Raw genomic sequence first — 121896 nt, 5'->3', positions numbered from 1 at the left:
AATCTCAAGTAAACAATCTAACCTTACACCGAAAGAAACTAGAGAAAGAAGAACAAACAAAACCCAAAGTTAGCAGAAGGAAAGAAATCATAAAGATCAGAGCAGAAATAAATGAAATAGAAACAAAGAAAACAATAGCAAAGATCAATAAAACTAAAAGTTGGTTCTTTGAGAAGATAAACAAAATTGATAAGCCATTAGCCAGACTCATCAAGAAAAAGAGGGAGAGGACTCAAATCAATAAAATCAGAAATGAAAAAGGAGAAGTTACAACAGACACCACAGAAATACAAAGCATCCTAAGAGACTACTACAAGCAACTTTATGCCAATAAAATGGACAACCTGGAAGAAAATGGACAAATTCTTAGAAAGGTATAACCTTCCAAGACTGAACCAGGAAGAAATAGAAAATATGAACAGACCAATCACAAGTAACGAAATTGAAACTGTGATTAAAAATCTTCCAACAAACAAAAGTCCAGGACCAGATGGCTTCACAGGTGAATTCTATCAAACATTTAGAGAAGAGCTAACACCTATCCTTCTCAAACTCTTCCAAAAAATTGCAGAGGAAGGAACACTCCCAAACTCATTCTATGAGGCCACCATCACCCTGATACCAAAACCAGACAAAGACACTACAAAAAAAGAAAATTACAGACCAATATCACTGATGAATATAGATGCAAAAATCCTCCACAAAATACTAGCAAACAGAATCCAACAACACATTAAAAGGATCATACACCACGATCAAGTGGGATTTATCCCAGGGATGCAAGGATTCTTCAATATACGCAAATCAATCAATGTGATACACCATATTAACAAATTGAAGAATAAAAACCATATGATCATCTCAATAGATGCAGAAAAAGCTTTTGACAAAATTCAACACCCATTTATGATAAAAACTCTCCAGAAAGTGGGCATAGAGGGAACCTACCTCAACATAATAAAGGCCATATATGACAAACCCACAGCAAACATCATTCTCAATGGTGAAAAACTGAAAGCGTTTCCTCTAAGATCAGGAACGAGACAAGGATGTCCACTCTCACCACTATTATTCAACATAGTTCTGGAAGTCCTAGCCACGGCAATCAGAGAAGAAAAAGAAATAAAAGGAATACAAATTGGAAAAGAAGAAGTAAAACTGTCACTGTTTGCGGATGACATGATACTATACATAGAGAATCCTACAACTGCCACCAGAAAACTGCTAGAGCTAATTAATGAATATGGTAAAGTTGCAGGATACAAAATTAATGCACAGAAATCTCTTGTATTCCTATACACTAATGATGAAAAATCTGAAAGAGAAATTATGGAAACACTCCCATTTACCATTGCAACAAAAAGAATAAAATACTTAGGAATAAACCTACCTAGGGAGACAAAAGACCTGTATGCAGAAAACTATAAGACACTGATGAAAGAAATTAAAGATGATACCAACAGATGGAGAGATATACCATGTTCTTGGATTGGAAGAATCAACATTGTGAAAATGAGTATACTACCTAAAGCAATCTACAGATTCAATGCAATCCCTATCAAATTACCAATGGCATTTTTTACGGAGCTAGAACAAATCATCTTAAAATTTGTATGGAGACACAAAAGACCCCGAATAGCCAAAGCAGTCTTGAGGCAAAAAAATGGAGCTGGAGGAATCAGACTCCCTGACTTCAGACTATACTACAAAGCTACAGTAATCAAGACAATATGGTACTGGCACAAAAACAGAAACATAGATCAATGGAACAAGATAGAAAGCCCAGAGATTAACCCACGCACCTATGGTCAACTAATCTATGACAAAGGAGGCAAAGATATACAATGGAGAAAAGACAGTCTCTTCAATAAGTGGTGCTGGGAAAACTGGACAGCTACATGTAAAAGAATGAAATTAGAATACTCCCTAACACCATACACAAAAATAAACTCAAAATGGATTAGAGACCTAAATATAAGACTGGACACTATAAAACTCTTAGAGGAAAACATAGGAAGAACACTCTTTGACATAAATCACAGCAAGATCTTTTTTGATCCACCTCCTAGAGTAATGGAAATAAAAACAAAAATAAACAAGTGGGACCTAATGAAACTTCAAAGCTTTTGCATAGCAAAGGAAACCATAAACAAGACGAAAAGACAACCCTCAGAATGGGAGAAAATATTTGCAAATGAATCAACGGACAAAGGATTAATCTCCAAAATATATAAACAGCTCATTCAGCTCAATATCAAAGAAACAAACACCCCAATCCAAAAATGGGCAGAAGACCTAAATAGACATTTCTCCAAAGAAGACATACAGACGGCCACGAAGCACATGAAAAGATGCTCAACATCACTAATTATTAGAGAAATGCAAATCAAAACTACAATGAGGTATCACCTCACTCCTGTTAGAATGGGCATCATCAGAAAATCTACAAACAACAAATGCTGGAGAGGGTGTGGAGAAAAGGGAACCCTCTTGCACTGTTGGTGGGAATGTAAATTGATACAGCCACTATGGAGAACAATATGGAGGTTCCTTAAAAAACTAAAAATAGAATTACCATATGACCCAGCAATCCCACTACTGGGCATATACCCAGAGAAAACCGTAATTCAAAAAGACACATGCACCCGAATGTTCATTGCAGCACTATTTACAATAGCCAGGTCATGGAAGCAACCTAAATGCCCATCAGCAGACGAATGGATAAAGAAGTTGTGGTACATATATACAATGGAATATTACTCAGCCATAAAAAGGAACGAAATTGAGTCATTTGTTGAGACGTGGATGGATCTAGAGACTGTCATACAGAGTGAAGTAAGTCAGAAAGAGAAAAACAAATATCGTATATTAATGCATGTATGTGGAACCTAGAAAAATGGTACAGATGAGCCAGTTTGCAGTGCAGAAGTTGAGACACAGATGTAGAGAATGGACATATGGACACCAAGGGGGAAAACTGCGGTGAGGTGGGGATGGTGGTGTGCTGAATTGGGCGATTGGGATTGACATGTATACACTGATGTGTAAAAAATTGATGCCTAATAAGAACCTGCAGTATAAAAAAAACAAACAAAACAACTAATACTAAACTTTCATTGGGTTATTTGTATGGAAATATGTTAATATAAATGTTTCAGACATTACATGAAATTTCTAAAAAAAAAAAAAAGAATCATCTAAAAGGCCTGATAAAATACAGATTGCTGGGCTTCACCCCCAAAGTTTCTGATCCAGTAGATCTGGGGTGGAGCTGGGGAATATGGATTTCTCATGAGTTCTGAGGTGATTCTGATGCGACTGGTGTGGGAACCACACGCTGATAACCACTGATGTAGGACTTTAAGGTTGCGAGGTATTGGTAATTAATTCAGAAACCAGGACATAACATGTTTTAAACTACCTAGTAATACAAGGTAACATAAGAGTCCAAAATAAGCTACAGTGTGTGTGATATTGAGAGAGAGGGAACTCTGGGCTGGCAGGATTTGAGCTGACTCCCAAGTCCAGATGGAATTAAGATCATCAGAGAGGAAGGTGGACGGCATTCTAGGATGGGCAGAAGAATCAAGTTAGGTAGAGGTAAGACTGGAGGGGTAGGTAGGGACCAGTTTGTGGAGAAAGGCTTTCAATGCCATTCTATAAAGAGTTCAGATTTTATGTAGCAGGTAATATTTCTTCCATTCACACATTATTCCTCCCATGGCACGCAGTCACAAAGCTCTAGTTCCAGGTTACTGCAAACATTTTAACCTTCCCAAAGTATTGTTCAGCTGAGGTGAGGGGGGAGAGGGAAGGTTTAGGAATATCTCTGATGTTTGATGAAGATACGAATTGAGATTGGGAGGTGGATTATTTGCAGTGTAGAGTCAATTTATTTTTCCTAGGTTGCAGGGATGGGAAAGCCAGCAACTTTTGGATGGCATCTGAAACACTAAGTAAAGCTTGTTTCAGTATGGATTTTGGTTGCCGACAGGAATAGGAAAAAATCATGGATGTCTTGGGCAACTGTGGCTCTTGAAGTGGGCAAGACCATTCACTAGAGGCCAGTGCTTTTCAATCTTTAAGGTGCACGTGTAGGAATCATTTGTAGATCTTGTTAAAATACAGATACTGATTCAGCAGGCCTGAAATGGTGCATTTCTAACAAGTTCCCAGAGGATGCTGATGCTGGGGACTGCAATTTGAAGCAAGGTACCAGAGGACATCCAGAGCGCGTTAGGGGTAGAGAGGCCCGTGGGGCATCCCTCCCGAACTACGGGAGGAGGATAAATGCGATCCTCAAAGAAAGGCCCTTCTCCAGTCACTCAGGAGAGCGGGGACAATGGTGTGGAAGGAGGAGGAGAGCGTGGGCAGAGCTGGGAAGGTGGTAGCCGGGGAGGGCGGCGGCGCCGAGGTGCGTCAGGTACGGACGGGTGTTCGGGTGATGGCTGTCCGGCAGGGCACGCTGCCGCGGCGCGTCTCCGCGCGCTCGAGGCGCGATTTCTGGTCTTTCGGCCCTCGGCGGCTCCCATCGCGGATCCCGGGCGCCCAGCTGGGACCGCGGCGGCGGCGGCGGCGGAGACAGCTGGTCGCTCCACCGCGCGGGCGGCGCACACCTAACCTGCCGGCCCCGGCGCTCTGGCTCCCGGAAGCGGAAGGGAAGCGCAGCCCGGCTTGGGCGGTGGCGGCGGCGGGACTAGAGGAGGAGGAGGAGGCGGAGGGGGAAGAAGCGGAGGTGGAGGGGGAAGAGCCGCCGGCGGCCGCGAGAACAGCGGCGGGGAGAGGCGAGCCCCCCGCGCCGGTGAGTGTGTGCAGGCGCGAGAACGCCACGGCCGCCCCCCGGCCCCCGGCCCCTGCAGCCCGGCGCCCGGCCGCCCGCCCCTGGCTGCGCCCCTGTTCCGCGCCCTGTTCCCTGCCCGCACCTGCCCTCGCTCCCGCTCAGAACCCCGGGTCTTCTGCGTGCCCTGCCCGCCTGGGGCCTGGCCTTTCTCCCAGCATCTTCAGCCAGAGCTGCAGCCGTCCGCCAACTGCCCCTCCTATAACTGGTGGTGGGTGGGTTCGTGCTCCAGTCAAGATGATTTGGGGTAGTTTTTCGTGTGTGTGTGTGTGTGTGTGTGTGTGTTTAATTTTAAAAACCCTGTGCCCTGAGTTTCTCGCGTGTGAACTGTAGTTTCCCTCTCTGTACCCGCGCCCGGAGACCTGCGTAGGGATCTGGGATTTATCCTTGCCATCACAGCCTTTCATTCATTTCCAGATCTCTGGGTGAGGCTTCAGAAGACTTGCAGGAGGAGAAATAGTTTGCTCCTTTACTGACCTTCTGCCTCCCTCCCCCAGATTCAAGAGTGGTTTTAAGAAAATGGCTTATGGATGGCAGCAGTTTGCACTTGTTACCATTCTCTGTAATAGACCGCTAGATTTTAACTGGAGAGTCCATTTAAAGTTGTGGTCTTTCTCAAGCTGTATTTGGGGCGTATTTTAAGATCCCTTGTGAGTCAGTGGAGGATGTCTGTATCTCTAGGGCTAAGAGAACCTGACCAGTTTATTACTTGAAAATATTGCAATATAGCAGTCTATAAAAGTACAAGAGGAAAAAAAAAATCAAGGTCGTTGTGAGCGGGTCATAAATCATAGTGTAAAGTTACAGTATAAAATCATGACGACTAACGATAGTTAAGCACGCAGGTTAAATATTTGTCAAATGGATCCAAGGCCTAATATGTGTACTTTAAAAAATTCACTGCCTTCCTTGTAGTAAAAAGTAATAGTAATTATCGTCTGATGATTGCTTAGTATATGCCATTCCTGGACTAAAAGGCTTTTGGTGTAATATCTTGTTAAATCCTTCCAACTCTTTAGATTTTATTTATTTTAAAGATAAAATCCAGAGAGATGCTTTATTTTGCCGTAGGTGTGCTAAGTTGTCATGGCAAAAAAGATTTTTGAAGAGATGAGAAATCAGTTGGAAAGAAGGAACCAAATGATTTGGTGTCGTGGAAAGAAAACTAGATTTTAGTTCCATTGCTGTCACTATTTAGCTGTGGGGTCATGGGTAGGTCAGTGACCCATGCCATTTTTCATCTATACAACCGGGAAGTCAGGATAAATTCTTTAAGGCTTATTTTAGCTTTCCCATCCTTACTTGGCATATGCTAAGTTTGTAAATAATTTAAGACCCTTTAACATGTTAAAGTTACTTTTAAAACATTTACCTGAAGAAGTATTAGTAAAATTATATCAAAATATAACCAAAAATGTATAATTCCATACTTTTAGAATAATATTTGGTGTAGTACTGTTCCAGAATTCCTCATTTTGGAGGTAAAACAATAGGATTATATTAAATCCCTTCAAACTGTTGTGACTTCTGTTAAATTTAACGTACTTTCGAAGCCTTAGTTGGAGTAAATGAACTAGAGCATATTTTAAATAAAATGGTGTCACATTGCCTATCTCTGGTGTGTTTTACTTAATAAAAAGAAATTTAAGCATTTAAAAATGTAACCATCAGCTTAACAGGTATGTTCTAAAGAAGTAACCAGTGAATCATAAAATTTTTTACTTCTTATTTACTCACTGCCTGATTTCTCTAATTCATAGAGACTGATTCAGAACCTGTGGAAAAGCACATGGATAAAATAATGTCGTGTATTAGTGAAGAAATGAATTTAGAAGTCTAGTAATGTCTCCATGGAGCTTTTTTTCAGGAATTGTAATTGAATGTGAGTCAATAAAATATTTTTCAGTGTAGAAGGCTACATAGTGGTGTTATCAGTACTACCAGGCATAACAGGGAAGGCGGAGGAAAAGCTATTTTTATTACCAGGAAGTTGTTCCCTAAGCTCAGTTTTACTTTTATATTAAGGAATGAAGACATTTTATATTACTTTAGTAAAACATTAGGGCTCAGTTTCAACTTTTCAAATGCACTAAATATAAACGGCATCGTAGCATGTAGTAGAATAATCAATGAATTAATACCTCTTATTAAAGTTGAAAATGTTTTGATTTGAATCAGTAAAAAATATAGGTGAATGACATGAAGAAAAATGGAAAAACACCAGTCTTGCTTATCAGAGTAGTGATTTCTTTTTCTTTATTGGAGTATAATTGCTTTACAATGGTGTGTTAGTTTCTTCTTTATAACAAAGTGAAATCAGCTATACATACACATATATCCCCATATCTCCTCCCTCTTGGGTCTCCCTCCCACCCTCCCTATCCCACCCCTCTAGGTGGTCACAAAGCACCGAGCTGACCTCCCTGTGCTATGCGGCTGCTTCCCACTAGCTATCTATTTTACATTTGGTAGTGTATATATGTCCATGCCACTCTCAGAGTAGTGATTTTTTTGGTTAAGAATCTTTGGTAAATTGTTAGCCTAGTTTAAAAAGCATATCTTAATAGACATGAAATAGCACTGCTCTCCATGGTAGCTGCCTTCCCCAAAATATCTTAAAGTGATGGTAGATTATTTACTCATTTCCCTCTTTTGATGTACCATGGGAAAAAATGTGGTATTTTCAAAGTTTGTCTTCTGCCTTTTCACCCTCCTCTTTCCCTGTGCTTTTCCTCTCAGGTAGATTGACTTGAGCCATTTAAGAGACTGAATAGGTTTCTGCTCTCTTCATCTATCTGTTGCTGCCACTTCCACAAAAGGGCAAGTTAGGTAAAAATTAGTATTTTACTACTCACTGATTCATTCAATTTTAACTTAATGTGCTCCACTGTGATCTCAACCAGGCTTCTGATTTTAAGCCTTTTATCTGTAATTATGGAATGAATAACTTTTTTACCTGCTGCAGGATTTTCAACTTCAGCAAGCAAGGAGAGATTTTTTTTCTTTTAGTGTTACTGGTTTTAAATCATGTCTGCTCTGGTAAAGCCTGGTGTGAAGGAAATCTAATTTAGCCTTTTGGTTTGTTTGCTTTTTTTTTCAATCTGTTCTTGGTGCAGTGGGTACTAGATAGAGGTAAGTAGCTGGCTTGCCTTTCCTCATGGAAGAACATGTCTGATTCACACCCAGGAAATGCCAGAGCCTAATTTCTGGCTTTCACTGTAGCTGAAGTTTTTCCCTTGTGCTCTTTTTGGAGCAAAGGTTACCTGTGCCTTCTGTTCCTACCCTGCATTTAACTCCAGTTCTTCCCTTGCCTGTCCTGTCCTTTTTCCCACACCCATACCTTCCTAAATGAAGAGTCCTGCCTAGACATTTTGTACTGATTGAAACAGTATTTGGTAGTCTTTAATTCATATCATCACACACCTTCCCAGTTATTTTTGCTTTTTGTTGGGAGATTCTGAAGAAGTGTGTCATTGTAGTGTAATACTTTTAATAAAGGTATTAATTTACATTTTTTTCACTCACGAGGCGGGTACACAGAAGAGCAACAGCTTATGTTCAGTTCTGCCCAGAACATAGTGATTTAAAGACTTGTTCTAGGAAGTGGATTCTTGAAACCATTGATGGTACAGGTTTGATATGCTTTGACACTTTGTCTACCCACATTTTAACAGAGTCTTCCTGGAGAACTCAGCAGTTGGGTCAGAATTCCCTACTTTAATTCTGCATTCTTCCTTAGCTTTTGAAATCACGTCCTGATTTTCTGCCATGCTTCATTGCTTAATTTCCCAGTCCTTCCACTTTTACCTGAAAGAGATTTAGTTTACAGGCTTTAGTTCAGTCACTCTATTTTAGATAAGATCTCTATTTTTGGTTTTCTGCTTGAAGAGACCTCACGCCAGCCTTATGGAAATACAACCTCCCTACATGCTTATAGTGTGATGCGAGGGAAAAGGCTGTGTACTGTACTATCTGAGGTTTCTCATCTCTGACAAGTAGTTCTCAGACTTCAGTGTTAGAGAAGGTAGGCAGCTGGGTATAGTTAAATTGTATTTAATGATGGTGACCCAGAAACACTGTTTCATCCTGGAGTTTGTAAGACTAGATGTACAACTCATCCTTAGTGCCCCCTGTCCTCCACCGCCACAAACGCCCCTTTAAAGTTGCCATTGTTGGAGGTGTTTATCATTTGCCAGGCAATTTCACTTTTAAGTATGAAAACCACCTTGTGTGTTGATATTTTTATTACCATTTTAGAGATGGTTAAACTGAAGCTTGAAAAGAAACTGAAGTTTGGAGAGCTAATAAGAGGCTGTTTCATAATTTGAATGTGGCTCTCTTAAATGTCTGTATAAGATTAATTTCCTACTCTATTGAAATAAACTGAATACCTCTGATGTTTTAAAAATTGGATTACCTCTTTGGCTAATTATTAAAGACAGCTATATCTGGTTATTTTAGGTAGAATTACTTGACCAGTTTTTCAGAGTTGATAAAATCAGAAATTAAATAGCTGTATAAATATGTAAGATTCATTTTAAGCTGCAGTTATAAGGTTTAAATTTTATATATTTGTATATTAACCATTTTGTTTTGACCCTGGGGGGGGATTTTGTTTGTTTGTTTGTTTGCCCTGTAGATTGTCAATTGCAGTCTCAGACGTAGCAATGTTAAAAATACTTGACAACATTTTGTAGTTATAGAACTTTGAGATATTCTTTGTTATCACAAAATTTCTTGGGTTTTTAAGACTAGAATTGCTTTTATATCACGTGGGTGAGATTTGATTCCACAGTGATGGCGATGCTGAACTAGATAAAATGTTCATCTCATTTTGGGTGCTATGGCTGTGATGTAGTTCTGATAACTGTAAATGTAAAGTAGGATTTTTTCCTTGATTTTAAGCCAGTGAGTGACTAGGGTTTGACTCAGGGATGGTTGGCTTGTGCTGTTACCTAATGTTACTGATGGAAACTGCTGTTTTGCTGCAACAGTAAGAAGCCGCCCTAGAGTCATAGCCTCAGCAGAATTACTGACTTTGGCCATGTTTCAGAGCACTTCATTGTACCGCACTTAATTCTGCTTGAGATCTCTTCTAGAGGAAGACGAATTCATTCATTGCCACTAGAGTAGCAGCTCCTTTACTAAATCATTCTGTATTTTGTCTCTAAGAATCAAATGTGCAGCCAAAGAGACCACTGTAAATTAGCTTAGAAAGTTAGAGTATAAACAAGTTATATTTCACAATCTAACAATCATGGACCATAGAAAAAGTGACCCTAGGAGAAAGTACAGTTTAAAAAAAAAGTCTATAAGGGGAATGGAAATGTAATGATAATGATTTTGATTTTTTTTCCACATCCTCAGTATGTAATAGATTCCTATTGCTATGGTAAGCAGTATGCATAGCAAACTCACAACTTGTCCTTTATTTCCTTTCTTGGAGAATGGTACCACCATTCACCTAGACCCTAAGCCAGAAACTTGGGAGTCATCCTAGCATCTGCCCTTTGCATGATTGATTACCACGTCCTATCAGTTTTACTCATTAGGTTCTTATTCTGCCCTTTTCCAGCATACCTCCTGTCTTAAGTGTTCCTTCCTCACCCCCCTCCCCTCCCCACTTCCTTTAGAAGTTACTGCTTTTGGGGTACTTACCATGTGTCCTCATTTCTCACCTGAGTAACCAGTAAGCCTAGCTTATTTCATATAGTCAGTCTTGGAACTTTATCCATCCACCCAAGTTCATTCTTCAAAGTGTTGCTCTTCTTTCCAAAATGCACATTTCATCATGGCATTCTTCTGCCTTTAATCCTTCAGTACTTTCCAAACTACTGTCTTCAGGGTGAAGTCCAAAGTCATTGGCATGGTTTAACAGTGTTTTTTTATTCTTAGATCACTCTCTTCTTGTAGGTCATGAAATCAGTCTAGTAGGCTGTGACCAGCATTATATATTTTTATTAAAGTGAAATATAATAAAATAGTACAGTATCAGAGTACGTCACATATAGTCAGGGTGAATATCACTTCATTAAACTTTTTCAGTTATATATTTTATATATGTGAAATACATACTCACATATCTCATATATTTCTGTGTATATATTACCAGATGTCCTGAACTATATTTCTTAAAGATGCTTGTGGTCGAAAGGTTAAACGCGTTTTATCCCATTCTTCCATATGTGATGACTCTAGTCATTTCAGTCTACTTAGATTTTCTTTGCCTGCCCTTATACCTTTGCGTACTCTGCTCTCTTGTTCATTAAGAGCCTCCATTCTTCATCCACAGGTTTTGTTCTCTCCAGAAATCTTTTCCTGATGGTAACTTACCGAACGAAATAAATTTTTTATTGCAACCTCGTACACACAAATATTTACATAACTGAAAAGTTCCATGAACCAACACCCTTCCTGTATGAGAAGCATTATTGCCCCCTTGCCCTCTGTCTTACTTTGTCTTACTTGGTATTGATCATGTCTGTTTACTAGTTTGTTTCTATTGAGAATAAGGATGGTCTCTTTTTTATCTATACCAGTGCTAAGGCGTAGTAATATAGATAGTGATTGAATTAGTGAAATACTGAATCAGTATATGTTTTTTAGAACTCTTTACAGTATTATTGTTTAAGCCTGAACTGTAGAAACTAACTTTAATGGTTGATTCTCTTAATGGTTTCATTATAGGAGGATAACTTTTTCCCTTAAAACAGTTAAACTAATATGTGCTTCTATTTTAAACTCTTTATTTTATGTTTATCAATTGTGATTAGATAGTCCAGGCCTAATATCTTGATAGATATTACATTGGATTTTGTCACATCAGTGACCTCAGAATTTATTGTCATTTTGTGATTTGCGGTCAGTAAGTTTGATGAAGCCCAAATGCTGGACATGTAATACTAATTTGATTTTATGGGAACCGGGTGGTTTCAAAAGAGAGAACGTTCATGTATAATGGTAATCATATAAAGATTTTGGGGGGCTGGCTGGATTAGATATGAAAGCATAGAATTAAGTGGAGTTAAATCACTTTATTTCTAAATTTAAACTTTTTTTTCGTAATTGACATTTTTACGGTTAGAATATTTAGTTGCTTACAATTTTTATCTTTGTTGTGAGATATTATTTGTTAAACCATTAATAGATTCACACGGAGAGCTGCTCTTGAGGAGGGATCCATTTGTTGGGATGTAATAAAAAAAAAAGAATGAATCAAGATAAAACCTCTAAATGCAAGTACCAGAACAATTACAACACATCTCAGTGAATTTGCAGGTGGTAAGTGCATTTAATTTTAATGGGAATATGTTTCTGAATTGTGCAGCGTAGTATCCATAAAGTGTTATGTTTAGATGAATTTAACAATCTTTCATTTGCAAAAAAAAGATAGTTACTTTATGTTTATATAAAATATTTCATATTAAATTTTAACTCCACATTTTCTTAAATAAGGCTTTCTCCATAGAGAAAAAAAATCTGTAAATAATACAAGTTTCAGAAACATCCTCCTGAATTATAAGTCTTATATGTCTTTACAGCTGATGCTTCTGTGCTGCATTTTTAAAGATATTAATTTTAAAAGCATTTCATATATGGATAATACATAGTGATAAAGAGAGGCTAAAAGTAAAAATTTTGTTTGTGAGGTTGTAATGTCAAATCACACCTCATTGGCTATCTTTATTTTTCAGTTGGTCGAGAAGAATTTAGAAGTACATATGTCTATTAATAAACTTACATGAACACATAAATATGTATATAAAATGTGACAGCATTCCTTCTCACTACTCTTTCCTTCCTCAGCCCAGTGGTAACCACTGTTAACAGTTTGGTAGATGTGTTTTCTTCCACCCATACAGAAATTACTTATACATATATTTTTTCTAACAAAAAAAGAATCATGTTATACAACGTACATCTGAATACCCATCACCTAGATTCTACAACTAGTATTTTACTGAACTATATCACATACTCATCCATCTCTGTGTCCGCACATCAGTCCATTTTTGGGGGAGATCCATTTGAAAGTAAATTGCAGACATCAGTATACTTCCTTCCCCCTCTCCCCGATAATACAGCATCCATATCATTAACTAGATAGAGTTCATTATTGGTTTAAAGGGTTTTTTAAAGGTCAATTTACATACCATGAAATGCACCAATCTTGTGTATTGCCTAGTTTCAACAAATGTATGACCTGTGTATCTCAAACTCCTGTTAAGATAGAGATCTTTATCAGCACCCCAGAAAGTTCCCTTATGCGTTTTCCTAGTTCGTCTTTATCCTCCCCTCCCTCCAGGAAGCTACTGTTAGGACATTTCCCCCCACCATAGATTTTGCCTATATAATTTGCCTCTTTTCACTCAACACTATGTGTGGGTAGCCGTATGCAAATCTAGATCTACTTCCTTTTTTTCTTCTTTAAAAATTGCAGTAGCTTGGAAATAGTCTACACTATGGATGTATTATAATTTATAGTATATGACCATTGCCTTCCCTCTACAAGGGCATTTAGGTTGTGCCATATTTTTGTGATCACAAATAGTGCTATATAGAACATCCTTGTACGTATATATACCTGTTCACTCTAATGAATACTTTTGTAGATATTACTAGATGTAAAACTGCTGGGTCAAAAAGTTTGACATTTTAATAGACACTGCCAAATTGCCCTCCAAAGATGATTTTATCAGTTTACATGCATATCAGCAATGGGTGAGATTGTCCTTTTCTCTGTGCCCTTTCAACATTGGGTGTCACCTGTCTTTCTAGAATTTTGTCAGTACGAAGGGTAAAAAATATACCTAGTGATTTCACATTTTCCTAATCAGTAATGATTAACCACTGGATTTTTTTTTCTTTTGTGAATTGCCTCTCTGTGTATTTACTTTGTATGACTCTTAATAGTCATATGGTATATTCTTTTTTTCCAGGGATGCTTTGTCTTTTAATTTTGTTTCTGGTGTGTTTTGAGCTTCAGAAATTTTAATCTTTATGTGGTCAAAGGTGGCTTATGGGTCTTGTTGAAGATCTTCCTCGTTCTAAGATTATAAAACCACTTGCTATATTCTTCTACTAGTTTTGCTTTTTATTTGGAATTTTGAAGAGAAGGAGAAATCACTGTGAACTAAGGTGCCAGGAAGAATTTCATATGGCGAGTGAGATTCAAATTGACCTTGAAGTATGAGTTGAAGTTAAATAGAGTAGACAAAATGGTAGAGACATTTTGGACAGAAGGAATGAGAGAGGGAATATGTTGTTCATATTCATGGAACAATAATAAGAGCACTGGCTGAGGTGGCGAGTCATACAAAACTGCAAGTTTAGAGATATTCATTTGGCTCCATTTCTTGTAAATTATTTTGGCTCACTTTTATCATTTTTTAAAATCTGCATTCTGGCGTTATAGTTTTCTGTCATATAATAGTTTTCTGTCACTTTCTTTTCATAGTGACTTCAGTATTCTTCCTGAGGAAAATATGTGGTGAAATTTTGTTGCCTGAAAAGGCAAAAAAAGGAAAGGTGGTTTCCTACCAGAGTAGTTTGAACATTGTGAATATTTACTAGTCTAGTTTATTAGAGTTGAGTTATAATTTCTTTAAAAAGAAAAGTCGTGCTGTAGTAATTTACATCATTAATGAAGTTAGAGCGCTCAAGTATAGTTACCAGATATCAATCTTCAAAAATGTTGAAATACCAGTGTGTTCACTAGTTACATCAAAGAGTTATGAGCTCACCATTTAATATACAGATTAATATGTTGGATTCTCTAGCTGATGAAAGTATTTACAGATGCCACCCTTAAGACTGAGTAGCAGCATTGTGTTCAGTTTGGTTGTTGCTCAGGATGTGTAATAGTTTCTGTTCAGCCGTGAGCCACGCCTGGTAGATAATAGCTGAGTGGAGTGATCCTGCAACTTTACCAGTTACACGTTTCTGGTTGTAATCTGATTTGGAGCTCTTGGAAGGCTACTGTTTTCTTCTCTACAATCTAGTTGTAAGGATTATGTGGCACTAATTATGTGGATTAATTTTCACTACTCAGGTATTTAAAAAGGTATTCAACATCTTATTTGTTCATTGTTTTATTTTTCTCTCCTTAGCGTACTTTTCCTTGGGGATGCTTGTTCTTTTAGAGCTTGTTGTCTGTGTATGTTTATATCCAGGAAAAACAGACACATTTTAAACTATACTTTTCATTTATAGTTTCTGTTGTGAGGAACTCTTGCAGTGATAAGAAAAATTTGTTATTCTCTGGTAGAGGAGAATAAAAATAGAGTTTAAAAAAACAAATGAGTGTTTGATAATTTTGCTACTTGTTTTGCTGGCTTGTATGCTTTTCTGTTTCTAATACTAATACATTTAGAAATAAGTAATGAAATTACTCTGTTCTGTGTAGTTACTAGAATTCATTGTCTGTTTTTTTAGTCGTGAATGGAACTGAAACATTAAAAGAAAGAAAGTACATGAAGTTAATGATATTGAACATGTTGAGAGACAGAGCCTTCTGTCATTCTTTTAGCACTTGATGGTTGGCAAGACTATAAAAATAAACATTCTTTTTAATGTTTCTCTTTTTAGGTATGTTGATAGCTTGTCATTTGTATTTGAGTTCATTTAGCTTTTAAAATAATCATACCTAGAAAATTAAATCCTCTGTGACTTTCCTCACTTTAGTGATACTGATAGGTCTTTTAATTTTTAAATTAAAAGGTAATGAAGTTCAACTTTTACTTTTTTAAAGGCCTAGGCATTATTCCTATTTTAAAATTCATACATAAGTGCTAACTGAGACCATATCTGATTTAAAGAGTTGGGTGGTGAGTTTGAGTTCTTGTCTTTTTTTCTGCTGTCCCAGTGTTTCCAGGTTCTAGGGATAATAGGATAGGGGTATTCTTTTAAAATTAATCCTTAATCTTTTTTTCTTTGTCCTGGTAGCTTTGTAACTTTAAAGAACATTGGCAAGGCCTCTAAAGGGTGTAGTACCCTGAGGCTCTTCAACTGATGATAAATTATCCTTAGAATGAAGTAGTCTGGGATGTAAGCTGGAAATCTGGGAGTCATCCTCCAGAAGCTTACTGGTTTGATTCTGTTTCTTCAGTCGATCTCTCCAAAACTAATTTTGGCTTTTGCCTTCTCTTAGCCTAAATGATCTTTGTCTTTAATTTCATCCTCCACACCAGAGCTTTAATCCTTTATTTAAAATACAAACCTCATTATGTTACCCGCCTGCTTTAGTAGCTTTCCAGTGCCTAAGAATGGCATCTTTATATCCATCATGATATAGCCCTTTATTTCTTACCACTTGCTCTCCACTGAAAGGTTTGTGATTTCTCACGGCAGTTTGTAATACCTCCTACAATTTTTACTCTTGTCTACCTCCTGCTCTTCCTTCTGTTTGCAGTATTGTTGTCACTTTTCTTTGCTTGGATAACTTTTACTCTTCTTTTAAGATTGAACTCAGCTCACTCCCCTGCAGGGGGTCTTGCCCTGATTTAATCAGTCCCCATCTTTCTGTGCCTATAGTAAGATCTTGTCCACATCCCTGGAATGTATTATATTAAACCCATTTTATGACTCTTTTTCCCAGTTAGACTGTTAGTTCCTTTAAGCAAAGACCATGTCTTATTCATCATTGTATCTACAGTGTCTAGCAAGTGACTAGTATATAGTGGAGGCTCAATGAATATTTGTTGAACTGAGTTCAGCTCATTGCTGTACATTGAAGTCTTAGTGAAGCTCCTGGATCCGTGGTTCCTGGATACCAGTCAGCTGTATCGAGACACCTGGGGAGCATTTTAGAACATTTTATAGGTTTTTGAGCATTACTCTGTAAAGAATTATGATTCAGTACATCTGGAATGAGGCCTGGGAATAAGTATTTTTAAAAAGCTCCTCAACTGATTCCAGTTTGCTTATAGGTTTGAGAAACATTGTCCTAGTGTATTATTGTATTATTTCATTGTATTTTATGTAAAAAAGTTGCCCCCTAGACCTCATATAGTAATTTATTATTTAAAGTTTATAAGTTATAGCTACTAAAGTAAGGATATATTTTAGGTCACTTTTTTAATACCATATGTAGAAGTATCTTAACTTTAAGCCTCTCATTGTGAGGCCTATTAGCATTTTGTTAACGCTGAACTGAAAAAAGCCCCATTTAAGCAGGAGTCTTCTCGAATTGATAGTAATATTAGCTGGGCTTCATTCCATGAATTTAAGCATTTTTGGCAATTTGTAACTACTTTTCACTTTTTATTATAATTTTTCAAAATGATTTTTAAGCATTTTGTTGTGGTTTAAAATTAAATTAAGTTGAACAAATCTTAAGTGTATATAACTCAGTGAGTTTTTACGTATGTGTATATCTGTAAGGCAACAGGTCAACATATAGAACATTTCTGGCTCCTCAGAATTTCCCCCATTTCCCTTCCCAATTAATAAACACCTCTCCCACCACAAGATGAGCACTCTTTTGATTTGTATTACCATCAGTTAGTCTTACGTACAAAACTTTTTAGTAGTTTTGATCATATCTTTTGGTGAATATGTGCACTCATTTCTCTTGAATTTACACATGGAATTGCTGAGTTAAGGGCAGACTTGTGTTTAACTTCAGAAGGTAATGCCAGTTTATACTCTATGATTGCAATTCATATGAAAATTGAAATTAAATTATTTGAAGCTTATGGTGAAATTTTAATAGCCTGAAACTTCCCTTTGTTTTCCAAAGTGTCCTATTTTGTCAAAAATATACATAGAAAGAAAATTTAAGTGTCATTTCATAGTTGCCAAAAAGGTAGTTTTGTTTTATTCGAATAATTTTTCCTATATAAGTAATTTTTTCTTTTTCCCTTTCCTTAGGTTCATCTTTCCTTGTGGGTTGGCAGGCAGTCATAGGACTGCAAAATGGGTCTCCGGATTCACTTTGTTGTTGACCCACATGGTTGGTGCTGCATGGGTTTGATTGTCTTTGTCTGGTTATACAACTTTGTTTTAATTCCCAAAATTGTCCTCTTTCCTCACTATGAAGAAGGACATATTCCAGGCATATTAATAATAAGTAAGTTTCTAGATCTTTATTTATTTCTTTGGATAATTCAAGATTTTTCTCATTGTGAATGTTTTTGGAGTATAATACCACTATAATAACCTTACTTTTAATATTATTCAGTGCTATTAATATGACGTTATTTACTAAATTATGGACATTTTTAAAAAGAATGGCCTTTATATATTTTGCAGGGTTAGATAAATGTGATATCTTCATATCTAACCCTACAAAATATATAGAGACCATTTTGTTTAATAAAAGACTGGCACAATAGTGCTATTTATATAGGTCTGTGTGTATTTTTATTGTTTCTGTTATATACTTATTGCAAATGTGGAAGGAGTTTTAAGAATGATTATGATACAAATTATTGAGAAAAAGTTTCATGATATAAAAATTATTGATTATGATTTTGATTATGATAATACTTTGAACTTCTGGATAATTATTTTCTCCTATAGTTTAATGGTGATGGTTTGCTTATGATTAAAAGAATAAGATTGAAGTGATATGTTTTACATGTACATGGCATTTATAGTTTTCATGTACATTATGTCTTTTTGATCTCATAAGAGCTGTGGGAAGTATAATCTGTTTTACAAATGATAAAACTGACCAATACCATGCAGTCAGTCCTGGAGTTAGCACTTGAACTAAGTTTCCTATTACAGGTGCAGTGCCTTTATCCCCCCAACAAAATGCCTATTTCTTTTTCATCTAAAAGGTAGAATTATAAATGAATGAATATATTTTCCTTTACTGTTATTTTTTCTAGTTATTCATTTTGAAACACAAAAATTTCTACATTCTTTATTTTCAAATTAACTATCTTAGGATCTATTGAAAAGAGCAATTGAACACTAACCCAATGTAATTTTGAAGCTAGCCACTTAGAGTTAATGAAAAAGTTTAATTGTAGAATAGGTTTAAAAATGCTGCTTTGATTCTGTCAAATAAAGTACATGTAATAATTAAAAGGGATTCATTTATACCAATATTAGTAGGGAATTTCTGTTAATAAAGAATCTGGTTTATAACAAGTTTATCAGTTATTATTATACAAAATAACTATTTAAAATTAGTACATTTTAGATAATCCTCTTGGCAGTATTATTTGATGAATGAAATGAATTAATCATCTTTCCATCTTATTTTTGAAAATTATTTATCCTGATGGTATTAATTAAAATATACATTTATCCTTTAGATATGCTTGTTGAAAAAATGTTTTGAAGGGTAAATACTAATTTTATTTATTTACTTATTTGTTTGTTTATTTCCAAGTATTCTATGGCATTGCCATATTTTGTCTGGTTGCCTTAGTGAGGGCCTCAATAACTGATCCAGGAAGACTCCCTGAGAACCCAAAGATCCCACATGGAGGTATGGTACCCTTCAGATTTATCAGTTTTACAATGCCGGAATTATCATCTTTATTAATGTATTTGACTGCCGTTAGTATATTAATTATATATGTCATGTAACGCCACTTTCAAGTCTTTCCTCAATTGTTTCCTTTCCAGACTTCCCAATTTAAAACCACAAATCTCAGCTGACTCCTCATATCCCCCACTCTCTGGCTCTCCTTTTCAGTTTACTTGTTTATTTATTTGTCTCTCCCTCCTCCCGCTCTAGATCTATATAACCTCTGTGAGGGTGTAGATTCTTTGTTTTGTTTTCTTCATTTGTTCAGTACTGTATCCTTAGTGCCTAAATAGTCTCTGTCACTTAGTAATAGTTGCTAGGTAAATATTTGTTGAATGATATATAATTACTGAGAAATTATATTTTTATTTAGTAAAGGAATTTTTTGATGGTGCCACTTACCTCATGATATTATTGATATAATGTTGCTTAAATATTTGTAGTATTATAATACTATTGCCTGTATTTCTTCAAGTTCGAACAATTCAGTGAAAATTTTGAAAGCCTTTTATTCTAGTGTCAATGAAGGTAATTTTTGGTCACTTTATTGCATAGCAACCATTCAGGCAACACAAAAAAATTACAAATGTATTGCTTGTTTTATTACATGCCAGATATAGTAAACCTCCTTTACCCTCTTTCCCAAGTTTCACTTTTCCATCATTTGCTATGTAAGCTTTGAGAACTCTCTGTACTTTCTTCTAGAAAGAAATTTATATGTCTTTGTTATACATTATAGAACCAGAAAATTTTTTATAGTAGTTTCCGAACTTGCTGTACGTTAGAACCACGTGGGGAGCTTTAAAAAATCTCAATGTCCAGATCACATCCCATATTAATTAAATCAGAATATCTGGGGGTGAGAGCCAGGTATCCGTATTTTTGAAAGATCCAAGGTGATTCTAGTGTGTCACAAAGCTTGGGAACCAATGTACTAATTCTTTCCAAAATTAGATTAACTGGCAAGTCACTTAGATAGCCTCCCTTGAGTTTCTGATTGTTTTTTGAGATCCATCATTTGGGGCTTACTTGGTCTTGCAAGTTTAACGATTAAGTGGGAATGATATGACACTGATGTTTATGTAGAAGTTTCTGAAAATTATCTTGAATATTTAGTTTTTATTAATTTATAGAAGCAGTATCACTGTCATTTAGTGGTTATTGTGTGTGTGTGCGTGCGCGTGTACCTGTGTTTGGTCAGGGAGGATGGCACTCTGTAATTTGTATAGAATCCCTCCTCTCTACTAGCCTAAACCAAAGGCTCTCTAAAATATTGATACATGTATTTTCTACTTCAACTCTAAAACCCAATGTTATCAGAAAATCAAAGAAGCAGGCTTTTCCTAACTCAGGGCTCATTTCTGATGAAATCTTTAGTTTGCTGTGGTCAAACATTCAAATGCCTACATCTGTCAGATACAGCAAATCAGTGAAAGGGGCCAGGGAGGAACTATTTTACGTTGAAAATCTCATATCTTATCTAAAGGGAGTGGCACTGTTCGGTTACAGTGAAATAGTCATACAGGCCTGGTATTATTAGATATTGCAATTTTTGAAGAGAAAATATGGAATCTCAATTTTTATGAGACATTTCATGATTTTAAAAAATATTGGCAACTAATTCAAAATTTTTAAAGCATTGTTTTAAAATAAATACCAAACAGATTATACCTGTGGGTCAGATTGAATCCACCTGAAACTGCTGTGTTACCTTTAGCTTATAGACTCCAGTGATGGAGGACACCATGGCGTCTTGCCACCTATTTGGATATCTGCATTATATCTGGTCTCATTGACATTTGGCCTGTTTCTCTTCAGTGAAGAGTTCCCATTTGCCCAACCAAAAAAACATGCATTCATTTATCACATTTTAATGTTTCCAAAGTCTCTTGGTATTGTTACAGAGCTACAGTGGCAACCGATTCTGTCAGAAAACCTCTGTTAAAACCCAACCCTTGTATTGATTTTTGTAGTTTCAAGTTATATTTTTCTCCCCAAAACATTACTTTGTGATTTGAGATATAGTAATTGAGAAAAGGCCCCCTAATATGTGAGTCTTTTAAAAGACTCAAATAGAAGGTGATTCCTTCCTTTTTGAGGGATAAACCAAACCAAATCTTGCTTTATAGTCATTCATGCATTTACAGCATTAATAAGTTTCCCTGTTAAACAATGAGATGCTGTTTACCTTACATTAAAGAGCATCTGTCATTTATAGAGTTTACCTTTCTTCTTTTGTTTTATGTTTTGATTTTTCTTTCCTTTAAAAAATGTATCTGTTAATTTTTTATCTTCTATAGCTACCATAAATTAGCAGTTGGATTCTGTCTCCCATAGGCTTTTATTTTATTTTGTTAGATGGGTAGTACAAAAGTCTTGTAGGTGATCATCAGACACCAGAATGTATCAGTCACCAAGATCCTATTTGGACATGAATAAACCCTGAAGAAGAAAAAAGGGAGAAGACTAAGAAATGGTTTATAGATACATAGCGTGGTAGGTTAAGATGGATGGCTTTTTTTCTTGCTCTGCAAAGCAAAAACATAGATGATACTTTAATTTCTGGATTTTAAAAATAGTGATTTTTTTTCTTTTCTAAAAACATAAATGTGTGTGTGTACTTGTGTGTGAAAATGTGCATTTTCATTGGTATTTTTCATTTTAGATTCTTACATCTTAAATTGAGCCTTAAATGGCTCAAACCCTTTCTTTGAACAAATTTATGTTCCAGACCATAGGTTATCACGTTCTTCAGTACTGTTAAGGGCCAGATAGCAAATATTTTTAGCTTTATGGACCATATGGTCTCTGTCACAAGTCCTCAGCTCTGTCATTGTAGCCCAAAAGCAGCCATAGAAATATGTAAATGAACGGGCATAGCTGTGTTCAAATAAAGCTTTATTTATAGACACTGAAATTTAAATTCCAAGATTTTTATATGCCACAAATTATTATTGTTATGATCATTATCATTTTCAGTCATTTAAATTTGTAAAAAACATTCTTACCTCATGGGTCACACAAAAACAGGTGGTGGCCTGGATTTCCCTGTGGACTGTAGTTTGCCAACCATAGTCTACACTACAGAATGAATTACAGTCTTTCTCTGACTCTAGCCAAACGCTCTTTTCTGAGGATACAACATTTTAAGTATGAAATAAATAATTTATTCTTTGCAGTATTATGTGCTGAAATTGCCAATAGTGAATACCCCATATTTATTTTTTAAGGGGCTGGTTTAAGAACATAAAGTTTTCATGTTGTCTTTTAATGAAAATCGGCTCATCGAAGAGAGTCTGCTTCCTGACCATATTCCTTGTAGTATGTGAATTCAAAGTTTTAACATTGGGATATTTGGGTACATCTAACATCCACTAACATCTAGGGGGGGAAAAAAAGTGACATGCTTGTGACCTTGTATTATGCTATGTATGAAATATTTCTGTTTCACTAACAGTTAAATTATCATAGTTTAATTGTACCTAAATTAAACTTTAATATTGTTGCTCTCTCATGTAATATGTTTTCATTAAAATAAGAATTGTAAGAAATGGAAGAGAATTTTATTTTAAAGTGAAATATTTTAAATGTAAAAGATAATTCCTCAACTTTCATATTATTGGAATGAACAGTTCATTTGATATAGCTTTTATTCATACTTTATTGATTTCTTCAGAGGCATTTGTAGCAGAATGTTTTTCCAACACTTTACTATAAAATTCCAGTATATTGATTTTACTTCTGGCCATTAAACTAGAAATAATGGAATTAAAATAGGGTATCTTTTTAGAAAATTGAAAACTACCCACAATTCTATTACTTATATTTAGAATCTTTCATTTAAAAAATTTTTAAACTTTTCATGCTTTAGCAAGGATTTAGTTACTACCTACTGTGTGCTAGGTCACACTTTGCATATACTAATACTCACTCTGAGTATTGGAGTTAGGTTAATTTTACTATGCCCATACTTTTAGTGAGGTTAGGATATAGTTTTCCATAAGTGATATAAAGTTTAAGAATTTTTATAAAAGTAAAATTCCATTTCAAGAAATATTAAAATGATATCTTCTATATAACAATTGTCTTATCTTGGTAGATGACTGTCCCATAGAGTTTTTATGGATCTAATTAGAGCAGTTCTTAATGAAAACAAATGACTTTTCCCTTTATTCCTGTAAACTTCATGTTTTTAGCACAAAGCTTAATTGTGTGCTCTTTCACAACAGACTAGAGGAAATTGCTACTTGGTGGTAGGATAGAATTTTGTAAAGAACTCCGTTATTTCCGTTAAATAGTAATCTTCTTGTAATCTTCTTCACTTCTGAAACTATTCTAGTACCTCTTAAACCCATCTGAAATCTTTTTCCAACCCTCTCTCATAAACATTCCCAAATGAATCCATTAATATTTTAAAAAATGGTTTCGTGTGGGGAGTTTGGGGGGATGCCATCTCTGTTTTTCTTACGATATCATACGATTGATTTTGACTTATTAATCTATGAAACCAATACTCAGCATTATTTCTTCTTTAGAGCCTTTAGATAATAAATTTCTAGAAATTAATTTGTTTAAATAGAATTCTGTTTTAATGTAATAATTTGGTTGTACTTCGGGGTTTTGTCATTAAATTTTACTTACAGCAATATGCTTAAACTCAAATATGTTGTTTTCTACCTCTTAGTTTGACTATTAATAGTGCCTTATTTTTATAGTGTTTAAAATTAGAAACGTACAAAATAAAACATGCGTAGAATAGAGCAGCAACATTTTTGGCAAACATTTACACTGGAGACTTAGACGTATATATCGAAGAATTCCTATAAACTCTGCTAAACACTTGTTGCTAAATTTCAACATTATTCATGTGCCTTTATTAAATGGATTTTAATTTCCTTCTCTAGAAAGGGAGTTCTGGGAATTGTGTAACAAGTGTAATTTGATGAGACCAAAGCGTTCCCATCACTGCAGCCGCTGCGGCCACTGTGTTAGGAGAATGGATCATCACTGTCCATGGTAAGAAATAAGTAATTCACTTTTTGGAAAAAAAGGTAATAAAAAATAAATCTTAGTACTTAGCAGATTTAAACAAAGGTTATATTAGAGTTATACAGTTTAAAAAAACCTTTTAATGAAGATCCCTTTATTTGACCATATGGTTTTATCAACTCCCAAAGTCATTTTTTCCAGAGATCCTATATTTTCTCACAAGGAGATATTGGAGCAGAAAACTAAGAATTAACATGCACCCAAATATACAAAAGAACTAAGGTGGTTTTATTAAATGAGGCAATGTATGTAAAGCATTCAGTGTAGTATCTGACATAGAAAATACTTAAATATAAGTATAGTAGCTGTCACTGTTTCTAACTGTAATAAACCATATACATCTCATTGTTTGTATTTCCCTTCCAATTTGTTTAATTAAAGAGTAACACATTTCAGATACCCTTATACCTCATTTCACCCACTTGCAGCCTTTTTCAGTGTTTTGAATTGGTAATAGGTATTAACATTACATGCTGGCTGGATGTGTAAGAAGTGGTAGTTGGCTGATTCTGCTGAACTGCCAACATTTTTGGTCAATAGGGGGCTCTCTTGTAATATTTAAAGAAAATGTTCAGTTGAGAAATAGAATGTTCAGTTGAGAAATAGAATTTTTGAAAACAAATGCTGTGAGAGTTCTTCATTGTATCTCATTTCAAAGCTGTCACAAAAATCTGTGAAAAAGATATTGTATTTAATTCTGCTTTCCTAGCATGGGATCTCTGTATAAATATTTAAACTGGTATGGTGTAGCACTTTATAAATATATCTATATACATATATATTTATGTTTGTACACACATACATGCATATATGCAAAGTTAGCTACATAATCTTCTTAAATTTATAATTGTATTTATCTAAGTTTGACTCAGGGTAGAGTTTAGCTTTGCCTAGTAATGCTAATCAATTTAGAGTTTCCCTTACTTTTGATAACACAAGTTATTATTAGCAAGCTTTTAGTAAGAATTTGGTTTTCACTATAAACTGATTGTTTAAATACAAGGTAATTTCCTGAGATTAAGAAAAAGTAAAAGCACTTTGTTACTATGTAAAAAAGTTGAAAATTCCATCAACAGGATAGTTTAGTATATAACATACAGTTGGTGTTGAAAAAATGTGCCTTGACTTTAAACAGATTAATTCTCAAGTGATTTTACAAACCTCAGTCTTCTGTTTACAGTTGCAATAGTAGTAGATTTTTTAAAGCTATATAAAACATGTATTCAGGTAAGGGATAATCACACTTAAAAACTCAATTTTATACACTTTTTAGAGTAGTATTTCTGATTAAAAATATAATAAATGTTCAGGATAGTTGGTTGGATATTGATACCTCCTTTTAAGTGAATGCAATAGCTTAAGCTTAAAAAATAATCAACTAGGAACTGTTTTGGTACTATATAGATTAGTGATTTTATTTATTTATTTATTTTCAAGGAATAAAGATTGACTTTGTGACAAAATAAAGTGCTGTTTAGCCAAAATTCTAAGATTGGGGTGAGCTCTCTGTTCCTAGGCCTTGCACCTCCATAGTTTTAGTCACCTTCTCAGAACACTGGTGGGAAGAAGAGTGAAAGTACAAAGAGCTGGAGGATAGGAAGGGAGGGTAGACCAGGGGGCCTGAGTAGATTTAGGGATTTATGTGATTGAATTCCCTAATAGAGCAATGCTGAGATATTCAGAGAGTGAGGGAAATGTACAGTATAAACTAGAAGCAAGGAGAATTTTTGATTTTTTTCAGAAACTGCATTATCTTAACTGCTTAACAGCTTTAGATGTGGAAGTCAGTTCTCTGATGACCTCAAGGTTTACTCTATTTTTGGTTCTAATCACTCCTTCCAAGGACTTGCTACCAAAAGAACTCTTACATGTAGATTATCTTAGTGTTTCTTAAAGTTCTGTGCTTAAGAAGAATGCCATGATCATAGCAGTTATTTCTCAAATTTTGGGGGGACAGAAAGGATGGGACAAGTATAAGTCATCTTTCAAGCAACAGCTACTGAAGAGTATTTTTGAGTGCATACAGAAGCGCCCTTCTCTGGTAGCCCTGCTTGCAGATGACAAAACACAGGAAGTTTTCTTGTTTACGAAGCATGCACTCTTTAGCCTAAGAAATGCCTCTTCCAGGTTTTCTGTTCAGTTATAGATCTGATTTTAACAAATAGTTAGACAGCACACCTTTAAAACAACAATTTAAGTTAGGAATTTGACCCTATTTATTTATTTTTTCAAACAGTGGCAGTGTAATGCTATATTGAAATGAAAACATTTGTGAAAGGTAATTTGTAGTTTTGAACTAGGGTTTTCTGCTGGAATTGTAAAATATTTTGAAAATTTAGGTACAATAAATAACCTTGGAACAATAAAATAGTCAGCTTGCATTAATCTTGAATATTTTGGGATTATAACATTAATCCTTTTTCCTTGTTGTGGTTCACTGTTGTATTGGTGGAAATGTAGCTCTAAGAATTTATAAATACTTTTGAATATGTGTTTATTTTCAGGAACCAAGGTTAGATTTTAAAAGTAAGAAAAATCGTGAATGCTTAGCAGTATATCAGAGTGGCAGGTTTAAGTTATTTTACTTCACATCATTCAAATTGGTCTGCACAGCTAGAATGCTGCAGTGGAAGAGCAGTATACAGAAGAAGGTTCTTGTTCTCTTGACCACTGTCTCTCCTAACTGTACATTCTCTGGCAATTGTCCTAACTCCTTTGTTCCTTTTTTGTATCAATGAAGCAAGGAGGCTGCCATCTGTTCTTCCCTGCCTCACTGGGTTGTTGTTGAGTTGAAGGGGAATCAGACACAGGACTTCTTTAAAAAGTAGAATGTGCTTTACAAATGTGAAGTGGCATATTTGTGTCATATCTTATGTACTCTTTGCTTTTAGGTTTGAGTGACTTTAGCTTATCTCCGTGAAGTAAAGCACATATGAAGTTTGTGCTTTATGTGAAGTTTGTGTGTGTTTGCGTTTACCTCTAGTTTTACCATCCTAAAATTAACATTTAAAGTTTGAAATATTTTTTCTTTTTCCTTTTTTTCTTCAGGATTAACAATTGTGTTGGTGAAGATAATCATTGGCTTTTTCTGCAGTTGTGTTTCTACACTGAACTTCTTACTTGCTACGCACTGATGTTTTCTTTCTTCCACTATTATTACTTTCTTCCACTAAAAAAGCGTAACTTGGTAAGAAATGTTTATATCAACTAATGTTAGAGCAACTATATTATACAGTTATTAACATGTGGTGCTTTTAAGTGCAGAAAATTGAAAACAAAAACAACAAACATAAACCCTCAGATTGGTGCATTTTTAAATATATTGGAATTGAGAAGGTGGACCCTGTTCTGACATTGCCTTTTAACCACATCTATTTATGATTATTTATTAGTGTTCTTTAAAAAGTGACATATTAGATCTCTTAATAATCTATTGGTTTAAAAATATCTACAGTAATGAAAAACAAAGTGAAAAATGTTAGCTTCTTGTTTCTTCTCAGGAATAAAAATAGACTTGTTTAATTCTTAAAGGTTCTCAAAGGAACATTAAGTTCTTGAGAGAAAGGACAGGACGAACTTGCAGGATGCCTTAAAAAGTTATTACATGCACCGTTTGAGGCATTGCTTTTCCCATTTTGTAGAGGAACTACAATAGATGTTCACAAGATTTGCCCAGAATGATGGTGTTAGTGGTGGCGGTGGTAATAGCATCACCTAGGAGTGTTAAGGCTTGACTGTATATCAACACTATGCTATGGGCATGTGATTTTAATTCTCACGTTAGTGCTCACTACAGCCACATGAGGTGGGTATGATTTTTCCCCCATTTTATAGATGGAAACAGACTAATAGAGGTTAAATAAATAGTTACTGAAGATGCAAAGCTGGGAAGTGATTATTAAACTGGTTTTAGTTGTAGAGCTGGGATTTGAACCTGATTTTGTGTTTTCTGAATCATATCTTATGTGCTTTGTGTGTAGAACTGGTATTTGAGCCTGATCCTATGTGTCATTTGGACTTAGATTGTGTTTTTAAAATGCCCTCTGTGTGTGTGTGTGTGTGTGTGTGTGTGTGTGTGTGTGTGTTGTGTGTGGGAGAGAGAGAGAGAGAGACAGAGAGAGTATGAGCGAGGGTGTGTGTGAGGAAACCGGTAGGGAAGAGAGAGGGAAGAAGGAATAGATTCCCTGATGGAGAAGGGTGTTTTCTTTCCTATTTATATCATTTTATACTGTTTAAATCTTTTTTATTAAAAATAACAAGTTCGGTGGTGGTACATACAATTACATTTTGTAATAAGAGAGCAACTGAGAGAAGGTCTTTAAGTTCTGCGTATTTAGATCTTTTTTATACACATGATCATTTTGTTTAATTAAAAGAAAATATTTACTGTTGTTGCTTAGTTGCATATATTAGTGGGGCCTTGTTATAATTCTCCTTATTAAATACAGAGTGAGCAATTAAAATTAAATACTAATAACTGAAAAAAGTTCAAAGGGAGAACTGTAAATACAGGTGTTTGACATCATCACACTGAGACTTTAGTGCATGCTAGTACTATGGTTTTAGAAACATTTTATTTATAGATTAATTTCTTTTTTTATGCTTTCTCATATTTTAATTTTACTTTCTAATAAGACCAGGTACAAAAGAATGGTCACCCAAAACATCCAGATCAAAAGCTCTAATGCAATAGCAGCTAATATTTAAAGAGTCATTTAGGGTCAACAAGGTACTTTTTCTGCACGTGTTATTTCTTTTAATTCCCACAACAACTGTGTGAGGTGACCTAGTCATGAGTGTGACTTTAAAGCCAAACTTCTTGGGTTTGAATCTCAATTATAGATTAATTTCTGATATAATTGGTTAAAATATGTAAAAGGTTATACATATTCTCCCAAGAGTAACCTCTTTCAAGTAGATTGAGCCTAATAAGAAAAGCATTAAAATAAAAATTTACCAGTAAGATTAAGGTCAGAATGTTTTAAAAACTGAGAGAGAGGTAAAATTTAGTGGTATTAATGAAAAGCTACTAGAGCTTCTCTAGGAGGGAATGCATTGTAGTATAGTGAAGGGATTGGCAAACTATGGGCGTTGGGATAAGTTTGAACCTCTACCTGTTTTTGTTAATAAAGTTTTACTTGAAACACAGCTGTTCACATCTATTTACATATGTTTATGATTGCTTTTGTGCTACAACAGCAGAGTTGAATAGTTGTGAGAGAGGCATATGGCCTGAAAGCCTAAAATATTAAGTATCTGGCTCCTTTATTTTTTTAATTAATTAATTTATTTATTTTTGGCTGCGTTGGGTCTTCGTTGGTGCGCGCGGGCTTTCTCTAGTTGCGGCGAGCAGGGGCTACTCTTTGTTATGGTGCGCGGGCTTCTCATTGTGGTGGCTTCTCTTGTTGCGGAGCACAGGCTCTAGGCACGCAGGCTTCAGTAGTTGTGGCACACAGGCTCAGTTGCTCTGTGGCATGTGGGATCTTCCCGAACCAGGGCTCAAACCCTTGTCCCCTGTATTGGCAGTTGGATTCTTAACATTGTGCCACCAGGGAAGTCCAGATTAATTCTTGTATCATTATAAATTATACCTTTTTATCTGTAGTAATTATTCTTGCCTTACAGTGTTTTTCTTTGTTATTAATTTAGCTATATCAGCTTTGTTTTGGTTAGTATTTTCATGGTATATCTTTTTCTATCTTTTTACTTTCAACCTTTATCAGTTATGTCTTGTCAGTGTGCCTTGTAGACACCAAATATTTCTTCTTTTTTAAGTTTAGTTTGATAATCTTTGTCTTCTCATTGGAAAAGTCCATTTTTATTTACTGTGACTGATATTAATCCTATCATCTTACTATGTATTTTCTACTTGACCCATCTGTTCTTTGTTGCCATTTTTCTCCTTTTCTTACCTGCTTGGAAATTTTCAATTAAAAAAGATTTCCAGTTTATCCCTTCTGATGGTGTTTCTCCTTTTACTCTTTTTAAAGTGGTTTTCCCAGAGATCAAAACATTCTTCCTTGGGTTTCTGAAGTTTAATATAAGTTGGTACTTTAAACATTGCTGTGATAATAAATGTAGTGGCCTTAGAACCCCTCCTATCATCATTTTTGGTGTTCTGGGCGCGTAAAATAGATGTTGAACTAAAACTCATGACAGCAAGAAGTAATTATTGTCATTTATATATTATGTGTTATAATACATATGTTATATGAAGTCACTGTTTGTTTAGAGTTACCCACATATTGATGCTTTTTCTAGTCCTTCATGTCTTCATAAGTTTCTAAGTTTCTTTCTGGGAGTATTTTTTTTCTGCCTTTTGGTGGAAGTGTATTGGAACAGATTCTCCCAGTTTTAGTTCACCTGAAAATGTATTTATTTCTCTTTAATTTTTGAAGGATTTATTTGCTTGGCATAGAATTATACGTTTGGAGTTATTTTCAGGTTTTAAAAGATATTATTTCCTTGTCTCCTGGTTTCCATCATTTCTGTTGTAAAGTCAGTTGTTAGTTTTATTGTTCCTCCATTGAAGTAATGTATCTTTTCTCTGACTGCTTTTATGATTTAGTTATTTATGTTATTTCAGCTTTGTTGAGGCATAATTATATAATTAACATATAAATTTATAAGATACTTAAATTGTGCATTATGATAATTTGATATATGTATACACTCTGAAAGGATTTCCCCATCTAGTTAAGTAACACATCCAACGCTTCACATATTAATCTTTTTTTTTTTATGAGAACATTTAAGTTCTTCTCTCTTAGCGAATTTCAGTTGTACAGTATGGTGAAGAAACAGTGGTCACCATATTTTACATTAGATCTTTACCTTATTCATCTTATAGCTAAAATTTGCACCCTTTTACCAACCTCTCCCTATTTCCCACAACCCCAGCCCCTGGCAACTACTTGTCTACTCTCAGTTTCTATGAGTTGAACTTTCTTTTTCTTAATTCCACAGATAAGTGATACCATTTGGCTTTTTTCACTTAGTATAAGGCCATCAAGGTTCATCCATGTTATCACAGATAGCAGGATTTCCTCCTTTCTCATGGCTGAATAATATTCCACTGTGTATATATACAACATCTTTTTTATCCATTCATCTATTGATGCACACTTAAGTTGCTTCCATATCTTGGCTATTGTGAATAATGCTGCAGTGAACATGGGAGTGCTGATATCTCTTTGATATCCTGTTTTCATTTCCTTCGGATATATACCTAGAAGTAAAATTGCTGGATCATATGGTAGTTCTTTTTTTAATTTTTTGAGGGGTCTCCATACTGCTTTCCATAGTGGCTGCACCAATTTATATTCCCACCAACAGTGCAAAAGGATTTCTTTTTCTCCACATCCTTGCCAACACTTCCCTTTTATCTTTCTGATGATAGCCATTCTAATCTAACAGGTGTGAGGTGATATCTCATTGTGGTCTTGATTTGCATTTCCCTGATGATTAGTGATGTTGAGTACCTTTTCACATACCCATTGGCCATCAATATATCTTCTTTGGAAAAATGTCTGTTGAGGTCCTCTGCCCATTTTTTAATCAATTTTTTTTTTTTTTTTTTTTTTGCTGTTGAGTTGTATGGGTTCTTTATATATTTTGGATATTAACCCTGTATCAGGGATATGATTTGCAAATACTTTTTCCCATTACATAGGTTGCCTTTTCATTTTGTTGGTGGTTTCCTATGCTTTGCGAAAGTTTTTAGTTTGATATAGTCCCACTTGTTTATTTTGCTTTGGTGATTTTGCTTTTGGTGTCAAATCCAAAAAATCATTGCCAAGACCAACGTCAAGGAGCTTACCCAATATGCTTTCTTCCACAAGTTTTATGGGTTTAGGTTTTATGTTCAAACCTTTGATTCATTTTGAGTTGATTTTTGTGTATGGTGTAAGATAGGGGTCCAGTTTCATTCTTTTGCATGCGACTGTCCAGTTTTCCCAGGACCATTTATTGAAGGGACTGTCTTTTCCCCATTGACTCTTCTTGGCTCCTTTGTCATAAACTAATTGACCATATAAGAGTGGGTTTTTTTTCTGGGCTGTCTATTCTGTTCCATTGATCTAAGTGCCTTTTTATGTCAGTATCATACTATTTTGATTACTATAGCTTTGCAATATATTTTGAAATCAAGACATGAGATGCCTCCAGCTTGGTTCTTCTTTCGTAAGATTGTTTTGGTTATTTGAGATCTTCTGTGGGTCCATACAAATTTTAGGATTGTTTGTTCTATTTTTGTGAAAAAAATGCAGTCAAATTGTGATAGGGATTGCATTGAATCTGTAGATTGCTTGGGTAGTATGTCTATTTTAAGAATATTTAATTTTTCCAATCTATGAGTGTGGCAGAGCTTTCCGTTTATTGGTGTTGTCTTCAGTTTCTTTCATCAGTGTCTTCACTGTACAGATCTTTCACCTTGTTGGTTAAATTTATTCCTAGGTATTTTATTCTTTTTGATACAATTGTAAATGGGATTGTTTTCTTAATAACTTTCTGATAGTGTATGGAAATGCAACTGATATTTGTATATTAATTTTGTATCCTGCAACTTTATGAATTTGTTTATTAGTTCTAACAGTTTTTTGGTCGAGTCTTTAGGTTTTCTATATGTAACACCATGTTATCTGCAAATAATGTCAGTTTTACTTCTTCCTTTCTAATTGGATGTCTTTTATTTCTTTTGCTTGCCTAATTGTTCTGATATCCAGTGTTGAATATTGGTTATAAGAGTGGGCATCTTTGTCTCATTCCTGATCTTAGAGGAAAAGCTGTCAGCTTTTCACTGAGTCTGATGTTTCTGTGGGTTTGTCATATATGGCCTTTATTATGTTGAAGTACGTTTCCTCCTACACCCAGTTTGTTGAGAGTTTTTATCGTGAATGGATGTTGAATTTTGTCAAGGGCTTTTCTATGTCTTTTGAGATGATCATATGATATTTATCGTTCAGTTTGTTAATGTGGTGTATCACACTGATTGATTTGCAGATTTTGAAGTATCTTTGCATCCCTGGAATTAAATCCCACTTGATCATGGTGTATGATCCTTTTAATGTATTGTTGAATTTGGTTTGCTAATGTTTTGTTGAGGATTTTCACATCTTTGTTCATCAGAGATATGGTTTTCTTTTCTTTTAGTGTTGTTGTCTGGTTTTTGTATCAGGTTAATTCTGGCCTTGTACAGTATTTTGGAAGTGTTCCTTCCTCTTCAATTTTTTTTGAAAAGTTTGAGAAGGATTAGTGTTAATTCTTTAAATGTTTGGTTGAATTCATCCATGAAGCCATTTGGTCCTGGACTTTTCACTGTTGGGGGTTTTGATTACTGATTCAGTCTTCTTACTAGTAATTGGTCTGTTCAGATATTCTGTTTCTTCATGATTCATTGTCGGTAGGTTGTTTGTTTCTAGGAATTTATCAATTTCTTCTAGGTTGTCCAATTTGTTGGTATATAATTTTTCATAGTAGTCTCTTATGATCCTTTGTATTTGTGTGGTATCAGTTGCAATGTCTCCTCTTTCATTTCTGATTTTATTTATTTGAGTTCTCTTTTTTTTTTTTTTTTAGTGAGCATAGCTAAAGGTTCGTGTATTTCGTTTATCATTTCAAAAAACCAGGTTTTAGTTTCCTTGATCTTTTCTATTGTCTTTTTAGTCTCTATTTCACTTACTTCTACTCTAATCTTTGTTTTTTCCTTCTTTCTACTTTTGGCTTATTTTGTTCCTCCTTTTCTAGACCCTTGAGATATAAAGTTAGTTTGAGATCTTTCTTTTTTCTTAATGTAGGCATTTATAGCTATGAACTTCCCTCAGAACTGTCTCTGCTGCATCTCGTAAATTTTGGTGTGTTGTATTTCCATTTTAATTTGCCTCGATATTTTTTAGTATCTGTTTTGATTTCTTCTTTGGCCCATTGGTTGTTCAGTAGTATGCTGTTTAATCTCAACATATTTTTGAATTTTTTAGTTTTCTTCTTATAATTGATTTCCAGTTTCATACCATTGGGGTTGGAAAAGATGTTTGATATGATTTCAGTCTTCTTAAAATTAAGGTTTGTTTTGCCACCTAATATATGATTTACCCTGGAGACTGTTTCCTGTGCACTTGAGAAGAATGTGTATTCTACTGTTGTTGGATGGAATGTTCTTTAAATGTCTGTTAAGTCCATCTGGTCTAACATGTAGTTTAAGTCTGATGTTTCCATATTGATTTTCTGTCTAGATGATCTATCCATTGTTGAAACTGAGGTACTAAAGTCCCCTACTATTATTATAATGCTGTCTAGTTCTCCCTCAGGTCTGTTAATATTTGCCTTATGTATTTAGGTGCTCCTCTGTTGCATGCATCATATTTACAAATGTTATATCCTCTTGTTGGAGTGACTATCAATATTGTTTTATATTGACCTTCTTTGTCTCTTCTTATAGTCTTTGGCTTAAAGCCTATTTCGTCTGATATAAATATAAATAAATATAGCTACCTCTGCTTTCTTCTGGTTTTCATTTGCGTGGAATATCTTTTTCCATCACTTCACTTTCAGTCTGTGTGTCCCTAAAGCTGAAGTGAATCTCTTATAGGCCCTAGATAATTGGATCTTGTTTTTTTTTACCCATTCAGCCATTCTTTGTCTTTTGATTGTAGAATTTAGTCCTTTTATATTTAAAGTAATTATTGATAGGTATGGACTTACTTTTGCCATTTTAAAAATTGTTTTCTGGCTGTTCTGTAATTCCTTTGTTCCTTTCTTTTTCTCTTGCTTTCTTCCTTTGTTTTTTGGTGATTTTCTTTAGTGCTGTGCCTGATCTATCAATATAAGATTCACTCAGCTAGTTTCTGGATTTCATTCAAAGGTAATTGCTTCACGCTTAGTAGTAGATTCATTGTGTCTGTTGGAAGAGTTGAGTTCAGGAGCCTTCTCTGTTGCCATCTTGGGCCAGAACTCCTGTGATTTCATTTTGTTTTTGTATTTAGCAGTTATTCTATGATGTGCTTCATTGTTGTTTTCTTTGCATTCTTCCTGTTTGAGAGTTTATATAACTTCTTAAATCTGTGGCTTGATGACATTTTTAAGTTATGGACATTTCTTGGCCTGTGTCACTTCAGCTGCTACTTCTGCCCAACTTTATCTCCTGCATTTCTGGGATTCTGATTATATGCACATGAGATCTCACTGCACTGCATAACTTTTGCAGTCTTTCCTGCATTTTTCCTTTTTTCCCTCTGTGCTTCAGACTGGGTATTTCCTACTGACCCCTCTTCTGGTTTACTGCTCAGCTCTGTTTAATCTACTGTCAAACCCTTCTGTTGAGTTTATTAATTCAATTATTATATTTTTCACAGTTATAATTTCCATTTGATATTTTTTTCATAGATCACGTCTCTGGTGAAATTCTTCATTTGTCATCTAAAGTTTTGAACATTTTAATGAAAGTTATTTTAATGTTTGTGTCTGATAACTTCAGTGTTGAGATCTACTTGTGGGTCTGTTTCCGTTGACTTTTTTTTCTTCTCTCTTGTAGTTTCCAGATAGTTTGTCCTTTCTTCTGATATATCTAATAAATTTTGTTAGATACTGGGCATTTTATATGACAAATTGTAAAGAGCTGGTTGATACTTTCTTTTTCAAGATATGATTTTCTTCTTTTGTGGACTGTCAATAAGAGAAGACTCATCTTGATCCAGTCAAGGATTTGTATAATAAATATTTCTAAGGCTAGTAACAGAATATTGGTCTTAATACAGCAGTTCTTTTGAAGATGACATTTACTGTGTTTATTGAGACTTTGTAAGGATTTATGATTTGGGGCTTTGTCTTCATAAAGAACTAGTTTCAGTTTGCCCTTTCTCTTATGTCATAGCCCTTCAGGAGTTTCTCAGCTGTAAACTTCAGTGTTAACAGTGGATTGTGCCTTCTCCTTGTTGTTTCCCCAGTTCTGTGGGATTGCAGAAAACTCTGAGCCTCCACTTCTACTTGACCTTTCATATGTAATGTTGATGAGTTGGCAAGTACCTTTAAGTAAAAAGCACTGAGGAATGTAGGACTCACCTTAGTGCATTTCTACTCTTTCTGGGATCTTTGTCCTTTAAGTCCTGGCTAGTTTGGCTACTTTGCAGTGTCTTCAGTCAGCTGTTTATTTACCAATTAATTGGATTTTATCTGGCTTTTAGTAATGTTCTTATTGGTAGGGTTAGTCTCATATAATTTCTTCCTGCATAGGTATCATTGGCAGTAACATTTTGTTTAAAAATTTCTTCCCAAGTGATTTTAATCATTGCTTCCTAACTACACAACTCCAGGAGACCACACTCATGTCATAATCTATGTAAACAATATCCTGTGGAGTTGTGCAGAACCATACGACTATAGCCATAAGGTTTGAGAACTATTGTGCTGTAGAAAATGAGACTGGTGATGGACTTGATAGTATTAAGCAGATGGGGAGATGAAGGAAGTCATTGCTGGACAAAAGAATAACAAAAAGCTTGAGGCAGTTAATTGGAAATTGGTTTTAAGGTCACATTTTTTCTAAGATACTAAAAAACTCTATAGCAAATATTTTTAAAGCTAAATAATAGAAAATTGCCCTTACTTATAACAGGTTTTGTTTGTTTGTTTGTTTTTTTGGGGTTTTTTTGGTGATGACATTTATTACATTTTTTTATAAAGGTAGAAAATTGCCAGTAATTTCAGTACAAAAGTCACTATTGGCATTTAAAAAAAAATAATGTTTTGTAGTGGAATATTCTTCAAACGTTCCTGCCCCATCAGTTTTTTTCTAAGTCCTTGCCTGTCTCTCTTTCAGTTTTCTCTAAAACAAACAAAGTATATCCAGGTCTTCATTTTGTGTGTAAAGTTCTTCATAAACTTTGTTATTCTTTCCATTATATGGGATATGGTATAAAGATCCCCAGACATCCCTAATTATCTTTGGAGATTGTGTTATTGATTACTGTGCTTCTTTCTTATGGATAAAAAGTACAATGAAAGTATGCCATGGACTTTGACCCTATATTCTGTCAGCCAGAGGAAGTGAAAGCTTTAGTCTGCATTTTTCTTTATATCCTTTCAGGTAGATAGATGGCAGCATAGTATCTTTCGTTAAGTTCTAAAACTGAGTGCTTATCTCTGGGTGGGAAAAGAAAGTGTTAAAAACTCTTACTTAGGTTTTTGTTTCTTTTCTTTTCTTTTCTTTTTTAACATGAAAGTGTTTATTCATTGGACTGACTTTTAAACTTTGTGGTGATGTCACTTAACCTGTATTTAGTAGAAAACTGGTACATTAATGATTAAGCACATGGGAAAGAAAGAGTTGAGAGAAAGCAGGCTGTTCACAAACTCTGGAAAATAAAGGGTTTGGGACCTGATTTTCTTCCATTTCTCTGTTCTCTTGGCTTTCTCTTTTCAGGGGAGTGCTTTCTCTGCTGGATTGTTTTAATTGCTTTGCAATAACCCTTTTGTTTTTTAGAGTAACTTAGTGCTTTTTAGATTTCTTCTTAATCATTACTTTTAAAATATCCACTTATCATGGACTTTCAAGGATTTATGTGTTTTTACTATGTGAAGTTTTGAGGAAATACTTTAATATATCCTTTAGTTAGAGAAGGAGTTAATAAGAGGTAAGGAAGATAAGGAATTTATTCATCATGAATCAGTGCCCCAAAAAAAGGGTTTATTTTTATGCTGTGAGTATTGATTTATATCCTGTCTTATAAAGAAGGCCTACAAACCTAAGAAGAATTAGTATTACCATCTTCTTTGTAAATAGCAGCTAAAAAAAATCTCTAAATTCTCAGTTAATATGAAGACAAAAATTCATATTTAGAAAATTGCAGAAATGTAAGTAATAGGTGTCTTTCCAAATAAATGGGGATAAATAAAGCATTTTTAGTTAAAATCACAGAATCCAAAATTAATAAAGATCATAAGCTTGGAGATATTTGGAGAAGTTTTTCAAATGTTAGATGTCAAATTAGTTTGACCGTCATTTGTATTTATCATGCTGCTATAATGTTAACTTTTACTTAAAATCCTCTTGAAACTAATGTCTTCCTTTAAGTAGTTATTGGCATGAAAATCATTTTAAAGATTTCAAAACCTGTAGAGTGGGGAGTGATGTGGCATTTTAAATGAGTAAAATGGATAGATATTAAATAAAATAAATTTTCTTTGGCCAAAGTCTATATTTGACTATTTTTCACATAGTTATTTTAAATGTTTATAAGCAAATGCCTGGCCATTTGGCATATTATTAAATTACAAAAATGTACTTCGTCTTATTGTATGCTAGTTGTTTACCAAAACCATTATTAGAAAATTATAGCATTTTATTGGGTTGGCCAAAAGTTCGCTCCGGTTTTTCTGTAACATCTTACGGAAAAAACCCGAAAGAACTTTTTGGCCAGCCCAATGATTAACTATGAAGGAAGGTATCATTATAATTAGGGAGTATACTTTCTAAAGATTATTATTTATTGATCCATGAATATTTCATTAGTCATATGTTTCAGGATTTTTATATTATTCTCCATTTGTAAGAATTGGATTAGTGGAAAATGTCAACTTATTTAAAATATCCTTGAGAGGATAAGTAGTATGGTTCCCATTGTACAGAGAAGGTACTGAGATTCAGAGAGGTCCAGTAACTTGTTTAAGCAGAGAATTATCCCACTTGGCAGAGGTGTGATTTGGGCCCATTTCTGTCTGTTCCTAAGTCAATGTTCTTTCTATAGTATGAAGCTGCTATTTCACTTTTTTACACTTTTCCCTGCGGATATTTTTTAGCAGTTTAAAAAATACTCAAGCATCACAAAATTTCTTCTTCAGGGAAAGCTTATTGAATCTCCTGATGGGTAAATTCATACTTTCCTGTTTTCATTTTTCATTGAGGCATTACATTTTTAGTAGTTAATCTAATCTAATCTAAAGACTGTCAAAATACATCTTATAAAGGCATTATAGTAGGTTAAAAATATTTTTTAAATTATGTACCCGCTGATAATCACATATTGTAGGCAATACTATCTCTACTTTCTTTCTATGTGAGAAAACAAGTTGTTTTCTTTCTTAAATAATTGGTAGCTATTAGTGTAGAGCTTATGCAACTAATCATTTGTGGCATAGTTCTAAAGTTATATGTTTTAAATTGTTTTTAGATGAAGTAGGTTCAGATAATTTCCAGCTGATACTATTGTATCTATTTTTATGTGAAGGGCAAAAACTAATATAGTAACTGCATTTAAGGTTATGGGGAGAGTGATAGAAGTGGGGAAGGAAGGGTGAGAATTTGAATAAAGGACATGCTGCCAATATTCAGAAGAGGAAAATAAATAATGTTTAGCAGTCCAGCCAACAGCTTCAGCTAGGAAGATACATTATTATTATTCCGATTAGCTCCTATCTAATAGTGTTGCTAGGGATTTGATGTCGGATAGAACTATGCCACAGAGTTATTTGCATAGCTTTTTGGCTAACAAAGAATAGAAGTAGCCAGAGGACTTGGTTACAGGTAGCTCTGAATATTAGTAAAGCTCTTTACAGTTTAGTTTAATCTTTTTATATAATCAATCTCAAAGTATCCTGAGCACTTCTGTTATTTATTGCTATTTTAAAAAAATGATTTAGGCTTTACTCAATATTTATATAGGGTCATTTATTGTGGGCACTTTAGAATGAATAAAATTGCTGAAATATGTATTTAGTTTATTTTTGGCAAGAATAGCCAAGAATAGTGTGGAATTAAGATAAATATGAAATGAAAATTATTTCATGAGCAAGTATAAGGGTAATTTGGTGTTTTTGCCTCTGTATCCTGAAATGTTAGTGGAGGTAGTAGCATCTCTGGGTAAATTTTTCTTTCCTTTTTCTTTTTCTTTTCTTTTCTTTTTTTTGTTTTTTTGCTTGGAAGGTATGATGTCAGATATATAATTAGTTTACGTTTGTAAAAAAAAAAAAAGTTATAAGACTACCCTATTATTCTAACAACTGTCAATTCTATATGTCATATATCCCTGTGCTTTTACTGACAGATGGAACAAAGAAACCTTATGCTAAATCTTGACCTTGCCTTGCAGTACCAGGTCTACTGAATATATGTCCTCATTAAATTTTATATAGCTAATTATTTATGAATATTATAGCACTTAGCATAAAAATTTAGCAGTTTTATTTCTCTGTGAGAATGTTTCAGTCACTTTGAGTTTAAATGGTTAAACGCTGGCAGCAGTTTTATTGTCTCACTCATCTTTTACTTTTATCAAATGCTATAGCACTGTATTAAATGGTAAATGTAGCAAGAAAATATGGTATCTTGTTTTCTTATTGAATAGCTATAACTTTTCTAGAGTTTTTACTGCTAAAAGATGGGAAGGCAGACAAAATGATTTTTCTGAAATATTTTACCCTCAGCCATGAACCTAGCAGTCAGGTGCCAGTGAAATTTGCTCCCTAAGAAAGCTGCATTTTTATCTGTATCAAAATTGAATGTGTAATTCTGGTCACTCAGTGATAGCCGTGAGTCAAGTATGAATAGTGATTTTTTTCATTTAGATATTAGTTTCCATTAGGATTTAACAAGACTGAAAAAAAGTACATTTTACCTGGCGGCTGGAGGTGAGAAGGATATACAGAATAATCGTGTAACTTATTTGCCTATCGTTTTGAATGTAATGATAAAACTTAAGCTGAGGCCCATTCCCAAAAGTGCTGATAACCATACAGATATGGTAGGATTTTACTTTATGCAAGAGGAACTGCCACATGAACCTAACCTTAGCATGTGAAGTTGGTTATTTAGCCATTTTGAAAATTCAGATCTGTATACTTCAGATATCTTAGTTGTGATCTAAGCTATTTTCATTTTTGAAAAACAGAGAAAACAAATCCCTTCCAGTAGTACAGTGGGGGAAGGAGGGAGTCTCCGACCCCCCTTCCCCCCCTCCACCCCGGAGACATTGGTAATGATATCTGGAGACTTTTTTGGCTGTCACAACTGGGAGAGTGCTACGGGCATTTAGTAGGTAGAGGCCAGGGATGCTGCTAAATATCCTACAATCATCGTACCACTTCCTACAACAAAGGCTGATCTGGCCCAAAGCGTAGTCATGCTGAGGGTGAGAAACCCCTTCAGTAGGAGGAAGATAACAAATACCTCACATGTTAATTTTCAGGCTAGTCTCATAAAAACACAAAACGACTTATAAATAATAGTTTATAAATAAAATTGCTTCCTACTGATTAATATAAGACTGTTATTTTATACGTAAAATTTTATTTGTAAAACAGTTGTTTATTTTAAAAAATTATGAAGAACACTCAGTAAATCATTTAACAAATATTTATTGAGTGCCTGCGATGTGCATGGTAGCCATCGTAGGCTCTGAGGATGCAGCAGTGAACAAAGCGAAGTTCCTGAATTAAAGAGCTTACATTCTAATTGGGGGAGACAGGCAATAAACAAATACATGGTATACAAGATTAGTATTATGAAGTGTAATAAAGGTGAGTAAGGGATAGAAAGTAATGATTGATGATATAGTCAAGGAAGGCCTTTCTCATAGTGACACTTGAGCAGAGACCTGGAACTCAAGCATGTCACTGATATTGGGAGGAAGAGCATTTCAGTGAGAGGAAAGAACCAATGCCAAGACTGTGAGGTGGGAGCATGCTTGACATTTTTAAGGAAGAGTAAGGAGGCCAGTGTATCTTGAGTGGAGTGAGTTAGGGAGAGAGTTGTAGGAGATGAATTGAGAGCAGTGAGGACTGGGATTGGAGGTGAGACTTTGTTTTGTCAGAATGTTTAGTGGTTGGGACTTTGGAAGCTTTTGAAGGTTTTTTAGCAAAATTACACAAACTCATTTACATTAGAGAAAGAAACCTGATTGCTAGGAAGAATAAATTTAGGGACAATCATGGCAGCAAGAAGACCGGTTACTAGACTGTTAACATATAGTCCAAACAAGGTGATGTGGGGAGTAGTGGAAGTGTTGAGAAGTGGTGCGTTATAGTTTAAGAGCTGACAGGACTTAGTGTTGATTTGGATGTGGGGTATGAGATAGAAAGTGACAAGTAGAGGATGATTGCAAGGTTTTATGTCCTGAACAACTGGAAGAATAGAGATGTCATTTACTGAGATGGAGAAGCTTGGAGGAAGAGTAAGTTTTAGGAATAAGTTAAAAGATTTTGGTTCTATTGAGGTGCCTATTTGATATCCAAGAAGAGATGTTGTTAAGTAGACAGATATGGGGATCTGGATTTCGGTAGAGTGGTCTGAGCTAGATGTATAAATTTGGGACCTTTAGATGTAAAGATGGTATTTAAAGCCACGGGACCTGATAGGAGATTTTCTAGGGAGTAAGTATAGCTAGGTAAGAAAGGAGGTCTTAAGACTAAGCCTGGAATACTCTTAAATTTTAGAAGACAGAAAGATGAGGAGGAAACAGAAAGGGGACTGAGCAGGAGTACCCAGTGAAACCAGGGAGCACTGGTGAAAGAGAGCATCAAGAAAGTTGACGGTATATATTGAAGGAGAAATTATAACAATGTAGTGTGGACTGTAAACAAGTAGGAAGTCAAGTGAAGGTATTGGAGGAAGGCATTGATGGACAGTGAAATGGTGGTTGGGTCAACAGATCGGAGGTTCATTGAGGTTGAGAATGTGTTAACATTGATGGTCTACAGGGAGTTAGATTGAAAGATACAAGGTGGTATTCAGAGGGTGATGTGTTTGAATTTGCAATCATGTTATGAGCACAGTGATGGGAAATATTACGGTAGAGGATATAATCATAGAATTTGGATTGAGATTGGAATAAGATTATTAGAAGAAATGAGTTCAAGGAATTCACGGACCAAGTATTGGAAGAATTATTTGCTAGATCATAAATAGCCAAATCTGACCCCTGGTTTATTTTCATTTAGCTTGCATCAGGAGGTGATGACCCCACTGCTCCCTAGTTGTGTAGCATTTTGAAATTTTAAATGATGTAATTACCAGATAGGAGTATAGGAATATTATTTCATGTAAGTGTCCTTTTCCTCCTCTCTTGGTTTGTGTGACATGTGTCTATGTACATGTTGCCTATGTGTTTCTTTTTCTGTGTTTCTCTCTGCTATTTCATGTGTGTAATAGTCTTTGTAGGTAGTACTCTGACTCTTCATGTGTTGGGGGAGACTGCTTTTTTGGCTAGCTTTCTTCCTCATTTTCATTTATTCATTCAGTAAACATTTATTGAGCATCTACTGTGAGCTGGAGCTAGTTCTAGGCTCCAGGGACTCATCATTGAACAAAACAGTCAAAAGTTCCCATCCTCAAGAAACTTACTGTTGTGAGAAACAGATAGTAAATACATACATAATACATACATCCATAATTACATAAATAAGTAAATATCAGATGGAGGTAAGTACTCTAGAAAAAATAAAATAGACCAAGGCAGTAGGGAATGCTGAGATTTTCTGTAGTTTGGTCAAGGCAAAATAAGCAAATGGGCCCTGGTAAAAATAAACAAATAGGTGTCTGATAAGGTGATGTTTAAACAGAGACCTACAGAAAATGAGGGAGTAAACCTGTGGATATTTGGGGAAAGATTTTGCTGGGAAGAATAAGTGTAACATCACTGATGTGGGGTTGGCTTCATATGTTTGAGAAATAGCAAAGAGCTCAATGTGCTGGGATCAGAGTGGTCCAGGAAGAAAGTGGTAGATGAGCTCAGAAGGCCAGTCCGACTTCTCCTCTCTCTTTCTTCCCTCTGTCTCTTGTATCCTTTTCTATAACTTATTTGACATTTTTTGTCTGTCCTTTCACAGGCCATATGTAACTAAACTTTTTCATTTTGCTATATATATTTTAAAAGAGTTCTGTTTCTATTCTAAAATTAAGAAAGTATTTTTGTATTTTATATTTCATGATCACTACTTTCTTTTTACTGCAGTTTCATTTTTTGTACCTTTTGTATTGTAAAATATAATACACATACATAGGTGTGCACAAAAAAACATACAGCTCAGTGAATTATGGCAAAGCCTCTTTGAGCAATATTTATAAGATTTATTCTTTTGTTACATTAGATACAGTTTATTTTCATTGCTATGAACATTGCTACAAATATTCATACTATTTCATTTTTTAATAAATTTATTTATTTATTTTTGGCCGCGTTGGATCTTCATTGCTGCGCGCGGGCTTTCTCTGGTTGCTGCGAGCAGGGGCTACTTGTCCTTGCGGTGTGCGGGCTTCTCATTGCGGTGGCTTCTCTTGTTGCGGAGCATGGGCTCTAGGCACGCAGGCGTCAGTAGTTGTGACACACAGGCTCAGTTGCTCTGTGGCATGTGGGATCTTCCCGGACCAGGGATCGAACCCGTGTTCCATGCATTGGCAGGCGGATTCTTAACCACTGCGCCACCAGGGAAGTCCATAGTATTTCATTTAATGTAAAATAGTTTATATATCCATTCTATTGATGGACATTTACATTGTTTCCAGTTTGGGGCTGTTACAAATAATGCTGCCAGAAGCAACCTTGTTCATGTCTCTTGCTGTACAGGTGTGTGTGTTTCACTTGGATGTACAGCTAGAAGTGGCAGTATTCAAAGGTTATGTGTACGTTCCTTTAGGTACTGTTAAAGTTTTCCAAAGTGGTGGTACCAATTCAAAACCCCACTAGTAGAGTATGTAAGTTCAGGTTACTTCATAGTGTTGTTAATATTTTTTCAGGTTTTCCTTTTTTTTTTTTAATGGCATAATATTAAAAGTATCTCCTTTATTTTTCAATTGAAGTATAGTTGCTGTACAATATTACATAAGTTATAGGTGAACAGTATAATGATTCACAATTTTTAAAGGTTATACTCCATGTATAGTTATTATAAGATACTGGCTATATTCCCTGTGTTGTACAATACATCCTTGTAGCTTATTTTATACCTAATGGTTTGTACATCTTTTCCCCCTACCCTTATATTGCCCCTTCCCTCTCCCCACTGTAACCACTAGTTTGTTCTCTATATCTGTGAGTCTGCTGCTTTTTTGTTATATTCACTAGTTCGTTGTATTTTTTTAGATTCCACATATAAGTGATATCATACAGTGTTTGTCTTTCTCTGTCTGACTGATTTCACTTAGCATAATGCCCTCCAGTCATCTTAAAGTTTGTCATTTTAGTGGGGATGAGCAGTACTTCCTTGTGTTTTAATTTGCATTTTTCTAACAACTAATGGTATTGAGCCCCTTTTCATATGTTTATTGACCATATGTATAGCCTGTTTGGTGCAGTGTGTCTGTTTATTTTGCATGTTTGGTAGGGGGGTTATTTGACTTTTTTTTTTTTCCTGATAATTGTAGGATGTTTTAGATTTGAGTCCTTTTATGATTATGTATGTTGTAAATATCTTCTCTGTAGCTAAATTTTTTACTCTCTTAATGCTATTTTTTGATGAACAGAAGTTTTAATTTTACTCCAACTTACCAGTCTTTTCCTTTTTAGTTAGTGCTTTTGGGGTTCAATTTAAGAAGTATTTTTCTATCCTCAGATCATCAATATAATTCTCCTATATTGTCTTCCAAGTATTATATTTTTTATATTTCCACCCGGAATTGATTTTTATAATGCTTATGAGGTAGGAGTTAGGATTTCATTTTTTTCACAGATGGATATCCAATTGATTTAGCACCATTTATTGAAAAGATAATTTCACTGTGCTCTGCAATACCATCTTTGTCATAAACCAAGAGCCATATATGTGTGTATCTGTTTCTGCTTTTTTTTCTAGTCCATTAGTCTATCTTTGTGGTTGCACCACACTGTTACAACTGTAGTTTTATAATAAATCTTGCTATCCAGTATGAGTGTTTTTCTGCCTTTTTTTTTTTCATTATTATTGCTCCCATCAGGAGCCTTTTTAGACACTTTCTCTTCTTTTCTCTATGAAGTTAAATACTAAGGAATAAGATTTTGTCAGGTAGGATTGATTTGTGGACAGCCACGAATCACTGTAATAGCTGTTTTTTTTTCCTCCAAGAACCAATTTTCTCCCTCCTGGGGGCGATACTACCCTTACTGAGAATGCATGCAGTAGAGGAGATCCTCCTCCTTGTTCTTTTTGTATAGGAGTGGTATGCCATCCTTTGCTTTTGTCTTTTCCAGTGAAATTTAGAAACAGCTTACTCAGCAATTTACAAATCAGAACAAAGTAAAAAACTCCTACCAGTATATAACAGTATATACTCTACTGGTGGGGGAATTTTATTGGGATTGTATTAATTCTGTACATCAGTTTGGTTAGTTGACATCTGTACCTTACTGAGTTTCCTGATCATAAGCGTAGTATAGCAGCAAGAAGAAGTTGGAAACATGGGTAGTCCTATGATCATGAGTGAGTAGTTAAAACTTTTCCTGAAAAGAATATTCACACATTTACCAGTGAGTCCTAGGTCTATCATATATGAAAGGTAACAGTAATTCCAGTCTATGCATACTCTTCAAAACACTAGAAAAAGAGGAAACTCCCCAACTCATTTTATGTGTATAGCATATGTGGATTATAACCTATTAAGGACAATATGAGAATGAAAGGAAATTAGTCTGATTATGAACATAGATAAACAACCCCTAAACAAAATTTTAGCAAACTGAATCTGGTCATATATAACCAGCTTGATCAAGTTGAGTTTATCTTAGGAATGAAAGGTTGTTTTTACACTAGAAAATCAGTCAGTATACGTTATCAGTTAACAGATTAGGGGGAAAAAACCCAGATGTATGGAGACTGTATGTATTAGTGTGTGAAGGCAAAGATACAATTCAGCCTCCATTCATGTTATAAACTCTTAGCAAACTAGAACTAGAGAACTTTTTTAGTGAGATAAAAGGTTCCAAAACGACCAACCAACCAAAAACCACACACAGAACCCAACACAGTAGCTGTAGCATGCTTAATGATGAAATGTTGACCTTTTTCCTTCCAAGTTGAGGGACAAGGTGTTGATGCCTGCCGTGCCCCCGTTGCCATTGTTATTAAACATAGTGCTAGGAATTCTGGTCCATGCGGCAAGGCAAGAGGAAGAAAGAGACGGTATCACTACTGAAATGAAGAAAACCATCATTACTCTTAGATGGTATGATCATGTAAATAACTTATCTGTAGATTCTTTGGAATTTTTAAGAAAGTTTAAGAAGTGTGGCTATAAAACAATATTTTTAAAAAATCAGTTTTATTTCTATATGCTAGCAAACAATGCTTTAGACAATGAAATTAACAGCAGAACCATTTACAATAGAATCAAGAAACAGGAATTAAATCTGACTTTAAAAAGCACAAGACCTCTAGGGGAAAATTGTGACTCTTAGTGGAGAGAATATATCATATGTGTGTGTATGTCTGAGTGTGTTGTAACTCGAAATCTAATTTAAAAATTTTTATGGGAATACAAATTGCAGTTGACCTTTGAACAATACACATTTGAACTGCACAGGTCCACTTATATGCGGATATTTTCAGTAGTAAATGCTCCAGTAGTACAGGATCGATGGTTGGTTGAATCCCCTGATGCTGAGGAACCGTGGATACTGAGGGCCTACTATAAGATATATGCAGATTAACCCCCACATTGTTCAAGGGTCAACTGTATCTAGAATAACCAATACATTCCTTTTTTTACGTTGAAATATAGTTGATTTACAATATTATGTTATTTTCAGGTATAAAACATAGTGATTCAATATTTTATAGATTATACTCCATTTAAATTTATTACAAAACAAAGGCTGTATTTCCCTGTGCTGTACAATACATCTTTGTTGCTTATCTATTTTATACTTAGTAGTTTGTGTCTCTTAATCCCATACCAAGATATTCTTGAAAAAGAACAAGTTGGGATGAGTTGGCCTAGTAGGTATGGAGAGTTATTACAAAGCCATAGTAACTAAGGTGTGCTCACTAGTACGGGGATAAACAAATAAACCAAGAGAACAGGATAGAGAGCCCACATCAGACTCAGGCATGTATGGACACTTGACCTCTGATCCCTGAGGAAAGGACAGCTTTTTAAATAAACCATCCCGGGACAATTGAGTATTCATATAGTAAAAGTAAATTCAGAACCCTATATTTCACAGTGCACAAACATCAGTTCCAGGTGGATTAGTGACCTAAATGTGAAAGGCAAAGCTATAAAGCTTTTAAAGGCTTTAGAAGGTAATAATAGGAGAAGGTCATCATTACGTCAGGGTTGGGAAAGATTTCTTAAACAGGAAATAAAAAGCAATAAAAGAAAAGATTGATAAATTGGACTACATTAAGATTAAGAACTTGGGATTATCCAAAGATGCCATAAAGAGAATGAAAAAGTAGACTCAGAGTAGGAAAAGATATTTGTAATATGCAACTGAAATGTAGTATCGAAAATGTCTGAAGAACGAATCAGTAACCTTTCTCTTTAAGGTAGGGATGCGGGAGAGGATGTGATGGGGAAGAAATGCACTGAGGAAAGCGTCTGCATGTTTTCAAATGTTTGCATTCTTTTCTCTAAACTGAACTTATGTTTTATGCATTTATCTATATATAAGCACATTTCTTAACCAAAAAATGGAAAGGAATGAAAACGATAAAGAAATACAGTTACTGTATTAGTTTTCTAGGGCGACATAAAATACCACAGACTGGGGGCATAAACAACAGAAACTCATTTTCTCACAGTTCTGCAGGCTGGAAGTCTAAGATCAGGATGTCGGCAGGTTTGGTTTCTCTGGAGGCTTCTCTCCTGGCTTGCAGATGGCACCTTGTTGCTGTGTCTTCGCATGTGCTTGAGCGTCCGTGGTGTCGCTTTGTGTTTCTGAGTTTCCTCTTCTCGTAAGGATAGCAGTCAGATTGGATTAATGTCCACCCTAAGGGCCCCATTTTTCTTGATCTCCTCTTTAAAGGCCCTCTCTCCAAATACTCTCACATTCTGAAGTGCTGGGGTGAGGGTGGGGTTAGGCCTTCCACATACGAATTTCTGGAGAGACACAATTCAGCCATAATAACACTGATTATGTCATAAAGATTTGAATAGCAGACGGATGCTTGTGATTTAGATAAAATTTCCCAAGCCAGTATTTGGATTCAAAAAGTGCTAGATCTAAAAAAAAAATCTAAGATAGAGGTAAAGATGTTGTGCTCTGGAGAAGTATGTTAGATGACTCAAAATATGGATTTAGTACTGATGTTAATTATGTGTGTGTAAAGCTGGGATGCATTTTTTTGAAAATGTAAGAGATAAAAAGCAATTTCTGAATTAATTTACTATTTTACACAAGTACTCTCTAACATAAATGTATACCTAAGTGAATAAATGTAATTTTAAGTAGATCTTTTAGTTTCATCTTATCCCTAACATGTATAAATTCTAGTGGACAAAAAAGCTTTTTAATCTTTTCACTGGGAGAAAAGAGGATGCATTTTATTTGGTCATATATGGCACAGATCTTCCTTGACTTACAGTGGGGTACATCCTGATAAACCCATTCTAAGTTGAAAATATCCAAAGTTGCACCATCTTAAAAGTCGGAAAATTGTAAGGTGAACCGTTGTAAATTGGGAACCATGTGTATTTTTATTAGGGTAAGCTCTACTATGACACAGTATATGCATTCCTAAAATTTGCCCCACTGTGCGAAATCATGCAATGAAAACCATAGGGCTTATGGCAAAATGAAGACACAACACTCAAAAACTTTGTCAGTGACACTTAAAAGGGTTCCTAATAAAAATAGCACAGTTTTATACATGTTAACTTATTAAGAAATACGTAAATACTATAACAAACATTGCACTTTACCTTAGAAGAGACCTGAAATTTTCTTGTGGAAGTGGGCATCAGAAGGGTTGCGTTATGTGAGTTATTACAAAGTGATGGAAGGAGAGTCATATGAAATTGGAGGGAAACTTGTGATACCAGGTACGGATGAGTGTGGCTCATAACACACATGACAAATTGAGTTAGCCGGTGGATGTTTGGGGGGGTGTGTTTTGTGTATTCCTGTATGGCTTGGTTTAGCTGGGTTAAGTTTTTACTGTTCATCTTGGGTTTCTTGCAGATAAAATCACACATAAACAAACACAAGAGTCTTGCTATGCTCAAATTGTTGCTTAATGTATCAATCATGTTGGAACATATTTGTGTTTTCATACAGCATAATAGCAGAGTTTACTGTACTGAATTTTTCATATCATTCATAGCCCCATCTTTTCCTCTTTTTAGTGAAATTTTGAAATAGTCAAAACTAATATGTAACTGTTACATAACACCTTAAGTGTCTTGGTGAATTTTAAGTTTTCCCTGGCTAATAAACTGAGTGGTTTGGGTGTGGACTCAGAGTTTTGCTTAAGTCAGGTGGATGACCACTGTGCCACACAGAAAAGCAGCAGTTCTTTTGTTTCAAACAAGATCATTATGTTCGGTGACCCCCCTGTTTCTGGTATTGCTACCAGGGTACCTTTAAGCCTTAACCTGAATCAGTATTAAAAGAGCATGTGGGTGGTTATGTTTTGGGGTCCTTCCCATTCGTTTGTTGCTTTTTATCCACTGTGGCTATTTAATTCCAAAGCTTAGTAACTACAGGTTTCCAGAAGTCTTTGTTCTTTCACTCTCTCTCCCTCGACTGGAATGTTCCGGCCAGACAAGGGAGAGAGAGTGAAAGAACAGTGAGGGTAAATGAAATGGCTTCTCCTGGTTTTCCTGACCTCCTGCCACAGTTTCTTTGGATCACTTTCAAGACCCTCATTTTCATGCCCTGGGCTGGAAAATCAGTTTTCCCTCACAGCGTTCCCATTTCTCTCTCCTGTCTAGGCATTCATTTATGTTTCTACTGTCCTCTGTGCACACATTCCTGTTAAAGCATATATCACATTGTTTTGGAGTTTTGCAGAGTTGGGCTCTCTCTCTGAATAAACTGCATACTTCTTGAGGGCACAGACCATATCTTTATCCTTTTTACATTTCTACTACATAGCTCAGTGCTTGGCAGTGGTAGTTGAGTGAGTGGATGGATGAATGAATGAGTTGGTCTTGAAGAGAGCTGTTCATGTGACCCTATTATTTGTGTTACCCCCTCATTTTGACTAAAATACATAATCTCTAGGTATCTTGGCCACTTGAACTTTAATATTATGAATCAGACTTGTGCATGCAAGCTTTTTAGCAGTACCATAATAAAATTTCCTTTTCTTGAACCAGAGATTGTACACCATCTGTTTTGTTTTTGTTTTTTGATTTTTGGAGGGTTTTTTGTTTTGTTTTTGCTCCAAATAGTAAATGAGCATGGCTAATTTGCAACTTTAGGATTGAGGGGTTTTTTGGACAATAGAGTAGTAAAATCCCATTTTTCAGCTTGCTACTATGAATTAAAAACAATTATTTTTGAAATTTTCAAATATTTATATATTTATTAAGTGGAATAAACTAAAAAATGGGGAGAGTAGTTCTTTTAAGATAATAAGGGAAAATGTTATGGCTCAATTCTTGCTTATTATTGCAACTGTAAGTAATTTTTGAATTGTTTCTAAGATTTTCTTTTTCTTCTTTATAGGACCTCTTTGTTGTTAGGCATGAATTGGCCATAATGAGACTAGCTGCCTTTATGGGCGTTACAATGTTAGTTGGAATAACTGGACTCTTTTATACTCAACTAATTGGCATCATCACAGTAAGTATAGTTTTAATGTAAAGTAATGTATTTGTGAACATATTCCCTAATTACGAACTTAATTCTAAAAAGTTACAGGAAGTTTAGAAATTAAAGAAGAAACTTATCCGTAGTCATTTATGTATTTCCATTTCCGTATGCCTGTGTAATTTTAAAGTAGTTATAATCAGTGTACAGAGTGTACATATAATTTTGTATCCTGCTTTTAAAAATTAGATTAAAGTATTTTTATATGGCTACAGACATCATGTTTATAGTTTTTAATAGTTGGATATACTGTTTAGTGAACATACCATATTTTAATTAATCATTTTTCTGTTGATCAGCATCTACTATGCAATCTTTTTCTTCTATATTACAAATAGCTCTTTGAACATCTCTTTTTCCTCTTTAAACTACTAACTTAAGGTAAATTCCAGAAAATGGAATGTTGCTGGTAGAAACATTTTATTAGTAATTAACGGGTTTTTATTTTTTTGCATGTATTTATTAGCCAAAGTGGATTTGTCACAACAGAAAAGATTTTAAAAATGAGAAAAATAACATTGGTTAAGGATTTAAAAGTTTGGAAATACACTGCATTGCAGAAGATGCAGCGTAAATAGGCTTTTTCGTATGTTGTTGGCGGGGGTATAAATTGGTATAAACTTTTCGAAGGGCAAATTGTCAATGTCTATCAAAATTTTAAATTCACAACCCTTTTGACCAACCTCTAGATACTGTTTTTTCACATGTGTGTAAATAAGTGTGTATATTAAAAAAGATCTTCATTGTTATATTGATATATATACAGTGTATGAAAACTTAAGTGTTTACAAGACTATATTCAGTGAAAAAAAATGTAAGAAAATGCATCAAAACTTACTGTAAAGCAACAGTAATCAAGAAAGTGTTGTACTGGCATAAGGATAGATGAAATAGAATTGAGAGTCCAGAAATATACACATATATCTATGGTCAGTCAGGGTTTCAGCAAGAGTAGCAAGACTATTCAATAGGGGAAAGAAAAGTCTTTTCAACAAATACTGCTGGGACAGCTAGGTATCCACATGCAGAAGAATGAAGTTGGGCCCTTACCTCATACCATATATGTAAATTAACTCAAAATGGATCATAGACCTAAATATAAGATCTAAAATTATAAAACTCCTAGAAGAAAACATAGGATTAGGCAATAGTAAATCTTAGACTAGGAAATAATATCCTAGATATGAAACCAAAAGTGTAAATAAAGAAAGAAAAAAAAAGATAATTTGGACTTACTCAAAACTGTAAACTTTTGCACTTCAAAGGATGCTATCAAGAAAGTGAAAGGACAGCTCACAGAATGGGAGACAATATTTGCTAATCGTGTATCTGATAAGGGACTTGTATCTAGAAGAGATAAAGAACTCTTAAACTCAGTAATAAGAAGGCAACCTAATTAAAGCATGGGGATAGGATCTGAATGGACATTTCTTCCAGGAAGATACAAATGGACAATAAATACTACATGAAAAGATGCTCAACATCACTAGTCATCAGGGAAATGAAAATCAAAACCGTAATTAGGTATCACTTCTCATGCACACTAGGAGGCTATAATAAAAAAAGATAATAAAGGTTGGTGAGGATGCAGAGGAAGCAGAACCCTCATGCACTACTAGTGGGAATGTAAAATGGTGCAGATACTTTACAAAATAGTCTGACCATTCTGTAAATAAACATGAGTTATGTTTTGATTCAGCAATTCCACGCCTAGGTATGTACCGAAGAGAAATGAAATGTATGTTCACATAAAAATTTGTACATGAATATTTATAGCAGCATTAGTCATAATAGACCAGAACTCTCAGCAATCCAGATATCTATCAGCTGGTGAATGGATATATACAAAATGTGGTATATATTCATAAAATGGCCTATTATTTGGCCATAAAAAGAAGTGAAGTACTGATGCATGCAACACCGTGGATGAACCTTGAGAGCATTATGCTAAGTGAAAGAAACCAGTCACAAAAGGTCACATATTTGTATGATTCCATTTATATGATATGTCCAGAATAGGCAAGTCTATAGAGACAAAGTAGATTAGTGGTTGTGTAGGGTTGGGGAGCTAGTGGGGCTGGAGATAATGGCTAAAGGGTACAGGGTTTCTTTCATAGGGTGATGAACATGTTCTAAAATTGATTGTGGTGATGGTTGTATGACTCTGTGAACATGCTAAAAAACCATTGAATTGTATACTTTAAATGGGTGAATTTTATGGTATATGAATTATGTGTCAATAAAGCTGTTATCAAAAAAAGTATTTCTAGCATAAATTAAATGTTAATTTTATTCATTTGTTCACATTCATTCGTTTATTCATTTTGTATATGGTTTGTTGATGTCCTTTGTCTGTTTTCTATTCAGGTGTTCTTTTCTCTTATGGTTTAATAAGAAATGTTAATAAAAACATTAACTTTCAAAAAAAAGAAATAATGCGGAGGTAACTATTTCTCTATCCCTGTATCTATATGCAAAGACTATCTATGGAAAGACACACGAGATACTAGTAATGGTACTGGCCTCTGAAGAAAACTGGAAGAATGCAGTCAGAAATGGAAGGAAAACATATTTATTGTGTAACCATTGTTTTAATATTTTGCAAGGTACTCATAATAGCCTTTCTCCTCTAGATTTTATAGGAAGAATTTTAAACACACAGGAAATTTTAAAGAATTTTACAGTGACTCCTCAACCACAATTAACATTTTAGAGTATTTGCTTTGTCTCACTCCAAATTGTCCATCAATCCGTTATATGTTGTAATATATATCAAAGTAATTTGCAGCATCAGATAGTTTACCACACAAATCATCAACTGGGGCTCAGTGCTTGTTTATGTTTTTTCCTTTGAGGCAAATTTTACATACAATGAAAGGCATAAATGCACCCATGTACAACCCAAACCCCTTTCACAATAGAGAATATTACCATCACCCTAGAAAGTTCCTTCATGCCTCATATCAGTCAATCCATATCCTCTGCAGAGGCAGCAGTGATCTGTTGTTTTTTTTCCCATCCATCACAGATTAGTATTGGTTATAGAATTTCATATGTACCCATTAATAATGTCTTCTTTCTTTAAATATTATGTTTTTTTGATTCATCCATGTTGTTGCAGGTATTGATAATTTCTTTTTATTGCTGAGTAGTATTCCATTGTATGACTATACCACAGTTTGTTTATCCATTCTATTAAAAGACAGCTGGTCTGGTTCCAGATTTTGGTAATTATGAATAAAAATGCTGTGAACATTCTTGTTCAAGTCTTTTTGTGGAAACATGTTTTCCTTTTCTTGGGTGAATACCTAGGAGAAGAATTGCTGGTCACTTAAGACAGGTTTATCTTTTATTTCATGAGAAACTGCCAGGCCTTTTCCCCAAGGAACTGTATCATTTTGCACTCTCACCAACAATGTATGAGAATTCTGGCTGCTCCGCATCCTCGTCAACATTTATTGTTGTCAGTCATTTTAATTGCAGCTGTTCTAGTAGGTTTTAATAGTACCTGGTTGTTTTAATTTGCATTTCCTTGATGACTAATGATATTGAACACTTCTTCATGTGCTTATTGGACATTCATGGATTGTATAATGTCTGTTTAAATATGTTTTAATTATTATTCAGTGGCTTGAAATGTTTTCTAATATCTCTTGTGATTTATCTAATGATGATGATAAATAACATGATGTTAATCACATTCCCGTGGACGAGAATAGGTCTTCCCCTAACATCTTTTTTCTCTGCTTTTAGACTCATTCATAATTACTTTATAGCCTATTCATAAGTCAAGTCTAAATTGCCAGGTTATGCTTGCATTTTTGAATTTCCGCTTTTGAATTTGCCCAAATCATTGGTATATATTTATATTTCCTGGAATGAAGTTTCTTTGGTTTCCCCCAGTGTCTTATGATTAATGACTGGAAATGGACGTTTGAGAGTGTTGCTGTTAGGACTACAGGTTACTTCTGAGAGCCGTCAGAGGTCTGTAGCTGAGGCTAGCAGTTTCCTTCTCACCTAAGCAGAAAGTGGGGTTTGGCAGCAAAGGCTTCAAGATATTTTAAGAATTCCTAGTCTCAAATTTTAGTATTCACTTCTGAGTTGGACATAAAGTTATTTATAGTATTTGCTGGTTTTTAAAGGGTATATAGTATCAGGTTCCTTTCTGACTATTCCGTACTACCAGTATGTTAATATTAATTTTCAAATTGCATGATTTTCTCTTTTGCTATAATATTGAACAACATTTCGCCATTTTAAGATAGGGAGATTGGTTCTGGTGTTGTGATATTTCTAAAACTGAGTAGAAACCACATTTGTTAAATAATGCTCTCTCCCCAAGTCTCATCTCTTTCTGTATACATTTAGTACCCTCCCAGAACACTCTGTGCTAGACAGTTCTCATGTCTTTGGAAATTATACATTTGTGAAACATTTAAAAAGGAATGCAAGCATTAAGAGAGAGAATATATTCCATTTGTTAGTCCAACTTTTAGGCACTGTACTTCCTCTTGAATCTAAGTACTTAGAAAAATTACAGTAAATTTCAATTCCATTTACCTGGGCTTTCATAGTGAACTTCAAGTACCACTCTTTTTGATTGAAAAAAAACATTTTTTTAAAGGTTTCCAGAATTCACTCCTCCCCACATTGATTTAAGGTTCTTTAGGGCTTAATTATTTGAAGTTGTTATGCATTCAGTATTTAATTTTAAATCTAATGAATTATTAGTATTTAAAAATAGCATTTAATATTAAAAGTTTAAAATATAGATTTTGCTTCCTTTCTTTATAAAATATGCTTGCTGTTTCATTTTATGAAAAAATTAATACTGCCTACAGAATATTTCACATCTGGACATGTTTTTGTCATAATCTGAATCCATGGATCTCTCTTTACAGTGTGAAAGAAGTGACAAATTTGTCAGTTAGCATAAGAAAGAAAAGGGGGAGAAAGAATCACAGTAAATTTAATTACTTCATTGATGTCTTCCTCCTTCCCCTACTCCTGCACCCCAAAGACCAAGAGGGGAAAACACTGGTGGGAGTATCATTTCATTATAGAAACTATGTAATTACATAGCTTGAATATAGGCCTGTTAGATAACAAACAAGCAAAACAAGTGCTATCTCTATTTAGGTTTAGGCTGAGGTTTTGAGGAAGCAGTGTATTAATTTTCAGTAATTTTTCCCCATTATTTGTTCTTACTTGGAAAAATCATTTCTCTCCTGTATAAGAGGAAAAATCCCATCTTATTGATAGTAGAAGGTAACAGGATAATCATAGTAATGATAATCTGATGTCATTTTAGACCTAGTAAGAGCAGATTATCTGTGACCCAGATAAAATAATTAGAAATTACTTAAATTTAAAAACAGTGGATTTCTAATCCCATTTCCAAGGTTAAAAGATCTCAACACAACCCGATGTTTCTATGGAACAGACTAATCTTAAACCCAATTTTAAAGGATTACCTTTGATTATTTTTAGATTTAATTTTAAACAAGATTTAACTGTATATGCTTGTTCCTTTTTACTAAAATTAATATTGAAGTTAAAGTGTTTTCAAAGTCTGCTTTGAAGCATTCTTTATTTAGTTAGGGAACACATTACTCTAATTATTCCTTACTTAGACCGTTTAGCCTTTTTGTTTGTTTGTTTCTGAATGAAATGGATAGTGATGTTGTCATTATTGTAATTGATGTCAGAATTTCTTATTGAGCAGTAGTTCACACACAGCCAAGAATAATGTCCATTCTGATGAGCACCAGCACTAAGAGTGCTGGGTGACTGTATTAGTCATGTTTTGAGTTGCTGGGCTTGGAGAGAGTTAATCAAGAAGCTCTGTAACAGCTGGTACAGCGCCTTCTGGTGAGGGTCTGACAGTGAGCTATTGTATACCATGACACTGCTCTGACAGTTTATCTAAATTTTGTATACAAGCATTTTTGTTTTCAGGGCACCATGGAGTTTGTGTAAAAGCTTAAGCTTTTGATGGCGTCTCTGGAGCTTAGTGCTTTTCTCAGTTGTGGTGAGATTGAGGGTGGGGTGGGGAAGATACATTTAGTTGCAATTTTGTAAAAGGCTTTAAATTGTCAAAGAAAAAAATTGAGCTTTTTATATTTGGTCTCACAGGTAACTATTGTTGGACGCTACTTGAATTACTAAAGATAGCTTAAAGCAAAGCTTTTCAAAATAAAGGGAGAAAATGTTTTCCCCCCTAAATACTGGCTCATGATTACCTAAATAAATATAGACAGAATCACAGATGCAGGAGTGACTTAATTTTAACTTGATTATGTTATACAATGAAAAGTATCTTGTGTTCAAAATGTTAAATTAGTTTAAATGGGATTATCTATTAAATAGCATTCTTATTAATCAGATGATTAGTGGACTTACCTGCCTTTTAACATGTACCCAGAAATGTAGTCCTGAGATTATTAATCCTTATAATGAAATTTTGCTCAGTATCCCCCGAATCAGTGTGGTGAATTAACAGCATTCGGTATAGTCTCTGTACAAATTATGTTTGGTTTACTCAACTCCAAATCAGCATTGCAAATATGGAAATCGTTGCTAATTATGCTGAACCCAGCTCACTTACATTTCTGTAAAGGGAGCTCTGTATAGCATTTTGTTTTCCTTTCTGAATTATGTTTTCATTTAATAAAAACAAAATATATTTTTAATACAGTATTTCTAATTATAATATTATGGGAAGTATCTTCTCTGTAGCTTTTTGAAACCTAGAAAAATCATTAAAATTTAAATTGTTACTTCTTATATGATTTTATTGTCATATTCTAATATTGGCTATAATATTTCTTTGAATTTTGGATACAGTAGAGAACTTTATAGAAACTAGGTTCCCCCTCCCCAAGGAATTAGTTTAAATACATACTGTGTTACATTGCATAGTAATAGAAAAGCTTTCTTTCTAAAAATTCCTGCTAGCATCGGAATTATTATGTGTGGAATTGGAATGCTCTTTAGCATAAACGTGTTCCTATGTGAAAATGTATTTATATTGCATCCTCTCTCTTTACTCAATGTAATAAACTTCTTGAAAGTAATTTAAAACAACTTAAATCTATTTCTATAGATTTTTTTCAGTAGGAATACTGCATTTTAATTTTCTTAAAGTATGATGAATAGCTTGAGTGATTAAATAGATGCTTTTTTTTTTTTTGGTAAGGAAGCTAAACATTTATGAGTTGTACTTGCTGTTTTTCCCATTTTATTGTTCATGTTCTGAATCCACGTGAATTTTTAATCTGAATTTACAACTTTATAGGATTGGAGAAAACAGTGAATTTTATATTTATAGTTAACTTTTAGATCTTTTTTCACAGTGATTCATATGCTTCTCTCTGTCACAGTCTATCACTATATTAATTACTTCTCAAGTTCCAGCCAAAGGGGCACATTAGCCCATCTTACTTCTACTGATAACCAAAAATCTTATGAAAGTATAGTTTTGTACTAAAAATGTAAGAGTAGTTGACCTTGATTTGATTGTTGATTGCAAACGTAAGTTTTCAGCTGTTTCTAAATAGTGTATGGCTTATCTATATATGTTATTGTATATAATCCTCCTCTCTGACATCCTCGGTATATTCCTGTATAATTATTTCTTGTATGTTTAACTACTTTCACTAGACTGTAAGCTCCTTGTTGCTAAGGACTGTGTCATAATATGTACTTAGTAAATTTTTGACAGACAATAAATGAGTAAATGAATCATGGTTTTTGTACTTAGTACTTATTTTTTCAACTAGATTATAAGCCCCTTGTGGACATTGGATTTTATCTGTGTAGTCTCCTACAGTCCATGTCATTTTATCTTTGATTATAAAAACCACTTTTTTGTTTAAACATAAATTTTTCTAGTTACATTCTAATGTAATTAAGATATCTCCAAGCCCTACAATAAAAGCTTAGGCCTGTCATTTATTGAGGAGTTATTAAGGGCTGTAACGTATTAACTCATTTAATTTCTACAAAAACCTATGAGGTAAATAGTAGTATTTGAAAATTGAGATACAGAATTTTAGTAACTTTCTTAAGGTTTTATACAGCCAGAAAATGGCTTGATGAAGAGGAGTATGGGAATTATGTTGGAAAGAAATGTTTTAAGTGGCTATAAAAGTAACATCTACTGCCTTCTCAGTTTGGTTTCATGATTGATTAAATGTCTATGTAAACTTAAGATCTCTAATAAAAGATGTAGCTGGTCCTTTGTTGGAGATGGATGCTTATGAACCATTTATTTTAAGTGAGTAATATAGTAGTGAGTTCTGGCTTCAAAGGAGGAGAGAGAGCTAAGGTTAACAGAAAGTTTTCTCTCTTTGGATCGAAAAAAATTAAAGATAAGGAATCATGTTATTTCTGTCCGTGTTCAATTAGTTTAGTGCTGCAAACATATATTGAGTACCCACTTTGAATAATTTGTGCTCTTCCATGCTATGAAAGATACAAAGTTAAATGAGTTGCTCTCTGTATGTTGAGCAGAAGTGCTAGGAAGTCAAGCAAAAGTCTATTTTAGAATTAGCAGAAATCAGTAGTAGACAAAACAGGTATATAATCTCTAGTTATGATCAACTTTCCTTAATAGTGTTTTTTACTCCAGGTTAAATCAGCAGAGTCATTGAATCAGGTACGTGCAGTAGAGTTAAAAGCATCAACAAGACCTATGATAAGACTAAAGAGTGCAGGCGATCCTTGAGGTTAGATTGAACTGTCTTCAAGGAGACTTTCTGATAGAATGTTCTTACTTTCCTCAGATCTTCAGTTTGACAGATCTGGGACCTCCATTTTGAAAATGTTTCCAGGGTTAATCAGGCCCAGAAGCAGTGACTCTACTTCTAGACTCAAAAGTGATAGTCATATAAACCAGGTTGACTATTTATTCCCTTATGTATGATTGTCAGGTACCAAAGGACTCTGCAGTACATTCTTTCTCCTGTACAACAACATATATGGCAAAGTGTTGCTTTGTGAGAATGAACTCAAAGCAGAATGAGTTAGTTGGATGGATTGTATCATCAAGCTGTCTATTCCAAGAGGACTAGATTCTCAGGTCTGTTAACCAGGAAACGTCTGGTGATAAATTCTTGCTCTTTGCCTCTCACCTCCCCCCACCTCAATTTTTCCAATAGGCAATATATACCTCCCTCTCCCTTCCTATTAGAAACTTTTTTTTCCATTCCAGTTATAATCTTATTAGTTGAGATACAGTTTTCTTTTAAGTCAAACATATTTCCTTAGACTGAACCCGAAAGATCATTTCTTAGAGTAAGATGAGCCATCAGGAGAAGATAAAGTATAGTTGGTAAAATACTTGAGCCCTATATTTCTGTAAGTCTTTCTTGTTTCTAGTTTATTCTTTTTTTTAGAAGATAAACTTCCGGTTTTTAAAATAGGAAAGCATTCTCATTTATCTCGGTTATCTCTTCTGCAGACTGGCAGAAGTCTTGGATATTTTGATCATTAGACCATAATCAAGACATAAATATTTCTTTGGGAATAAGGTATTTTGATTGTAGATAACGCTATAAAAATGTGTTTCTTATCATTCCTTGAAGAGTGAGTTTTTCTAGATAGCTGTTTTACATATAACTAAGAATTTATAAAATATACTCCGTGAAGATAGCAATTACCTTTTTGGTCATTTTTGTGATAGTCACTAAAGGTATTGAGTCTTTTATGTTGAATGGAATTAGCTGCACTAAAATCTATTTTAAATATTTTTAGTTTTTTTTTAATGTGTGAAATATTCCACAATTCCCTGCTTAATAAAACAAAACAAAAAGTTTATTAAACCTAGTTCGGCACTTGGAAATAACTTATGGTTGTCAATATTCCTGCCAGTAGTAACCTCTGTTCTCTTCTAGTTTGCTGTTTCTGTTGTGCATATAAATACTATAGCATGATAACTTGTGTTGCCCTGAGTATGCTGTATAAATGCCAGTGCAAAAACTTTGTGACATGTTTGGCTGTTCTTTTTTCTTATAATAGTACTCTGGATAGCTGAGAGATAAGCATTTGCCATTTCTAGCGGGAAAAAATAGTCTTTTTTGGCTAGCCTCACAAATCCTGTTCATAAAGTCATGGTAAACATCACATCCTTTGATTGAATGACAATCTGTTTATGATGACTTGAAAGGTAGTGTTCCTCGTATTTCTTGAACCAGATTCTAGAAGGATGTCAAAAGCACTTGAAAATAAGAGCTTTTCCCATATGAAGTCTAAATTCAAAGTCCTTAAAATTGATTATTTTATTGTCACAAATGCATTCCTCAAAGTTATAATCGAGTTGTAAGTTTCTGCACAGTAAAAATACCCTGTAACATTAGCTAGTTCTAGTAGTCTAACCTTGTAATTGCCTTCCTTATCCTGAAATAGTGTCCACTTTTAAGTGTTATCTACACCTGCAATTTGGGGCCATGTATATACCTTTCCTGATAACACTTTTAAATTTCTTTCCTGTCTTTTCCTTTGTATTTTTGCGCAAGCTATCTTAATTGTTTTGGAATAACCTGTCACCATCAGTTCTAAGAAACCATTTAAATTACTTCCTTCACTTTTTTTTTCTGATATGGAACCAGAACCCCAGCTTTCCTCTAAGTCTTTAATAAATTTTTTTATGTATTTGCAGACTGTGTTTTCACAAAGTAAAACATTATTTTAAGGAAATTATGCAACAGAACCGGGAAAGGTTAATTATAAACAGAATTGTCATTGGAAACCATGAATTTCAGAAAATGCTAGGAAATTAGTGAATATAGAGTGACTAATCTATAGCCTCCTCACAGATTCCTGGGAAATCTGGAAATGAAACTCTGTTATTAGTTACTAGTCACCTAAAAAATGATAGATTTGTTTTCCTGTATGTGGGCCAACTGTAGTTAGACAACTGTTCATACATAAGAATTTAATGTTCTGAGCCACTCGTGTAACTTCTTTAAAGAGTTTTTTGAAGTAAAGGTGCTTTTCAGTAGTATTATTGGAAGAGAGTTCTATAGCTAAAGAAGTTCTTGCAATTGGAGTTGCAGCCATAAATATTTGCATGAATAGTACTGCTTAATAACTGCCGTCCACCTGCTATATCTGAGGAAGCTAATAAAGGAAAGGATAAAAGGAGGAAGACTTTTTTGTATATTTAAAAGAATATATTTTCTTTTGTACTACTTAAAAGTATATTTAAAATGTAAATATGTATCTAAAATAAGATTATATAATTTGTGTTTTGATTATTTGGATATTCCTTATCATCACTGTTTCTCAGTCTAATGATAGGTCTTCCATTCACATGAATTAGACCAGCATGCCTAGAAGCTTTCTTCTCTTTATTGAGTTGTTTTTCTTATATATTTGTGTTAACAGCTTTATAGAAAACACATAATGAGAAATTGCATTATTATGAAGGGACTGGTTTTTCTCTTGAAAAAAAAAGAAAACAGTTTTTTACCAAAGAACACTAATCAGTTAGCTTTCCTTTTCAGAGTAATAAATGTTGTACTACGGCAAATGCATACATTGCCTTGTTGAATTTGGCTTTGTTTACAGAAATCCATAGCCAGTAGCGCTCTTTGGCTCTTGACAGTTTTCTGTTCAATAGTGTCTTTCATTTATCATTTTGGTATTTATTTTTTAATGCATATTTAATGACAGTTGAATTAAATATAGACTTTTAAAAGAATTATCAAGAAGGCAAGTGTAATAAAAGGTTATTTTTTAATGAAGTGAGACTCCTACAATTTGGGGGGGTTGTAATTGAATAAATTGGTTTTTTTTAGCACAACGTAATGTTGATTCTGTTTTTCCAAGGGAATTTCAGCAATGTACATAGATAATTTAAAATTCTTTTTTTTTAACTTCTTTATTGAAGTATAATTGCTTTACAATGGTATGTTAGTTTCTGCTTTATAACAAAGTGAATCAGCTGTATGTATAGATATATCCCCATATCCCCTCCCTCTTGCGTCTCCCTCCCACCCTCCCTATCCCACCCCTCTAGGTGGTCACAAAGCACCGAGCTGATCTCCCTGTGCTCTGCGACTGCTTCCCACTAGCTATCTATTTTGCATTTGGTAGTGTATATCTGTCCTTATATACACTACCACTCTCTCACTTTGTCCCAGCTTACTACCCATATATAAACTGTTTATATCTTTAGAATATTCTCAGAATATGATTAAAAACATCATGAAATAGATATAGAATCAAGCCTTGATAACTGTTATATCTGAGTATTTTTTTTTTTGATTTTTAATAGGATACAACATCTATTGAAAAGATGTCAAACTGTTGTGAAGAAATGTAAGTATAAAAGTGAAGTCTGTAGTGTTCTTATTTAAAAATGCAAACAACTGGTTACATTTGAAAAATGTGTGCATGTAATGGAAAGATAATATAATGATGGCTTTTTCTTGGTGCCTTTTCTAAGACCTGAGCTAGCAAGCATAACCCAGTCTTACAGTAGGGGTAGGGGTCTTCTAGCCATGATAGTTTTCAAACAAAATAAGTACTGATCATTCTTGTTCCTTGTCCTACTAAAGTAAGTTAAATTATTTGTCCTGAAAATACATCAAAAGAGATTTGCTACTGTGTTGTTGACACACATTCTGTTAATCCTGAGATACTCCTCTGCTTCAAAAGTTGCCCTAGGTTGATTGACGACACAGATACAATATCTGCTATCCAGAGTTAAAACTCAGCTGCATGCCATAATGAAAGAAAAGCTGTATTTGTGATGCTGGGACACAATTCATCAGAGTCCAGTAATGGATCCCCAGCCAACCTGTATTGTTTTAGCTGACTGAAGTGCACCATGGGAGTGCTGTCTTTCACTAATAATGCTGTCTTCTGTAGATCGAGGCCCCGAAAGCCATGGCAGCAGACCTTCTCAGAAGTTTTTGGCACTCGTTGGAAGATCCTGTGGTTTATTCCTTTCAGGCAGAGGCAACCACTGCGAGTTCCCTACCACTTTGCCAATCACGTCTAAACAGATGGATGGTGGGCACAGATGGGTCCTCCATGCTGGAAATGCGTTACAGGTTTTCTGATAATAGAACTATGACAGTCTTCAAGTCAATTAAAATCCACCCACCAATCTTAGGCATCATAATGTGCCCCAGGCTTTATTTTAATAGTGATCTTGATCCTGTTGTGGGACTAATACATGATCTATATTTAAGTTTTAAAGCATGTTTACTTTCAAATTAGCTTTCCACAGGGATTTCTTTAAATGCTTTTGTTATTAAACTCAAAAGGCAATGATTGGGATGAAATAATTGTACATAATTTCTTTTAGTACTGACAGTGCTACAGATTTTACTTTATGGGAAATTTCAGATGTTTATCTAAATTTTTCACCCTTAAGCAGTACTAACCAAATCTGAATTTCATTCTTTAGGTTTTATAAAAGTTGATACACCTTATATGTAAATTTTCTTTTTCAAATACAATTTTATGTTATACTTCCTTTTATATGTGCTGCAAGATTTTTTAAAATGCAGCATATAGGATTGAACAACAACAAAAAAACAAAAACAGCAACAAAAAGGACAGTGTTTTCTTAGAAGTAGCTTTCTAATGTTTTTCTTCTCTTCATCAAAAACAAAATTAAAACACCACTAAAGTAAAACACCAACTACCTACCTTATTTTAAAGGAAAGATTAATTTTTTTTCACATTAACTTTCCCATTTCTTTCCCCTGTACTGTTGTAATTATTGGTTTTTGTTAAAATATTTGCTCCAAGGGGAAATTTTTGACCAAACAGGCATGTGTTCCTGTTTTACCCTAAGATTTTTATTAGCAAAAAGGGTAAAGAATTTGCAATAATTCCACTGATACCTTTTCTAGTGTAGTTATGTTAGAATGCATATGTTTTTAAAATGCTAGTATAACTAGATAATATATAATGTATAAAGAAGAATATTGTGCTTTAAAAAAAAATATGTATACTTTTTACTTTTGTTTACCTACTAATAGATCTAAAATTACACCTTGAAGGTTTTTATATAATAGATATTGGCCAACTAATATTGAAGTTTTATTTATAGGAAGTTACTAGTAAAAGTAAGTAACTTTTGTGTACCTGTAATCACCCAGATTGAAATTAAATTTTAATTGACCAACTATAATCTGGATTGAGAGACCTTTTGTTAGTAGCCAATGTTAGGAAATGACCTTAAAATGAGAAAATATAATAATCTATATTCATTATTAGCCTTATACAAATTTAAATTGCTAATTGTGATGGTCTCTTGGAAAGCATAGAATATTTGTGTGAGAAAAAATTTAGCATGGTTTGAAAAAAATTCAGTTAAAAATTTTTTTCCATTAGAATACTGCAAAATCCATATATCTTTAAAAATTAATTAGGTACTCAGCCTTTCCCTTGAAGAGAGGATTGAAGGGGTATCTAGTGTTCTTGGAGCATATCAATATTTTCTTTTTGGTTAGTTTTGGTAGTAAGGAGTCATACCTGAGAAATCATGAAACAGAAGGTTACCATTGTCAGCTAGTTAACTATACTGTGGTTATTTTTTAGAAATTATAAATATTTCCTAAAATAACAGAATAAGGTCTACTCAGAGATACAAGTACCATGTCTTTCATGTTCTGATTACAATGCTTTATTGTTTAAAAACTTAGTGGCAGATGGAAATATTTATTGGTGCTGATAAGATTCATAGTAAGTTTAATATAAGAAGTATATTTATAGAGCTTAATGAACCACAAAATTAGTACATATATTCATTCCAGGCAGATGGGTTGGGTTTTGACCAAATTTGGCCTGGTGACTGAACTGTTATAAGGAGTAATGTATAGATAGTGTAGATAGATGTCAGTCAGATGCCTTATGCTGTATACATTCCTTTCAAATAAGGACATTGAGAAAACAGCAAAGCCAAGTGAAGACCCCCTAAAGAGCTTTATGTACGTATTTATACTTCATATGGTAGCAGTAGCTACCTTGAAAGGTACCAGGGAGGTACTCAGTGCCAACCTCTGCCTCAGTAATGAGAATCAAGAGGTGGTCTCTTTCCCACTCTAACGGTTTCTGGTTTTGGTTTTCTTAGGTTTCCCAGTTCTAGGGCACCTCTTCCCACCTTTCTCTTTACCTTCCCTGATCCTGATCCCTCTGTACCTGATTTCTCTAAATTACTGGAATACAAACTAATGCACTAGGCAAGGCATATATTTATTTTTGTTTGAATGGCAGAAATGCTACATATCAATATATTTATGTAGGAATCTATATAAAGTATATCTATTTATACTTACGCTGTAACTTTCAGTATTTCAAAGTTAGCACACCTAACTGGGTTTTATGATTCTTGTTAGACAACTTGAGAGAGAACACCTGGCACTTTCCTAGGGAGTCCATAAACTCTAGTGTGCTCTCTGCGCCCTCTTTTGGCTAATTGATGTAATTATACTGGCTCTAGAGATTTATTGCCCAAGTGAAATGTGTACCCAAATTCTGAACATTTCAGAGGTACAAACTTAAGGGAAGTCTATGTACAAAAACGTAAGGTTTTATGAAAATGAATGTGTTCCTATTTATGATTCTGATGTCTGGTTCATACATATATGACTACTTTGCTTCATTTATGTATATTCATATTATATTTTTTACTCTCAGACAAATTTATATCAGATCAGGATAAATAAATATAAACCATTTCATGAATTTTATTTTGAACCTTATTTTGGCAAATTAAGTCCTTAGAATTAAAAAGTCATTACCTTAAAATTACCAATTTATTACAAAACAGATTTATCATAGTTAAAATGGCAAGCCAGTGTCTAATGTGTTTTACTGAATATCTAAAAAAATACATTCAGTTTTTTAATCCCAGTTTTGGAATGATTTTTTTAACTGATTCAATTGCATTAAAATAATAAGAGATTAATAATTCTTTCTATACTTCTCTTCATTCTTTTTAACTTTCCTACTGTGAGTTAGAGCTGTAGCTTTAGTAGCCAGTTTATTATATATTCTGGATAACCATGAAAATAACTAATGATGTTGAGCATTAGAAAATAATTATGAGCAGTGAGATTACTGATGTAATCTGTACATTGGATGAAGTATTTCCTTATAAACATTTCATTTCATTTTAAGCGAAATGTATTTTAAAGGATGTTTTACATTCAGCAAAGTCATTAATTGGACTTCTGGAAACGAAAGTAGTTGTTAAGTACTTGTTATAAGTTGCACCTCTTGAACAATTATGTTTGTTGCTGTTCTTTTCTGCAAACAAAAATGTTTATGGGCTCAAGATTGTAGGCAAAAAGTGACTGAGTTCAGAATTTTAAAAATATTAAGTCATTTAATGTTCCATTGTGAGAAAAATGCTATTCTGCTTCAGAGTTGTATTAAAAATATTTGTGGTTAACATAAGAGATAGGCATACTTAAAATATTAATATATTAATCTCTTTGAACAGAAGAAAGCATAGTTTACTTTTGAGTAATAGAAATAGAGAACATAAGCATAAAGTTCAGTGTAACAGCTAAGTTAAAACTTCTGTCAGAATGAACATCAGTGAATGTTTGCTAATGCTTAGAGGTATTTTCTCTAAGGATGGTGGCTAATTATAACTGTTCTTCATCAGGCTTTTTCAAGTCACTTTCCTACAAATAATTAGTTGAAGGTGTGTCACCCAAAAGGGTGTATTAATGCTAATCATAAAGACTTGAGTTAGGACAACACCTCCACCCAGGAAGTATGAAGTAGTTTTGATTATAACCACATACCTTTCTATGTGTTAGATAACGGAGCAGTTTGAATGTTCTCACATATGTTGGTATAAAATCACAATGTATCCAGCTCTAGTTTACAATGGTATTAATATTAACAGAGCTGCTAGTCTTTCCCTGGACTTTAGTGTCTACTTCCCTTGTGCTTCATGTATGAATAGACTACTTAGCTCAAGTTTACTAAACTATTGCTGCTTCATTAAATAAGTTTTTGACATGACCTCTATATATATATGTAGATATATCTAGAATTTACTTGGTACAGTTTACACTTACAAACATTAAATAATTTATTAATAGATATAAGTATTAGATTTTTTACCCAATTCTACTACTGTTGCTTTCAAAAATATAAGTACTGGCAAATGTAGTTAGTAAGTCATGTACGTTTAGTATGTTCTACTTGCTAGTATTAGTAACCATATAATTAACAAATGAATGAGTGTATTATTTAATGTCCACATTTGTTACCTTCGATCCTAAGAATCCTCTGAATTTCTCTGTAAATCACAAATTTCATTATGCTCTGAATTTAGCCATTCTCAATTGAATTCTAGAATATTCTTCAGCAGAATGTGAGAAAGTAATAGAACCAACTTGCTTGAAGTATTTTGAACCAGTGTTGTTCTTCTGTATATCAATCTGTATTTAGCATTTCAGCTGCATTTAAGATGATGATGGTTTAACTTCAGAAAGTGTTTTCTCTGATGTCTCCTTTCATTATCATTGTGCAATTTTTAACAACAAAATTTACTACATTTTTGTCTGTTCTTCAGATGTTGTAATACTGCCTGCTAGTGCTAATTTGAAACAGAAATAATAATGGTGTTTATCCTTATGTCATTGGTATTTTCGGTATTTTCCATTATCATTATTTTTTTTACTATTATTATTTCCTTTTTCCCTTGTCTACCATAGAGGACAGGTACAAATGAGTAGTGAGTAGCCAAAATTGGATAAAGAGAGTATTAAGATGGAGAGAAGGCTAGACAGAGCATGTAAAATCAGCATCTCAGCAGCAGGGTTTACTGGATACAGAATCTGTGACGTCAGAGAATTCCTCTGCTACAATCATTTCAGCCTTATCTCTTGTTGACACTGTTTCACTGTAAGAGTTGTTGATGCATGTAAGCGTTTAGTTGGAGTTATTTTATCCAAGGAGTGTATATTGCTGATTCTTGTCAGCTAATCAGATACCTTTAAGAAATTATTTTGAATTTTAAATATCGTAAGTGTACAGTGTACGCTAACATGAAGTGTCAAGAATTATGCGGAAGTACAGCTACTTAATGCCAAGCAGAAATGAATAGGTTGCCCGAGGTTTGATTGAAAAAGCTGGGACCTTTTTATAAGTCTCCTCTTGCAGAGAAAGGATATACTAAGTATTGTAGTAAAATCTGTCAACAGAGGGAAAATCAACAGTTTGTATATAAGGGGTAATTTTCACTTTAAAATTTGGACTATTTCAGTTTTTCATATCTTGAGGGTCTCCGTAGCTATTGGTATTGTGAATCCCTGTAACATGTAATATGGTGCTTGCCACAGTTGTTCAACACTCTGATCTTTTGGGTATTGATAGCTGTATATCTAAACAGAGATATGGACAAAACAGTAGCAACGAAAGGTGGTCTTTTTGTGGTTTTGCTTGTCTGTTGACTAAATACAGGGTTTACCTGCGTAGGCTGTCAACTAAAGGGAGAGCTATTCTGCATATTGCACGCTCGGTGTTCTTGCCAGGGTGTGTCGGGTGACATTGGAACTACTGGTGCCTGAAGTTAGTGTTTCACAGCCTCAACAGCTAAGACATCCTGGTGCTACTCACTTTAGCATTGAGTGACATTTTTAATTCCCATACCAAAGAGTTAATTTTCTTTTTGGTTCACTGAGTTTTCTTCTCACATCCTTGTGTTTATAAAGTAGAATTTAATGTTACTAAGAACAATTTTGATTAATAGATCTTAGTTTTTGCACACTGCTGCCTCAATTTAATTGGCTTTAAATGTCTCTCACTTGGTCTGTTTTTTTCTTTTTTTTTTTTTTACTTAGAAAGTAAAGTTAAAAAAAGAGACTTTTTTTTTTTTTTTACTTAATATGGTCTTTAATTTTGTATTTTCGTATAGATTGGCTACTTTAAAAAGTAGTTTAATAGGTCGAACTTAAAAAGATAATTGAAACACTTTACACAGATTTTTTTGTTTTATTCTGCAGGAATAAATGAGAAATAATAACTCTTATTTCTACAGATGAACTCTGTAGCTTGTTGGGCCTTTTTAATAAATGCTAAAGCAAAATGCTAAAAGGAGAAGTTAAGGGCCCATTCTGATTACAGATGAAGAATTCTGCATCTCTGTGTGTGTGTGTGTGTGTGTGTGTGTAATCCTTAGTGGTATTAAAGAATGATAATTGCCATTTGTCTGTTTTGCAAATAAAGATAAAATTAAATAACGTTTTAAAAATATACGCATATGTGATATATGTATGCAGACACACACACACGCACACACACACTCTTGCCCAAGAGGAAATGCAAAACTTTGATTTAAAAGCAAAATGAAAATTGAACTTTACCAAAAAAAAAAAAAGCCTGGATGTTGTTACTCACTTTACATAAGTTAGAGTTCAGAGTATTTTTAAAACTAATTCTGCTTAGTGATTCATTTTACAAAAAATGGGAGAGAACATCCTTTAGAAGTAGTTGTCCAAATGTAACACTGCTATGTGTACTATCCTGGTTCCTATTTTTTTCCACAGACTTCTAAAACACTCATTTAGTGTCCTTAAAAAAACCGTAGCTGAAATGATTAAAAATTTTGGCGAGAAGATAACTGTGTGTATGTATTCAAAAAGTAGACAATCACATTTGAGAATGTTTTGCATAGTTTTCAATCCACTAAAATCATTCTGTCTTTGAATGTAGATACAATATATGGTTTTGCAGTGAATTCTGAATGGAAAAAAATTAAGTCAAACTAGTGTGAGATGTGACTTAGGATCATTTGAATGATATGTAGAAATACAGATGTACATATTTTTAGGGGTAAAGACAAAATTTAAAAGCAAAATGGGAAGAGACAACATTGTCTCTCTCTGTCAACAATATATTTTCTAGATTTTGTTGCGACAGTATCAGTTCTGAGTTACTCAGCTTGTTTATGTGTTACTTAAATTAATGTGGCTGAATGCAGTTATTTGTTCAAGTTATTGGGTAGTAGAAGATTCACAACTATCTGCTGTCCTCCAGAGATGAATATTAAAAAGAAATATCTACTTTAGCATAGGTAGAATAAAGCGACTAAATGATACAATAGGAAGAAGTTTCTCCACAATTGGAGATACTCAGACAAATAAGTCGCAGGTCTAAACTGGGGGAATAGAATAGGCTTTTGGGAGAACTGAGCTTAGATGATCTTGCTTGTAGGAGCTTTATGCCCCTGGAATTAGTCTTTTTAAAATGTGACTGGCAAGTTTAATGAATAGGCAAAATTTGTGATATGTCAAGGCTCCTAAAATTTTGTGTCAACCTCAAATGGTGTCTAATATTATATCCCTAAAATAAAAGACTTTTATTTTAATAGTGGTATGTTCCAAGTGCCATATGACGATCCTGTTTTTACATTTATCAGGCATTTTTTCATTCAGTGCATATGTTTAAATCTGAGTGCTGTTTTGCTGCATGTCTGTTTTACCTTGTCAGTTCCCCTAAGAGCATTTAAAGAAAAATCTTCACTGACATTTCTTGTGCTAAAGGTAATAAGGAAAATGGTAGTTGAGGGATATGAGAATAGATTGAGAAGAGGGAGGAAAAATGACAAGTGGGAGCCATGTATCTGAGATATACTTGTTTAAATGAAAAGTCTACACTGGTTCTTAAAATGAAAAACAAACCATGTATCTACCTTAAGAACGGTGTTTTGTTTTTAATTTATTTTAACGATTTAGTTTTATTCATGTAATATTTCTGTTTTCTTTGCAGATTGTTTTTAATTTAAATTGTGGAGTTTTTACTTCTCTTGAAATGTATTATGTACTGTATTTTTAGAAATCTTATTTTTAAATAAATATTTTTTAAAAACATAGGACTGTTCTTCTCCCCCACCTCTGTATTTATTAAAATCAACCCAAATTCTAGATTTCAGCACTATCAGTGTGGCAGGCCACTTTGTTTAGTTTTATGCAATTTGGATAATTATTCATACTTAGTAGCCTTAGGATTTTGTTCTATTATAATCTCAAAATTGTTCATATATTCAAGAAAAACTGGGTATACATAGTAGGGTTGAAATTGACAAATGCAGTATTTCTAGTTAGGCATATTTATTTAGAGATGACCCAATTGGCTAGATTCAGTCACCCAGTTTATTTAACATTTATTGTGCCAGACAGTATTTTATGGAAATATTTTTTCTTTGTGGAATAATTTACGTAAAATAAAATGCAGAGAGTATATATCTAGGCATTGTTTTAGATCTAGGGGTATTAAATTACCTAGAGCCTTTGCTGTTATGGAGTTATGGTCTAAGAGTATCTGGGTGGCTTTTTATTGACAAATTTCGTAAGTCTCAACTAATTGCTTTACTTGTATATGCAAGAAGTGAGAACAGAGACGTTTATATTAGTGGGTATAAATTGGTCAAAAATATCTGAAAAGACAAATCAGTATGTCTTAGAAACAATGAAGGTGTAGAAACTGAGATTGAAAGATAGGGGCTTAAGTTTATTTTAAAAATCCCTTCTTAAATTTTTATTACCGGAAAAGTAATGTTGATAAATACTCTGAATTAACAGATAAGTTAAACGACTTGATAGAGTTTCAGATAAAACTATAAACTTTGCTGCATTGGTAAATGAAAGCAAATTGTTGCATGCTGACAAACCTTAAAGGATTATAAAACTTTATTCTTGTTCCTTTTTCAATTTCCTTTGCTCTGATTCAAAGCAGCATTTACAATAATTGTGCTTTCTCAGTGATGATAAATTATAATTCTCAAGCTTTTTGGTCTCAGAACTCCTTTGTATTCATAAAAATTATTACAGGCCCCAAGGAGTTTTTGCTTATATAAATAGTCTTTATCAATATTGACTATATTAGAAATTAAAACTGAGTATTTTAGATGTTTATTTATTAATTCATTTAAACATACCAATAATAAACCTATTGCATGTTAACATAAATAATGTATTTTTATTTAGAGATCTATGATTTTACATTTTTTTCAAAGTTCTAATATCTGCCTTTATAGAAGAAAGTTGGATCCTGATACTCTTGTACACTCAATCCGTTGCATTGTTATTTTGGCTGAAGTATCTAGAAAAATCTGGTTTCGTGCAAATAATGAAATTGGAAAAAGGAAGAATATTTTAATAGTCTTTTCAAGTGCCTGTGGATATTCTTTGATAATATAAAAATCTCAACAAGTTATGGTTTCTTAAAGTTTAGTTGCATTGTAGAACCGGAAACAATACCAAGGAACTTTTCCTACTCTGTTACATTAAAAGCCATTGGTCTCTTTTTCACTTTGGAAAGTTCTCTTCACCCATACATGATTTTGTGACATCATTCATTAGTCATTTGGAAACTATTGGAGTAACACAGATCTTCCAAGTGTTACACATTTCATTCGATAAAAATAAGATAAAATTAGATTAAATTAAAAATTTAAAACTAATATTACCACTGATTTGGTCAGAAAAGTAAGTACTACAAAACTGTTAAGCTCATAATGACACATTACATTTTGTAAAATCCTAATTTTCATGTAAAAGCTTGAGTTTTATTATTGGTAACCACAATGTCAGTGATTTTCCTTAAGGTGACAGGTTCACTTCACTCATTTTGAGAAAATGTTTGCCAGATACCCATGTCTGAAAAATGAAAGTTTGCCAATTATTCTTTGAAGTAAAAAATGATGTTCCATGAAAAATGTGGCTAGTTCAGCTTGCAACTCAGTAGCACCAGTGCTTTTTTCCTCAGGAATGAACAGTCATACTTGGGAATGCAGGTAAAGGGCTTCATGTTTACTTCCCATGTTGTCAAACAGAATATTCAAAATGTACTCAAAGGACAAGATTTAATTAAAAAAAAATATTTTTACTGATTCATCAAGAGCATATTAAGTGAAGCTGGCTTGTCATTTTCTTTTTTAAGCTGAGGTTTGTTTGAATCTACTTAATTTGAGTCTGTTTAGGGAGGAAAGCAATGGGGGTTGGGGGGAGGTAGGACAGAACACTATGCATTTGAGACTCCAGTGCATTTACTCTATATTTGATAAGTGAAAAGGAGCATTAGCTGCTTAAAAAGAGAATTTGTATTTCTGTATGCCTGCTTTTGAAGTACTTAAAATGTAGCGTTCTTAAAGATTCACATCTATTCAGCCTTGTTATAAAGAGACAAAAACTAAAAATACATGATAGTATTATAATACTGCAGAATCATTTGAGAAGCTTCCAGATACTGTAAGTGAACAAATGCGTACAAATGCTGCTCTAGGCTGATCAATTATCCATATGAGCAGCAATTACATTAGTGTGCAAGGGCAATTGGAGGGAAAATTGGACCCTGTGGACATCCAGCTGAGCAAACAGGACTGAGGAAGGATAGAGGATGTGTGTTGCTTTGGAAAAAAAAAATCTAAGCTTACTTAAAAAAATATTTGTATCAGTCACAGCACATTCTTTATATGTCCTCTGGTTGCCTAGTATTTTTCAAATTAGCCCTTTTCTCCAAACAAAAACGTGCCTCTGTTTAAAGATCAAACACCCAAATAGCAATGTGTTTTGCATGTGAAAAAGCCAGAATAATTCAGGAAATAGAGAACTTGGAATATACAAATCCAAACATTCAGATGCTACTGTACATATATGCTTAAGTATGTTGTTAGTAGTAAATTGTGGAATGGTCTGGATGATATTTATCTTTCTTAATACTGAAATTTACTATTTTTATAACTAGAAGTGTTCCCTCACTCTAATGAGTGATGGTTCTTGGCATAAACTGAATGATTGAGGATCTAATACAATGTGGAGTTGTTATAGTTCCACCTTGAAGCTGTGGGTGAGTAATCTTGAATAAGGAATGACCATCAAGTTAATGAAATTTGTTCTATAAACTGTATAAGCTGTGTAGCTGTTGGACCAAATACCCTCATTCTATTTAACAGGTTCATATTTCAATGGCAACTAAAAATAACCAATATCAAATTTTTGGGGTGGTCTACACATGTTATAACTTGATGTCTGATTTAGAGAGTTCTTGAGTGTTTGAAAGCATTTCACATGTTCTCAACATGGAAAAGTATCCACAATATAAAATACCAATCCATACAAAGTGCTCTAATTTTTGCCATTCATTTTCCATGTGTATTTTTTATATTTGAAAAATAATTTCAGTAATTTGGGTGATCCCGGTGGTAGATAATCTCTAAAAGGACCTCGGGTGTTCCCCACCTCCTGGTATTCAAACTCTTGTAGAATTTTCCCCTTTTCCCTCCCTGGAAGTAAACACTATTCTAAATTTGGAATGTATTATTCCCAAACATGTTTTTGTACTTTCACGTGTGTAAACATGAGAAATATTTTATTATTTGATGATTTTTTAAATTTACATAAACCTCCTCACAGCAGTTCTTATCTTTTGTTCTTGCTTTTTTTTTTTTTTTTTCCCTCCGTAGCACTTACCACCATCTAGAACTAAATGTGAAAAATCCCCTCTTCCACTGTCCACTCCAAAGGTAGCTACTGAATAGCCTGGTATCCATCATTCCTCTTTCTTTCCTTCACATATCTCATATCTATCTATCTATCTATCTATCCTCATACGCATGGTTATTTGGCTTTCAAGGGAGACCCAACTAACTTTTCTGTGATTTGCCTTTTTAACAGTATATCTTGGTGATCATCCATATCATGACATAACAGTCTATCCCATTCTTTCTAACTTTTCTGTAGATCTCATCATATTAATATCCTATAAGTATAAATAAAATAAATATAGATATATAAAATAAGTATATTCAACCATGCCTCTAGAATGAACTTCAAATATATTCCTTTTTTTTGCTATTGGTAACAATGTTACAGTAAACACTTGTACAAAAATCTTTGTGTCCATTTGCTAGTATTTCTGTAAGTAGATTTCTAGAAGTGAAATAAGTCAAAGGATGTGCATATTTTTAATTTTGATAAGAAATACCAAATTGTCTCCCAAAATTCTTTAATTTACACACAGACTCACTTGGTACCATTAATCTTTAAAATTTGTGTCAGTCTAATAGAGGTGGGCATCTGTTCATTTTTTTTCTTCTCCAAATTCCTTGTTTATGGCATTTGACTCTTTACTTTTCCTTATTGAGTGTTATTAACTCTTTATATTTCCTGGATATTGTTTTTTAATTTATTCAATACGTTTCTAAATTTTAGCCCAGTCTCTTGTTTTTCTTTATGGTTTTTCTTTACTGCTGTGTAACAAATAACCCCAAACTTAGTGGCACAAAACAACCAACCGTTTTCTTATGGTCACAGATTCTGTGGGTCAGGAATTCAGAAAGGGCACAGCAGTTTTTCTCTGTTCCATAGTGTCTGAGGCCTCAGCTAGAAAGTTTTGAAGACTGTGAAGGAATCTATTACTGGGAACTGCAATCAGCCAAAGCCTCATTTACTCACATGTCTGATGGTTGATGCTGGCTGTCAGCTGGGACCTCAGCTGGGGCTGTAATGGAGAACACCTGCCTGGGTCTTTCCATGTATCTGAGCTTCCTCACAGTATGATGGCTGGATTCCAGGAGAGTAGCCCAAGAGAACCAGGTAGGAGCTATATCACCTTTTGTGACCTAGTTTCAGAAGTCACAAGCCTGCTGTAGTCTCAACCCTGCCTGAAAGAGAATGTGGACTCCACTTCTTGGGAAGAGTGTCAAATTCACATTTAACAAAAAAATCATCTTGGAAGGGAGGTATTGTTGAGGACATATATGGAAAATAAAATCTGCCACAATCATTATATTTTATGGAAGAATTAAGTTATCTTGAAATTTAAACATTTTAAGATGTCTGGGGTTTTATCTTGTTTTAAAAAGCCTTTCCTCAATCAAGATTATATATTTTCCTTTATTTTTCAAAAAACTTTGATAGTTTTGCTCTTTTGTATTATGCTGCTGAATCCATTTAGATACTTTTATAAACTCCAGTGTAACTTTAATTTTTGTAAACTTCAGTGTTTTTGTGTATTTCTGTAAACTTTTATTTTTGTAATAAGTGTATAGTGGGAGATTAACTTTAAATTTTTTTAGATATACAAAATATCACCAACACAATTTTTTGCAAAGTTCATTTTTTCATATAAGATTTATAATGTCATTTGTGTTCTTAAAGGTAAGTAGCATGCATTTTATTCTTCTAATAATTATTGGTAAAAATTTCAAAAGCATTCACCTATATTTTTCTAATTGTAACCTTCATGTAAAAATAGTATTTTTTAATTCCTCCACCCATTTGAAACAATAATTTTTTTATGTTTTAATTCCCTATTTCCACTTATTTTTTAGTGAATATAATTTGGAATTTTATAGACTATTATTTTATATCATCCATTTTAAAATCAATTTTATTAAGGTATAGTTTATATACAACAAAAGGTAACCATTTTAAGTGTACATTTCAATTAGTTCTTAACAAATATATACACCCTGTGACTACCAGCACAATCAAGATATAGAATATTCATTCAGTCACCACAAAAAATTCCCTGGGGCCACTCACTCCCAACTCTAGGAAACACTGGTCTGCTTTCTCTCACTCTAGATTAGATTTGCCTTTTCCAAAACTTCACATAGATGGACTTACATAATATGTCCTCTTTTTTTGACAGGCTTCTCAGCATTATTTTTTGAGATTCATTCATGTTGTGAGTATCAGTTTGTTTCCTTTTCTTACTGAGTGGTATTCTGTTACATAAGTAAACCTCAGTTTTTTAATCTGTTCCACTTCCTGAAACAGTTATGAAGGATTGGTATTATTTATTTAAATGTTGGTTAGGTTTCACCAGTGAAGCTAACTGGACCTTGGCTTTTCTTTGCTAGAAAATTTTTAGTTACTTACTCACTTTGTTAACCTGTTATAGGTCTACTCAGGTTTTCTATTTCTTCTGTTTTTATTTTTTTAACCATTTTTTAATTGAAGTATAGTTAATTTACAACGTTGTATTAGTTTCAGGTGTACAGCAAAGTGATTCATTTATATATACATTCTTTTTCAGATTCTTTTCCATTACAGGCTATTACAAGATATTGAATATAGTTCCCTGTGCTATACAGTAGGCCCTTGTTGTTTATTTTATATATAGTAGTGTGTATACATTAATCCCAAACTCCTAATTTATTTCTCCCCCCCACCCCCCGCTATCCCCTTTGGTAATTATGTTTGTTTTCTATGTCTGTGTGTTTATTTTTGTTCTGTAAATAAGTTCATGTCTATCTTTTTTTTAGATTCCACATGTGATATCACATGATATTTTCCTTTCTCTTCCTGACTTCACTTAATATGATAATTTCTAGGTCCATCCATGTTGCTGCAAATGGCATTATTTCATTCTTTTTTATGGCCGAGTAACATTCCATTGTGTGTGTGTGTGTGTGTGTGTGTATACATACATACACCACATCTTCTTTATCCATTTATCTGTCGATGGACATTTAGGTTGCTTCCATGTCTTGGCTATTGTAAACAGTGCTTCTATGAACATTGGAGTGCGTGTATCCTTTCGAATTAGAGTTTTCTCCAGATATATGCCCAGGAGTGGAATTGCAGCATCATATGGTAACTCTATTTTTAGTTTTTTAAGGAACTTCCACACTGTTCTTCATAGTGGCTGCACCAGTCATTCCCACCAACAATGTAAGAGGGTTCCTTTTTCTACACACCATCTCCAGAATTTATTATTTGGAGACTTTTTAATGATGGCCGTTCTGACTGGTGTGAGGCGACACCTCATTGTAGTTTTGATTTGCGTTTCTCTAATAATTAGTAATATTAAGCATCTTTTCATATGACTGTTGGCCATCTGTATGTCTTCTTTGGAGAGAGATCTATTTAGCTCTTCTGCCCATTTTTTTATTGTGTTGTTTGTTTTTTGATATTAAGCTGTATGAGCTGTTTGTATATTTTGGAAATTAATCCCTTGTCGGTAGCATCATTTGCAAATATTTTCTCCCAGTCCATAGGTTGTCTTTTCATTTTGTTTATAGCTTCCTTTGCTGTGCAAAATTAGGAAGAAATAGAAAATATGAACTGACCAATTACCAGTACTGAAATTTAATCAGTAATTTTAAAACTGCCAACAGACAAAAGTCCTAGACCATATAGCTTCACAGATGAATTCTACCAAACATTTAGAAACGAGTTAACACCTATCATTCTGAAACTATTGCAAAAAAATTTCAGAGGAAGGAACACTTCCGAACTCATTCTATGAGGCCAGCTTCACCCTGATACCAAAACCAAAAATACCACACAAAAAAAGAGGAAATTACAGGCCAACATCACTGATTAACATAGATGCAGAAATCTTCAACAAAATACTAGCAAACCGACTTTAACAATATATTAAAAAGATCATGCACCATGAGCAAGTGGGATTTATTCCAGGGATGCAAGGATTTTTCAATATCTGTAAATCAATGTGATACACCACATTAAATAGTTGAAGAATAAAAACCATATGATCACTCAATAGATGCAGGAAAAGCTTTTGATAAAATTCAACATTCATTTATGATAAAAACTCTTCAGAAAGTGAACATAGAGGAAACATACCACAACATAATAAAGGCCATATACGACAAACCCACTGCTAACATCATGAGCTCAATGGTGAAAAGCTGAAAGCATTTCTTCTAAGATCAGGAACAAGACAAGGATGCCCACTCTTACCACTTTTATTCAACATAGTTTTGGAAGTACTAGCCACAGCAATCAGAGAAGAAAAATAAAAGGAATCCAAGTTGGAAAAGAAGAGGTAAAACTGTCACTGTTTGCAGATGACATGATAATATACATAGAAAATCCTAAAGATGCTTCCAGAAAACTACTAGAACTCATCAATTAATTACATAAAATTGTTGGATACAAAATTAATATATAGAAATCTGTTGCATTTCTATGCACTAACAATGAAATATCTTAAAGAGAAATTAAGGAAACAATTTCACTTACCATCTCATCAAAAATAATAAAATACCTAGGAATAAACCTACCTAAGGAGCCAAAAGAACTGTAGTCTGAAAACTATAAGACGCTGATGAAAGAAATTGAAGATGACATAAACAGATGGAAAGATATACTGTGTTCTTGGATTGGAAGAATCAATATTGTTAAAATGACCATACTACCCAAGGCAATCTACAGAATCAGTGCAACCCCTATCAAATTACCAGTGGCATTTTTCATGAACTGGAACAAAAAATTCTAAAATTTATATGGAAACACAAAAGACCCTGAATAGCCAAAATGATCTTGAGAAAGAAGAACAGAGCTGGAGTACTCACACTCCCTGACTTCAGACTATACTACAAAGCTACAGTAATGGAAACAATATGGTACTGGCACAAAAACAGACATATAGATTAATGGAACAGGATAGAAAGCCCAGAAATAAACCCACACACTTATGTTCAATTAATCTACAACAAAGGAGGCAAGGATCTACAGTGGAGAAAAGACAGTCTCTTCAATAAGTGGTGCTGGGAAAACTGGACAGCTACATGTAAAAAAATGAAATTAGAACATTCTCTAACACCATATACAAAAATAAACTCAAATGGATTAAAGACCTAAATGTAAGGCTAAATAGTATAAAACTCTTAGAGGAAAACATAGGCAGAACACTCTTTGACATAAATCGCAGCAATATTTTTTTGGATCCATTTCCTAGAGTAATGGAAATAAAAACAAAAACAAATAAATGGGATCTATTGCTTCTTAAGTCTGTTTTGGGAATTTATGTCTCTCTAGGAATTTGTCTATTTCATCCAAGTTGTCCAATTTGTTGACACAAGTTGTTCGTAGTATTCCCTTAGATACCTTTTAATTTCTTTTTTTGCAATTAATTAATTTATTTATGGCTGTGTTGGATCTTCATTGCTGCGCACTGGCTTCCTGTAGTTGCGGCGAGTGGGGGCTACTCTTCGTTGCGGTGCGCGGGCGTCTCATTGCAGTGGCTTCTCTTGTTGCGAAGCACGGGCTCTAGGTGCCCGGGCTTCAGCAGTTGTGGCATGTGGGCTCAGTAGTTGTGGTGCATGGGCTTAGTTGCTCCATGGCATGTGGGATCTTCCCGGACCAGGGATCAAACCCGTGTCCCCGGCATTGGCAGGCGGATTCTTAACCACTGCACCACCAGGGAAGTCCCACCTTTTAATTTCTGTAGTGTAAGTAGTGATGTCCCCTCTTTTATTCCTAATGTTGGTAACCTGTCTTCCTTTTTTGTCAATTTTGTGATCTTTGTAAAATACATATTTTGTTTTCACTGATTTTCTTTATTTTTTCTATTTCATTGATTTGTACTGTAATTTCTTATTTCCACTCTAGTTTCTTTTCTTCTGCTTGTTTTGAGTTTAGTTTGCTTTTCTTTTTCTAGTTTCTTAAGGTGAAAGTTTAAATGACTGATTTTAAACCATTACTTTTTTTAACATAGATTTTTCAAAGCTATAAATTGCCCTCTTAGCACTGTTTTAGCTGTATCCCATAATTTTGATATGGTGTAGTTTTTTCATTCCATTTTAAATACTTTAATTTCCCTTGTGATTTATTTTTTGATCATAGATTATTTGGAAGTATGTTGTTTAACTTGCAAGAATTTAGGAATTTCTCAAATTTATTTCTGCCGTTGATTTCTAACTTAATTTCATTATTGTTGGAAAGTACACTTTTTTCAGTTCTTTTAATTTTTTGAGACTTATTTTATGGCCTAGGATATCATGCGTCTTGAAGAATGTTCCAAGTATGTTTGAAAAGAATGTACATTGTGTTGGTTTGGGGTACAGTATTCTATAAATGTCAGTTATGTGAAGTTAGTTAATATGTTTGTTCAAGTCTCTCTCCTTGGTGGTTTTTTGTCTAGTTCTTCTGCCAGTTATTGAGATTAGGCTATTGCGGTATTCAAATATATTGTTGAATTGTTTATTTCTCCTTTTAACTCTTTCAGTTTTTGTATCATTTATTTTAAGGCTCTGTTGTTAGATGAAAATGAATTTATAATTGCTACATCTTCCTGGTTGTATAACTGTTTGGTTTATAACATAGACATTTTATAAAATATATATAACACAATAAGGCAAAGGAGGAGAGGAAATGGACCATATTGAAACAAAGTTTCTGTATTTTACTGGAGTTAAGTGTCATTCCCTAGTAGATTGTGATGAGTTACAATGGACATTCTAGTAGCTGAAGTAACCACTGAGAAAACAGTCCCCCAAAATACAGTTTAAAATCAGTAGAAGAATTAAAATGATACACTAAAAATATATATTTAAGACAAAAGGAGGCAGTAGCAGAGGAACAGAGGGGAAAAAAGGTGTAAGACATAGGAAACAAATAGTGAAATGGAACCTGTAAATATAACCATATCAATAATTACTATTACAATGGTACCTGTAAATATAACCATATCAATAATTACTATTACAATGGTACCTGTAAATATAACCGTATCAATAATTACTATTATAAATTGAATAACAACTCCAATCAAAAGGCACAGATGGTCAGATTGGATAGAAAAGCAAGATCCAACTATTTGCTGGCTACAAGAGACAAAATTTATGTTCAAAGACATAAATAGATTAAAACTAAAAGGGTTACAAAAGATATACCATGGAGGCAGTAATCATAAGAGAGATAGAATAGCTATAGTGATATCAGACAAAATAGATTTTATGCCAAGAAATATTACAAGAGACAAAGAGGGATATTTTATAAAAGAGGTACTTAGGGGTCATGATTTAATAATATCAGTAATTTTTACTGCTTCATGAAGAATTTTCTTAAGTGAGACTGACTCTTTTCTGTGCAGATTTAATGATAATGAACAATGCAGTGATTGCCAGTACAGTTTGATGTAATATGTTGATTTCTGCTAAGGGACCATAAACCTCAGTTTTAGAACTGCTCAGGCCATTTACACTCAATGTAATTATTTTTATAGTTGTGTTTAAATCTGTCATCTTGCTATTTATTTATTGTTTGTCCTATCTGTTCTTTGTTCTGTTTTCTTATCTTTTGGGGATTAATTTAGTATTTTCTTAATACTTCATTTTATCCCCACTGTTGGTTTATTAACTCTACCTCTTTTGATTTTTAGTGGTTTCCCTCAAAACTGTAATATGCCTCTTTATCATTCTACTTTTAAATATTATTCTACTTCATGTATAATATAAAAATTATATAATATTTTGCTTCTGTTTCCCTTTTTTCCCTTTTGGATATTGTTGTCATATATTTTGATGATCCATGTGTTATAAACCTCACAGTACATTGTTCCTACTTTTCTTGTACCAGTCAATGATCTTTTAAAGAAATTTTAAAGTAGGAAAAATATTTTAAAGATTTGCCCATCTCTTTACCATTTCTGGTGCTTTTCATTTCTTTTGTAGATCTTGCTTTCCCTGTAAATCTTTTTCCTTCTACCTGAGAATTTCCTTTCACATTTCTTATGATGCAGGCCTACTGATAATGAATTCACTGAACTTTTGTTTGTCTGGACAAGTTTTATTTCACTTTAATTTTTGAAGGATATTTTTGTTGAATATAGAATTCTAAGTTGGTGGGGTTTCTATGCCCCCCAACACACACATTCAGCCCCTTCCATTTCATTGTTTTCTGGCATGCATATTTTCTGGTGAGAATTGTGTTATAATTTTTCCCCCTTTATCTATAGTTTTCAACAGTTTAATGATAATGTATCTTGGTGTAGTTTTCTTTGTGTTTATGCTGCTTGGGTTTATTAAATACCTTATTGAATCTGTGGGTTTATTATATTCATCAAATTTTGAAAACTTTGGCCATTATATCTTCAAATATTTTGTCCACCTCATCACTTTTAAACATATGCTGTAACACTTTGTGTTGTTCCGTAGGTGACTGAGACTGTGGGGTTTTTTTCAGTCTTTTTTTTAATCTGCCTCTGTCCTTCTGTTTGAATAGTTTCTATTTTGATGTTTCAAGTTCACTGTCTTGTCTTCTGCAATGTCTAATATACTGTTAATCCCATGTAGTGAATTTTTCATTTTAGATATTGTATTTTTTATTTATAGACGTTATATTTAGTTCTTTATGTCATTCATTTCTCTTTTTATTATGTACATGTTTTCCTTTAAATACTTAAACATGATTATAACAGTTGTGTTTTAGGCCCCTTGTCTGTTAATTCCATCATTTCTGTCATTTTTGCATCTGTTTTGATTGACTAACTTTTCTCCTAATTATTAGTTATATGTCCGTACTTCTTTCTGTGTCTAGTGATGCTTGGTTGAATGCTGGACTTTTTGAAATTGATATTTTTGAGCAACGGATATTGTCTTTCTTTAAGAGTGTTGGACTTTGTTATGACAAGCAAAGTTACTTCTGATCAGCTTGATCCTTTGGAGGCTTTGTTTAAAAACGCTAGTTTGATCCTAGGACTGAGGCATGAGTGTTCAGCTTGAACTTCTCCAATCCTGTGTGAGCTCTGAAAATTGTTCAGCTCACAATTTCTCAGTCGTCTTTTGCTCAACCTTGTGGAGTCTCACCTTATACAAGTATGGCTCAGTATTCAGCAGCAGTCTCAGAGATCCTCACAAAGACTTCTGGAGTTCTTGTTCTGTGTGGTACCTTTCCTGTGGTACTCTGCCCTGCAAATCCCAGCCTCCTCTGCCTCTCTGAATTCAGTGAGAGTACCATGCTCTGTGTAGGATTCCCTTCCTTATCTAGCAGCCTACAAAGTGACTACAAGCAGAAATCCAAGGGGATTTTAGGATTTACCTCGTTTTCCCTTTTTTAGGGGTCATAGTCTTGTACTGCCTGTCAACCAATGGTCTCAGAATGGTTGATTCATACATTTTTGTCCACTTTTTTAGTCTTATGGGTGGGGGGTTACATTACTTTTTTAACATTTAAAAACATTTAAAATCTTCACCATCAAGGCTATAAACATACCCATCACTACGCAAAGTTTCCTGCCACTTGCTTTATTATTTTGTATGTGTGTGCTAAAAACACTTAACATGAGATCTACTCTCTTAGCAGATTTTAAGTATACAATGCGGTATTGTTAGCTGTAGGCACTAAGCTGTTTAGTGCATCTCCAGAACTTATCTTGCATGTCTAAACCTTTGTACCATTTGACCGTCACTTCCCCATTTTCCCATCCCCACAGTTCCTGACAACCACCATTCTACTCCGCTTTTATGAATTTGACTATCTTAGATTCCACATGTAAGTGAGCTCATATAATATTTGTCTTTTTGTATCTGGCTTATTTCACCTAGCATAATAGCCTCCAGGGCCATCCATATTGTTATAAATGGTAAGATTTCTTTCTTGTTTATGGCCTTGATGGCGGTGCTGGTTTCACAGCTGTATACTTATCCTCAAATTCATTGAGTTGTATACATTATATATGTACCACTTTTTAACCTGCCAATCATACCTCAATAAAGAGGTTTTTAAAAACATTAAAAATCTTTTATTTTAAGAGTGCTTTGGACTCTTGAATGCATTCCCTAGGTATATCTCTGTTTCAACTGGTCACAGGTTTCACTTGACTCACTCGATCTTTCTTCAGCTAAAAGACAAATTAGTGTATATTGTTTCCCTTCCAATTCTTTTTTCCCAGGAGACTTGGACCTAGTGAACCTCTGCTCTCAGCAGATGCTCCTTCTTTACTGTGTGATTCTCTGGTGTTCTGAGCCAAGAAAAGGCATGGAGAAATCCAGTGATCAGGGTGCACTTCTTTTGAGGCTCTCTCCATTAACCATTGCTGGTGCTTTGTGACATGGGCTGTAGATTTCAGACAGCACCAGTTTGCCCTTTAGTTTCTGAGCCAGTTCTGTGTGTGTGTGTGTGTGTTTGTGTTACCTGCTTGGTTGCAAGAAGATGCTGATGAGGACTACTGCAGGAAAAATTGTTTTCATAGAGCATTCCTAATGCATAGAGAGGGATAGTAGCCTCGTTTCCTGGTTTGTACAGGCTCGATCATCTGAGTCAGTGGGCTCATAGTGGGAAGATGGGGACTCTCTTACGCCTTTTCTCAGGCTATTTCTGTTTCATGATTTAAAGCCAGAGTTGGTTGTGACTTGAAGCCTTTATATGTGGTTCTCTTTTTAAATCTTGCCCCAACAGCCTTATAACTAATAATAATAACATATACTTTATTGAGGAATCTCAACATAATGAAGCAAAAACATGAAACTTTTTTTTCTAAATAATTATGCTCTGTTAACTGCCATTTCCATCACGGGTGGTGGGTCCCTTGATGATATTTTACCCAGATTCTGCAACGTTTTCAGTCACTTTTGGTTATCAAAACAGATTAATAAGCCTTGCTCATAATCAGTTTAAAATGTCAGTCTTACATTGAATTCAAAGCTCTTTCTATCCCCATCCCTACCACAAATCGGGCTGGAGATGGGACTTCAGAGCTGCCTCCTCTCCAGGGGTTTGAGTGGGAGAGGACAAGAGGCAGGTCCTTTCACTGTTGGTTGTTCCTGCTTCTCTGGCCACCACTAGCGGGTTATTGACACTTCTGTGTGGCCAGTTTCCCCTTGCCGGCTCTCTGATGGTCTCTTTGGAGGACCTGGGAGAAACAAAGGACACTCTCCTCTGCAGAGCCCTTGATTTGAGGGATCGGGTTTCAGCTTGGCCTCTTTCCTCCCTTTTGATTCCAGTGAAAGACAGTCCCAGCAGCCTCTGTAGCTGGCATGCTTTTGCATGGTAGATGGGGCTCCTTGTTGAGATATAGATGAAATGAAAAAACTCCAGCCACCTCTAAGTGGTATCCATCCAGCCATGGAACATTCTTGTATCCTTGCTATGAATGCAGTGGAAGCGTAAGCAGCTTCTCAGCCACTTCTTCCCTCAATTCCACCATCTCTTTCACATTCATTTCTCTAAGCCCAAGGAACACATTAGATCCTCAGCTGACCTGTCACCTCCCCAAACTTCAGAGTAAGGGTGATCATTAAATCTCTTGGTTAATGCAAAATGGGGGTGTTGGAAACCCCCAAACTTAGAATTTTTCTTAGGATCCCCCTCCCTTAGCCTCTTAGAGAAGAAAGCATCAGGTATCCTCCCCCATGGGGAAAGGGAGGTTATTATAGACACTTTTTCTGAATATTCGCCCAGAGGTCACACTTCTCTGCCAGTTCTTCCTTTGTATTAGTAGTGGAGGGGGGTTGGGGCTGGGGTGGGGGAGACTAAAATGAGCACCTCGCAGTAAACGTAGAACATTCTGTGCCATGACTTCTGCATTTGCTGCAATTCCAGGACAATGGAGGAAATCCTGTTTTACAATGACAACATTAATAACCATGAAACTGTGCTACTCATGCTAACATTTGCTAAGTATTTACTTGGTGCCAATGCAGGGGCTGAGGGCTTTACAGGCATATCTTCTCTAATCCTCAGAACAAGCCTATGAGATTGTCCCCATTATCTCTACTCTGCAGGTGAGAAAATTAAGGTTACTCAACTATTAAATAGTAGATTCAAAATTCAGAGCTTGAATCTGCATTTTTAACCATTTTCCCCATATTGGGCATTGGGCTGGCAGTCTTTGTGATGCTACTGAGAGTTTCTATTTTTGGGTTTATCTTTATAGGTATCGATTGGAGAAATTGTAGGGGAAGCACTGGTACTGTTAGAAGCCATTCTCAACCAGAAGTCTCATTTTCCCCTTTTTAACTTTAGGATTCTGTGACTCAGACATAAATATAAATATGGTTTAGCAGAGGTTAACAAAACACTCATTGACTTACTGCCAACTTCACTCTAAGTCTCAGGGTTTTTTTTTTGGTTTTTTTTTTTTTAGGGAATAACTACCTCTCTGGGAATTAATTTTCTCATGTGTATTTGAATGAATTCCCTCAGGCCACAGATCTGTAATCTGGAAGAGTTCATTTAGCAAATGGCACCCAGCTTTTCTCACCCTGGTTTGCCAAAGACACTGTGAGGCTCTGTTTGAACACAGGCAACAGTACTGGACAGCAGATGTTTGCAAATACAATTTGTTTAATTGCTCAGGCACTTTATAATATATTTTTCTCCTAAGCTGTGGGAAACACATTCTTTATCAGTTTTAAAACAGTGCAACTTTGCAGAGCCACTCTGTCTGCCTTTTTTCCTTGTGCATTGGTCCAGACAGATCGAGTGAACAAAAAGAAGAGAAAGGGGAAGCTGTTGGCAGTTACCCTCAACTTTACCTCTTAGTAGCAGCAACAGCAATATAGAAATGAGTACCTTTTCCCATACAGCTCCCCACCCACTAAAAAAAAAAAAACAACCAATAGAAAAGCACTCATGACCATCAAGCTGAAAAGATGAAAAGACAGTCAAGAAGGAGATTCACATGACAGTAGCCCTTCCTAGCAGCCCATCTTACAGTATCTACAGTTAGTGTCTGAATTCTGGGAATTTCACAGGGACTGGGCATTACCTTGGGGCTGGTGCAAGAGCTAATGGGAGGTTCCCGTGGGTGCAGTGAGTGCCCAGCATGGCCTTTCAGTCTGTGCGCTGTCACTTTAGCCTCTTACACGTGCTACAGAGCCCCTGACAGTTGCACCCTAGAGGACATGGGTGTGTGGTAAGTTGGTCTAGGTTTCAGGAGATTTGGAGAAAAAAAATTTTTAAGTGTTAGGAATCAACATGAAGGAGACTTCTAAGGCAATTATGCTAAAGAGGATGGATGAAAACTACAGTACCGCAGGATGGCAATGAACTTGCAGCTTAAGAAAAGATCACAACTTTGGATTTTATACCACATTCCACTAATATTAGAGGAGAGAAAACTATAGCTTCTGGGGGAAAAAAATACTCAAGTCATTTCCAACCCAGACTCCAAGTTTCTGGAAACAGTTCGTAATGCACCTGGCTACACATGGCCCTTATCTTGTAGATAAACAAGACGGCTTCCTCATAGCGACACAGTATTCAGTGTTCTCATATTAAATGCTTCATTTCAAAGCGTTCATCTCATCTCTTCCAACAGATTACAACAAAAGGACAACATTCTTTTGTTTTCCTTTATTATTTTTTTGCAAGCTGCTGTCTCTGTAACATGTTACAGTGATGGTCAGATTAAAATAGGCCCTTTCAAAAAACACCCAGTCGACATTGGAGTATTTGAAGAAGATACACAAACTTCCAGTTCATAAGCTGTGTGGATGTGGTAACTCTGTCTTGTGCTCTGGAATAAAACCAGGTTATGCAAAGAAGAGACTGATTCCAGATGGTCCAGACTTACCTCTGACTTCGAAAGACACACACACACACACACACAAACTAAAATAGCACAGTTAGTGAATCAATCCTCAGTTCTCTCCTTGAGGTATCAAGACCTACCCTTCTTGGGGCGTATGGAAATCTCAGTTTTTTATCATTTTTACATATGGCTGCCTTTAGATGGGTTTGTCTTCTCTCATCCTGTACATAACCAAGAATCAGGAAACCAACAAAATGCTCATTGCTTACTTACCCAACCTTCCTACTTCAGGCCCTTACAACTTGAGACCAGGGTTTGCCCTATTATTAAGTGTTCTTTTATTTAGAAAATTGTAGAATGTGTAACAGTTACTTCATTCATTTTTAATGTTATTTTTAATAAAACTACGTTATAGAAGATCCAAAAAACAAGAAAAAATTATCCATAACTACATTCTAAGAGAGACTACAATCTTTAAATTGGTGTATTCCCATCTAGTCTTTTTTTGCTAGGCATATTTATTACATAATTGTACTCAACAGTCTAATACAGTTTTATACTATTTTTCATTTAATTTTATGTTTGAAGCATCCATTCACTCTCCATGCCTCATCTTAAGGACTGACACAAAGATTTCCTACCTTGTCAAGTAAAGTTAGTGGGAGACTGGTATTTACCAACTCATCTCTCTTGAGGGAAATGCATTTGTTGGTTGGATCTTAGCCCAGCAGTAGCCTGTTTACATTTCTTCTGGTTCCTTAAAAACAAAGAGACTACATAACCATCCAGAAGGCCTACTTGCCTCTCCTTCAATAGTGTGATAGTTCTTTTATCTTCAGGAAATCTGGAGAGAACTGTGTTCTCACTTTTCTATACCATCCAATGCCTGCTGTCTAGACTCGTTATCCTACACTTGATAAAAACGAGGTCGGACCTGGGATCATCACTCGCTTCAGCATTAGCCTAGAATCACGACATGGGGTGCATGATATGTACTGAGGGTGACAAATATTCCCATCAGTTGGTGGTGGTTGAATAGGAATCTGGGGTCTGTTTTACATCAGTAGTAGAGTGTGATTGGTTGTTTAGCAATGTTTGCCTCAGATACGGGGGAGAAGTTATGTGCTGAAAATTTGCCATCCCTTGAGAGAAATATTTACTTAAGCCTAATGTATGCTATGTATAGTACTACTGTATGCATATATTATATGCTATATTCCTCATAGCAATACTAGGAAATGGTTTCATTTTCCCATATGGGCAGTGCAGGAGAGCAAAAGTGAGGTGTTCATTTGAACTCAAAAATTAGGAAAATTACCTCAGAGGGTTAAGCTGTGAAATCAACACAACGTGAAATACAGAGAAAATATTTACAACTTTATGCTAAAGAAACTTGTCAGAATGGCTCCCAGGATAGCAATATAATTATTTGCCAATAACTCTATCTAATGATTAAGCATATTTTAAAGAATAATTGTCAATCAGAAGGTGATTTGATTAATAATGGAAACTTAGATAAGCGGGTATCACTGAATCCCATGTTGGCTGTATATTCCTAAGTGAGACCGTTCAGTTTCTTATATTCAGCAAACATTTATAGAACATCTACTGTGGGCCATGCATTGTCCTCAGTGCGGGGCATGCAAAGATAACTAAGATATAGTGATATAGTGCTTGCCCTTCAAGAAGCTCACAGTTTATTGGAGGAAACAGTTACAAACAGATAATTAAAACAACTGCACAAGGTCAGCTTGGCTATGTGGAAGTAGGGAGGAAAAGCACCCACCCCACCTGGGAGAAAATGGTGAGGTTTCCTGGAGGAGGTGATATTGGAAAGGAGTCTTAATGTAGCTTTTCAAACTATCTATACTAAAGGGCTAATCCTTTTCTCTTTTTGATTTTCAGTCTGCCATGCAAATACAATAAAAATGATTGACTAGGAAAGCAAAATAAAGAAAAAAAAAAACTCAAGCCCAACTTTGTGATTAGAGTACAAAGATATGAAATTACTCTAACATATTACTACAAAACATTTCTAAATGCTGTCTTTCAACTTGCAGACTTACCTCAATTCACTGGTTTTTAAAAAACAAACAGAAAATTGTTCCTAGACTGGCACACATCCACGGACCACACTTTGAGTGGCCTGGTCTTATAGGATGAGTTGGCATCGGCCATCAGCTAAGGGAAGGAACTGGTTAGCGGGGAGGACAGACTGAGTGAAGAGCTGGCTGTGAGATTTCCGAAGTGGATGGTAGGGCTGGGGATGAAGCGCAAGCATGTGGCAAATTCTTTTGGCCATTTGAGTGACTTAAATGTCCTTCCTTCCTTCTGTCCTGCTTGTATTTCTCGCCCCTCTCTCCCCCACCCTTCTTTCTTTTGTTTTAAATAATATTTTGGTGTGACTTTTTAAACACAGGCTTCCCATCTGCCCTGATTTCTTCACTTACTTATGACCGGATATGTTTTTACAAGTCAACTTAGATTCTTTTTAGCAACAAGACTAATTACAAATCGATAAATTAAAAATAAATACAGGGAGAAAATTTTTGCCTTATGAAGTGGCCGTAATTTAATTTCCACTCCCCACCTCTCTGCATGTTGGGAATGAATGTCTTCTGAATGCCCAGCGTTAAATTAAGATTTAGCTCTGACCTCAAAAAGCCTAAAGCCTAGTAGAAAGGTAGGCAATCGAACAGATACATTACAGGTAAAACGTGGTTAAATGTCTGACTGTGTTCTCGCCAATGTATTCATTCATGAATGTGTCAATAAACTAGCCCTATGAACATAGTCACGGGAAGACACATAAAGTAGAGCCATGGACTTGCTTGGGAGATGGAGAAGTCTTTCAAGAAGAGAGGATGTTTAAGTAGGTTTTGTTTATTTAAAAAAATAATAAATTTTTATTCTGACAAAGTAGTGCATGTACACAGTTTAGTCCATCTAATAGTTTTATAAGCCTTTTCATGAAATCAGCCAAGCTCTCTCTTTCCTTCTTAGAGACAATGATTTCCAGCACTTTTCACTTTTAGTTCTGCTACCAATATATTTCTAACCAATATGCCTATCATGCTATTGCTTAATATTTTCAGAGGTAAGTATTGTGTGTTGACTTTTGTTTATTGGAAACGTGGACTTGCCTTTCTTATTACCCAACTTCTGCCGCCCACCTCCCCATCTCTTTGGTTGATGTTGGTTTTGTTGCTGTCTGTCATAGTAGAGGCTTTGTTCAAATGTCTCTTGACCTTGGCAGATTGTTCCTGCTTCAAGCTTCCTGGAACAATCTGTATGGAAGAGCTAAGCCTGTGGCTGAAGGCTTCCCTATGGGGGGAGTCAGGCAGGTATCTTGACATTTTACTGAGCAGCTCACAAACGTCAATATTTTTACATCCTCTTTTTGAGTTGGTCCATTTCCCTAAAGAGGAATCTTACAGTCTCTTGCTTGGGGTATATAAATCTGGTTGCCTGCTTTCTCAGAGCCAGTTTGGGCATGCAGCTGGAAGTTTCACCTTCTAGTGTGTAGACATCCCCTTAATCCCTCTTTTCAGAATGGTACCCCTGCCATGAGCTATGCCTGCTCTTTCCAACTCTAGAGTTCCTCAGGCTAAGCCTCTTCAGGATTAAACCTCTAGGCCTCTGGGTGAAGAAGGGTATTCACCTGGCTGTGTGGGGAGGGTGGGAAGATCCAGGGATTGACGGCTTCCTGTACATTCAACAAATCCAGTGTTCAGCCCCTCCCACTCCACCTCACTAGGCAACCAGCCCCTCGTTCCTGAGTCCTCTGGGTTCTGCAGGAGATTCACTTTGTTGCTTGGCTGCCACACCTTTGGGCACACATCTCTTTCTGGTCTGCTAAGTTAGGCACCGTGCATCTGCTTCCCATATCCCGTTTTGTTGAAATACTTGATCACTTGTCATTTTCTCTTCTCTCTGCCCTTGTGGGTTTATGCATCTTTATTAAAAGTCCCCTTTATATCCTTTTACTAGGTTTTCATGAGGGAGCGAAGGGGAATGCATCTTCAATTGGCCTCTTTCAACTTGGAGTTGTAAGTCACTCTTTCAAGGACAATTTAAGCAAGGGTTAAGGCATGGGGGGATGAAAAAGGCATTTTAGGTCAAGGAAATAGCAAGTTCAGAAACATGTATGTCTGAAAGTATCTGGCATCATGTTTGGGAAGTGAGGATTAGAGTTTGGCTGGAGTATAGGGTATAATGGACAGGGGGTAAATAAGGGAGTAGACGGCCCCCATGATAGATAGGTTGTAAAAGTGGACCAAATTATTTTCCTTCCTTGATGCACAGTTCTTGCAGCGTGACTTTGAAGCTTCCTCCATCAAGAGGAAGAGTCTTTTCCTCAGCCCCTGGAATCTGGGCTGGCCTGGTGATGGCTCCGGTCAATAGAATGTGGCAGAGGGACAATGTACAGCTCTGACTAGCCCACAAGGGGCCTTGTATCTTCTACTCACCATTTTGGAACATGCCCACGTGCCATGAGCTCAGCTAGCCTTCTGGAGAATGAGTGACATGCGACCCAGTCTTCTCCGTCCCCCCAGCCAATAGCCAGTTGGTCCCCAGAAGGACCGATACACAAGGAGCTTAACTGAGACCGGAAAAAAACACCCCTTCCTAGGACAAACCCAGGGGTCTCTCCATGCCAGGCTGGGTGCTGGGACCACAGTGTGAATCAGACACCACACGGGGCACAGCGGCAAAGAGGGCGACAGGATGCATTGGTGCTGTAGGAATAAGCTAACTCAAATCAGGAGCTACAGGACTTAGGACCGTAAATACATTCTTCACTGATTCTGTGTCATCTCCATTTCTTAGTAAAATATTTTCCAAACTTCAGGGGAGGTGTCCTTTAAAGATATGGGTTTGATAAAAAGTACTGTGCAGTTAGGTAGTTCAGAGAGAATATGGAAGCTTGAGCATGAGTGGAAGGACATAAGTGCTGTCACTCACTGGGGGTGACAGCTGCCAGGGTTTGTGCATTAGAAAACCGAGCCACCCCCTCGCCTCACCCACCCCCCTTCGGGTAACGTGGCCCCAAGAGGATGCATATAGTGTGGGTCTTAAGGTCACTGGTAATATTGTTCTCTTATTTTAAACCTAGACACCTTACATTTACAGTACAGCAGGACACTTGGAAACCCTCTCAAAAGATCTTCTGACATGGTCTTAAGTATACCTTAAAAACAGTCAACACTGAAAACAAAGCAGCTCTGTGAAGGAGATACACAAGAGGGCTTTTCAGAGGCTTATCACAGGGTCCCTGAACATAGGATACTTTTAGTGTAGGTGATTGGAACTTTTACTTTTGAGGGAGAGCCTTGGTGTTACCGAAACCAGTTTTCCTCCAGCGTAAACGCTGTTTCTTACCTCCTTTCCTTCCCCGTTTGATTCACTCCAGACTCAACCCTCTCTAGGAGTTGCCGTCGAGGAGCTGCAGTTCCATTCAGGGAACGTGTGCTGAGCATCTGTGACTTACCGCCCCAAGACTAAGTCCCAGAGATGCAGAGAGGCCCCGGAAATGGCTTGCCTCCACAGCATTCACCAGCTCTAAAGGCAAAAAATTTTCTGTCTACCCTTTGATGTCATTACCTCCAATCTCAGACTAGGTGTTGGCAAAGTATGGCCCGAGGGACAAGTTTGGCCATTCACCTCTCTGTTTCAGGAACATTTTTTTGTAACTGTGGTAAAATATACGTAACATAAAATCATCTTACCCATTTCTAAGTGTACAGTTCAGTAGTGTTAAGTACATTCACATTGTTGTACGGTCTTCAGAACTCTTCATCTTGCAAAACTGAAACTCTATACCCATTGAACAACAATTCTCCCTTCCCCTTCCCCCCGTCCCTGGTAACCACCATTCTTTCTGCTTCTATGAATTTGACCCTACCCTAGTACCTCACATAAGTGGAGTCATACAGTATTTGTCTTTTTGTACCTGGCTTATTTCATTTAGCATAATTCAACCATGTTGTAGCATGTGTCAGACTTTCCTTCCTTTTTAAGGCTGAATAATATTCCATTGTGTGAATATACCACATTTTGTTTATCCATTCATCTGTCGATGGACATTTGAATTGCTTCCACCTTTTGGCTATTGTGAATAATGGTGCCATAAACATGGGTGTGCAAATATCTCTTTAAGATTCTGATTCTGATCCTTTTGGGTATATACCCAGAAGTGGGATTGCTGTATCATACATTAATTCTATGCTTAATTTTTTGAGGAACTGCTATACTGTTTTACACGGGGCTATACCATTTTACATCCCCACCAATAGTGCACAAGGTTTCCAATTTTTCCACATCCTTGCCAAGACTTATGATTTTTCGTTACTTTTGATGGAAGCATCCTAATGGGTGGGAGGTGGTATTTCATTGTGGGTTTGATTTACATTTGCCTAATGATTAGTGATATTGAGCTTTTCATGTGCTTATTGGCCATTTGTATATGAGCAGCCATTTTTAACTTTTAGCTGTTTTTTATGTGTTTACCTCTGTACTTCTAAATAACATGATCAAGTGCCCTGTTTTGATTTTTCAGATTTAACACTGTTACCTTTATTATACCCTCTCCTGCATTCCCAATTCATGCACATAAACTTTCCCTTCCACATCCTCTCACTATAATTATATCATAAATTTGATAGATACATATTGTCTTTACATTAATATAACTAGGTGAATATTTTCACACAACTAAGCCATGTTATATATTATGACTACATTTCTTTTATAGAACAACTTTTTATTTTCCCTGGAGTTAATAATTGCCATGATTTTAAAAATTGTTTACTTTTCTATGCACCAATCAGTGATTTAGCTCTAAGCTCATTGCCAGAAGTTAAAATAGTCCCTCAATATATTCACACATGTCAAGTAGTCCATCTGTTTTATTTATATTCTTCAACTTCAGCTTCCCGAACCCCTCTGTCTCCTCATCTGATTTTCTAATTTGGGGGGAATAGAGATGAGGTTAGGGGGAGACACTCAGAAGGAAAATACATATATCACTCTGGCATTGGAGAGAAGAGAGAACACTTTTCCTCTTTATTTATTATTAGTAAATACCCAGTTATACCCACTTAGTTTATTTTAATAAGTCATCAGTTTATTTCCTATGTCAAGGTATTACATGTCTCTTTGGGCTGTATGGCCTAGAGTTTACTCCGTTACTGGTTTGTGTAACTTACACAAACTTACACACAGCTGGAAAGCACTCATAAACCGTAGATTTCTCCGTCAACATATAATGGGATGATGACAATGGCTCTACAGAAGGGAATGAACAAACATCTCCAAATTATGTACATTTCATCTTGCAAGTACAGAGAGCAGTCCCAGAGCAGGAACAGTGGGCAGTGGGGGTGTCTTCCCTGTGGAGCTGCGCAGGACGCCCTGAGGAGCCACATGGCCCTTCCGTGGAACATAGATGCACAACACGATGTGTTCCAGGTCATTAAGCCTTGTCATTCCCTCACCCTTCCTTGTGTTTTGTACCTCTGGGCTTCTGTTATTGCTGTTTCACCACCATGGAATCCCTTCCTCTCCATCTCCACCTGGAAAACACTTATTCACCCTTGTGAAGGTTTAGATGTCACCTCGTCCAGGGACACTTTCTATGAACCTCCCAGAGGATTCCCTTCTCTCTGTTCTGCAGGGACACACTTTATCTGGCCTCCAGGAGAGCATGCCTTCTACACCAGTATCTAGCCCAGCACTTGGTTCTCTGAAGGTATGTAGTAAAGGCTGACTTAATTAATGTGCAAATGAATGTATGGGTGAATATTCTTAAGTAAACCTTCTCCATGGACAAAGAACCTTGCAAATTCTCCAGAACCACTTTCCCTGAATAAGAACAATTTCCAAAGCTGTTCCCCCTCCATCTTTATTTTTCCTTCTCCTATCTTTATTTTTTGTTATTTATTAAAAATATTACAGAATGGAAAGTGACTGACCCTTAATTTCTGACTATTTTTATTAAGCCTGACTGGCGACTGAGTGCAAGTAATCCATTTCACTACTTTGTTATTTTGTTCAATATTCAACACACAGATTATTCATAAAAATGTGACTTCCTGCTTTATTTCCAGTGTAACACATGAGGGTTCCATGAAATCTACCAGAGAAAATGAAATGTAGTGCAGACAGGAGATTTTATCTATTCACAGTGGCTCCCAACTGTCGACTCAGATCATGTAATTCTACTTAGCGCTTCTGGGCCTATTTCCTTCGAAGTACTTTCCAAGCATTACCTAAGTGATGTGAGCGGATGGGACGCCAGGAACTCCAGCTGTAAACGTAGAACTGTTAAACACAGTTCTGAGGAAATTAGATTTTAGAATTGGAAAAGAAATATGGTCCTGACACTAACGCCTGTCTCAATTCAAATGACCAAACCTCCACCTTCCTCTAGTGTCTCCTCCGTGAGAACAAGGGGATATTATATTAAATGCAAGAGCAACTGAGAAGTGGCGTTCCAAAGATTATGGAAAACTATAATCCCTGAGGGGCAGCCATATTAAAGGACACTTTCTTTTTCCAGGGTTGTCGGAAAAAGAACTGCCATCACTGCGTAATCAAGACACAGAACACTACACTTAGAAGAGCCAGTGCATTTTAAGAACAACCAATATTTTAAATTGTAATCATAGCAATCACTATTTATTGCCTACTGTATGCCAGGTGTTTTGCATGCAGTACTTTTAATCCTTTTCACAAAACTTAGAACAAGGTAATGACTCTACAAAATTGAAGAGTTTTGCCCAGTCTCTGTGATTCCTTGTAACTTCAATCTAGGAAGGTTCTCTCACATAAGAAGGACACCTTTTAGAAAATGCCATCGAGGGGAGAAGAAGGCAAGAGACTAAAGGAATTCTGTTCAGAGAATGAACTTATTCAGAGCTTTCTGATCTCATGGAAAAGTTTGGAAGATTCAAGTCAGCACAGTTGTGACTCCTGAGGAGTGGGACTAGAGGGTACTGAGAGGGGGGAGCTTTCAGTTATTAGTTTGTAGACTTCTGTATCACTTGCAATTTTTTAAACAATAAACATGTAGTTGATTTAGGAATTTTAAAGTACTATAATGAGAAAAAATATAAAGATTCTTTATAATCCAGGTCCTGTTTTCATGTGTTGCTTCTCTGTCCCAATCCGGTGTCACCTGCAAATCCTAGTATCCCTAGTTCAGATCAGTTCATCCTGTGGGCAGGAGCATGCTCTGTGTAGTTCATCACTGTACCTACAGCATCTAGCAAATGCCTGGTGCCTAGTTAGTGCTCAGCCATTCTTTTTTTAAAATTTTTTAAAATTTATTTTATTTATTTTTGGCTGTGTTGGGTCTTCACTGCTGCACGTGGGCTTTCTCTAGTCGCAGCGAGCGGGGGCTACTCTTTGTTGCGGTGTGCGCGCTTCTCATTGTGGTGGCTTCCCTTGTTGCGGAGCACAGGCTCTAGGCTCGCGGGCTTCAGTAGTTGTGGCCCGTGGCCTCAGTAGTTGTGGCTCGCGGGCTCTAGAGCGCAGGCTCAGTAGTTGTGGCACACAGGCTTAGTTGCTCTGCAGCATATGGGATCTTCCCAGACCAGAGATCGAACCCGTGTCCCCTGCATTGGCAGGCTGATTCTTAACCACTGCACCACCAGGGAAGTCCAGCCATTCTTGGTTCAATGAGTTGAATGAGTTCTCTACAGGAATCTTATATTTTCTCTTTCCTTTCAATGACCATATAAAAAAATGAAAAGCTCTAGTTGTCTTGAGATCAACGTGGTATTTTGGTTCATGGGTTCGCTTTAGTGTTTAAGACTGTGCTTGTAACAAGTGGTCCAGGCTGATGAGAAAAGAAAACTAGGCAACTGGACATGTAAATGATGCATGTGTGCTGAGCTGAGGCCAGTGACACTGTGTCAGGCTGCAGAAGGATGACTCACAGACATCCCCAGCCCCTTTCAGGATTGCCATGTGGAGCTCAGAAGCACCTGCCTGTCGCCGTCAGGACCACTTGAGGTAAGCCAGTGATGTCATGTCAGCCAGAGAACATCACCTGTCACATTAATGCTGTTCACTTGACTTTCACGGGGTTTGCATTTTATTTTTAACGTTTAGCTTTGGAGTTATATAAAAGCCATCAGCAACATTTAATCTTATTTGTGCCTACATTTAAGTAATATTATAATAAAATAATTTAAGTCAAACACTGAGGTCCGTCCAAACTTTCTTTAAAAAAGGAATTACTTTGGAGAAACAAAATTTCAAATTGTGAACATAGTAAACCAGACAAAACCAAAGACAGAGCCCTATGACATATACCTTGAACTGTTGATATTAATCCACAGTTTGGGTACATTTGGTCAATCAGGTAAAAATACACATAATGGAACTACCACAGTGCCCTTGTCCACAGGATATGCTCACAGACCTCATCTACTGTTTATCAAAATCAAGACACACGGTATCTTGGGCCACTGCCTCACCTGTCAGTCTAGTCACCCTATTAGGTGCTCATGTGATGGATATTTGCTGAGGGCTCCCTGGGTACCAGACCCTGTTCTGGGGCCTTGGAGTCCCAGCTGTTGGGGCTTTTAGCATAGCCCTTCCAGACTCCTCCTCAGATCTCCACCCGGTAAGGCCCTACCACGTATACTGTTTACTCAACTGCACACAGTTTTTAATCATTATATGTTAACTATCACACTAGGCAACTGGAAGTGGGATGTATGCAGTTTCCGCCTTCCCTGAGACTTGAACTCCACTGAGCTAAGCTTCCATTTTGTTCTTCTGGCCTCAGTCCTGAGGCCAAGCACTGCCCACCTTGCTGGGCTTTCTCTTCCTGCTCAGCTGCTTCTCCATTGGGCCCAGGAGACCTGTGTGATTTCACCTGAACTTAACACATGTGAAGGAGCCCAGGTCAGCCCACCAGAGGAAGAGAAGCTGTGTGGAGAGAGGCCCCGATTGTGTCAGCTGTGCCAACTCTTGCGGTTTCCTCAGAGAACTGTGAGCTTAATTAAAAAACGGTGGTTATTTATTTTTTTCATACTTTAAAAAAATTTTATTTTATATTGGAGCATATTGATTAATAATGTGTTAGTTTCAGGTGTACAGCAAAGTGATTCAGTTATACCGCTACATGTATCTATTCTTTTTCAAATTCTTTTCCCATTTAGGTTATTACAGAATATTTAGCAGAGTTCTCTGTGCTATACAGTAGGTCCTTGTTGGTTATCTATTTTAAATATACAGCAGTGGGTACATGTCAATTCCAAACTCCCAATCTATCTCTCCTCCCCCTTCCCCCCAGTTAACTGTAAGTTCCTTCTCTAAGTCTGTGAGTCTGTTTCCATTTTGTAAATAAGTTCATTTGTATCTTTTTTTTTAAGATTCTGCATGTAAGTGATATCATAAGATATTTGTCTTTCTCTGTCTGACTTACTTCACTTAGTATGATAATCTCCACGTCCATCCATGTTGCTGCAAATGGCATTATTTCATTCTTTTTAATAGCTGAGTAATATTCCACTGTATATATGTACCACATCTTCTTTATCTACTCCTCTGTCGATGGACAGTTAGGTTGCTTCCATGTCCTGGCTATTGTAAACAGCACTGCAATGAACATTGGGGTGCATGTATCCTTTTGAACCATGTTTTTCTCCAGATATGTGTCCAGGAGTGGGACTGTTGGATGATATGGCAACTCTATTTTTAGTTTTTTAAGGAGCCTCCGTACTGTTCTCCATAGTGGTTGTACCAATTTACATTCCCACCAACAGTGTAGGAGGGTTCCCTTTTCTCCACACCCTCTCCAGTATTTATTGTTTGTAGATTTTTTGATGATGGCCATTCTGACTGGTGTGAGGTGATACCTCATTGTAGTTTTGATTTGCATTTCTCTAATAATTAACAATGTTGAGCATCTTTTCATGTGCCTCTTGCCCATCTGTATGTCTTCTTTGGAGAAATGTCTATTTAGGTCTTCCTCCCATTTTTTGATTGGGCTGTTTGTATTTTTGATATTGAGCCACATTAGCTGTTTGTGAATTTCGGAGACTAATCCCTTGTCGGTTGCATCGTTTTGCAAATATTTTCTCCCCCAGGGTTGTCTTTTCGTTTTGTCTGTGGTTTCCTTTGCTGTGCAAAAGCTTTTGAGTTTAATTGAGTCCCCCAAAAAACAGTTGTTATTTTAAGCTGTGAAGTTTTGGGGTGGTTTTGTTACCCAGTGAAAGCTAATTGATAAGGCACTTTTGCCAAAAACCAGTCCACTTGCATGTTCAACAGGTGACTGGTTAAATGAAATCTCATTCATTCATGCATTGAAAAAATGAGATGACCATCAAGAATAATGGCATTGATATATGTTTACCAACATGGGAAGCTCTTCTTGATGTGCTTGTTAAGTTGAAAAAGAATATTATAAGACATGTAAAATATCTCCTTTTGTGTAAAAACTCAAAACCTAAGTAAACAAGCTATGAATATGTCTGGCAGGTTATACTCTAATGTGAACATTAGATTATTCTTAGTGTTTTGTTTCTGATGATTTTAAAAAGGTTTTAATATTAATTCTTTGGGTATCTCTATTGTCTGATTTGTCTACTTGGATTAAAAGAAATAATAAGGAGAGTTTTGTTTTATGTAGAAGAGATAGTGAATGTAGTTTGATTTCTACAGGTAATATTTTAATTAACTTTTTAAAAAAGCCATTGTCTCCATCTATGCCCTAGTCCCCAATACCGCGCTCATTTCTTTTCTCACCGCCTCACCTCTGCTTTGTGTCTTTTGCATCCCTACTCTTGGGCTCCCGTTTTTTTTTTTTATTAATTTTTTTTGGAGTATAATTGCTTTACAATGCTGTGTTAGTTTCTACCGTATAGCAAAGTGAATCAGCTATACGTATACATATATCCCCTCTTTTTTGGATTTCCTTCCCATTTAGGTCACCACAGGGGCTCCCCTTTCGTGTCTCTCTCTTTTTCTGCTTTCCTCCCTACGGTTGTTGGCCTCCATGAAACATTCATTATAATTTTATTCTTTGCTTCTGTCACAGCACCTTTCTATCTTGGGTTCCCAAGCTGGATCTGTGTTTGTGGATGAAACCTGAGAGCACTTGGCTACAGACAGACTTTTGTCTTCTCAGTAAGCAAAGTAACCTGAGAAGACTGGGGACAGGACTAATGCTGCCAAGTGCATGGGGATGGCACTGATGGGGAGGTGGGAGATGGCAGAGTTAGTGGCTAGGGAAAATGCGTTCAGGCTCAACATCAAAAAGGAATGCAGAGACAACACGTTGCACCACATGCTCTCCCTAATACCTGCTTAGTATTTATACTGTGGCTTTGACCAACAAGCTGAATTTCCTTTTTTAAATTGTGACTAATCTTGAGGTAGGCAGACAGCCCCTTTCTACTGATGGAAATATTGAGTACCAAAAATGACTAAGTGATATATCTTAGGTCAAGGGAGAATCTAGTGTCAAACTTCATCATCTGATCTCTACCAGTGGTCTGTGTATTTTCACTACAAATAGACACTCTGAAAAGAATAGTGTGGCAATACTGCTGGGTATTTTTTACAAGTAAAATGACAATTCGCTATTAAAAATGTAAAACACCAATGAATGCAAAAATAATAATTAATGGACTTATACTGGGAAAATAGCAATAGTATTTGTCTCTTCATTTCTACTTATCTCCCTCTCTCTGCATCTATCTTTGCCTAGAGTTTACATAAGTAAAGGCACCATGTTTATGATGCATTTTGGGGCAGTTTCTGAGTCTTTGTATCAGGTTTTTCAAACAATCAAAATGCTAAGTGATGCAGTGTAATTATGCGGTTTTGTGAGCTTCAGGATAGTTTTTATTTTTTTAATTGGTTCAGCCTCACATTTTCCCTAATGGTTACAAATGATTTGAGGCTTGGAGCTATGAAATCTGCTTAGTGGAAGGTAATCCTGCACTGGGAGTCATTCCCTGTGCCTGGGGGGAAGGAAAAAAGGAGTGTTTCATCTATTATCAGTGTAAATGGCTGCGCTGACGCTAAACTGTAACAACTATTAACTGTGGGTGTGTGTTAATCCATAATTACAGTTGAACCACTTTTCTGGAGTAACCAAAGATTTATCTATTTTGGGTATACTTTAATACCATGCGGTAAGTATGGAAATAAATTCCTCAAGCTATATAAAATCAGACTAAAGCACATTTCCCTTAAATGTGCTCTCTGAAATCTGTGCCTAACTTTCTATTTTCTATTGGAAATCCATATCTTATTGAGTTATGCATTTTTCTGGCTGTTTTTCTTTATAACTTATTACCTTTAAGTCCAAATATATTGAAGGAGCAGATAGCAGTGATACTAAAGTAATGTTTAAACTAAACATTTTATTTTTAATCACATAGAACTTGTCTCGTAGTTCCAGTGAACTCCACTTATCGCCCCCCACCCCTCCCCATGAGTGAAGGTTGGAAGCTAAAGTACCACTATGCGGGGGGATGGTAGGTGGCAGTACTTAAATTCAAAGGGAGAATGGTGTGCCAGTTTACTAAGTCAAATTAGTGCTTTCAAATATGATGTGCAGAAACTATTTGCTTATTCATTACGTCCTCATTACCTATTATGTATCCAGACTTTATGAGGACAGAGTCTTAGGAGGATGTAATCCAAGCCTAGTTGGAGATACAGGCCAGCAAACATATCTGCACTGCAGTGTGATAAGTGAAAACCGTGGAGGAAAGTATGCATTACAGTTACTTGGTCAACTTTGGTTGGAGAAGGCCAAAGAAGCCTTCAGAGAAGAAGTAATGATTGCACACACAAAGGTCTCCAACATGGGCACTGGAACAGACAGCCCTGGATGTAAATCACACTCTTCTACAGAGAAACTCACCCCATGACCTTGGGCACACTTACTCATCTGCACTCAGCTTTAGTTTCCAACAGTAGAAATATGATAAATAATACTAGTGAGGAAATTCATGTAAAAAGCTTTGCACAATCCTTGGTACACAGTAAATTCTCATTAGATGCAAATCTAAAGAACTCTGTGGAGTTCTTTGATAAGAGACCCTTGCACCTGTCCAAGGCTCCAGAGTCCCCTGGGAGGCAGCAAGAATGGGGGAGGGCAGTTGGAGTTGTGTTTCTTGGTGACGTAAGGAGAAGGGAGCAAAGAAGGACCCTTGTGCCTCCTAAATCATCTTGAAACTCTGAGAGCTGAACTGCAGCTGGTAGCACCCATGTCTCCCTGTCACAGATGAGCCAAACTGACCTCATTCAAACTCCATCCTCCCAGGAAATTTATATTTGTGCAGCGCTCCACAGCTCCTTTTCTGAACCTCCAAAGAATCCATGCAACTAGCAGGCAGGGAACACTATCCTTCTCCTAAAGGCGAGGGCCTTGCAGTTCAGAGAAGTTGAATAATATATGCAGTTGATAAAGATTATAAGGGTTGAGCCAGGACTTGACTTTAGGTTCACATTGGTATAATGAGGAAATTGTGTTGGTTCATATACAATTTATCCTTGGCAAAGGGACCTGGAATAGTGAGAGTAGAATTATAATCTTCAGTGGGAGAGAGAAAGAACCCGGAGCTTGTTGCTGTACTGGCAGCAGGAGTCCCTATCATTTGTAGTTTTAAATATTCAAGATAGAGACTTACCCCTGGGCTCCCACCCCATGTTTGCATGGCCTCCAGTTCATAGCAGGTTGTACTCTTCCCATGCCCACCTTCATGGCAGCCCATGGCTCACACCTCCACTTCTGATTGCATTGTTTCATCTCTTTTCAGCCTTGCTCTAACTTCCAGCATTTCCACTCTGTTACTTTTGTATATTTTTTATATCTAAGATGACAGCGCCCAGCCATACTGACCTGCCTACTGGGCAGTCCAATTTATCTCCCCAGCTACCATGGATCACCTTTTTGTTGGTGCTCTGGTTACAAAATTGCATAGGTTTTGAATGGACTGTCTCTAACTTTATGTTTCCCATTAGTCCTGTTACTTGATTCCTCAGCTTCTGATAAGGAATATATATTTACTTTATTAAACACTTTATTCACATTATCATATGAGGTCATAACAAGAACAGGTAATGTAAAGCGAGTTCTGTAATTGAGTTTTATTATTACTCCCATTTTACAGAGGAAAAAATGGAGACTCTGAGAGGTTAAGTAATATTTCCAAGTGGCAGAATTGGAGTTAAAGCCAAGGTCTGCCTGACTCTATTCAGATGTGTAGCTTGTGGCTGCCACATTGGATAGCACAGCTCTAGACCATTGTGCTGTGCTCGCTGGTGTCAGTTCTCTGCGTTTAATGGCACTCTGGACTTGCGGTTTGTGAAATTTTAAAATAATGCCAAATGACCTGCCAATTGGGAATGCAGAATCAACGCTCAGAGTCATAAAATGGTAGTTTTATAAGGAACCCTTTGTTTTGTTCATATTATTATGAAGTATGGTGTTAGGATTTAAAAGAGTATTTGATTTCCTGTTTTTGTTTTGTTTTTTTTCTCCCAAAGCCACATAGATGTGGTTAGCCTGAAAAAGAGAACACTGGGAAATATTATGAAGCAAAGTACAAGTATCTGAAAGGCAATTTTATGAGAAAAGACTAGATTTCTATGTGACCAAAGGGGCATGACTGGGAACAGTGGACATGACCACAAGGATAACAATGGATAAAGGACAGTCAGCTCTGTTGGGAGAGAGAGAAGGCCGGCTTGGAAGACAATGGACTCCTAGCACTGGAGCTGTTCGTGCAGAGTCTAAACAGCCACTTGGTGGGCACGTTGTAAAGCCAACCCATGCAGTGGAACATAATTGGCTTGCATTCTTACATCACCAAGAGTCTGTGAGTTTGGAATGACAAAATATGTTTTTAAACTTTGCATGATTCCCTTCTAAATCTAAATTTAGACCTCAGTATATAGATTTTGGCACCATAGTGAAGATGTCTGTCTAGTCTAAATGTCCAACATACAGTCAGTAAACTCCCTTGAAAACTCCCTTGTGTGATGCCTACCATTGGGTAGAGATTGGATCTCTGCAAAAGAAAATAACATGCCTTCTTGTTTTATTTTGGAAACATCCAATAAGGATCCTTTAGCTTTTGAATTGATGTAGTGATTTCCATACCACCAAAATGAAATCTGCATTTCAGTAGATATATCATTGGTTTTTTATCAACCCTAAGAAGTAGAATATGGTTGCAATCTGAGGATTAATTGTTCCAAAGACAGTGATGGGAAGGTGAGTCTAAATAATGATAAAACACCCCAAGTCAGAAGGAGCCTTGTAGTTATCTTAGTGTTAAGTACAAATCAGACCACAGTAGTCATTTTAGAGTCTCAGAATGACTTGCTATACATTTTGGATAGATTAGGTCAGTGTTCCTAATACATATGAATTGTTAGAGACTGAATTGTGTCACCCCCCAAATTCATATGTTGACACCCTAAACCCCCAAATACCTCAGAATGTGACTGTATTTGGAGATAGAGCCTTTAAAGAGGTAATTAAGTTAAAATGAGGCAATTAGGAAGGGTGTTAATCCAATCTGGCTAGTGTCTTTATAAGAAGAGGAGATTAGGATAATACCATGAATGCATGCAGAGAGAAAAGGTCATGTGAGGACACAGTGAGAAGGCAGCCATGCAAACCAGGAAGAGAGGCCTCAAGAGAAATCAATCATTCTGACATCTTGATCTTGGACTTCCAGCCTCCAGAACTGTGAGAAATAAATTTCTGTGGTTTACGCCACCTTTTCTGTGGTATTTTGGTATGGCAGCCCCAGAAAACTAATACATGAATTATCTGGGGATCTTCTTAAAATGCGCATTCTGATTCAGGAGGTCTGGGGTAGAGCCTGAGACTACATTTCTAACGCTTTGAGTAGCAAAGAGCTAGGTTGGGTTGCAGCAACAATTTTATCCTGAAATCACAATGGCTTAACAAAATAAAGTTTACTTTTTGTTGTGTATCTAAAGAGAGTGGGCTTGAGTGAAGCCATCCACATAGCCAGTCAGTAGCCATTCAGGAGCTTACACTAACAAAGTCTTTTAACTATCTGCAATATCATTTGTTGCCAAGTGGGGGAAAGAAGGCGTTGAAAGGCTGCCCGTCCACATAACTTCTGCTTATATCCCATTGGCCAGAACTAGTCATGCGGTCTTGCCTAGCTGCAAGAAGTCTGGGAAGTGTAGTCTTCCTTGTGCCCAGAAATGAGAGGCTACCTGGATACCAATGATGGTAATTCCACTACACTAGTAATTTCCACTACACTTCCATTCTGATTTTTCCCTTTCAGACATTTCACTGCTATCTAGCAATAGTGCTGAATGGGAACAGGAACACACTTGTTTTCCACTGCAGAGACGGAATGGTATTATCTTCCCCTTACAACCCACTAAACTAGATTGTAAACAGAAATTTGGGGTGGTGAATACAATCTACACCCTCAAGATGTTAATATTAGGCTCTCTTTCCCTCAGTGATGCTCTTTCAGAGACCATTCAAGATGCAAATCACTGGGGAAGATGTTAAAGAGTTTCACATTTTATTATTATTATTTTATTACTATTATTCTCAGTCCATGTATTCTTCCACGATATTCTAGAAACATAAACTTGCCCCCAGATTTCCATTTCCTTAGAGGTTTGGAATATATTCCTAGAAGCTATCTTTCAGAGAATCAGTCTGATTGCAAGTCTGAGAAACTCTAAAGTCTAGTTTACGGAAAAGAAAGGCTTGTAAAGAAAACAAGGGTGTGAGTTTGGCCCTTGACAGGTGTCTCAGTAAGATGAGAAGCTTAGAGATCAGAATGTGGAAAAGGGTGGGAACATGAAGGCATAAGCAAGAGGTTCAGAGGACCACTTTTTAAAGGCTCCTCTCTAAAAGCAAGGAATAATAGTATCCTAGTCTAGGCCATAAAAGAAGTCTCAATAAATTTAAAGGAATTAAAATATATAGCAAATGTTCTCTGGCCACACACAGTATTAAATTAGGAATCATCATAAGTACACTATCTGTAAAATATCCAAATATTTGCAAAGTTAAAAATATATTAGAACGTAATCTACGAACAAAAATAAAATCATAAGAGACAGAAAATATTTTGAAATAAATGATAATAAAAGACAATATATCAAATTTGTTGGATGAAGCTAAAGCAGTGGTTAGAGGGAAATTTGTAATTTGTAGGTTTGAGTGATTATATCAGAAAGGAATACATGTATAAAATCAGTGATCTATGGTCAACCTTAAATAATTAGGAAGAGAGAAAATTAAACCCAAAGTTAATTTTTAAAAAGGAAATCCTAAAAATAAGAGTGGAAATAAATGAAATAGAAAACATGAGCAAGGAGGAAACAAAGTCAAAGCTGGTTCTTTGAAAAGATCAATAAAATTAATTTAACCTTAGCTAAACTGATTAAGGAAAAAGGAGAGAAAGATAATTACCAATTTTAGGAATGAAAGAAGAGTTGTTATGATATATTTCACAGATATGAAAACAATAATAAAAGAATATGGTAAATAATTTTAAGAATTACCCAATTTCATGAATGAAATATATTTTCCACAGACATGAAAACAATAAGAGAATATTATAAATAATTTTATACCAATTAATTTGGAAACTTAGATAAGATGAATACATTTCTTTAGAACATATTTTATCAAAATTGACACAATATGAAATAGGAAGTCTGAATAGCCTATAGCTGCTAAAGACATTGAATTAAATTTAAAACTTTTCCAGAAAGAAAACTCCAGGCTCAGATGGCTTCACTGGTGAATTCTATCGAACATTTAAGGAAGAAATAACATCACTCTCTTTCAGAAAATAGAGAGGAAGAGAACAGTTCCCAGTTCATTTAATGAGGCTGACATTACACTGATATGAAAAACAGACAGGGTTTTTAGAAATTTCATGTAAAAATCTAAAATTCTAAAAATCTTATATGTTCTGGTATAATGTTGTAAGTCATAATTCTAGTTATTACGTTAAAATGTAAATCTCAGAAATAACTAAATTTCCTTGTCAATTGCATTATTATGAACTTTCATCAAATATTTAACCGTGGTCATTTTTAAGTCTTTTGTCATTTACAGACAGTTTTGGGTGTACTCTGATGCTTTCGCAAAAATGTTCCTATAAAAGGGTTTCATCTTCAAGGAATTCATGGAAAAGACTCTGACAAGTACAGGTTTCTGGTAACTGACTATACTGCTGAACTGAATGAATAAGCATTTTCAGAACTCTAGTGGAAAACTGATGAATTCATAAAAGTGCTAATGAAAGATCAAGATGAAAAAAAAAATTAATTACATGGGACTGAGTGAACTGATGAGGATGATTATAATTTTTGTGACTTTCTGTTTGAATAAAAAAAAAATCCCACAAGGACTCAGGGGCAAAAAATATACAAATCAATTTTCACTGCAAAGTAAAGGCGCTGTTACAGTGGAGGATTACTGGACTGAACGTCAATATTATGACATAGTATGAGTGTGTTTTGTGTTTGGTAATTGCAATCATTGTTGCTTTTGTTGTGGTCATCCATTTACAATGCTTGGTGTCAGTTTATTTATCTCTTGTAAAAATAAAATACAGTGTGTGTGTGTGAAAAAAATAAAATAAAAAGTCAAAAATAAAACCAGGGTGATTACAAGAAAATTACAGAAAATACACCTTATGAATACAGACACAAAAATCCTTATCAAAATATTAGCAAATTAAATTTAGCAATGTATAAAAAGAATAATAGGGCTTCCCTGGTGGCGCAGTGGTTAAGAATCCTCCTGCCAATGCAGGGAACAATGGTTCAAGCCCTGGTCCGGGAAGATCCCACATGCTGCGGAGCAACTAAGCCCATGCGTCACAACTACTGATCCTGCGCTCTAGACCCCATGAGCCACAACTACTGAAGCCCACGCGACTAGAGCCCGTGCTCCACAACAAGAGAAGCCACCTCAATGAGAAGCCCGCGCACCGCAACAAAGAGTATCCCCCGCTCACCACAACTAGAGAAAGCCCACGCGCAGCAACGAAGACCCAACGCAGCCAAAAATAAATAAATAAAATTAAAAGAAAAAAAGAAAAAGAAAAATATTTCACCAACTGGAATTTATCACAAGAATGCAAGTTTGGTTTAACATTCCAAAATGAATTATTAATTCAAAATATTAGGAGATTAAAGGAGAAGAATTCTATGATCATCTCAATAGATGCAGAAAAAGCATTTGACAAAATTCAACTCATGAATTCATGATTTTTAAAAAACTCTCACCCAACTAGGAATAGAAGGGAATTTCCTCAATGTAGGTCATTATGAAAAACCTAGAGCTAACATCATACTAATGATGAAACACTGAAGCCTTTCCTTCCAAGAATGGGAATAAGATAAGAATGTATTTTCTCACCACTGTTATTCAACATTGTAATGGAGGCTATTATGGTCGTTGAAATAATGGAAGAAAAAGAAGTAAAAATATACAGTTTGGAAAGAAGGAAGTATAACTCTCTTCACAGATGACAAGATTGTGTACAAAGAAAATCCTAAGGAATATACCAAAACACAACACACACACACCCCCCAACTACATAAATATGAGCAAATTTAGCAAGGTTGCTAGAAATTGGAAGTCAATATATAAAAATAAATTGTATTTCTATAGTCTAGCAATGAACAGTTGGAAAGTAAAATATAAAATTCCATTGGCAATGGCATACAAAAATGTAAGACACCTGGAGATAAATTTAAAGAAAGACACGCGAGACCTCTACACAGAAAACTATGAAACATTGCTGAGAAGAATTAAAGAAAATCTAAATAAAGGGAAATATGTAACATATTCATGGATAGGAAGACTCAAAATTGTTAAGATGTCAATATTCTCTGAAGTGATCTGAAAAGTCAGTGCAGTCCCAGTGAAAATCTAAGCAGAAATCGGCAAGCCAATTATAAAGTTCATATGGAAATGCAAAGGACCTACAATGGCCAGTTTTCATTTTTGAAAAAGAAAAAGTTGATAGGCTGACACTTTTCAAAAGTGATAGTAATCAAAACAATGTGTATTTTTTGTTAAAGGATAGACAAATCTAGCAATGGAACAAATAAATAGAAAGTCCAGCCATTCATCCACGAGTATAAGACCAAATGTTTGTCAAAAATACAAAAGCAATGCAACAATTTTCAACAAATTGTTCTGGAACAATAGGGTATTCATATGAAAAACAAAAACACTGATCTCTACCTCTCCCCAAACACAAAAGTTAACTTGTATTATAAACCTAAACATAAAAACTAATATTATAATGCTTCTAGAAGAAAGCAGAAGAATATCTTTGGGTGATCTTTGGGTAAGTAAAAATTTCTTCAGTAGGAAATAGAAAGCACTAACCATAAAATGAAAACAGATAAATTGGACTTCATCAAAATAAAAAACATTATGAAAATAAAGAAACTCTGGACTGTGAGAAATATTCACAATACAAATATTTAACAAAGGACTTGTATCCAGAATTTACAAAGGACTTCTACATCTCAGTAATAAAAATGAAAGTCAAGTTGAAGATAGACATTAGACTTCAGGACACACTTCACAAAGGAAGAGATACAAATGGCCACGTGAAAAAGGCCTCAAAATTATTAGTCATTAGGTACATGCTTGTTAAACCATAATGAGATACCTTTACGTACTCACCAAGAAGGCTAAAGTTTAAAAGTCTGACAACACCAAGAATTGATGAGGATATGGAACGATAAGAACTTTCATCTATCACCTGAAGGTGTGTAAAATGGTACAACTCTTCTTGAAAGCTGTATGGCAGTTTGCTATTAATTATACACCTATTTTATGCCAAGCAATTTCATTGCTTATTTACCCAGGAAAAATAAAAACATGCCCAGAAAAAGATTTGTCCAGGAATGTTCATAACTTTTCTCATAATAGCCAAAACCTGGAAGCAACCCAAATGTCCATGAACAGGATACTGGATAAGCAAATTGTGGTATAGTCATACAACAGAATAATATTCAGCAGTAAAAAGTAACAAGCCAGTAATGTACAATAATGCAGATAAATCTCAGAAACATTATGTTGATTGGAAGAAGCCAAACACAGAAGAATCGATACTGTATGATTCCATGCCTATGGATTTATAGAGAAGATATACGTATATGGTGATAGAAATCAGAACAGTGGCTGTGTATGGCCTGGGGGGAAGTGGGTGTACCTTGGAGGGGGCAATAGGGAGTTTTTCAGGGCATTGGAAATGTTCTGTATCGTAATAGGAATGTGGATTGTCCAGGTGGATACATTTGCAAAAACTCATCACTTACGACTTGTACAGAACGCTGTATGTAAACTGTACCTCGGAGGAACTTTACTGAGATGATAAATGGCAGCAGAAGTCCTATCTTTATGGCTTATAGTCCTCCTGGGTACATTGTAAAAGGAGTAGCTTGGGAGGACCCTCAGCAGACCTTCTCAGTTCTAATCTTCATTTTCTCAAGACAGAACTGTCCATAGAACGTGGTGAATCTAAGGTGCTTTCATCCCAACTTCTAGTCCCAGAACATGATCACTCTGTCCCCTGGTTCTAAGGAAGACCAGAACCTGAGACATAATATCAGCTTCTGAGATAAAAGCAGTATGAACTTCAGGAAAAATGATTGGTTTCAGAGTACAACAGACCTGCTTTGGATTACAAGCTCCAACACTTACTCTGGGACAAATGACTTAATTTGTCCTGAGCCTCCGATTTTGTAAAAGGAAGACAATTATCCTTGCCTTGAACGCTATTGTGAGAAATAGTGGCCAGCTCTCTCCTTTGGTCACTTCTGCGAAGACTTTCCCCATTTCCCGGACTCTTGCAAACCAACTACCTTCCCAATTACACGTGTTCATGGTACTTCTCCGTCAAAGCACCCATCATAGATGTTATTTTGTATTTACTTGTGTGAACGTGTGGTTAATGTCACCCCCTGACCCCCGCCCCAGACTGTTAGCGGCTCCAGGGAAAGGCGCATGTGTAGTTTTGCTCACCAGCATCTAGCACGGTGCCTGGCACATGGCAGGTAAACAATAAATATTTGCTGGAGAAATGGTGACTGGCGAAAGCAAGTGAAACAGTGAAACTCTGCCGTCCATCCTTCCCTCCCTCCTCTAATTCCAAACATACACCACCCTCCCCCAGACTGCCTCTGGGGGCTTTCTCTTCCCCTTTGACCTTTCCCTGAGTTGGTTAGTACCAACCTTTACTTGTGTACAGTGTGTAGAGGAGGGGAGTGGAGGGGGCAGGTGTTGGGGCAGCAGGGAGATTTGTCTCTTAATGGCAGCCTCAGAGCCATAACCCTGCCCTTAAGGAACCCTGCAGTAGGAGGCTTTGACAGTGATTAAGAAATCAGCAGCCCTCTGTATTCCCTCCTAAGAACTTTTACACGGGAGGGCACTCCAGGCTGCCTCTCACTGCTCTCTGGCTTGGGGTTTCATGCTTATCTGTATTATTCATATGTTGAACTTGTACTGCCTCCCTGATTGCTCTTAGGAGCCTTAGTTGTGAAACTTTCCTATCTTTTGGCAAGATTTGCCTTGTTAAAAAGGGGCAACATGGCAATATATTGTTACTCTGCCTTCACTGCCGCTTTATCTTTTTTTCCTTTTTTTTTTTTAACATCTTTATTGGAGTATAATTGCTTTACAATGGTGTGTTAGTTGCTGCTTTATAACAAAGTGAATCAGCTATACATATACATATATCCCCACATCTCCTCCCTCTTGTGTCTTCCTCCCACCCTCCCTATCCCACCCCTCTAGGTGGTCACAAAGCACCGAGCTGATCTCCCTGTGCTATACGGCTGCTTACCACTAGCTATCTGTTTTACATTTGGTAGTATATATAAGTCCATGCCACTCTCTCACTTTGTCCCAGCTTACCCTTCCCCCTCCCCTTGTCCTCAAGTCCATTCTCTACGTCTGCGTCTTTATTCCTGTCCTGCCCTTATGTTCGTCAGAACCTTTTTTTTTTTTTTTAAGATTCCATATATATGTGTTAGCATACAGTATTTGTTTTTCTCTTTCTGACTTACTTCACTCTGTATGACAGACTCTAGGTCCATCCACCTCACTACAAATAACTCAATTTCGTTTCTTTTTATGGCTGAGTAATATTCCATTGTATATATGTGCCACATCTTCTTTATCCATTCATCTGTCAATGGACACTTAGGTTGCTTCCATGTCCTGGCTATTGTAAATAGAGCTGCAGTGAACATTGTGGTACATGACTCTTTTTGAATTATGGTTTTCTCAGGGTATATGCCCAGTAGTGGGATTGCTGGGTCATATGGTAGTTCTATTTTTAGTTTTTTAAGGAACCTCCATACTGTTCTCCATAGTGGCTGTATCAATTTACATTCCCACCAACAGTGCAAGAGGGGTCCCTTTTCTCCACACCCTCTCCAGCATTTGTTGTTTGTAGATTTTTTGATGATGGCCATTCTGACCAGTGTGAGGTGATACCTCATTGTAATTTTGATTTGCATTTCTCTAATGATTAGTGATGTTGAGCATCCTTTCATGTGTTTGTTAGCCATCTGTATATCTTCTGTGGAGAAATGTCTATTTAGGTCTTCTGCCCATTTTTGGATTGGGTTGTTTGTTTTTTTGATACTGAGCTGCATGAGCAGCTTGTAAATTTTGGAGATTAATCCTTTGTCAGTTGTTTCATTTGCAAATATTTTCTCCCATTCTGAGGGTTGTCTTTTCGTCTTCTTTATGGTTTCCTTTGCTGTGCAAAAGCTTTGAAGTTTCATTAGGTCCCATTTGTTTATTTTTGCCACTTTATCTTATTCTCTGCCTTCAAAAGCATGAAGGGAAAGTACTCTTACAATCCCATGGACAGGGGACGCTTATAGCACCACAGTCCTCTGTAGAATATCCATCCCTGGCTCTAGGGTTCAGAAGTTCAAACATTTAGCTGGAAGTGTATTTACTTACTTTCTTTTCCCAATTTTTTATTTTGAAATAATTGTACACTCGCAAGAAGTCGCAAAAATAATGTACAGAAAGGTCCCATGCCCCCTTCACCATACTTTTTGTTTTTATTTATAAATGTAACATATGAGCATCATAAGATTTGAGTACAAAAGTATATAAAGTACAAGTTTCTCCCATTAATAATTGTGTCAATATCCTAGCAGTTTTATATGCATAAATGAATATATGAAGACAATTGGAGTTGTTTATCAAAAAATGGGAGCATGCTATACAGCAACCTTATTTTCTTACCAGAATCTAAGTCAAAAATCTTCCTGTGTCAGTGGGCAGAGCTGCTGCAAATTCTGGTAAACAGGTATGTAAAAGAGAAAATATTTCAAACACTTATATTCAGAAAATGTGGCATTTTTTTTTTGGAAATTTACTTGAGAAAAGTTAGTAAGAATGAGCACACTTCAATTCCAGAGTCACTTATCATAAAAAAAAGGCATGTTCTAAGGGAAGCTCAGCTGGTTCCTGGTTTCAGTCACATTATCCTTCTCTGGAAACAAACACCTGTCTTCAGGAAAAGCTTCAGGTGGGTCATTACTGGTATATCTCCAACTGTAATAACCAGTTGTTTCCATTCAAACCTCAATCTCCTTGTTTGAACAGGTAGGAAGTCTGCCACTTGTTTCAAAAATGACCTTTTGGCCAGCTTGCTGGACAGGGCTCAGGGCATTCCTTTGGGAGTCATTAGGGCTGGGTGAGACCAATTAAGATCAGGTCAGGACAACACAGTGGGAAGGTGACCGGAAGCCATGGCAGCAGGTGGAGGGGAGCGGGGTCCTCCCAAGTGGGTGGGCACGGCATCAGCTCAGTCCAGGCTTCCTCCCAAAGGATATGCCCAGGGGCCGCCGACCCCCTTCTGACAGCATCACCAGGAGGGCATGGTGAAGTGCAGCGTTGTGGATGACAGCCGCCGTTTTGATGGGCTCAGGTACTGGAGAGGCAGCCCCTGGGGCAGGAAACTTTCTCGGTTTACCCTTTGGATTCATCTCTTCTCCCCCAGCTCAGATCAGGAGAGCTCTGACTTGAGGGGATTGCAGTGTATGTTGATAGCACCCCAGGGCGAGGGGAAATAGCTTGTAAAAAGGTCAAGGTCTCTCCCTCAATCTTCACAGAGGCTGGAAAGTGGGACTCCTTCCCTCAGAGGAGAATCAGAATGATTTAATACTCCTTTGCCTCATTCCCCCTCACATGCCACAAATTCCCTTCTCTGTTACCCTCAGCTGACCGTGGTCCCAGTGGAAGGCTTACTGAACTTTCCTGACCCGAGCCTGGCTTTTTCTGTCAGGTCTAGGTAGATGATTGGGGAATGTGTCTGACTCTTCCAAACAGTTTCTTAATGGAAAAGATTCACTTCCTACTATTAGCTGGACTTGCCATTCTCCCATGCTTTTACATTTTGGATCCACTAGGCCTCCCAAGCCTGAACCCCAGGAGGCATTGTACACCCCTCTCTCCGTCAGCCCACACACCCAAGACCTGCCCTTCTCTTCTCCATAATAATAACTCTCCACTCCCATCACCACTGTTTGAGTTCAGTCATTCATTTGACAAGTATTTGAGTGCTTGTGTGCCAGCCTCTGGGCATGGGGATGTGCAAACTCAGGTGTTACCATCCTTGACCTCCTAGAGCATATGGCTTAGGAAATTAAAGTCTTCATCAGTTTTCCTCAGGCCTTCTCACTGGGTTTCTCTGTTCGTTCTCAGCTTTGCTAACCAGTTCATCCCTTGTGTAGTGTCCAGCACATTAAAAAAAAAACAAAAAAGAAACTAACAAATAAACCCCCCAAACCACATCTTCATCCTGTCTCTCTTCCTGGTGGTAAGAGGGGAAGAAGCACTAGGTGAAGAAGTCAGGGAGCAAAAGCTGAATTTTATCTCTTCCATTAGCCATGTGACTTCTGGGAAGTGTCAGTTCCCTAACCTTGAAAATGGAGCTGGAGTAGATAACACAACACTGTAATATGTACTGATTTTAAAAATAACTATAGCTTGTGATGGAGCTTTACACAGTCTTATTCAATCCTCCTAACGACCCTATAAAGGATACTATGTATTGAGCACAGGGCTCGGCTACTCAGCATTAGATGAGATTAGAACTGAACATCAGGGCCAAAAACCTAAAAATAAAATAAATCACAATAGTTTAAGAAAATGATCCTTCAAATAGCATCTAAACTTGTAGTCTTCCATGGGTCAAGAGCCCCGAGTAGTGACCACTCCCATCCACGGATCCCAACAGGAGTTAGGTAACCCCACAGCCTAGGGGCCGTGCAGGGGCTGGACCAAAAGCCAGCAGGGGCCCAGGGGAGGGTCAGTGTGAGCAGAGTGGGCTCAGGAGCCCCTACCAGGGGCTATGAGGACACCAGAGTGGCTTCGTTTTTGCTTCTCATTCTCTGACTGTCCCTCTCTCTTTTTATCTCTGTATCTCTTTATTTCTCTCTTTTTTCTGAATATCTTTATAGCTCTCTTTTTTTATATGTTGTTTAAAAAAATCTCTCTTTTTTGGGAGGGAGGGAATTATTTCTTCCTTTCTCATCCCCCCTTAATTATTAACTATATGCTTTGCGTCAAATTATGGGCCTCTGTTTCCTTATCTGTAAATAAAGCATGATGGCACAAACACACACGTAGGTTTGGTCCACCAGACACGATGTTAAGCACTGTACTTACAGTAATTGATGGAATTCTCATGTCAATTATGAGGTTCTTTATTACAAATTCCATTCTCCAGATGAGAACACTGAGGCAAACATGTTAACTGACTTGCCTCAGGTTACACGGCTAGTAGGTCGCAACACTGTGATTTGAATCCTGGCCACGTGGCTTCAGAGCCCTTGACCTCGCCCCCGGCTCCTTCTCAAAGAGGAGAAACGGTGAATCCCCCAAAAGCAGTGGCGGGCATAGTAGCCTGTCTGCAAATGTTAGTGTCTTACGCGTCAGCGCTGGGGTGATCCCGAGGTTATCTGCCTGTGAGAAAGACATCAAAGCACCCCCAGGACAGAATAGATCAATAATTGGTGATTGCTTTGGGCTAAAGATCTGGCTTTTGCCAAGCTTTTGTTCTACTGAGTGAGGTGTGGAAACGGGGGGTGGGGGGGGAGGTGGCTACAGGCAGCATGGCTGGAAAACAGAGGAGGGGAGCCTGGGAGTCAGGGAGAGAACTGGGCATGGACAGATGCTATGATGGAAAGAGCAACCTGAGGGGGAAAAGACTGAGATTGGAGGCATTTTAGGGATTTAAACCAGGTGGGATGGAACATTCTACTTATCTCCCCACAAATCTTCCTCGCTAGTCATTAGCGCTTTGCGAGCTTAATTGGTGTTTTTAACATCTAGTTAACCTTTGACCTGAGTCAGGTGAGATTAGTTCAGCTAATGAATCCAATCACACCGGCTTCTACCCATAAGTCCGTGCGCCTGACCTCTTCGTGCGTGCACTAGACGGGCACACTAGGAAGTTTCACGTCGGTGAAAGACGCCCTCCAGGACCGCACCTGGTGAGTGGTCAGCCCCTGGGCATGAATCTTGTGACTACGACCCCAGATGCTGAGTTTATTCCCTTTCTAGCTCCGCCAGGGATCCCCGGTCTACTGTTCCCTGGTGCTCCCCAGCCGAGCAAGTGAAGCGCGCAGCTTTGTTATTTCTACCCCCGTGTCTCGGTTCCCCACGGTTCACACGTTCGTAGAGAAATGCCGCAGCCTCACTCCCACCGGCCTCTGCTTCCCCGTCCTCTCTCGTCATTTCCCACTCGTTGTTGTCAACTCGTCAGAGGAGGTGTCCCCACAGTGACAGTGACAACGGACACTCTCAGCAGATAGCCCTGTGTGTTAGCCGTGCCGTGTGCCAAGCTTCTTAAAGGATTCTGAGGCAGGCAGTGAAGTGTTGGTGGCTGAGGAGTGTTCTCATACCGGCACCCCAAAGTCAGGCTCTGCCCCACAAGAGCCCCTTGAAGGCAGCGCAGCAGAAAAAGGTAGAGGGGGGTCCTCCTTCCACTCAGGGCAACTGAGAGAGGCGGGCCCTGGCCGGGCTGACTGCAGGGGAGAGGGAGGAAGCGGGGAGGCCACGCCGGCCTCACGTCCAGCCCCACCAGCTGGCCCCAGTGAGGGCTCTGGAATGCATGCGGAGTGAGGTCCTGGGTGCCAAGGAGCTGCTGGGCCCGAGCAGCCCGAGGAGATACCTGCCTGCGCCCCTCCCTTCCCCTCCGCCCTGCCTGTCACGACTTTGGGTGAAGAGCGCTCAGAGGAATGGGACGCACGCTGTAGCTCAGTAACCTCTGGAGCCCCCGTGTCCACCACGGGCCGCCTGACCCATAGGAGGCGTTCAGCGGAGCTGCTGTTAGCTGAGCAGATTAAAACGGGAAATCATGATTACCATTAACTGGGCTTATAATACAATCATTGCTCAAAATTAAAAAAAAAACAAACAAAAAACCCCCAAACGAATAAGACATGAAGAAGCGGGTGGGGAGAGAGAAAGGAAAAAAAAGGAAGCTTTGGGGTCACGGGACACTTCAAAGGCAGAGGCCTGGGTGGGGCATGCCTGTCCCCTGCCCCAGCCACCCTCCTGAGAATAAACACATCCAATGTGAGGAGGGAGAAGCCAGAGTCGGGGGCCAGGAGAGGATCAGCCGGGTCTGCCAAGGGCAGGTGATTTTGCTGCCCGCCCAGAGGCAGGCCTCCGTAAGCTCCTGTCCTGTCTGAGACCGTGGCTGACAGGCCTCCTCAGTGAATATAAAAATACCTGAAGGACCGGGCTCTTCACAGCAGGCGCTTTTCCTCTTTGAAGTTCACAGGCCGAAACAAGTTGCCTTTGCAGCCTCACACAAACCGCATGCAGAGAGAGAAAAGAAAACGCCGGTAACACAGCAATTTTTTTCTCCCTTCACTATGTCTGAATCAAGTTGGAGTTTGTCCTTTTAAACTGTCTGCAGCAAATGTAAATTCTAAGCCTGAAAGTCATTCGGGGAACACTAGCAGTGCACACTGAAGGAAAAGACGACTTCAGAGAGGTGGCTTGGCGGGGTGGTGTGCTGTGGGGGCCCTGGAAATCAGTATCGCCCGCCACTCATGGAGGTATCTTTGCCTTTTTGTGTTTTAGCAAAAGAGAGGACAGGAATCCATCTACTTGGCCTGGATTTCTAATTGTATGACTCCTTAAGATTCTCCCTGAAGTATTCAGATTTTTTTACTCTTTAGAAAAGAAAAAGCTATTCAGAGCAAGTGGTTTTATTAGTAAATGTTAGTTTCTACTTTCTGTGTGTGCTGATTGGAAGAACTAATTCTAAGTCCAGATGAAGCAAACATGATCAGTGCTGAGGGGAAAATAAATGAATCCCTTTCCAAGAGTAGGACGGAGAAGGACTAAGTGAGGAATGAAGTCTGGAGTTGGGATTATGGGCAAACCCTGTCCTTCCCTTCTCATTTTTATCAGGTCTTCCTAGATGAAGGAAGTGTTTCTAGGCTATCTTCAGAAGGGAGAGAGCCCTGGGCCTGATGCCTCTTGACTGAGAAACTGTTCTCAACGCTGATTTATCTCTGCA

General features: G+C 36.1%; 1 protein-coding gene across 2 annotated transcripts; it reads left to right on the top strand.

Moving 5' to 3' along the window:
- Positions 1-4720: 4720 nt before the first annotated feature.
- Positions 4721-65475, top strand: ZDHHC21 (zinc finger DHHC-type palmitoyltransferase 21). Of its 2 annotated transcripts, XR_011075154.1 has the most exons (10): positions 4721-4801; positions 11985-12118; positions 17708-17906; positions 19182-19280; positions 24227-24338; positions 27420-27558; positions 51941-52057; positions 61018-61166; positions 64365-64408; positions 64961-64988. XR_011075154.1 is itself a non-coding variant. In XM_068552791.1 (9 exons), the coding sequence occupies exons 3-9, from the start codon at positions 17753-17755 to the stop codon at positions 65091-65093; spliced, it is 798 nt and encodes a 265-aa protein (XP_068408892.1). In that variant the 5' UTR covers positions 4721-4801; positions 11985-12118; positions 17708-17752; the 3' UTR covers positions 65094-65475. The 2 variants fall into 2 exon arrangements, 1 of the variants encoding a protein (XP_068408892.1); XM_068552791.1 differs by lacking the exon at positions 61018-61166 and having other exon boundaries at positions 64961-65475.
- Positions 65476-121896: the final 56421 nt, after the last annotated feature.

This window comes from Eschrichtius robustus, chromosome 10 (genome assembly GCF_028021215.1).
Source record: "Eschrichtius robustus isolate mEscRob2 chromosome 10, mEscRob2.pri, whole genome shotgun sequence".
NCBI classification, from domain to species: domain Eukaryota; kingdom Metazoa; phylum Chordata; class Mammalia; order Artiodactyla; family Eschrichtiidae; genus Eschrichtius; species Eschrichtius robustus.
This window is presented reverse-complemented; position numbering and strand designations above follow the sequence as displayed.

Bases quoted from the DNA above. Each gene is read 5' to 3' on its own strand.
- ZDHHC21 (XM_068552791.1), top strand. From the start codon at position 17,753: ATGGGTCTCCGGATTCACTTTGTTGTTGACCCACATGGTTGGTGCTGC. The intron at 17,907-19,181 runs GTAAGTTTCTAG...TTTATTTCCAAG, and splicing joins TCCAGGCATATTAATAATAA to TATTCTATGGCATTGCCATA. The intron at 52,058-64,364 runs GTAAGTATAGTT...GATTTTTAATAG, and splicing joins AACTAATTGGCATCATCACA to GATACAACATCTATTGAAAA.